We start from the raw sequence: 110,274 nt of genomic DNA, 5'->3' as shown, positions 1-110,274 counted from the left end.
GCTGCTTAATAAAAGGCAATGGCAACTTTCTCTACAGCTAAGCAGCAAACATCCCTCAAAGGAGGCCCATCCAGCCAATGGCGTCACATTTAATCCTTGGTCGCGCTGCGTGCCGGGATTGATGGTTGGTTCGTTTCGATCAGTGGCACTCCTGCTTGGCAAAAGGCAGACATCAGGTGTCTCATGACTTGTGTTCCGTGCCTCTGGCATGGATTGTATGGGAAGTACCACTAGCAGTTGGCACAGAACGAGTGTCGACGGGCGTTAAAGGTGGCTTGTAGTGGTTTCTTTTCAAGCGAAAGCTTTACTACTCCAGCCAGCGAGCCATTTCGGCTCGTCGCGCACTTCAGCCGTATGCGCGTGGCCCGACCTTCAGCCGCCGTTGCCTAGCAACACCGCAGCCGCGCTCCAACAGATGGCGCCGCCGTCGCCGCTCGCTCCGCTGGGGTAGAGGGAAAGGAGGTGTTGCCTCGCGGGGTATATTGTTATGGAGAGCGCGAAAGAGACGAAACGACAAAACGAAGCGAGGACTCGAGAAGCGCCGTATCGAAGATGCGGCGAAAAGAAGTGACACGTCTCCAAGTGACTTCAACTGCGGGAGACCGGTTTGAGTTCTCGAGAGCGTCGGAATGAGACGCTGCGTAGACAACGTGCCGAGGAAACGAAGTTTTCGCAATTCAACTAGGGTTAACCAGAGCTAAACCACGGCCATTTTTTTTGCTGTAAATTAAACGAAAAAACATCAATGAAATCTTGTTTGAAAAGCGATATGAAAGAATTCGCTTAACCTGCGAATTTTCCTGGCAAGGGACTCCACCGCTGTCGAGTACTCTGAAGAGCACACGCATCGCGCTGCTCGCTGGCTTTTTGGAGAGATTTCTTGGAGATACAGCCTGGCTAGCCAACGTGGAGCTCGATGGTGCATGACTTAGTGAAAAAGCGAGCTCACCAGCCAGCTTGCTCTCCACGTTAACACCGTCTGGGCTACGAGGCGAGCATGTGGTTTGCACATGGGGACTGGGAGAGCAAGTGATCAGTGTTCGGCCAACAAATAGGTGTGCTATACTTAACAATAAACTGCCACCACGTGGCCGGAAAGTTGTCAGCACCCAATCCTCGTTTTATTAACTCCCACCATGCATACTTAATTAAACGGCTTAATTGTGGATATATCGTGATGTGCGCAATGGCCAGCTTATGTGACAGTCTGCTGGTCGCAACTGAAGTGAAATTGGCCGATGGTAAGTTGCTGGTCCTCCGTCGGCAGCCGACGTGCTCTGCCATTTAAATGCAGGCCTACTTTGGACCACTGCCCTGTCTGCCAGTGGTTGGCAAAAGGCAGACAGACAACCATTGGTAAACAATAAACAAGCCTAGCCAATGCTTTGCCGCTAACGCGCAGGCAAGCAAATTAACAAGGCCCACCGGGCCATCATTAGCCACCATTTACGTTGAAATTATAAGATGCAGTTCTGCAAGAGTTTGGCACAGCCGCTAGTAGAAAATGTATTTCAATCATGTTACGGCCGAAAGAACTTTATCCTAGATATGGTGCGTACGATATGTAAGTTACAAAACACAGCGGGCTAGTTCTATAAAAAAGATTGCCAACCTGTTAATGCTACAAATTGGGCATGTTCCGGCAATATGGTAATCTATTTCTCGTTCGGTCATCACAGGTTCAAACTATACGAAATAGTTTTGTTTAAGCAGCGCCTGTCGCTCCAGCTGGAGGGTCTTGGGAGTATACTATATAAGCCGTGGAAAAATCTGTGTCTGGTATTCATGGTCGCAGCCTTTAAAAAATAGAGGAGTTGGTCACTGGGGCCACGGTCCGCGGCGTCCTGTATCCGTCCGCTAGCCAATAATAATAATAATAATTGGTTTTTCGGGAAGGGAAATTGAGCAGTATCTGTCTCATATATCGTTGGACACCTGAACCGCGCCATAAGGGAAGGGATGAAGGAGGGAGTGAAAGAAGAAAGAGGTGCCGTAGTGGAGGGCTCCGGAAAAATTTCGACCACCTGGGGATCTTTAACGTGCACTGACATCGCACAGCACACGGGCGCCTTAGCGTTTTGCCTCCATAAAAACGCAGCCGCCGCGGTCGGGTTCGAAGCCCGTAAACGAAATCTGGTATCAAAATTCTTGAGCTTATTAAATCGAAAGGTAGCGCCAAACGAATGGTTGTAATCGAAACAGGATGATGTGACGATGCTGCGCAAGGAAAAAAAAATTGTGTCGACAGAGTGATTAGTTAGAGGCAAAAATGTCCAAAAAGTGGTCGTAGCCAGGACAACGTTTGGCGCCAAATTTGAAAAACCAAAAGTGTGGGCTACACGTGGCGCCAAATTTGAAAACGAAGCGTGACAAGTTTAATACAGTTGTGGTAATTGGGAAGTTGGATAAATTAACATCAGTGCTTGATCGAGCAAATGTGAGGAGAAGGGAGAATTGAATCAAAGAGAGGCGACGAGTGAAACAAATAGGGGCAAAGAAAAACGAGGAGGCATGATTGTTTTCGCATTCCTCCAATGCGGGTTACTGCAGTGACCAAAAACGTTTTTTTTATTGTCATTAGCTTCTTGTTTAGGTGACAAGGTTTAACAACGAGGAATTCCGTGCGGCGGTCCAGAAAGTGGGCTGAGCTTCACTGCAGATTTAAGTACACCATTCAAAAATTTCACGTGTAAAAATTTTACTGAGCAAAGCGGTACGTACCCCTTCTAGCTCCTCTTCCAATTGTTTGCTTCACATTTTTTTATAGATGCAAATTAGGCTTTACGAATACTTTTCGCGCACGTATTGCACAGGTGCCATTCCAGTGTATCCAGAGAAATAAAAGGTGATTGTCATTGAGTTATTGTGGAACTGAGCATAGTCCAGCCTCGGCCAGATAGGTTATCAACAAAACTTTTATTACACCGAAATGAAACTCCTTTTTGGACCCCCGGCAAGCAGGCCTAAGGAAGCGCTACTCGGGAGCCTCGCAAAATAAGGTCTGGTGAAGATACACTGTCGCTTCACGGCCTCAGCCGCCAGGCGGATGGCTTTGAGCTGTTGAGTGGGGTTCTCGTTCCGCAGCAAGGTCTCCCGGGCTTCTATATCTTCTATCTTTTCTCGGCGCCCGGGCTGCCAGCACATTCCCATACGACGTGGTCGAGAGTGCCCCTCTCCCCGCACGTTATGCAATATTGATATTTCTCCTCTTTCGAGATTGATTGTTACCCAGAAAAGGCTTATATGATTTCCTCCTTGTAATCATCTCCACGCAACTGCGTCCTAGTTTCCGAAGGAACGGTCGGGAGGTAGATAGACCCTCCTGCTCAGCTTATAATGCTCCGCGATCTCGTGGTATGAAATCAAGCTATCTTTCATGTCTATGCGAGAGGGTTGCTCTACGGCCGCCCGGTGATAGAGAGCTCGGGTAAGCTCGTGGGCAGCCTCAGACCTGGCTGGCAGACCTGGTGGCTTATGTAGACGCGGCGTGTGGACATCACGGAAAAAGGGGGGGGGGGGGGGGTCAGCCCGTGTAAGGCCAATGTCAATATCCAATTATGGTCCGACACTGTTGGCCGAGCTCGGTCCAAGGAGACCCTGTCTGGCTACCGGAAATGGCCCAGCTTCGGCTGAGCAAGTTTGTTCCCTTTGGTATCTGACGGCACATTTGCAAGCCCGGTCATAGCTACCGAAAGGGAACACCGTGCACATATACGAGGACTGCAAAGCACGGTGGAACATTCGGATTGACCTACGCATGCTTTGGTTCCGTGAAACTGTCTTTCGATGGCAGAAATCGCATGGTAATTGAAGGCGTAAGCACATGCGGTGGTTAATTCAAACTAGCGCGACTGCGCAGTGGGCCGCCTCCGTGAGCGATCACACGTCTGGGTATTAATGGCAATCAATTAATTAAATGTTTGCTTTCAGCGCAAGGTTATCGCGGCGCTATGTATATAGCTGCTGGTGTCGTGTGCACACGGGACTGGCCATCATTCCCATGTCTACCTGCCACCAGCATATGCTTAATTTGCGCTACGCACGTTGCTAGCTATGTGCTGTGCGATGTCAGCGCACGTTATAAAGATCCCCAGGTGGACGAAATTATTCTGGAGCACTCCACTACGGCACCTCTTCCTTTCTTCTTTCGCTCCCTCCTTTCCACCTTCCCTTACGGCGCGGTTCAGGTGTCTGCCGAGATGTGAGACAGATACTGCGCCATTTAATTTCTCCGACAACCAATTTTCACTTTGCCTTGGAGTCGAAACTTTCGTCATGTATACATGGCGCGTCCTTCGCTCCCCCTCTTTCCTACCAATTCGCGCATATGTCGCGGTGGGGAATCGCGGCGAGTTTTGACGGCCACGAGAGAACAGCGACCGAGCGGCGTCATGTGATATACCGGCATGCTTCGGAGCCCACGGCCCCTTTTCTTGTCCTCAATGCGACTGCAAACCCACCGCGGTGGCTGTGGTTAGGGCGATCGGATACTGATCCGTAGTCCCGGGTTCGAACCCGACTGCGGCGGCCGCGTTTCGATGGAGGCAAACGCTATAAGGTGCCCGTGTGCTGTGCGATGTCAGTGCACGTTAAAGATCCCCAGGTGGCCGAAATTATTCCAGAGCTTTCCACTACGGCACCTCTTTCTTCCTTCACTCCCTCCTTTACCCCTTCCCTTACGGCGCGGTCCAGGTGTCCACTCATATGTGAGACAGATTCTGCGCCATTTCCTTTCCTCAAAAGCCAAAACCAACCGCGAGAAAGCCTATAGCGCGTCCCCCGCGCAGAACAGCGCATCGATTGGTCCTCCATTCCAACTCGGGTCTGTTCGAACTAAACTTAATTCGGACCCCTCTCCAAATTCGATTCATCGAAACTGACTATATACTGGAATGAATGTGGGCCTAGAAATGCATGGCTATAGGAGCTGGGACTCCGGAACTTTTTTTTTAGTGAGGGGGGGGGGGGGCAAGACTTGAGCTTACTTTGTTATTTATGTAGTGCTCATTCACATAATGCATTTCATTTTTATTATTTTATTTTTCAATGTTCAAAGGTTGATGTAAACTGTCACGTTGGGGTAACGACACTGTAGCAGTCAGGAAGACAACGAAAAGGCTTCCAAATTAAAGAAACTGTTTAGGGGGTTGACTCGCGCCCACCAAGAACTGAATGGCCCGGTGGCGGCGTTAGCCACAAGTGTGTTCAGCGGTCATCGAAGAGAATGCCTGCAGTTCTTGGTAGCGCTAAATTTAAAGCTGCCAAGGAGCTTTCGAGATAAAGAACCAAAAACAACTACTACAACAATCTGGAAAAATGTGGAAGCATTTGCACGTTGCCACGATCAGCAGATCATAGAAGGTCATGCGCTATGCGCTAAGCCTGGCATCATTAAGGATGTGGCCGTCCTCGGAAGGGTGCGTTGCAGCGACCATAGAATGGTAAGGTCTAGAATTAGCTTAGACTTGAAGAGGGAACGGAAGAAGCTAGCGAAGAAGAAGACCATTAACGAGTTAGCCGTAAGAGGGAAAGCACAGGAGTTTAGGACAGCGCTGCAAAACAGATACTCGGCTTTAACTGAGGAAGATGATCTTGATGTTCATTCAATGCACGATAACCTGACATCAATAATTACGGAGTGCGCAGTAAAAGTAGGCGGTAGGACAGTTCGAAAAGATACCGGGAAGCTATCTCAGGTGACGAAAGATCTGATTAAGAAGCGCCAAAACATGAAGGCATCTAACACTACCGATAGAATAGAACTAACGGAGCTATCAAAGTTAATAAATAAGCGCAAGGTAGCCGACATAAGGAAGTTTAATATGGAGAGAATCGAGCATGCTATAAAGAACGGAGGTAGCCTAAAAACAGTGAAGAGGAAACTAGGCATAGGTAAAAACCAGATGTATGCATTAAGAGACAAGCAGGGCAATGTCATTAGCAATATGGATAAGGTAGTTAACGTAGCCGAAGAGTTCTACACAGACCTGTACAGTAGCCAATGTAATCAGAGCGCTAATGAGAAAGACAGCAGTGCACAGCAATGCGTCATCCCGCCAGTAACGAAAGATGAAGTAAAGAAAGCCTTAGAAGCAATGAAAAGGGGAAAAGCAGCTGGGGAGGATCAGGTAACACCAGATCTGTTGAAGGATGGAGGGGACATCGTGCTAGAAAAACTAGCCACCCTGTATACGCAATGCCTTATGACCTCGACTGTACCAGAAGCTTGGAAGAATGCAAACATTATCTTAATTCATAAGAAGGGAGACGCCAAGGACTTGAAAAATTACAGGCCGATCAGCTTACTATCCGTTGCCTACAAAGTATTTACTAAGGTAATCGCTAATAGAGTCAGGGCAACGTTAGACTTTAATCAACCAAATGATCAGGCAGGCTTTCGTGAAGGATATTCTACAATAGATCATATTCACACTATCAATCAGGTGATAGAGAAATGCGCAGAATATAACCAACCTCTATATATAGCTTTCATTGATTACGAGAAAGCATTCGACTCAGTGGAAACCTCAGCAGTCATACAGGCATTGCGTAATCAGGGGGTAGAAGAGCCTTATGTCAAAATACTGGAAGATATATATAGCAACTGCACAGCTACTATAGTCCTCCATAAAGTCAGCAATAAAATTCCAATAAGGAAGGGCGTCAGGCAAGGAGACACGATCTCGCCAATGCTGTTCACCGCATGTTTGCAGGAGGTATTTCGAGGCCTGAATTGGGATGAGTTGGGAATAAGAATAAATGGAGAATACCTAAATAATCTGAGATTTGCTGATGACATTGCCTTGCTGAGTCACTCAGGAGGTGAACTGCAAATCATGATCAACGAGTTAGACAGGCAGAGCAGATCGATGGGTCTAAAAATTAACATGCAGAAAACCAAGGTAATGTTCAACAGCCTAGCAAGGGAACAACAGTTCACAATTGGCAGCGAGAGCCTAGAAATGGTGCCGGAATACGTCTATTTAGGGCAGGTAGTGACAGCTGATCCGGATCATGAGAGGGAAATAACTAGAAGGATAAGAATGGGGTGGAGCGCATATGGCAAATTCTCGCAGATCATGAGTGGCAGTTTACCAATTTCCCTCAAGAGGAAAGTGTACAACAGCATAATCTTACCGGTACTCACCTACGGGGCAGAAACGTGGAGGCTAACGAAAAGAGTTCAGCTTAAGTTAAGGACAACGCAGCGAGCCATGGAAAGAAAAATGATAGGTGTAACGTTAAGAGATCAGAAGCGGGCAGAGTGGGTGAGGGAACAAACACGGGTTAATGACATCCTAGTCGAAATCAAGAGAAAGAAATGGGCTTGGGCAGGGCATGTAATGCGAAGGCAAGATAACCGCTGGTCTTTAAGGGTAACGGAGTGGGTTCCAAGAGAAAGTAAGCGTAGCAGGGGGCGGCAGAAGGTTAGATGGGCGGATGAGATTAAGAAGTTTGCAGGCAAAGGGTGGATGCAGCTGGCAAAGGATAGGGTTAATTGGAGAGACATGGGAGAGGCCTTTGCCCTGCAGTGGGTGTAGTAGGGCTGATGATGATGATGATGATGACGATCAGCAGAGATAAGTGTGGCCACATCTTGCATTACAAAACAAAATAATAAAGCCGCGTGCCGGCGGTTTTGAGTGCAAACGAACAAACGGCGCTAAGATTCGCGGCAATATAAAGCGAATTGAAATGGGAAGCTTTGTGCACGAGGAGTGATCAATTTCATTTAAAAATTTTGTGCATGGCTTGTTTAAATTCTGCTAATCATGATCATGCACACTGGTCAGACAGCCTGCTTCTGTTGGGACATGACTGGTTTAGGTTACTCATATACGAAATTCTTTAAAACTGGCTACGAAGCCAAGTAGCTCAGCCAAGCTTACTGTATGTTGCATTAAAACAGTCCTAGAACTGAAGTGTTTCAATTGCCAGAAATCTGATCCAAGTGCAAACAATTTAAGACTGGGGGGGGGCGCTGCTCCCCTAGAAAAATGTTGGGGGGCCGACCGCCCCCCTGTTCCGGGGCCCCTGGCTAGGAGGAATGCCATATATAACGAAGGGCACCAGATTAATTGAGGCCACCTGGGATTCTTTGACATGCACCGACATCACAGAGTGCATACGTATAGTATGTGCATTTCTTAATGTCGGCTCGTTACCCCCCCCCCCCCCCCTTAAGGTGGCGATCCCGTTCTATTAAATATACATATGGGCAAACTAAATTTTGCCAAGACAGTTTTATTGAAATTTGTGGAGCAATTGCTCTTTGATATCACTACTGCAGCTTTATAACTGCGTTCGTGTTCAAAACTAAACGTCCCATTAGTAAAAAAAAAAAAAATTCAGCCAACCGCGTCTTTGGTGCTATTGAAGAATTTACATTCTTCACGGGCCGGCGTACCTGCTGGACAGTGCAAGTACTGGACCTGCATGCATCGCCCTAAGACAATGAAGAAATCGTTACAGATGGTTTTAATTAAAACCATCTGTAACGATTTCTTCACTGCCTTAGGACGATCACTGCCTTAGGACGAGGGTTCAAATTCCAGTCGTGGCAATATTTACTCGACTTATTTTTATTTATTCCACTTGGCACAAACTCACAAATATCGCAAGACCTTGGTTGGGGTATATCCATCGGAATAGTACGTGCTTTTACATTAAAACGTAACAGGGGGATTTTACTTACTATGTAAAAACCTGGGCGTCCACGACTGCTTGTCAGTAACATTAAAGGAATATGGACACCTTATTTTATTGCGTGTTTTCTTCTTTCAGATGATACGTTAGACATTAGAATACATGAACCACGTGCGGATTTCGCCTACAACTGCGAAATAATATTGAATTTCTTGTCTCATGCTGTTTCGGTTTCATCAAATGAACGATGGCTCTAGTTGATGTTTAGGTCACGTGACACACAAAAAAAAAACGGCAATATAAGCGCCGAAACGTAGTTTTAACTACAGCCCTTGAACCAGCCTGCTTCAATAGCTGGAACCACAACAAACGACGTACCAGCAGTTATATAGCTGTTTTTTTTTTTGTGTGCCTCAAGTGATCAAAACAACTACATGTCACAGCCATTGTTAAGTTGATGAAACCAAAACTGCATCAAGAAGAAATACTATAAAATTATTTAGCGGTCGTAGGTGAATACCACGGGGTGCTCTGTGTATACCAATGTCTAGGCGTTGTTCCAAAGAAGAAAACACGCAAACAAAAATTTGGTGAACCCGACCGCGGCGGCTGTGTTTCGATGGAGCCGAAACGCTAAGGCGCCCATGTGCTGTGTGATGTCAGTGCGCGTTAAAGATCCCCAGGTGGTCGAAATTATTCCGAAGCCCTCCAATATGGCGCCTCTTTCTTAATTTCTTCTTTCACTCACTCCTTTATCCCTTCCCTTACAGCTCGCCGTGCGCCATTTCCTTTCACCGAAAACCAATTTTCATTTTGTATAGTCCTTTAATATCGGTATGCTGCCCATTGCATACAAGATTCCAAGCAGCAAGGTAAGCATCACGAAAGATACCGTTGAGCCAAATTTGAACCACAACTCCAATGAAATTGCAGCAAGAGAGCAGACACGATTTCTACTACAGAGTTTTAACTAATATGGACCAACAGAGGAAACAAACAAGTTGCAAGACAATGTAAACTTTATTCTCAACACAAAAGCAGTGCCTTGACATCAGCGCAAACACATCTGTACATGTTGGCAGCCTTGTTGCAACTCAGCAAGTCTCCTTGCTCAGCAGTAATAAGAGGCTGCTTCCTAGCACGTTACGAGCACCAAGAAACAACATTCCAGCAAACCTAGCGGCTTGGGAAAATAACAGCAAAAGCCCTCTTTCCATTTGTGCAGAAAACCCAACATGAGTATCGTATCAAAACCCCTCGTAAACTCTGCATTCGTTTCATTCCATAATGGGGGCCATTGCATCCTCCTTACAACCCTTTGATTAAGCATGACAGCAGCAATTCATGTGCTTTGACTGCTGCCTACTCCTGTGAAGCTCAAAGCTCTTCTCACTCGACATCAACTAGTGCAAGTTTTTTAGCACAAAACGTTATGCCACAGTGGTGACATTTTAAAACCTGGCTAAATGGATGCATGATGCTTAACGTAATTAAATTGCGATTCAAACATTCCTTCTGCCTGCTCCTAACTGCTTCTGCAATCGGCATACAAACATGCATTTCAAGGGCATCATTACGCCAGCCAGTGGAAGACTGGATTTCTAAATGAAATTCTTCTGCACTGCTCGACTTGCAGCCTTGTCTTTGGTTGATAGGCTCCGGCAGGAGCATTATACAAAAAAAAAAGAAAGGGCTTTTCACATCTAAGTGTCACCAAAGCGTGAACACTACGACACAATAATCCCACAAGACCTGACATACCGCATTGTAGTCTACACCTCATGCCAATGAAACTACCTGCAAGGACATTCCACCACTCTTTCCTTGCCTGGTGCCCGATTTTGTCCCTCTATATATTCAATTCTTTTACTCTAGACCTACCTTCCCCCCCCCCCCCCCATTTTTCCCGCCCTATGGCACCTTCACAAGATGGACCGAATAGCATTCCTAGTTGACTGACTGCACGTCACGTGACATGGTGAACTCAAAACGGGTCACTCTGCAAGTGCGGACGATCTGCACACGAAAGCTATGTGACCGGCAGACATCGCACACTGCATTTGGCAGAGCCACAGCAGTTCATCCACGTACAGTCCGTGTCCTATACTGCAACTTGGTATGCCTCGTAGACAAATGACGTGGAGTTGATGGCTCGAGGCGCAACCTGCCCCTGCAGAGCGGAACGGCACGGTGCTGTGGGGGCGCCCTTGGATGGCGGCTTGTCGGCTACTACGAGACGGCCACTTGGAGCAGGGGCCCCTCGAGGTACTCGACCAGGGCCCGGGCCTTAGCACGCAGCAATCCCTGACCCACGCTGGTCTTGGCGTGAAGGCACAGAAGGAGGTTGGCAACTTGGGTGATGGCCACCTGGCCGTCCTGAGGGACACATCAAAGTACAATGAATTCATTTACCAGTTTGCTCGTTTGAGCTTGAGAGAAACAAAATCACACCTTTGAACATATACAGGCACCAAATTGTTGCTCGCGTGTCTTCTTTGCAATGGCACCTAAGACAACATTATACAGTCGGCGACCGATTTTTCGGACTCGACGGGACCCGAAAAATGGTCCAAATAAACGAACAGTCCAAAAAATTCGTGAAGTACAAAAAAATCTCTTAACTGAGATGAAATCAGCTTAAAAAAAGTCGCTGATTTTACTTTGCGAAAAATTTATCTTGCTGGCAACGATTTGCGCCTGTATTTGCGCCAAAGTTGTGCTTTCACTGTACACGCTAGACAGCAAGGTCACGGCGTTTAGCTGAATACTTCCCAAGCTTCTTTGATGGACACGGCGGCATTGGCGGGCCATGTTGTCCACAACCCAAGTGTGCACCACATCGGTCGTCAAACACACGCAAAGATAAGGCACTTTTCGTTCAAAGCGGTGGAACCACCGGACGCAATCACAAAACGGCGAACGGATGTAACTTTGTGAAGAGTGAGCGTCACTCGGTAGACATGGTCAGAAACCCAAGTGACGAAACAGCGAACGGCAAACGTATGGGACCCGCCGCGTTGGCTCAGTGGTTAGGGCGCAAGGCTACTGATCTGGAGTACCCGGGTTCGAACCCGACCGCGGCGGCCGCATTTCGATGGAGGGGAAATGCAAAGGTGCCCCTGTGCTGTGCGATGTCAGTGCACATTAAAGATCCCCAGGCGGTCGAAATTATTCTGGAGCCTTCCACTGCGGCACCTCTTTCTTCCTTTCTTCTCTCAGTCCCTCCTTTATACCTTCCCTTAATGCCCTGTTCATGTGTTGGCCGAGATGTGAGACAGGCACTGTGCCATTTCCTTTCCCCAACAACCAATTTTCAATTTTTCACACATGAGACAAGCGATAACTGCCCGCAACAACCGACAAAAGCAAGTTGACGGCAATGACAATCTGACTGCCACCTCGAAGTGTCAGAGATCGCAGAGACCTCTAATGGCAAAAATAAGATACTGAAAGTATGTCAAGCCAAACCAACTGCAAAGTAAACCCACCTCAATCCAAGCAGCGCCCTTTGCGCCAGCAAAAAGCCGATAAGATGGCCAATTTTGGCCCGCAGTCGACTGAAATTAGTCAGAAAAATCGAAGATGGTGCCTCATCGAAGTCCGAATTACCCGCCGGCTACTGCAGTACATGGATCACCCGATAGTATTTGCCAGCACCAGGTAGAAAATTTATAAATGAATTTTTCTCTGGTGCAGCTTCGGTTTCATCAGTTGAATGGTGGCAGTGACATCAAAGTTCAGTTTAGGTCACATGAAGCATAAAAAAAGTTGCAATGTAATCTCTCCTTTGTTATTCAATTCACGGCGACTACTCTCATGGGAACCAACATGGCCTCTTTGAAGAGCTGGAATGACAACATTTGAAGACGTGGCTGGAATATTGCTGCGTTTTGTGAGTCTCGCTTGACCGGAGCTAAACTCTGACGATACAGCCACAGTTCAACTGCTGCAACCAAAACACATTCATGAATTATTTATTGGGTGCAGGCGAACTGCGTATGGCGATTTGTGTTTACTGTTTTGCGCATCCTTAGAAAGGAAGGTTACACAACTAAAATATGGTGTCCGTACTTTGGTAACACAAGACCAAGGCCAGTGTTAGGAATCCAGGATATTCTTTTATGACTGACAGACCTTCCTAAGAAGATATTGATGCAACCCCTGACACCTCATGACTACCTAAAACATTTTTTTAACATTTCACGCACAAAAAAAAAAAAAAAAACCCTGGTTAAGAAACTCGCAACCAGTAATCTGGACGACAATATTGGGCACATCGTCATGAGCAGCCTATCTCGTCCAAGCTGGTTAACTAATTTTTAATAACTTTTTAACCATTAGGTTTGGATACCTAGTTGCAATCAGATTTTAAGCTGGCCGTTAGTAATAGCCACATCGGTTTTTATAATTGAGAGAACCCGATTACCCTTGGTGCTGTGGCTCGACAAAATTTGGCTTTTTTGAATAGCTACATACACTGGAAAGACTGCTTTGCCTGCACGTTTTTCGAAAGCACGTGTATTTTGGCACGATGTAGCCAAATTTTGTCAAGTCACAGCGCCGAGGATAATAGAGTTTTCGAAATTCTAAAATCTAATATGGCTATTACTAAAGACTGGCTACAAATCTCCGATTGCAACTAGGTGCCTAACTAATAGTTAAAAAGGTAATTATTAAATATTATTTAATCAGCTTACTACTCAAGACGATTCACCGGTTTTCTGGTGTCCACCAAAAATGGTAACACTATGCCACAAAAGCCATATTTCTGCCCCAAAAAACTACCTGAGAAAAAAAACGTCTTCCCTGAAACACCTGGTAAACAGAAACAGTACAAAAGATGCCAAAAACTACTCCATGTCACAAGCAGGCGAGCAACCAGGTGCTCGCCTGGTTTTAAAAAGTAGGGTTTTAACGTAGTTTCCCCGAGTAGATGTGCGGAAGTGCGTGTTTGAGCTGATTGGCTCATGGTTTGCTTTGCTGTGTCGTCAGCACGTTTGGCGATGATATTACACTCAGGTTAAGGGGCTGTGAAGGGGGCTCTAATAGAGTTGCGGTATGCCTGGGAAGTTGAAGCACGTGGCTTCACGAATAGTGTCCAGCAAGGATTTTTTAAATGCGCTTTGTAGAAGCTGAGTTATCTGTAGTTAAAATTTCAATTTCAGCATCTTCGCGCCTTTCCCTCTCCTCTCGTCACTTTTTGCACGCGGGAAGGTAGACGCTCCTTCGCCGACCCCCCTCTGGGAGCGGAGCTTCCCGATCAGCCGGAGATAAGCGGCTTATTGGCCGCGGCCACGGTAGCTGCCCGACGTCTGCAAGAATCTAACCAATGGCCACCTCTCACCTTGTCTACGCAGATGCGGGGGACAAAGGAGGGTGCGAGGATGAAAATGTCGCCGGGAAGGGCTCGCCAACTTTGACGCGTGATTGTGGGTCGTCTGCTGCGTGTAGAAGAGTATTTATTTGGCTCTGGTTTTCATGGCAACACAGTGCAGTGATTAATTGTGTTGATGTGCTCTCCTCGGAAGGCGTTTTAGAGCCCCTTTAAAACTCTGATCGAGGTTAAGCTTATCTAACCTATTTGTGCCATAGATGGAAGTTGATGAAGACGATGATGTGCAATGCACAGCGTGAGTGTGTTGCACTTTAACACGAGGCGTGATCGGCTGTGGCGATAGTATATAGTGCTCTCGTGTAGTGGCCAGCGAAGCTGATCTGTTCGCGCCGCCGCGGGTTCGAATCCCAGTTGCGGCAATATTTATCTTATTTATTTATCCAAGGTCAAGTCTTCAGCGATGGCCCGGCTTTTGCAGCTTTGGTCATGAAGTAGAGCTTTCGTTCTAAAAAAAAAGAGGCACTCACAGTGGGGCACACACCAGAGGAACCAGACTGCAGAGAATAAGAGAGCCTCTTACATTGTGCTTTGCCTAGACCACTGGGTGTGCAATAAGTGCCTCCACATGCTAACAACACACTGCTTTCAAAACACATCTCTTGGTGACAGGAACCCATAACGCATTGAAAGTGAAAGAGGATGGCTCTCTCTGGCGCCCGGACATCACCAGCATGTGTCTATATCTCAGCTGATCTCATCACGCCAGCGTGAAAATAGTTTCTGCTCCCGCAACCTTGATCCATGGCCCTGGCTACACTCCACAACAGCGAAGCTCAGGCAAGCCAAATCAACCAAGACCACAGCAGAGGACTCTGGACTGAATCCAACAAAAATGAACTTGGCTTGCAGAAGAACTTAAAACAGCACAAGGGCATAGAGTTGGCTCTTGCTAATTAAAATTAGATGAGGACTGAACAAAGAGAAGTCTTTTAATCCCACAAGGTACTGCCAAGTGTGATGTCTAATAAAAGCGGAAATTTGACTATCCACATTTTGCATCTACAGCTATGAAACGCTTCTATATCCTTCTATCAGAAGGGTGTCCAGACAAGTACGACGTCGCAAGATGTCAGGAGTGTTTGCACAAGTGCTAAAGGGAGACTGAACGCTTCTACCAGAAGGGTGTCCAGACAAGTTTGACGGCACAAGATGTCACGAGTGCTAAAGGGATACGGTACCTCACACTCCACAATGATGAGCCTCAGCTGCCCCTCATTGATGGCGGCATGCGCATTCTTCTCGTTGGCGAGCCAGATGCTGCTGGCAATGGCGGCTGTCATCTTAGCATCCTTGTCAGCATAGCCCGAGTAGGCCAGCAAGGTGCCCTCGCGGTTCAACAGCCTGCCATGGAAAAGGAAAAAAAGATATGACAAGACCCAAGTTGAAAGAATGGAATGTTATATATGCCCTGCATCTGTGTGGACATTACTGCCCGCGTTGAACAAGCAGGGCTAATGATGCTACGTGCCAAAGATGCTAATGCTACTGTTTTCCAAGCTGGCATCACACACCAAGAGTTTGACGACAATAAAAGCAATGACACTGGTCACATTTTCAGCAATTAAGAATTGTTTTGAGGCAATAAGTGAAACCAAAAGAACTTTTCGACGACACTCTGTCAATGACAGCTTATATCCAACACAGAACATCTGGGCTGCAAGCCACATTTTTTCAGTGATACAGAAATGTTTTCCCAAACACATAACATTAACTAGCAAAGTTTAAACATGCATTACCCATTAAAGGTTTGCCTTTATCATGGCTGGAAAATGTACCTACCTCTCATTGTGCGTTACCTTACTTTTACCAAAAACCTCTGCAGTTATTGTGGCCAACAATTATGTTGGAAATTTCAAGCCTTGTAAAGGCGTCCATAGCCGTTTACAAACACTCAACAAAACATATACTTATGCCATGCCCTAGCATCAGTCGGTCCTTCAGTGATAATATGGCCCCTACAGAAGAGTTGCCGGGTGGAAGCCAGACTGTTTACAATGTGCCTCTCAGTAAAGTGCCAATTCTTTTCTGCCACCTTTGCCTTCACTGGAGTCATGAGGCCAGCTCCTTTCATGACCAGAGAAAAGGACGTAACTGCCCTTCCAATTAAAATCATCCTCACAATTTCTCACCTGGCAGAGATTGCTCCACAAAACCAGTCAAAAAGTTTAGATAGATAAATATTGGCACCCCGTTTGTATTGGGGTAGTGGCGAGTGCCACCTTGCCCCGCAAATAAAGTGGTTTTATATCTTTTGTAACTGTACACCACCCTTTTTTAAATCCTCAGTAGTCAACTATGTGCTGCCCTCTGGTGCCAATAAGCAGAACTGAAAATTGCATCCTAGAACAGTCATCGCATGGTGCGACACATTGACCACGAGAAGCAACAGCTGGAAGTGCAAAGGTTTTTTTTGTTTTTATGGGGTTTAACACTCCAAAGTGACAGCCTATGAGGGATGCCGTAGTGGAGGGCTCCGGATAATTTTGACTACCTGGCATTCCTTAACGTGCACTGACATTGCACAGTACACGGGCCTTTAGAATTTTGCGTCCATCAAAATGTGACCGCCACAGCTGGGATTGAACGCACGTCTTTCGGGCGAGCAGCTGAGCACCATAACCACTGGGCCACCGCAGTGGCCAAAGAGTAAAGGTTAGATAAGCTTGAAAAAGCTTAGCAGATGCAGCCCTAGCAGAGCAGCCCTAGATGCAGTTCTAGCTTGCTAGAACAGTAAAAGTGGATGGATGGATACGGCTGAACCCTTTACATCGGGCGGTGGCTCAAGCCGCCTAGCCATGTCTTGTGAAATTTTACTCCTGTCTTGCTTTTAGCCACCAATCAGATAACCTTCGCTTGGTTACTTCTAACCTCTTAAAATCCACTTTCCCTTCACTATCCCTAAACCCCAATGCCTTGGGTAAGTCAGCCCCGCTGCCTTCCACTGTAGGGTGAAGCCCTTTACAGAAAAGTATCAAGTGTTCAGCCGTTTCCTCCTCCTCTCCGCACGCAATGCACAAAGTGTATCTCCTGGTCGTCAGTTTATGCGCCATCTGCGTAACTTTTTTTTTTTTTCTGACACTGTACTTTGAACAAACACCACTGTTACAATTCTTTTGTAGGTCGAAAATGTAAAGCCGAGTTTATGACGGCGATACTGAATGCCAAATCCGCGCACTAACTAAATTGGTACCACGCCGAATGTAATCAACCAAGCAAAAAGGCTCGAACGATGACGTCCATGAACTGCCGCACATAGGGCGTTAAGTGGATGTCATCAACGCTAGAGGATTAGCTGGTAGCCCAAAGTGCGAATGCGCCAACAGTTGTCTTCAAATCGTCTCCAATTGTGCGTAGCGCTCTAAATTCTCGATAGGGGATTTATCGATATTACTAAAAGTGGCAGTTAAGAACCGCAGATTGCGTTCTCGGGGCTACACTTCAGGCGATTTGCAACACCAAAGCTGAGAAAGTGCATTCGAGTGACCAATACACAGCTAGTGTGATAGGCACACAACTTCTGTGGTTTGCATTTGGGCACGAGGTAGCTGGCACCCCTTAAATCGCCAGCTGCTGGCGTCACGAACAACACCTCAGAATTCTCGCACTCCACAAAAGCTTCCGAATCGCGATATGATTCCCGGCGCGCTTGTTTTCAACTCGGAGGCGGCGCAACCACCCACAACTCAACTCACAAGGTACACAGCACTCCACTGGTGTTGGCCTGGGACAGAACTTGCGTTAGCGCTCGCGGCTTCAGCATTTTGCACTGTCGCACAACAATTCGAGTTCTGTGAGAACTGCTAACCGCCAAATTACTGGCGGCAAATGTGTAAGCGACGTCAACACGGAATCATATGACGAGAAATCGTAAGCGGGGTGCCAGGGTAACTACTGATTCAGCCTGATGATTTCCAGCGGCGAAACGCAGCGACACGCGTGCGCGGTAATCAAAAAGTAAAGTTTATCTTCCGTTACTAAAAAATATGTTTAAAACTGTTCATTAAAAAACCTTTATTCCGGCGTTGTTCGCTTTGACATACATACTTGTGCAAATTTTACGCTCATTAATAAAGGCAGTTTCGCCGTTTAGGCGAGGTCAAGGGTGTGACATTCCCGTAGAGCCAATGGGGACGATTTTGAAATGCGACGGTGGCGGTGCCTGGGAGTTGGCGGTAAAAACATAAATTGCTCAAAACTTTGCTCGCTATGCTTGCGCCGGTCGCTGTCGTCTGCTGCCACTGCGCTGCAGCGTTGCCCGCGGCGGCACTGGCGGCGCAGACGCGTTGTGTCATTGACTCCAGCCGCGTTTGCTGCCAGATACCAGGATCGCTGCAATCGTTCCGACCGTGGCGACACTTATGGCGCGGACGCGCAACTTGCAACATGCCACAGCACTGGCGAGGTTTCGCATTCCAGTATGGCGGCGGCCAGGCGCGTCTCGGACGACACCGTCCGCTATTATTTGTTTCCCAAGCTCGAAAATCCAGCAAAGACGAAGCTAGAGCTCGAGAAAAAGGCCGAGGTTTACACCGCCAAGCTCCTACCGGTCATTACGAGCTACATTTGGCAGGACGAACAGTTCAGCTTGTGCGTCGTCGATGCACAAAGGGGTGAGACGACGTCACCGGAGCGTCGGTTTCGATCGGAAAGGCGCCAAGCGAAGGCGTGTCTCCGGCTCCACTAAATTTCGCCCTGCTTTGCAGATGGCGTTCCTCCTCATCTGGAAGGAAGCACCTACTTCGGCGACAACGTCGAGGACGAGTGGTTCATCGTGTACTTGCTCTACGAACTCACAAAGGAAGATCAGGATCTGGTCATTAAGTAAGGAACGTGGGGCTGATCGAGTGCATCGTTACAGCTCCTGTCATGCCACGCACTCTACAACGACACTCCCGGTTGGCTGTCAGCGAGGCATCGTCTTTTTTTGTATCTTTGCGAGCCCTGTACAGTGGCGTCGTTGCCATAGCAACAGACGATCTTGTTCCTGAGCTGTGGTCAGTTAATGCTGTGGAGGCAACTGGTTGAATATTTATGTTATATCCCGGAAATATCCACGAAATGTATCTTCGGGTAAAACTGATGTAATAACGCAGGGTGCCCGCACCTGTCCACTTTCGACCACATGACGTCTAGCTGAAATCTTCTGTTGACATCTCGGCGATATGCGTTTAGTGACATCCAGATCATATCGTAAAACTCTTGCCAAAAAGATATCTAATAAAGAATATCCTGTTAAGAATAGTCAGTTCATGGATGGAGAATTATGTTTGATATAGAGACTGTTTGTGGACATCGCATGAATTGATTCTGTGTGGTCATATAGGAATGAACTAGTAAAACTGTGCTGATGAGTTTTAATGCTGCAGGGGGTCAGAACTTCACTTCTTTTTGATGGATGCTTAGATTAAGGTTTACCGTGAGTCTTTCTGCTGCCATACTGAAACGAGGAAACATTGGTTTTGAATTTATGAAGTACTGCTTTGTTTCATCAGTTCTGCATCATTTCTGGTATCCGTGTTGTGTAAATATTGTTTCCACTCGCATGACCTCATGCTGCATGAAAGAATATACGACTTTTTTTCTGTGTTTCGATAGCTCTGCTGTAAGCAATGTCGCTGCAAGAAAAGAAAGAAGGCAGAATGATGTTGATCCAAAAGAGAAAATCTTAAGGTGTGACCATTATTGAATAAACTTGCTTTTATTGATGTTTGCATGTACTCTGTGCGCAGGGTTGAAGACGCCGATGGCGAGTTTCTCCTCATAGAAGCTGCTGAGCACCTTCCGAAATGGGTGAACCCGGAGACAAGCGAGAACCGAGTGAGTGTACACTGTTTGCGGGCCTTTCTTATACAGTGGTGCAACCATTCAGGAAAGAGACTGTGATTTGATCATGCATGGCTGATCCTTGTAGCTTGTGTCAGACTTTGGTAAGCCAGTACTGCCTGCTTTTACAATTGCAGAGCAGTGGCTACTCTAGTTGTATTCTCTGTGTGGCAATCAGGTCGAAAAAAGTTCCTTCCTTTGGCGTGATCAGCAGCTTTATTGGATGTTGTTTTGCACTCTGAGGGACTTGAACTCAATTTTCATTGCGGCTGTCTGATTGAGTGCATTGGGTTAAATTATTTTTCTACGTATGGAGTGCTCATGTGGGCATATTTTTTAGAGCAATAGCCCTGTTTCACAACTGAAGCTGCAAAAGCCGATTCATCGCTGAAGCCTGGACCTTGAACGAATGAATAAATAAATACATGAATATTGCCACGACTGGGACTCGAACCCGCGGCGGCGCGAACAGATCAGCTTCGCTGGCCACTGCACGAGAGCACTGTACGCTATCGCCGCAGCTGATCACGCCTCGTGTTAAACTGCAACACACTCTCGCGCTGTGCACTGCACATCATTGTCTTCATCATCTATCATCTGTGGCATGAACAGATCAGATCAGCCTAACCTCGATCAGAGCTTAACCTGAGTCTAGTATTGTCACCAGATGTGCTGATGACCCAGCAGAGCAAAACCATGAGCCAGTCAGGCTAAACACATGCTTTTGTGTGTCTACGTGGTTTAACTACGTTTAAACCTTACCATTTTTTTCTTTTTCTTTTTATGGCATGCAATGCTGTTTAACAGCACAATACAAAGCCCAACCCCACACGACTGTCTACATATTTGAACTTGAGTGTACTAAGGCGAAATCCTGGATCTCGTGCTGTGTGCAAGTGTGCAAGTGCCTCTGCGAAGACACCACAGAGTGGTTGCAATCACTGTGATGTTGCTACTCCGAGGCAATATAGATGCTACACACATGCAAAATAAGCATTGCTGTGCTTAACTTGCCCTGGTGCCTATGTGTTGGCTCCCCCTCTCAACTCTCTCCTTTGCTTTCTGTTTTCTTTCTGCAGGTGTACATCTATCGTAACAGCCTGCACATCGTCCCCCTGGAGAGCAGGAAAGCAGCAGAGAGCGCACAGGCACTGAAAGTCACCGATGCCATTGCGCAGATCAGATCTCCGATTGCAAAGACAAAGTGAGTGCTGTCTCCTTCTTGTGTGTGATAACTAAAACAAGATTTCTTTGTTATCACGAAGTCTAGCATCATGTCATTGGAAAATTAGTTTTTGAGGAAAGGAAATGGCACAGTAACTGCTTCACTTATCTGGGTGGACAAGGTAGGAATGAAAGAAGAGAAAAAGAAAGAGGTGCCATGGAATAATTTCGACCTTTATCTTTAACATGCACTGACATTGCACAGCACCTTGCTGAGGGTGTGCTGTGTGATGTCAGTGCATGTTAAACGATCCCCAGGTGGTCAAAAATATTCCAGAGCCCTCCACTGCAGCACATGTGCTAAAACAAGTTATGCATATCTCACTCATTTACTCAGGACAACAGTTTTCTCTCTGAAATTAAAAAGCACTCTATTTGAGTCAAAATATGCTTGAATGCAGCAAGTGATAAGTGCTGTTGAATCATGTTAAAATAAGATCCTCATTTTTCTTCAGAAGCATGGGTACTTGAGATTTTAGTCTTTGCTCACCATTATTGGAGCATAGCTTCAGTACTCTGTAATTTTTTTTTCTGAGAACAAAATCCTAATTTATGACCATATCATCATCAACATCAGCCTGACTATGTCTACTGCAGGACAAAGGCCTCTTTCATATCTTCATATCTCTGTAATTAACCCTGTCCTGTGCCACCTGCGCCCACCATATGCCTGCACACTTCTTAATCTCATCTGCCCACCTGACTTTCTGCCGCTCTCTGCTATGCTTGCCTTCTCATGGAATCCAGTCCATTACCCTTTACGACTGTTGGTTATCTTGCCTTCGCTACATGCCGTGCCCAAGTCCATTTCTTCCTTCTGATTTCGACTAGGATGTCATTAACTCCCGTTTTATTTTTTCAGCAAGCTTGTTCTCATAAAGCTTGCCTACCCCCATTCCTCCATAGCTGTCTCGGAAAAACCGTGAAGGGGTATGTGGTTACAACAAGTAACTAACTTATGCAGTGTATGCCCACTCTATTTATTTGCTTATTCTTTTTTCACGAAAAGACAATGGTGGTTGGTTGTGTGTGCAGGGCAGCACCGGCTGTGCAAAAGTCGCTGGCGGCTCGCTACCACGATGCGCCAACGCGGCACCGTGCAAACCAACACCGGGCACACTGCTACCTGCCGGCGGCAGCCGTGGCTCTGCTCCAGCGAGACCCCACCCTGCTGAGTCCTGCCGTGGGTGCATTCGTGTCCCGCGACCCCCTCGACGTGAGAGTCCTGAGGGCCATGAGGTATGGAGAGCGGCTGCCCCCTGGCTTCTGATGAGCTGCTTGAATGCCTGCTCTCTGAAAGTGTCCATATGACTCATTGTTGTGAGCTCACAGCCCAGTCTGAAACCGTGGTGGATGTTGGGAAATGGAGCTCTGCACTGTGTGCAGGCTCATCCTGGTGATCATATTCCTTCAAGGCGCTGCGTAGACATTTGTGTACATAGTCAACCCGTGCGCTCTTTCTCAAAGTGTGCTGCACCTGGCAATGATTCCTTTGTTTCGGGCAAATTTAGCATCCCTCATATCACAACAGGGGTGCTTCGTTATGCCAACTATCGTTCTTTTGTGAGTTAAACATTGTTAGGAGAGACTGGATTCTAAGGGAAGGGAAGCGCAAGAGGGGGCGGCAGAAAGATAGGTGGGCGGATGAAATTAATAAGTTTGTAGGGATAGGGTAGCCACAGATGGCACAAAACTGGGCTAATTGGAGATATATGGAGAGAGCCTTTGCCCTGCAGTGGGCGTAGTGGGGCTGGTGATGATATCTAGAGACATTACAGCGGAAACAGCGCACGGAAAACAGAGCAGCGATGAGAAGAAACGTTTTCGGTCCGTGCGATAAACTATTGAGAAGAAAGGGAACAGGACCTTTGTATTGTTTTCCTGGAACTTTACACTCGATCGTCGGATAATTTGCCCAGATGTTGTGGCTTTGCTACGATCAAATTTATGAAAGTCGACGCAGTATACAATCGCTGGCGAGTAATCGGGAATTTTCGAATATCAATTTCTTGAATATGAGTCGAATATCAGGCATATTCAATTCGTATTCGAAATTTCGAACATTCTCACGCCCCTGGTGTTAATGTACTTTTACATGCCAAAGCAACACAGGAGGCCTTGAGGCGTGTGTAGTGGAGGGCTGCGTAGTTATTTTGACCGCTTAGGGTTCATTAGTGTGCAGAGCCCTTCTCTGCAACCGTGCGCAGTGTATGTGTGTGCGGCATGTGTGTGTTAGTGCGTGCAAGACATGTGCTGCATGAGGAAGACCGTGTGCTACATGTCGTCTTGGTAGATGAGTGCCACCCAGTGTGTGCGTAGTCCCCTCTAACGCAGACCACTCCAAGCAGTTCATTGTATTATGACATCATCACCCTCCAGTGCTGCCGTGGCGGCTGAGTGGTTATGGCGCTCGGCTGCTCGCCCGAAAGATGTGGGTTTGGTCCTGGCCGCAGCGGGCGAAATTCTAGAGGCCCGCGTACTGTGCGATGTCAGTGCACGTTAAAGAACCCCAGGTGGTCGAAATTCCCGTAGCCTATCACTACGGCGTCTCTCATAGCCTGAGTCGCTTTGGGACGTTAAACCCCCATAACTAAGCTAAACATCATCACCCTCTATTTGCACCCTCCTCTCCCTTCCCCTTTCCCCATTGTGGAGTAGCAGGCCAGGGTCACATTACAGCAGGCTGACCTCTCCACCCTTCCTTTCATTAAATTACATTCTCTCTCTCTAGGGTTCATTAGCGTGCACAGAAATCTCAACCCATTGTTGGTTCAGACATGAAGCACGACAACTATGAGCATGACTGCGGCTGTACTTAACGACCACACCGGCTTTCAATAGTAGGCTGTAATTTTTCGAGACTTCAGCAGTACTGGCTGTTGCTGCATGAAAGATGGGAAAACCGCATAAAATTTTTTACTCCAGCCCCATGTAAGCTTCTTTAGAGGAGGAAATTGTAGACATCTAGGGAATTTTTATAATTCAAGCACAAATGTTGCCACATTACAATTACTCAGTTGTAATATTGAGTAATTGAGTTAAAGCAAGGGGTGATCTCTCCCCTCTCTTAGCAGTTCAAGACACTTGTGTTACATTTGAGTAAATGCAGTTTGTTCGGGACTAGAAGGGGGCTAAAAGAAGAACAAGGTCCCCACTCGTACCACTACACTTAACAGGCTATGGTGCAGCGACTGTCAGGTAGGAGTGGGACTGCATAAGGCTGAAGGGACTGTGGTGACAGTATTTGTGCAGAATTAGTGGAATTGTTTTGCCATTTACTGTATGGCTCACTCACTCGTATCACTTTTTTTTTCGGTGCAAACAGGCGGCAGATGCTGTGCAGAAGTGAGACTTCACCTACCTGTCTCTCTGCCTTTGTCACTGCAGGCACTTCCCTCCTGAGACATGCGTCATGGCGGAGGTGCGCTTCACCCGTACCTTGTACGCGCAGCTGAGGCAGCAGCGCTTCGTTCCCGACCGGCGTGTTGGCTGGCACCTGCCGCCACCGCACGCTCCCGAGTTTGTTGCCCACGACATTGGACTGAAGCTGGTGAGCTCAGAAGTGGCGAAGGAGATTTGCACCAGATGTGTTTAAGGGGGACCCCTGGTCATTGAAAAAAAAACATTTATTAATGAAGTCACAGTTTTGACATCTTCAGGGATCGTGTGTTTTTGTTGCTGATCCTAAACATGTTATTTAATTTCGTGTAAAACAAGTCCCTGTGCACTTATACAGTATGCTATGTAACTTTTTGGAGGGAGCTTTTAAGAAATTTTGCTGCAAGAAACATGATTAAATGCATGGCATGAATTTTTTGTGACATCGAGGAATGCAATGAGGATAAAATTAACATCCTGCTTGTCGTAAAACTTGAGTTATAGGGTTTTTAAATTGCCAGTCCAGAAAAAGGGATACAAATTTTTCGGAGATTCATATCATCCTGGTTTTACAGTTTCCAGGATTCCCGTCAGCCATGTGTAAGTTTGCACGAATGCCTTTGGTGTAGTTCAACTTAAAATCTTGTTCAGTAATTGATAAGACTAACTCTGGGTGGCACGAATACTTCTCACAACACCGTGACATTCGTATCATCGAGATTCTGCTATGTCCGAAGTGAGACGGGGTACAGCTTCCTAGGCATTGTGGAGTAGTATACTACCCTAAGTGCATGCATGTTCTCATTCAGCAGCCTTATTTAACGCAGGGCATGTATCTGGCTCAACCACTTCAGGCCTCTATGATCGCGTAGTAGAACCTTTAATTGGAAATCCTGGGTAATTCGAAGAATTCCTGCAGTCCCATAATTCTGCAACAATGCCATATAGCCACTGCGGGCTTTCTCCGAAATAAAGAATAAACTGTTTTGGTGTCGCAGGCCTGTGGTTTGGAAATCCTGGCAGCCGGTTCAGACAGCAAGGCTGCAACCGATGGCGAGCCTGACCTTGCAGAGCTTGGAGACGATGTGCGGTGGAAGCGATTCCTCAAGAGCCTCACTGCCAAGGGCTACTTTCAGGTATGTAACTGTGCAAATGAAAGCAGAGTCTAATCATCCAGCCTCATTTAGTGCCCTTGCAGTGATTTTTGTGGTGTGAATGTCAATACAGCTGAACCTCATTGTAGTGAAGTCTGTTTCAGTGAAATTTCTGCAAAAGCGAAGTTGTTTTCCCCCTCTGCTTAGTACCATGCAAGCTAGTGCACAACCATTTTAATCCCAAAAATGAACAAACAACTTTTTGTGCAGTCATCGTGGTACATAAAGTGACTCAATTGAGATGGGATGCTTTTTTAAAGTTTTTTTATTTGTGGTAGCACACGTATCATATTCACCATGAAATGTGCTTTTTTTATGCAAAGTCCAAAAATGCAATTAGATTTTGAATAGGTCAACTAGAATGTGAGGCTTAAGGTTTTTTTGTGGTTTTAGTTGGGCTCTTCGTTATAGGCCATTAGCCAAAAAAATGTTTATAAATGGTTAAAAATTTTAGACAACTGCCTCACCCAAGACCCACTTTGTGTGGTGAGGCTGTTTTTACACTGGTCGCAGGGAGAATTTCATTATTAAAAAAAAAAATGAATAGAACATACAAAATGGGGTGGCTGGTAATTTACGAAAGCAACTAATTAACATTTAATGTACGATGTAAAAGCCAGTAAGGATAGCTTCACCACACAGCTGTACTCCTTCCGAATAAATTGATACCAAGTTCATTTCATTTACACAAGATAGACCAGAGGAAAAGCCTGTAAGGCAGGGGCTGTATTTCTACAATCACGAACGGGGATAAGAGGTTTGAAGTCCATGTGCACTTATATTTACAGGAAACCGGCTGTAGTGCTTTCCGTAACAGAGCTAACCCTGTTATCGGTACAGTGTAAACAAAATAACCTCGCATAAAAATTCAGGTGCAGTTGATTTCTGCAGTGCCTTTGGCAGCTTGGCGAACGAAGCAGGCCACACGACTGCTGCCTCAAGCATTTGGTCAGCTTGGTTGGCTTTAATGCATGACAACTGGTGCACCGAACGCCAGCTTTCCTGGTTGAGAGTGGCGTTGCGTGGAAAATAAGTATGCCACACTGAGGGCTGTATCCGCAACTGCACCCTGTGGCTAGCACAGTCAACAGGTGTCCAAGATTAGGTGCCCAAGATTGCACTTCTGACACTGCTCAGAGTGCGATAAATTAGATAATGAAAAAAAAAATGAAAATTGGTTTTTTGAGGAAAGGAACTGACTGTCTCGCATATCTCGGTGGACCCTCAAACCACCATGCTGTAAGGGAATAGGTAAAGGAGGGAGTGAAAGAAAAAAGGAAGAAAGAGGTGTGGTAGTGGAGGGCAAATAATTTCGACCACCTGGGGATCTTTAACAGACAGACAGAAAAACTATTTCGCAAGTGAGTTTTAGACCCTGCTGGGTCTAACATGCACTGAAATCCCACAGCACAGGGGCGCCTTTTGCCTCCGCTAGAAGTGCTGGTGGCTCTGTGGTTATGGCACTCGGCTACTGACCCGAAAGAAAGGCGCAGGTTTTCCGCGGTCGAATAAACGCTAACTATAGTGCTGTATTTTTGCATGGGAGGATGTTCAGACTGTTTGGTATAAGCACTGTTTCGATATATCGTGTATTAACTGTTTGAGCATAGTTCTGGGCAGCCGTGTAACGATTTGGAAAGCAGTTCACACATACGCATGCATCTAACAAGCATGTGCTGTTAAGTTGATGCTGGTCAAAGCTGTGGCTGCCTGAGAATCTCTTTTGTTGCTTCCACACGTCACTCCCAATTTTTGAGACACACATGGAACAAAATGTTTCCAAGAGTAATTATACTTCTGAATACACTACAGTTCTGTGCTGGTCTTCTTTTGTGCATTAAGGGTGAACTGGAGGGATCCAAGCTGTACCAGAGCCTGCTGCAGCGTGCACGAGAACACTTTGTGCGGACGATCTTCACTGCAGATGGCGATGATGAGCGCCGTGGAAGACATTCAGCCAGCGTGCGGGTCGCTCACCTGCTGCGGAATCTAGACATCAACGTTGAGAAACTTCGTGAGCAGGCTGAGAAGCTTGGGGAGCCGGACGGTGAGTGTTGGCCCTTTTCTGCGCTGATCACTGGCTGTGTGTTGTCAGTCAGGGAATACTTTTGAAAGTAATAATTCACTGATCTTTTTTATTCATTAGTACATTTTCTATGACAGCTAAGCGCGCAGTGCTTGTGGTAGTCAGGTCAGCAGGGACCTGTCAGTCCTGCCACAAGTTCCTGTTGTCAGGATCCTGCCTTCAATGTTCATGTCAAAGCTTTGACCTGTTGCTGTTTTTAAAGTTGAGTCAAAACTGTTCTTAAAACATGCATTTCCATTCCAAGGGGACCCTGAGTTACCCCTCGTGTAACTCCGATGCATACCATGCCTCAGAAAGGGGCCAATTTTCTTCTAATGGCTCAGTCAACCTAATTAACGTTTTCTAAGCCAGTTTTCTCCGTATTTGTGAAATGCCAGCTGCGACGTGACATATGGCATGCTGGCTGACATGACAGAATGCAAGAAAAGCACCGTGAGGGAGGTATACAATGGTTGCTGGCACATTGTGCGAGTTGTCTTCTCAAGTTTGCTCTGAACTGGTCAGATTTGAAGCTGCTGACCATCCTGTGGCACTCTGCTAAATGCCACTTGTCTGCATGTTGTGCAAATGCCGCAGAGAGCAAGCGCTTCACACCTTTGGATCCATTGAATCTGTTTTGGTAGCACTGTAGCTTTTTTTTCAGTGCGGCTGTCATCAGGTGTGTGTGCATGCAGATTGCGAGCAAAGCGATTGAAAGTGCCTCTGATTTATTCTTCTTCCTCGCTCATGCACGCTGGTAGACGAGAAGTGGTTGGAGGTCACCCCGCAGGACTTGGACCATCTGCTCGAGGAGTACTCCTCGCGGGGGCCATCTAGTAACCAGAGTCTCAAGGGCTCAGGGTAAGTAGTTTCGCATTGCCAGGCATTACATTGTGAGGGATAAGTACCTGTCGGGGAGAAAAAAAATGAGCCGACACTGAGGCAGCGATTGAATATCGAGCATTGACACACCTAACATAGGTCGCCAGTTTGAATCCCTGCCGCGAGATAGACTCTAACTTAACTAGTAAGTTTAGTAAGTTTATGCTGCAAGAAATGCCCAATTGTATTCCACCATTCCGAACACTGCAACAAACGGCTGAGCCGCAATGTTCATATGAAGATTTGTAAGGACGTGGAATTAGGAGTACATACCGTATTTACACGATTGTAAGTCGACCTATTTTTCAAAATTTGAAAATCCGAAGTGGGGGGGTCGACTTAAAATTGAAACCAAAGCATCGCGCAATAAATAAAGGCAAGACAAACGAGATATCAGGCATGCTACAATGGGGTTAGATATTTGCTGCGCGGCTCCGTCACATTGTTCTTTGTGCTGGCCTTGAGCAGCTGCTAAGTCAACGCGCAGAACCGGCATCCCCACCCCGTGCGAGGTGGCCAATGGTGGCTGTCGATAAGCAACAAACCCATACCATCCCACTCCCCACACGTGGCCGTAGATTGCTTCTGCTGATAAGCAGTGACAGCTCGATAACGCATTCTCTTAATAGGCACCATCCAAGTTTTTTTTTGTTTGTTTGTTTACTAACGCGCACTCGGCGCTCAAGGGAACACCGATAGTTGATGGAAGGGCCGCTGTTCCAATCGCGGCGGCACCCCCACTCGGAAATGCAGCGGCGCCGGGGAGTGTCGGTAGTCGACGGAAGAGCCGACGCCGCTCACGCGTAGTTTCTCTTTGGCTACTGCCGGCCGCAATTCACAAGTTTTTAATGTTGTGCTTCGTCATTCATTATTTGTGCTCCGGGTCCGGTAAGCGACCGGCGCTCGTCCACAGCTACATTCAAGATGGCTGTCATTCTTTATGCCGAAGAAACAAACAAAGTTCAATGTTCGCAACAGGTGATCAGGTGTGGTAGCTGCAGCAAGGCAAAATTTTCTGCTGTTCCACGCGATGTCGTGATGTGGCTGTTTGCGAAGTGCGGGATTTTGCTGCACGACGATGTTAGAACGACGAGCTGTGGGACAGCAGCAGCGGTCACGACGACAGCGCTAGTGAGGACGATGGCGCAAGTGTCGACGAGTAGTCCAGTGACTAATACGTTTTCGTTTTGGAATGTGCCCGCGGGCGCTCCCGCGTGCGGCAGCCGATAGCAGTCTGCGATAAGTGGAGGCCGCAGGATAGAGCTATCGCGTTTTACTATTAAAGACCAAGCGTTAACCACCTCCAAGTTTTTTTGTTGTTTTTTCAGAAATGTGAAGTGGGGGGTTCGACTTACATTCGAATTGACTTACAATCGTGTAAATACGGTAGGTTGCCGGTTTGAATCCCTGCCGCGAGCTAGACCCTAACTTAACTTGTAAGTTTATGCTGCACGAAACGCAAAATCATATGACACCATCTGGGACATTCTGCAGCAGACGGCTGGCCCACATATTTTACTCTAATGTCGGGACTAAGTGGTCCGACTTTGATGCCTGCCAGAGAGGGATATATTGTTACCTGGCGGCAAGCCGATGAAGAGAGGACTACATGACAGATGATGATTGAATCATTTTAATGGCAATGGGCCTAGCGTGAGTGCTCCGTGCTGCGCCACTGCTCACTTTGTCGTCTTCTAGTCCGTGACACTACCTGGGTCTGCTGAGCGATTGTCCCGATCGTGCGAACTAGGAGAATGCAGTGACGATGAAACGTGAGAAGGTATGAACAGAGAAGAGAAGATGAAAGGCTTGCTGTCACAATGAAAGAGATGAGCAGTTGATGAGTGGGTGAAGCCAGGTCCACAAAGACTGAGGAGCCACGTGTCTCAGGAAGTCAACGTGGAGGCCCTTGGATGCACCCAACAGCAGGGGCGGGGGACTGTGTTCTCATGTGTGGGAGGGTGTTCAGTGGGGTCGTAAGTTGTCAATTCTCATGTGTGGGCGGTGAGTGGTGGCGGTAGTCATGTCGTCGTGTCTTCTGGTCGGGGCTTGGGGAGGGGCGGAGGAGAGTGGCGGCGTCGGGGCGTACTTGGCAGGCTGGGGAAGCGCCGGTAGGTGCGCAGCCATGAGCACTCCACAGAAGACCTCGGTGGGCAGCAGGCTGCTAAGCTCCGGGACCGGGATGATGAAGGTACCCAGCACCTTACACCAAATGTTATGTGACGGCAAGCCATTGAAGAGAGAACTACATGACAGGTGGCGATGAAACCATTTAATGGTGGTGGGCCTAGCACGAGTGCCCCGTGCCGCGCGGCAACTTTGCCGTCTTCTAGTCTGTTACAATGTATACCCGATCGACATAGCTTAGTTTTGAGTTGTGGTGCTTGGACATCACGCTGCTGCCTGTTATTATTTTATTCCATTCTGTAACCACCTCGATTACCATGGCAACCACTGGGATACAATGTCGTTGCTATGGAGGCCGCCGTCTTGTATTCTATCAGTGGAATCAGTTTAACTCGGAGGTTCGAAACGCGACCCATAAAGCTAACGGTCTAAAATCTGCTCTCCAGTGCAGCAAGTATCGCATCTCTGTTTACCCATTTGAGTCACTTGTCGCACACCTCTGTGTTTCAGCTTGTCTAACGCACCTTTGATATTTTGCTTTTTCACGAAATATTCCCTTAGTTAAGCAATCCCTCTGCGGATTTCTGGCAGTCATCATCAAAACTTTTGAACACAGTTGACGCGTGCAACAGCATTGCTTTCACTGCAATGTACCTTTGACAAAAAAAGTACCGTAAAAACCGGTCTATAGGTCGGATCGGAATATAGGTCGACCCCCTAACTAATTAATTCTAAAAATGAAAAATCTTTTTCAATGGAAAAAGTACCGAAAGACATCCTTACTTTGAAACAAATGCGACTCGAGAGGTTGCACAATGGTGGCAGTATTTAATTTCATTTAAATGCTGCTTGTATGTACACCCGGCAAATTTTTAAACAATATCGCACACCAATCGGCCCGCGTGTTTGTTTCTGGCACAGGCAAGTACGGCGCCGTAGAGCAAAGCCCTCCTCTTCATGAATCGCCGCAACCAGGATGGCGAGTCTTTGAATTGCGCCCTCGTGAGTCTAGAGGCACGCGCGATCTCTGCCGCTTTCACGCGGATACATTCGGCAGTCACAGGCAGCGATCTTGCTCGCAGCGCAACGTTTCCTTCCTATTCTCGATACACTACGGTCTGCCCACGAAATGATGTTTTCTTCTGGTTGCTGCAAGTTGTAATACGCAGCTTCTGCCTCCGCCAGTACTGAATGCTCTTTTCGGATACTCCAAATTCGCGCAGTGCCGCCAGGTTCCCGTGAGCTTCCTCGTACTCAATCGTGTTTTTCTTGAAGGCGACGGTAAATTGCCGTTAGCTTCCGCTTTGCATCTACTGAAACGCAAAATGGCAGCACTGCTGCTGATGGCGATGGTGATGGAGGCTGTTGCCTTCAGCCACCCATTGTTGCAAGACTTCCATATTTTTTTCCGCCAATGACCGGTATATAAGACGGGGGTCGACTTTTCACCATGGTTTTTTGAAAAACAGTTCGACCTATATTCCGGTTTTTACGGTAAGTGGGCCAATGAAGTGAATTTAAAATTCAGTTTCTCGAAACTGCCGTCTCAAGCAAGTCAGAGGTGCTGGGAGATGCCAGACAGGGCAAACTACCGTATTTTCCGGTGTATAAGACGCACCCTTGTATAAGACGCACTCGCCATATATGAAGGCTCTCATTGAAAAAAGTTGGTATATAAGACGCACCCGTGTATAAGACGCACCCCAATTTACCCACTTAGGCTAGTCAGGGTTAATTAAACACGCTTGATCGACCATCGCGAAATGAACCATGAGTGGACTCATCTGATCGCATAAAAGCTCCGTAGAGCTAAATAAAGTTATCCTACCCACCTACCTACCTATCTGTGAGAAGTTCTTGGTTTATGGTTTATGGGGTTTAACGTCCCAAAGCGACTCGGGCTATGAGAGACGCCGTAGTGAAAAGCCCCGGAAATTTCAACCACCTGAGGTTCTTTAACGGGCACTGACATCGCACAGTACACGGGCCTCAAGAATTTCTCCTTCAAAGAAATTCTAGCCGCCGCGGCCGGGATTGAACCCGCATCGTTTGGGTCAGCAGTCGAGCACCATAACCACTGAGCCACCGCGGCGGCCTGTGAGAAGTTCTTAAGCAACGCTAAGTGATCGCAAAAGGCAACACTCACGCCATACCCGCCCACGTTTTAGCAAAAAAGAAAGAAAAATACGACGAAAGAACTCTCCCATATGTCCATAACAACATTTTATTTTTACTTAAAACCATCGAAGTCTTCATCTTCGGATGCGCTCTCAAAAAGCTCGCCCATTTCTGGAGGCAACGCGGCTGAAGCATTCTCTTCATACTCAGAACCGCTGGTCTGATTGTCGTCGTGCTCGGTTGGCGATGAAGCTAGCAGGCCAGCCTTCCGGAACCCTGCAGTTATGGTTGCCACTCTAACAGCACCCCAGGCCTCATGGACCCACTTCGCAACTTCGCTGTAAGAAGCGCGCCTCATGCGTCCAGTTGCGGTGTAGCTGTGCTCGCCTTCCGTCATCCACGCCTCCCAAATACGTCGCAAAACAGCTTTAAAGCTGCGGTTGACGGAAATATCCAAAGGCTGTAGAACCTTCGTCAAACCACCGGGTATTATTGTAGGGGTACAGTTCTTCGCCTTGATTTGCCTCAGTGTCAAGTCAGTAATGTGCGCCCGCATGCTATCCATAACCAGAAGGCCTTTCCGGGAGTGAAAAAATCCATCCGGGCGCTTCGAAAAGCACTTTTCGAGCCAAACTCCCATCATTTGCTCATCCATCCAGCCCTTCTGGTTAGTTGTGACAATAACACCAGGCGGAAAGCTTTCTTTTGGCATCGTTTTCCTTTTAAAAATTATCATCGGCGGCAGCTTTGTTCCGTCAGCACAGCACGCAAGTACGACAGTGAAGTGAGACTTTTCGTGCCCAGTTGTTCGTACTGTGACAGTCTTATCACCTTTCTGAGCGACACTTTTTGACATAGGGATGTCAAATGTTAGAGGCACTTCGTCCATGTTTACGATGTGGCTGTCGATGATGTTATTCTTTTCGACTTCCTTCTTCACAAATTCATGGAACTTCTCCACTTTCTCTCCGAAATCGTCTGGTAGTTGTTGAGACATTGTCGTTCGCGCTCTTATTGACAAGGCTTTGCGCTGCATAAATCTATAGCACCATGACGGCCCACCAACAAAATCAGCGGCACCGATTTCACTCGCCAAAGTGCGTGCTTTCAAGCGCAACTGCACGGTTGACAGAGCCCTACCTTGAGCCCGTTGTTCAAGAGCCCACTTGAGGAGCCGGTCTTCAAGTTCAGGCCACCGCGCCTTCTTCCCGTGGTCAGCCTTCTTTCCGCTCTTCATCGCGTGCAGTTTGGCGGACGACTCATTGGTAGTGATATTTTTTCGGTGAAAAAAGCTTGAGCATGAACCTGAGTAATTTCTGAACCCGCAAAAAAAAACGAAAAATTCGCATATAAGACGCACCCTTGTATAGGACGCACCAGCAAGATTTTTGGAAAAAAACCGCGTCTTATACACCGGAAAATACGGTACACGTACCATGCTCATCATTTTCCTTCTGCACTACTAAGCTGTCCAACAATGAAACCTCAATGCCACTTGTATGAGTCATGTGCTTTTCCTGCCAATAGCAATATAAGGGCCGTTATTACCATATTTTCTCACATATTGGTTGACACATAATAATGGCCCTTAACTTCAGGAACCAGAAAAGAAAAAGGCATGAATATCATATTAGTAAGCTGATGTCACGTCCAACTCCTTGATGCTGACATATGCTTTTAAAGGTGCACTAAAAGAAGAATCTCGTCTTATTACCGCGAGAACTCGATCTATACGTTCCGAGCATTCTTAGAAACTTCGAATTATTGTCCTGTGCAGCTGATTTCCCTAACTTAAATCAGATTAAACGTCCCAGCTCCCACTGTCTTTTTTAACTCAACGCTGAAGGTAGGAGGGGTCAACCAATGCATGAAGTGCCCTTTCAATCAGTCCCGTGGTGGCTTGGCGCTCTGCCATCACTGGAGTGATACATAAATCAAAGTCCATGGATATTTTTATTTCCGGGGGCCTAATTTGCTGCTATGTTGTGTGCGACTGAAATTATTTATTCACGGAAACATAAAAATAAAATAAAAGCGAAAAGGAAGCTACCACGGGAGTGGCTGAAAAGCACTCCATGCGTTGGTTGACTCCTCCTACCTTGAGCGTTATCAAAAAGAGGCGGGAGCTGGGACGTTTAATGTGATTTAAATTAGGGAAATCGGTCGCACTGGACTATAATTCGAAGTTTCTAAGAATGCTCGGAACATGTAGATCGAGTTCCTGCGGTAAAAAGACAAGTTCATATTCCTCTTTAGTGCACCTTTAATGGAATGATGTTGATTGTGACGTGTGGCTGCAAAATGAAAGGAAGTTGAGAGTCATGTAGATGGCGAGCCGAGTATTCTGCCTTGTTGGAACGGAGGCTTCAGGCCAACTCCTGTTAACATTTTCTGTGCGGTGTAGCTCATGCAAGGGTGTTTCAAACTGTTTAGATAGGAACCTTAGCCATTGCAGCATGTGAACAACTTTATATTCCGAGCTGGTCCTGCAGCAGAGATATAATGCATGACGATGCCAACACCATGTGTCAATGCGGAACCGAAAGTTAACGAACAGTAGGCACGTAAAGGAAATTTTTACTGTGATTTGTGGGACATATGATGTGCCACTTTCTGCAGTTTTGTGTTTTGTTTTTACTCTATGCTTAGTCCTGTGCTGAAATTACGCAGAAGACGGCCGTGTTCTCTGGAGCATTTAACACGCGGCATGCATTTGAGAATGCAATTGCATTTGAGAGTGACTCTGTGTTGCACTGTTTTCCTTTCAAACAGAACCTAAAGTAGTGATGCAGGAGCACTCAGGGTGCACCATAATCAATGCTCTCTGATTTAATCAGTGTCTTAATTGCATCTGTGATGTGGGTGTAAGGTAAAGAGAGGGTACATGACGAGTATTTCATTATTTTTTTCTTGAGAAATGCATGATAAGTCACTGCCTGTCCACCTGCCTAATGCTGTCCTGGTGCTAGATCAGGGCATTGTTGTAGCCTCAGCGGAAGCTCGGAGGTTGATCTGTGTCTGCAGCTGTGTTGATGCTGAACACCCTGAAACCAGCCAATGTCCCTTGTACCGCTAAGTCTATCAAATTTGTCAAGATGTCTAACACTGATATGGGAAAAAATTTATTCCTTAGGGCCAAAAGCAAGGCTGAAGAAACACTCGGTGCTACCATCGCGGAGAGCCTGGACCATTTCGTGCGCCATGTCTCCGACTACGAAGGAGCTGAGGTCCCTTCGAAGGGGACGAAAAAGAAGCCTCAGCCGAGCCAAGCCAACAACCAATCCAGCAGGGGTGACGGAATCGACTTTGATGCCGACCGCTTTGTCGAGGCGCTCGGAGCTATTCTCGGTGAGCTTGGCGTTTCGTGCTGTGAAACTCCACGTGGGAGTTTTATTTTGATGAAGAGGGCAGCTTTCGAGATGAAGTTTGCAAGCTTCGACTTACTGTGTTGGCAGACAATTTCCTTTTGCCTGAATGGGGAGGTCCTTTCTTTCTTTCTTTTTAACCGCTTTCACAATTTATATGATTGCGATGGCAAAAGGTTTCTGTCTGTTTGAGGTATCGTTTAGAAATTGGCCAGTAGCACCCAAAGGAGAGCGTAGTTGAGAGATGTGCACTTACTGGGGGTTTGCCAAATATGATGAAAGTCTTTCAAGTGGCAACTGCCAGTACAGCGGGGCCAGTATTTATGCAAGGCACTAGCCAGTGGTTAGGTATTGTAGCCACAGTTCTTGTGATGAAGGATGGAATGTCCATCCAGGTTCTCACTTGGTCTAGGTGAAGGGTTCCCTAGTTATGACACCTTCACACAGTAAGGTTCTTGATTGGGGGCTTGAGCCATGTGGGCTGTCGTTACTGGTTGCAACCAGCAACGGCAAAATTGTTTTTATCGTGCAGCTGGGACGAGTCGTTTAGGTGGTCCTTGTTACATTGATTCTGTCATTTGCCGTGGCGGTCGCCAAATCCTGCGTATAGTGGTGGCACTAAGGCCAGTGACACTGAGTGAAAATGGTTGGCTTTTCAGATGGAGTTTAAGTAAAATTGGGACATTATTCTGGTTGTGATTGGCTGATTGTCACAAATGCAAGAAAAAGGCCCAGTATAGTGTTGTTGGCTTGCAATAGTGCGAACTCGGAGGAGTTCAGAAATTTGTTCAAACCATGCGAAGTTGTTATTAACGGGTGGCTTTAAAGTCCACTTGATGTCGACGAAACCGAAGTGTCATTTGGAATAACCAAGCAGTTCGAATTAAATAGACCCCAGTGTAATATATAGCCTGTATTTTTTTTATCTTCCAGATTTTAAACTTCCTCCTTCAGATGATGAGTCAAGTTCTTCCATGAGCAGTTACGGAGATGAAGTCGACTCTCATGGTAAGATTGCTGGAGAAGCGAGAAACAGCTGCAAACACAGCCGTCTACCTTTTAGCACGTTTACTATCAATCTGGTAGTTAAAACTTTGTACACTGTCACTAGTTTGGCGAATTGCATTGAGGACTTTAAGGCATTGAATGAAATCCTCTCCTTGCCGCATCACTGTTCCTGCTCAATTGTAGCGGAACGGATCAGTCTGGAGTAGCACGGTGGGGACTGCGGATTGTGTGCAAAGCAAAAGCATAGAATTGCACCGTGCTCGTCGGTTTCGGCCAAGTTTGCCCCCAGGTGTGTTTCTTTCTGGAGGCAACCTGTGCAGCTGTGGATTCCTAGCTGGAAAGGTCAATAGTTGTGGTTGGTCCTGTTTTTTAAAAACTCTGCCTTCTTGTGCTTGTCCCTGGTAAGCGCACTGCTAGCCTTTACCTTTGGAGCCTAGTCACTCACCGTAATGCCTATTTCACCACTGCACACAAAAATGAACAGGACGGGAGAGTCAAGATACCACAGTGCACTGCACTGCTTTGTGAAGTCTTTCATAGTCCACCTCTGTTCATTTTTGTGCACTGTAGTTGAACAGGCATGTGTAACCAACTAGGCCACCAGTTCGTCTTGGACTTACTATTTTAAGTTCCCGAGAGTGTTAACACAAAATTTACTAGTTTTCAAGCTAGGTATTTTTGCTATTTACTGGCTACTTGTGCTGGTTCACCAGGGTTGCTGATTCTTGCAGTGGGGGGTGGGGTCTGTAAATTTGAAAAGCAGTTGTGAAGAAGGCTTCATGTGTTTGTTCTGAGACTTTTGCCTTGTCTGTGCTGAGTGGGAAAAAGCTGCTTTGCAAAATAAATTATTGGTACTGCCAGTGCCCGTGACAGGTGAGGTGAATTTCAAAGGTCCTCATAAAGATAAATGAAGGAGTAAATAAATGACAAAATTAGCAAGCATTTTTTTGTGCTGTCTGGTAAACAAGAAGTAAGAAGTTTGCAGCACATTTTAATTGTAAATAGGCAAAAGTACGGCGTATCTGGCTAGCTGCTGAATGTGCAGCTTTCATATTTAGGGCAACAAAAAACAAAGTGCAGGATAGAATACATGACACAGCGCCCATGTTGTCTATTCTTCCCTGTACCTCGTTTTTGTTTCACTAAACCTTAGCAAGATGTAAATAGGCACTCAATGTTTTTTTCACAAATTAGTGCCATTGAGCCACTGTGGTGGGTCTCATGCATGAAATGGAATGCAGTGTAGGCTGAATTGAGTTTAATTTCTGTAAATTCATAAATTACTGTGCCGAGCAAAAAAATGGGCTAAACATTTCTTTTCCAAACCGTTTGTGCCCTTCTCCCCTCCCCCCCGGTAATCTGATCCATGGTCCTTGTCTGAATTGCACGCCTCACAGATCGCCTGGCGGATGTCATCAACGGCGGCAGCGACAGCTTTGACAGCGACGATGACTTGGGTGGGCCTGGCATGGATCCATCGCACCTTGCCCTGGACATGAAGAGCTACATGGAGCTCATGGACCGGGAGCTGGCGGGGACCAACGTTGGGCTCAGCTTTGAGCGGCAGCAGCCAGCAGCCAAGCCGTCGGCCAGAGAAGAAGCCAGTGCAGACACTGCATCACCCTCTAAGGTAGGGATACTGCATGGGCATGTTCTAGTTCTTTCTACCATAGCATGCTGCCATACTTCACCCGGATAGATGGCAGCTTGTATCACAGTCTTAGTTTTTGCGACTAACAGGAATTTCTAATGTTTATGGCTTTTTTGAGAAAGGCTTTGTAAAGTATGTGTGACATTTTTTTAACTATATAGTAGAATCTCAGTGATGCGAATTTTGGGATAGTACGAATGTGTAAGATTTCCTGACCGGAGTGCATTGTGCACAGTGTGCGGAATTACAGATGTTCCTAACTCACTCCTGTGTCACTTCGGACGATAGGAATGTGCCCGCCGCAACTCTTGAGCACTAAGTGCTGCCTGTACATTGCCAATGTCACGATTGCTATTCGTGCGGTATACACCGCGAGTAGCATGCTGTGGCTACACAACCATGAATAAATACTGTCAACCGTAAACAGATGTGTGAATGCACTTTCTATGCCTCTGTATACGAACTTGATTCTTTTGGATAGTACAAAATTTTGGATGATATGAATTCTTTTGTGACGCCGTGAGATTCTTATCACCGAGAGTCTACTGCAATCAGCTTTTAGCTCTGGCTACACCGGTGGTGCTCGTATCGTTTTAGATAGCACTAATGCGGACTGTACGTTCCTTCTTCTCAAACTGTCTTTGTTGTCTGCAGGAAAAGTGGAATGCAATTCAAAATGGCTTTTGTCTGTGTTGTTCACTGCATTAGTGCACACTGTATTAGTGAGAAAATGTAGCGCACGCGGAAGCATGTCGGACTACACGAGAAGCTTGCACGATTCGGGTAAACACCCAGTGGATAGAGTGCCTTTTGGGGTTATGTCCGGCTCCACAACACGCATTTATCGTGGCGTTTAAAAATATATAGCTTCGAAATGACTTAGTACACTCTGACACATTCTTCTTCCAAGCACTCGCCAACTGTTGACAAACAGCCGCCTACATGGGAACTCTGTGTAACGAGGAAAATATTTCTGAAAGTTTCGTTCACATGTGTACCCTCAGCTGGAAATCACCCCCACGCACACACATCGTGGTGTTTTTTAAAAAAAAATCAGCTTTGAAATGGTGCATCTGTTCTAGGGTGTACTTAGTTCTTCTTTATGAAGCGACATCACAGGTACACTGTGAAATCAGAAAACTTCTTTGAAAACTTTTGCTGCCATGTATTCTATGTGTGCTAAGCCTACTTTTCAACCCCAGCTTTATCCCAGTCGTCTCAGGCAGCGACAGCAGTGCTACTGCATCTGCTCACATCAGAGGTCGGTGTTCGCCTGTACCCTTAGGGCTGAAGCATTATACACCAGCTTCACACCAGCGGCACATTAAAGCCACAAATACCTTGGAGCCTCTTGCATGCTATTGTCACAACCTTGTGGCTCAAAAGGTATCCATTGCTACTCATTGGCCATGCTTTTTATGATATCACCTCCTACTACGAGTCATTTAACTCTGTGCAGAGATGCTCCTAGAGTGTGCCTGGCTGTAGGTTTTTCTGGATCTCCAGCAGCAAGGTGCATTGTGGGAGACTTCAGTTCTTTTACAGTTAAACCTGGATGTAACGAACCTCTATGTAACGAATTCCTGGATTTAACGAAATTTTTGAATTCCCTAACGCCGCCCCCATTGAAGCCCATGTATTTTCGACCTCGATGTAACGAAAACGTTGCGGCAGTTAACCTTGATGTAATGAACTCGCAAAGCTGATCAGTCATTACTTTTTGCACTTTTAAGGAAAATTCGACCAAATAAATGCACTATATTAGTGAATATTAGTATTGTACGGAGCCAACAGCTACACGAACGCCTGGGATCACCGCGACCAAGCGAACTTAGCGATGATGATGATGATAGCGACGGTTAGCGCGCGGCTAGCGCCGCCCCGTGCCCAACGTAGCAGCCTGTTCAGGCTTTGCTTGTGTAGCGTGGCACCAGGTGGCGTTTGTAGCGGCGGTTGATTTCTTTTGTTGCATTTTTTATGTATGGATTTGAAAAAAAGCATTTTTATTTTGTGATTTCCATATGTTTCAATGGCTTAGACACAGTTATGTGCAAGAATTCACTTTAAAAGCAACGCTGATGGCCGGTTCTTTCATTACCAGGGCGAAGGAAGGAGAGGGGGGAAAGGAGGACGAGACCGACGGGACGACGCGTTGCATTCGCCATTTTGCGTTTGTCCTGCGTCTGTGCGTGTCAGCTGTGCTCTCGTGCTGGTTCGTTTGACTTGTTTTGGAGGTGCTAGGCCTGCCGTCGGCGTGTAGTCGTGCGTCTCCGCTTGTAACTGCGTCGTCGGTTGGTCATGATGAGTTCTGCTAGTTCTACTGCCAGAAAACGAAAAGTTTTGTCTTTCGAAGACAAACTTGCAATTTTAAATGCAGTCGCCGCGGGCGAGAAGAAGAAGGACATTGCCGCCCGTTTCAGCATTCCAGCGAGCACCCTATCAACGATTTTGAGTGCGGAACACAACATCAGAAACGCAGTGGAGTCGGGAACAAGCTCGAAGAAAAAAAAGCCTGAAGACGTCGACATATGCTGATGTGGACAAGGCAGTGTTCACGTGGTTTTTGGACACGCGAGCCAGAAATGTGCCCATTAGTGGCGCGATTTTGCAACAGAAGGCAAAGGACTTTGCGTGTATCTTGGGCCATGACGATTTCAAGGCAAGCAACGGGTGGCTGCAGGGATTCAAGAGCCGACACGGTGTCGTCGGGAGAGTAATCAGCGGCGAATCTGCCTCCGCAGACAGCGATGCTGCTGCTTCATGGGTGGCTGACAAGCTGCCTGGAATACTGAGTCGCTTCGAGGCGGCCGATGTCTACAATGCCGACGAGACAGCTCTATTTTATCAAATGCTTCCGGGCCGCACGCTAGCACTAAAAGGCGATGACTGCCGCGGCGGAAAGCAGAGCAAGCTCCGCATAACGATTCTGCTGTGCGCCAACCTCGACGGCACAGACAAGCGAGTCCCGCTGGTTGTCGGCAAAAGTGCCCGTCCCAGGTGTTTTAAGGGAACGAAGCGTATGCCCGTCAAGTATGTGGCGAACTCCAAGGCGTGGATGACTCGGCCAATATTTTCAGAATGGTTAACGGAATTTAACCAGGACGTCAAGCGGCAAGGCCGTCAAGTTTGCCTACTGCTGGATAATTGCTCGGCGCACCACGTCGAAGGCCTGCAGCTCTCGAACATCGAACTGCACTACTTCCCGGCCAACTGCACGTCCCTAATACAACCCCTTGACAAAGGGGTCATTAACAGTTTTAAATGCTGTTACCGACGCCGACTAATCCAGAAGATTCTTCTCGACATCCGGCTGGAACGGGAGATGAAGATTGATATTTATCAAGCAGTCGAGATGCTTGCTGCCTCCTGGCAAGAGGTCAGGGCAGAAGTTATTAGGAATTGCTTTTTAAAGGCCGGAATAGTAGCAAGAAACGCACAGGCTGGTGCCGATGACGAGGAAGACGTTTCTACTCCGTCCGATGTGGCCGAAGCGTGGAACGAGCTACGCACTAACGGTGGTGTACCCGACGACGTTGAACTGGATGACTTTTTGTTTGCCGACAACGCCGCCGTGGCTACAGAGGAAATGACTGATGCAGCACTGGCTGAAAGCGTGCAAGATGATCGTGATGATGGTGCTTGCGATGCAGATCCGTGTGACGTGCCTACTGCAAAGGAGGTGATGAACGCAATGGACGTTATGCGCCGTTTCGTCGGCTCGCGCGACGATGAAGGAGCTCTACATGATTTAGCTTCTTTGGAGCGGCGTGTCCTGCCTGCACTTGTGCCGAAGAAGCAGGCAGCAATTACGCAATTTTTCAGTGTAAAATAACGCCGCCTCTCCTCTTCTCTCAAAGCTCCTTTGGAAGCTTTTTTTTTCAACGGTCCCTCTCGGGGCCACCAATCGCGCTTCGGCAGAGCACGCAGGCACGATGATTCCCGCTGTCTCTCGCTCGAGTTCCTCTCTCTACACCAAGTCGCCTATGCGCAGACACATGGTGCAGTCGTTTCGCGCCACGCACTTCCACGTGCGCGGCGACGTAAGAACAGTCGTGTCACGTCATAAAAACAATTGACGAGCCTTCACGCGAAACCTGCATGTAACGAAAACCTGCATGTAACGAAAAATCGGGAGCTTTTTTCAACTTCGTTATATCCAGGTTTAACTGTACATGCGCTTTTCTTCCAATTCAGTCCAGTGCCTTTTTCATATTTGGTGTTTTATCTCGTAGTTTGCAACTGCTCAGACCAGTTTGGATCTTCTGTGGAACTTCTATATTAGTAATAGTATGGCCTATTGCATTGCATAGTCTTCTCTCCGACAACCAACACTTACTGCACAGAAAAGGTATAAGTGCACGGGATGACCCACTTGTCAGTCACCTTTCCAGCTACTCAGGTGCTTATGTACTAGTGTTGCCATCTGTGGAGTGCATTCAGAAACATTTAAGGCATCCACATCTTCTCTAACAGGCCAAGAAAGCTCCGCGGGCCACGGCTGAAAGCTTCGACGAACTGGATTCTGATGACGAGGAGCCTGGCGGTGGCGACGGTTATCGGCCCGTCGACATCAACCTGACGGCACTGAAGAATATCCTCGAATCGTACAGCTCTCAGGAAGGGCTGCCCGGTCCCGCCGGAAACTTGCTGTCGGCCATGGGAATCAGTGTGCCACGCGATGAGGACGCCTAGTGACGCAGACTAGACCAGTTCACCAGTGACTGCTTATGCTATGTGTGGCTGCAAGTGATCCGGCTTTGTCCGTTGCTTCTTGTCGGAACTTGTGCCTAGGTCATGAAGTGTGGATTTTTGTGTGCTGCGAGTTGCAGAGATTGCTACAGACTGCCGGTAATCTTTACGCAAGCAGCTAAGATCTACCATGAAGTATTTCCTGTGCTCAGTCTGATGTAAATGGAGCTTGCAGTGTGGGAACAATTGAGTTTCTGCATTAATAAAGACAAACTGCTGCATGTTGTACGCTGTACTTCGGATCATGTACTCATGCACACTAGTCAGTAAATGAGTCGCCCAAAATTGCGAGCGTCTTTCTCTGTTTCAGTGAAGTTAAGTCTGTGTGTCTAGCGAATGAAACAAGTCCCAGCTGTGCATGGAAACCCTAAGTTGTCGGAATTAATCCGGAGCATTGTGCTGTGGTGCCTCTTTTAGCCCATGATGATCTTCGGAAAGTTAAACCCTACATGCTATACCCAACTAAAGTTAATCCGTAAGTGCACGAATTCTTTGGCATTGGTGAATCAGACTCATGATTCAAGTCCAAATTTGGGACAAAGTGCAAAGCTGAAATGTGTGGGAGCATCACTTGATCTGTCTCCTTTAGGGGTGTGCGCATGTTCGGAATCTGGAATACAAATTTTTTTATTTGGTTTATATGTGTTCGATTATAATATTGAAAATTTCTGAAAATGTTGAATTCTTCTTGTAAGGAAAGAAAGCAGTAGCTGTCTCGCTTCTCGGTAAATACCTAAACCGCACTTTGAACGAAGGGAAAGAAAGAAGAGAGAGAGAGAGATAAATTTTGGCCACCTGGGGTTTGTTAGCATGCCCTAATATAGCGCAGCATGCGGGCACCTTTTGTGTTTCACCCCTATCGAACAGAAAAGCCGCCACCGCGGTGGCTCAGTGGTTACGGCGCTCGGCTGCTGACCCAAAAGATGCTAGTTCGATCCCGGCTGCAGCAGTCGAATTTCTATGGAGGTGAAATTCTACGGGTCCATGTACTGTGCGATGTCACTGCATGTTAGAGAACCCCAGGTGGCCAAAATTATCCGGAGCCCTTCACTAAGGCGTCCCTCACAGCCTAAGTTGCTTTGGGACGTTAAACCCCAATAAAGCCATAAATGAGCAGAAGCCGAGACACACATGGTTCCCCAGCATCTTTTGAAAGCCTATGGGGTTCTCCGATGCTAAATAGATTTGGGACTGCTGGACTAGACTGCAAACAAGATAGTGGCATGGTGCAGGGTACAATTTGTTCTTCCCCTTTATATCGCCACCCTTCCTGTTTCAGAGCCCTATAGGGGCACTTTAAACCAAACTGCTAGGTAACATATTTTTAACCTCGCAAGGTAACAGCATCAGGCTCTTAGCAAGCTTGGCTAGGCTTTTATTACGAGAAGAGTGAATAGGTCTGGCTGGAATCTGGCAACATTGTGGAAGAGTGAGCGGGTTAGAGAGAGTATACATCGTGGTCATTGTGGCAGCTTTGTATGCTTCAGAACCGTGTGCACCAGTCTACGTAAAAGTGAAATTTCGCACCGAGGCAACAGTGCTGACAGTATTCTCAATCCTGAGCACCTTCTTTCCCCAAAATGGAGAAAAAATTTCCCTTCTGGATGTACTGAATGGTTCTTGTGCCCAGGGAAGCTAGATCCTAACCAAATACCTCTCTCGATAGTTATGGTGTGTAAAAAACAATGCTGTCTATGGATTAGTAAACATGGCATTGACTGGAAAAAAAATAAGAACTATTAGTCATTCCACCTGGCTTTTGTGGAAGCTGCTTCCTTAAAATGAGGCCGTTTTCTCTGACTGAGGAGGAAACCCTATGTGCACAAAAATGTGCGACTGGAGTGGAAGAAGTTTGTTCAACGGTTCATGTGCTCTCCCAACTCAACATTCTCAAGCAAAAGCTGGGGGCTGACACTTTCACTTTCTGTTCAAGGTTTTGAGATAGTTGGCACACACAGCATGCTTGTTTATTTTTGCAAGGACAATGCTGCTGATAAACACAGTGCATGAAATTCCTGTGCAACTGGAAATGGCTGAATTGAATTTGAAAGCCAAGGTAGCTCTGTGCATCTGTGCTAAGGATACATAATGTGAGGCGAATAGGACGTGGTCACCCCAAGAACCAATATACAGCCTCTGCTGTAGCTGCTGAAAAGCAACTACATTTGGAAGTCCTGTCCTCAAAGGTGGTTTGACAAGAACTGAATTTCCCACTATGTTTTTGGATTTTTTTTTCTTTTTCTAAACATTCCTGCATAGCTAAACTCGCATAAGGGTAAAAAAGTAACATGGCTCAATCGATGTTTCTAGCATGTCTTATTTGCAACTCATGTGCATTGTGATTCATATTGTGATTTCATTTAAAGGTGTGTGGAAAGGCTTTTTTTTTTCCTGTAGATCCAGTAGCGATTTGCTTTCTTCCACAACGCTTGTGGCCCAAACAGCACCAGCCAGCAAAAGTGACAATGCTGCAGGACTGAACTTGTATACAACTTGTCCAGAAAAATCACATGAATTCACACGCACACAGCATGCTGCAATCAGTCCACCTTTCAATGGGTGAGCTTCTTCATAGACATCAGCAAAAGACATTCGCTGCATCATAGAATATGAGATGATTAGCTGAATGCTATTTTTCACGTACTCATTTCTGTGTACTGTTTCCAGTGTCCTGCGGTGCTGTTTTTGAAAACGCTGGCCCTCTTCTGGATGTAAATGCCCACTGACCTAATTGAGCCAGCTTGAAGTCTAAGCACACTCTCAAATGCTGCTCTTAAAGGGCTACAGATACCCAATTTGAATGCAATGTTTTCTTTTCTGTAATGATGCATATAATGTTACAATACATGATTCACCACATGGTATTTGCTTATGACTGTTAAATAACTTCAAACTGAATTTCTTGATGCTACTTTGGCTTCAAACAAATGATGGTTGTGTCATCCAAGTTTTGTCCATCACCCAGCGTGCTGAGCTTGGGCAATAATTTCGTTGAAACAAAATCAGCCAAGCCATCATTAGACCACCTTAAGGCACAAGATAAATTGCACTACCCGACACTTAGTACTTGTGAACGAACGTAAGTGTTTGTACCAGTGCAGTTTTCTAGCACAGGTAGACATGCCAAAAAAAACCATGACTGCAATCCGACCAAGTGTGCGACCTTAGTGGTTTGCTCTGCTCACAAGTTCCTGGCTACTTTGTCTCCACTATGTCAGAGTTGACATTTAGCCCATAATTACCGAGGACTGCAGTACTATAGCAGCTAATTTTGCAACAGAGCGATACGTAAAAAGTAGTCCATCTATCAGTCACTGAGGCGCGAATTTTACTTGTCATTTCCAGCCCCACACACCCAAAACTTCTATACATAGTGGCACAGCTCAAGGACCTTTGGCAATGTGGCTAGAATGCATGCACCTGGAAAATATGCAATCTATCACCTTGATCAAGTGAGTTGTGCATTTACGAGACCATACATGTGTCCAGGCTGCTCACAGTTAACAGCAAGTAATGACAGGAAAGATTTATTGAATGGAATGCTTTTTAATGGTACGATCACCGTACATAAAGTGAACCTCATGGCCCCAAAGTAAAAGCAGATACAAGTTAAATCTTTATAACAGTCATAGCAACTCTTGTTAAGTGCGAAATGGACTAGCAGTTAATTTGATCAATATATCTGCCCAGATAAAAGCTAAACGTATTGCATGTTGCAGTTTTGACACCTGTACATTTATGCGTTTCAGAACCAGTGTAAAAAACAGGAGATAGTGGCAAGCAAAAGCTTCTGCATACATATAAACAAGCAATAAAAAGTTAGCAGTGACGAAACAAAAACTACGTATTGGACGGCATAGACTTTCTGCTTTGCACTGGGATAAAAACAAAAGATAAAATTTACTTATGTTGTTAGCAATTAATGTTTGAAGCTAGCTAAAAGGCCTAAAAGGCAGTAATGCATAAAAACACTTTCCTGCAGGAAGCAGACGTGTTGAACAGGAAAAGGGTAGCTGAGATTTTCCAAATGACAAAACGTTCAGTTCATAACTGTTTGTGACACAGTCAAAGAAAGTTGTGTGCTTAAGTACTCTAATACAAAATTTATAGTGCTATGAGCACTTGAATGGCACCAAGCTTCTTAGCTTTCCCCAGCACTTAGTATCTAAAATTCCAACATAAAAATTTAAAAATCTCAGAAGGCAGCGCACACAAAAATGAGCACATCACAGGTCTAGTGGTCCCAAATGTCGTTCACCCTCGCTAAGGAAAATGTTCAGCGCCTTGTACACAAGATACGCCCCTAGCTTCCGCCGCTTTTTCTCGGGCCATGACCGGACAATACCGTACACATCCCCTTTTTTCTGGTTTGCCAGCCGGCGAAGTCCGATAGCATCAATCATGCATGCTTCTCGCGTGTAGGCCTCGGCTGCCAATGTGTTCTGGAAGACATGAAGAGAGACGACGCCATGCCGGGAATCCCAGATCTGGAGGATCTTGCGTGTCTTCTCTACATCCACCTTCTGCCACGACTTGTCCATACCTTTCCGCACCAACAAAGCTTCGTAGAGGTGACTGAATGGCCGCGACCTCTTGCCCTTGCCAACATAGAAGATGGCCTTGAGGAAATCGGACATGCGTTCCGCCAGGGTCAAGTTGTTCGCCCTCAGGGGGAGGTTCTGGGTCACCCTGGTGTCCAGCAGGAGGTACGTGAACGAGGCCTTGGCGTTGCCCTCCCTCCAGTAGCCATTGGGACGCGGCTTGTCGAAGTCTTGCACCATCGCCATCTCCAGGTCTCGGTACGCGTCCAAGTTTCCGGCGTTCAGCACTAGGGTGTGCACGTCCGGGGAGATGACGTCGCGGGACTTGTGGAGCGTCGCTAGGCCCAACGCCAGCCTGGCCAGACGGCTCAGGTAGGCGGTCCTAGTTCCTTCGGTCACAGGTCCCGGGGCGTCGCCCAGGCTCTTGAGCTTGGCGAAGATCTGCTCGTTGGTGAGACCTCTGAGTTCCGGCGGTACGTCGACGGTGTCGGTTCCACTGCTGGCTGCGTCCGTCGTGCTGGACTCTGCGTCCGTCGACGAGTGGTAGTGTTCCTCCTTGAGTACCAGGCCGGACTCCGGGTCCTTGTGGACCACTTCGCAGCAGTCGCACGTCGGTGGAGTCGACCTGTCGTTCAGCGCCCAACCGTACGACACTTCGGACGATGCCAGCCTGATGCGCGCGCGCGGTCCCCAGCGGTAGTGCGCCAGCGCATGGCGGATGACGTTGCGGTTTGAGTCGAGCACGGGACCCACGTCGTGGCCACAGCAGGCTGCGAGCTGCTCTCTCAACTCATCGTCGGTGAGACGCATCAACTCGTCTGAAAGATCCGAAGACGCCGAGGTGCTGTCGGTCGCGCTTACGTCGACTGAAGACCACGACGGCCCCGCGGATTCATCCGTGGGTGAGTCCAAGCTGCCTTCTGCAGGACTAGCGCCGCCCGCTTGGCCTGCGTCGCTTCTTCGACGGCACCGCCGTCTGTTCCGCTTGTCACCGACATACACCGGCGACAGGTACCGGTGCGGGAACACGTAGGCTGTGTTGAGAACAGACTCGGTGTCTGTGCTGACGTCGGCTGGACTGGACAGGCACAGCGAAGCGTCGAGGTCGCCAGCGTCCGTGACGTCAGGCGAGAGAGTTCCCGAGCACGCCTGCTGTTGCGGCGAGCCATTCGCCTCGCCGACGGGTGCACACCGGTCTGCGCAGTTGTCGGCGGGGATGCCTAGCAAGTGCTTCACTTTTCCCAGGCACGCCCAGTCTTTGTTGTCGGCGAGGAGGTCGAAGACGTTCTTACCGGTAGGGTCCCGGCGCGTAGGGTCGCCGCCTCGCTCGACCAGTCGTTCAAGTGCCGCCTCGTTGCCCGATGCAGCGGCGATGTGCAGGGCAGTCACGCCGTCCGCATTCGCAGCGTTGGGGTCGGCTCCGCTCTTGAGCAGCATCTCGAGAAACTCCAACGAGAACTCGTCCACGCTGACGACCAGGTGCAGCAGAGTGGTGCCGTCGTCCGAGTCTGGCAGCACGAAGTTTGACAGCGCGCCGTGTCGCACCAGCTTGCCGAACAACACCGCGTCTTTCCGTTGCAGCGCTCGAAACACAATGCCGCTCTGGAGCAAGACGCAGCCATCGCCGCCAGCTGACCTCGGCGGGCTCATGGCGCGAGGTTAACCTCTAGATGACCTGCTGTCAGGATGGACGGCGTAAGCGGCGAACATTTCGAACATTTGTCAACGGGACGACATAAGGAAAGTTTTCGTATACGGCGGCATCGTCCGCGGGCGTTGAAATTCACCGTCACGTGATGCGCCTTGCTTTTTCACTTGGCCGCGTAGCGTCGCGCCAGTCGATGCCTGCACTAATAAACTTGCTTTCGTTTTCGTTTTCGTTTTCAAGCCCCAGGAACAAACTTCTGCCCCTTCCGCTGTACCTACCTCGGATACTTCGAGAGATGTTGGTATAATATAAGATTCCGAGATGGTGGAGCCTGATGCGCGGCTTAAGCGCAGCGGGTCCCCCATGTCTCATTCGTTATCTTCTCTGTGCAACCAGCCCAAATCAAAGAAGCAGCAGCTTGGCACCAAACCCAAGGATACCATTTTGGAGCAGGCAGTTGCTGCTGCTAGGCTTTCGCAACCATAGCGTCGTTGTGAGTTCTGCAGTGGAACTGTCGCTCTATTCTTTCAGCTTCTACAGATTTACACTGCATTTCTACCCAGTTTAATCCGGATGTCATAATTCTGCAAGAAAGGTGGCCTTCAACCAACAAACATTTTCATATCAAAAATTACCGTTCATTTCGCCTTGATCGCCAGTCAAGAGGAGGGGGTTTACTAACTTTAGTCTCTTCAAAATTTTGCCACAGGGCTATGGTACCTTTTCAACAAATTTCTCCTGACTGTGAGATTTTGGCACTAGACTTTGTACTTCCTGGGTGCTCTCCATTTTCAAAAGCAAATTGTTATTTCCCCAATGGAGTCCAGGATGTTAGACCTCTGAACATGTTACTCGCTAACTGTAAAAACCCAGTTCTCGTGGCTGGGGACTTCAATTCTCACCATGTGTCGTGAGGTTTTAGGACTAATACATGCGGCAAGCGCCTTTGGGACTGGGTTTCTGATCATAACCTGATGTGCTTAAATTCAGGATCAGCCACATATCTTCGCTCACACACTCAATCTGTTTTAGATCTCACGTTCATTAGTCCGAGAATTGGCGTAACGAATTGGTCGACTGTTGATAGCGGCACCTCAAGTGACCATATACCTATTCATTTTCATATCATATGTCGTGTAACTCCGGCGTCTTCTCAGTTGCGGTCACATGTAAATTATGACAGATTTCAGACGGCGTTGCGCTCTGCCCTTGCTTCAGTGTCTAACATTTCCGAGGCCCACCAGTCAGCAAGCATATGTCTGGATATAGAGAAAAGCCGTAAAAAGTCGGAGTTCCTGGTGAGGCCAACAAAAGGGATTCTTCTAACTGGTGGAATGCGGACTGTACAAGAGATTACAGGCGGAGGAAGGCAGCATGGAAAAAGCTTCTTCATAACCAATGCCCAAATAACTGGAGTGATTATAAATTTATTGCAGCCACCTTTAAACGCACAGTTTCTCGCGCGAAGGAAAAATATGACTCAGAACACTTCGATTATCTTTCAAAGGCGGACAACCGACGTGCACTATTCCGTTTTCTATGGTCTAGGAAACAGTTCATGTCCTCTCATAATTTTCAGTCATTAGTTATGTCACCTGAGCAAGCTATCCAGGAGGTTGAATTATTTGCCACAGGCCTGCAAAAGCGGTTCTCGTCTTTACTACCTTTGCGCCCAATGTTGTTTGCACCAGTCGTGCCAAATGATAATGCCTCACAAGTAAATCTATCAGAGCTTTCACAAGTTGTCCAGAGATTGCCAGCTGCTGCTCCTGGTCCTAATGGTGTTACTACAAAGATGCTCAAGATTCTCTTTGAAGAGTCTCCCAACTCCTTATTGCACCTAATAAACTACTCTCTCAAACACGCTTGGGATACCTTCTGAGTGCAAGCTGTCCAAGGTGATCCCTTTACTTAAAAATAAGGGTGGAGGCTATGAATTGGATAATATTAGACCAATTTCTTGTACATCAAACGTGGTAAAGTTGATAGAAAGGGTGTTACTATTTCGGGTGTTACTAATTGTGGACCGAAAAACTATACTCAGCCCGTGCCAACTCGGTTTCCGGCCACGGTGGAACGTACATGCTGATCTTGAGAGCAGAATTCTCCTTGCTCGTCGTCAACGCCTGGTCGCGGCTTTGGTCATGTTAGACGTCGCCAAAGCTTACGACAGTGTAGAACACTCCATTCTGATACATAGGCTACAGTCTCTTCAATTTCCAGATTATATAGTTGCATGGATATCTGCATTTCTTTATAACAGGGAATTCTTTTGCGTCCATAATGGTGTTCATTCAGAGAGGTACAGACAAACGCGAGGTGTACCGCAAGGAGCTGTTCTTTCTCCTGTGCTCTTAAATATTCTGTTAAGCTCAATTCCTCTCCACCGCCATGTACGCACTTACGTCTATGCGGACGACATTGCGTTTTTTGCTGCTGCGCCGGATATACATTCCCTGTATGGTCTGTTGCAGTCATATTTGAATACACTTGAGCACTGGTTGAGCGCATTACACCTGAAGTTAAATGTTGGCAAGTGCGGCACCCCTGTTTTCCCTCTATACACTCCTGTAGTGGTCTCTCTCACTTGCCAGTTAAAAACAATACCGCAGGTTCAATCCCTAAAATACCTAGTGGTCATATATGACAACAAACTCACCTGGCGACCTCAAATTGACCATGTCGCGGCAAAAAGGGCTCGTGCCGTGGGCATGTTACGGAGATTATGTCATCACCTGTACGACATGCGCTATTAATGATCTACATAATGTATGTCAGGCCAATTTTAGAATTTGGATCAGTGTTGTTTTCAGGCTCGGCTACATATAAACTTCGTCCTCTCGTCCTTTTAGAGAGGTAAGCACTTCGCATGTGCCTCGGCCTTCCAAAATTTGTGGCTACCAATGTGCTGTACCTTGAAGCCGGCATTCCGCCTCTCTTATCACGACTTCAATTTTTAACTGTGCAAACTTACCTCAGGATCTATGAATCCCATTTCCACTGTTCCCAAAGCATTTTCTGTTGTCAGCCGACGTCCTTTTTTGGTGTCCCCTGGTCCCCTCAGGTAGTGTTTGTGCAAAGATTACTTCATCCTTTAGATGTAAACATTTATGATATCCTTCCTGCGCTTCGCAATGGGCCCGCTATCCACATTGTTTTCGACATATTCCCCCAAAAATGCAAAACTTTTCCCTCCGAGTATTCTAAATGGTCTACTAGAAGATCATCTGAGGACCCTACCTACAGATAGCAATAGCCGCTGACGCATCGCAATGCAATGAAAAAGCAGGTGTGGGAATATTTTTCTCGCATTTAGACTGGTCCTTTTCACTGCGCCTTCCAGATTTCACCCCTATTTTTCAAGCAGAGTTTCTAGCAGTTGTACTTGCTCTACACAAGCTAGACCCCTCTATTACAGCAGTTGCAGTAATTACTGATTCTTTATCTTTGTGTTCGTCCCTCGCTGCTCATGTTGACGGTCCCATTTTAACAACTTTCTTATCCCTACTTCCTACGCATTTGAGCCTTGTTCATTTAGTATGGGTTTCCGGTCACAGCAGTGTGGCAGTAAATGTGCTGACAATCTCGCAAAGGCTTCCCTCAGCGGCCCCGTGTTGCCAATAATCCCGGCTACAGCCTATATTACAGCATCTAGATTTCGGCGACGTGCGTTTTTAAGCACGCAAGACACAACACTTTTAACATCGGCGGTTTATGAGCACCTTAAATATTATTGGAAGAGGAAAATTTGTTGCTCTCGGCAGCTTGAAGTATCACTGACGAGGCTGCGCTGCCGCATCCCCCCTCTAAATTTCTATTTACACAAGTCGGGTTTGGCGCTCTCTCCCCTTTGTGCATTTTGCCGTGAGCCTGAATCTATAGAACATTTTTGGCTGTATTGTCGCCGATTCAACTCTCTGAGAAAAAGGTTGCTGGAGGAGTCCTTGCAGCATCTTGGCCTTAGTTTGAGCAGCCCGCTCTTGCTATCATTTGGCGCCACCATATTTGGGTTCAGCCACAGATCTGTTTGTACCGCTGTTCTAAATTTCCTGATAGAATCTCACCGACTGCCTTGCTAAGTGATCCAAAACTTTCTTTTCTATCAATTATTACATTTTGACTTAATCATTATTATTTAATCCCTCTCATCCCTTTTCTGTTCACGAGGCAGAATTCACCGGTGTTGCGCTCCCACGTGCTTTTCCTTTTTATTAACTGCGTTCAGGTGAATAGCCACCCGATTCTTGGCCGATCCCCCAGTGCGGGTATGTGCCATCTTTTGATAGGCAAACAACAACAACAACAACAACAACAACAACAACAACAACAACAACAACAACAACAACAACAACATTTGTTCGGTGTGCTTTCACAGCAGTCCTACGCCGATTTATTTCTTCTTTATGTTACTTTTGTCGCTTGCGCAGCAGCACGTGTCTTTTTTGTGTGTGTCAATATGGCGAATCCCACTTGTCGATACGGAGCGGGGTGCTGAATCAGCGCCAGAGCGACCGAATCAGCCACAATGCGACCCATTCCTGATTGACTAGCGAAACACGAACATCTCTGCCACATGCTCCGGCTAAGAGCCCCACGGAAGCTCGGAGACCAGTTCCGTAAGTTGGGCCTTACATCCGTCAGTGTATTTTCGCTGGACTATAGCTTGGCTACCTTGACGATCAGCTTTTTAGTTAAAGGCCTCTGAATTAACGATGACAAGCGATGATAACATAGTTTTCTGCCTTGCCCTTTCGCTAGAAAGACACTTTTCTAGCCACCCTTCTGGAAATTAAGTTTTCTGGCTGGAAGTGGTGGAGATTTCATTCCAGCTGGAGCTAAGTGAAAATGGCATATTCCAATCCTAAGCACTAAGGCTGAGCAACACTGCTTGAAGGGATGCCTTCTGTACTTCAGGTGAATTCTTTTGTCACACAGATGCTGACTCAAAATGAATTACAGGAATCGGCGCGTAGGAAAGGGAGTTAGTCAATGAAGAAATTTCAAAATGCAAGCAAACATAATGCTGTCCTCAACTCGATCTTCCTGGTGCTTCCCATTCCCAATTCACTTTCTCAATGACGATATTGAGTGGGACCAATCAAAACAGCCTATATGAGTACGTCGCGGAAGTTTGCACACCATGGTCGCCTGTTCACCGCAACTCGTTCTCGCCAAGGCTGGCAGTCGTTACCAGGGTTCCAACAACGACGAAGACGCCCAGCTGGCCCAGCAATTCTTCATTGTCAAGTCGACGGCACAGAAGGAAACATCGATAAATGGCCTACCCTGACTTATCCGGACTTACGACGAAGTGACGACCTGCGCGAGATACTAGATATTTTAGCATAACGCGTACTGCTAGCGCTTACTGCGTACCATGGCCCGCCACTAAAAGGCGCTGATTGGCCACGGCAAGCAAGGCGCGCGTGCTGCTGACGTTAGATAGATAGGTACATAGGTAGATAATTGAGGCATTGCCCTTTGTAACGGGTGGGCACCGCTAGGTTGGCCGCCCGGACCAAAAACAACAAACCAAGAAGATGAAAGCGCACAATTAGAGAAAGAAAAATAAATCGCACAAGAAAAAAAAAAGCACGCAAAGGCTAAAGTCAGGAGGTGGGGGGGGGGGGGGGGTTCGCTCATCGACCTCGTTCACTTCCGACTCTGCGGTTTCGCGCGGGTAGACACAGTGCTCCACCAAAGAGCTCGCAGCACCCCCTCGCACTTAATTGTCCTTGGAGCTGTCTCCTTCGTCGTCCACTGCAGGACCGTGAAACCCGAGCGCCTGTGGGAATGTGGTGCCCTCTGTCGGCATCGGATGGAGTCTTTGGCACGACATCACCAGATGCTCGATGGTCTCCGCGTCGCCACACGCTCGGCATAGTGCTGCCTGTGCTTCTGGTGTTGTATCGAAGCGACGGCGGTACACCAGTGTCCGCAGCGCTCCGGCACGGGCCTCAAACAGCAATGCGCTACCCAGGCCGTTGTCAAAAATCTTTTCGGGTCCGATGCTGTTCTTGCACTCGCGGTACACAGCCAGTGTCGGTTTTTCCGCGAGCGCCTGCAGCCATTGGTGATTCTGTTTTTCCTGGACCCGTCTCCTTGCTTCCTGTTTCTATGCCGTTGCCGATTCGGCACTTATGGGTGTCTGGAAAAGTCCATACTTGCCTTCTATCCTGTGGAGGCGCTTCACCCATGTAGTGCGTAGGCATGTCGCAGCGAGGTATTCAAAGACCCGCCTTGCCCATCGGTTGCGGCTCATAAACTGCAGTCGACCGCGGTACTCCAGCTTGCTGCATGCCTCCCTTGCCTCAAAACTAGACCATCCCAGGTCGCCTTGAATGGCTGCATTGGCCACCCGTCCATGACATCCGACCGCAGTGCGGCCGACCTCTGTTTGTCTGTGCTCTAACCAATTCCTGGTGGCTGATGGGAGGCAGACCACCGCGTTGGCGAATGTGAGTCCTGGTACGTGCGCGAGCTTCCAGAGGTCGCGGACCATGGTGTACTGGTGGCACCCCCACAGGCACCGACGTCGGAGGATGCATTGCGCTCGAAGTGCAGATTGACGGACCTTGGCCTCGTGCAGCCTGAACATGTCAGTCTCAGCACACAAATTTATGCCCAGGTATTTACAAGATCTGTCGACTGTCAGGGTCTCTTCATTCAACATCAGCGATAGCTGATCAGTCGCATCGCCTGCCAGCTGGACAACCCTGCATTTTCGCTGGTTGAACTTGAGGCCAAGGCCTCGCAGCTCCGCGGCACAAATGTCTAGCATCTTTTGTACATCCTCTGTGCTTTCTCCCATAATTACCAAGTCATCAACAAAGGCAAGACCTGGCAGTCGGTTGGAGTTGTCAATTCCTGTGGTGCTGTACTTAAGGCCGAATCCCAGGTTTGCCTGAAGGAGTGCCTTTTCCAGTCCGGGCACATACAGCAGGACACGTACAGCGTTTGGACGGGAGCGTGGCGCCATCCGGCTCCGTCACCCGGGGATCGAAACAAACGGTTGTAGATCGCAATGGCTCGATCAAATCGATTCCGCCATAAGTGCTGTGGGCTAGGTCATAGCTGTGTACAGTGAGGTGCAGTCTTTCGATGAAAAACAATAGCGTGAGGCTCTAGTAGTGTTTTTTTTTGTTCTGCTTGATTTGCAGTGCTTTTACGCAGCGCGAACTTGTTGGTTTTGTTGACCTAATATAAAACGCAAACACATGAGAAAACGTACGTTCATTTATTAACACAGTTTGTAGCATAAACTTACGTTTGTCCAATCATCAAGCTCCCCACCCAGTGATGTCATGTTACAGTGTACTAGATGAAAAACCAACCTAGGTGAAAAAAGAAAATATTTAAGCCATATATGCAATTTCATTTTGGCAAAGCAATTGCAGAAACCTCATAGCATGCCTGCTTTTTTTTTAGCTTGGCTAGGAGGTATGGGCGCACTGTTTTCTAATTCACGCGGGGATTACCAGACAATTTTCATAAAAATCATTTTGGGTTAGTGCAACACCATATGAAACGGTATATTTGGTCCCCGACACTGTAATTCAAGATTTTTTACTATATATATCTTTTAACGGTTTCTTGATAATTTGGAACATTTTAAGCCCTTTCTGCATAGGCAAAATCCGTTGTCAACGACTTATTTGGTTAAAATGCCTCGCGGTTAGGATAAGTAGCAAGTTGCTGGAGTTGCCCTCGCCTTTTACTCAATGTACTATGGTGGGAAATATCATGTGGCCTAAAAAAAAACAAGCCGATTGCTAAAGAAATGTAAACACTCTCAAGTGTTTTAAAATTAAAGCCAATAAGTCTGTCGACGGCGTCGAAATGAAATAAACAGAACCGCCAGGAAATGAAAGCTCCAGGCAAAGTTTACATTGAAGTTGCTTGTGGCGCCACCTCTCGGATGCGACGCGGACTGCGTCAGAGGAGCGGGGGAGTAAGCCCACTGCCCCCTTCTAGTACACTGTAGTCATGTCCACCAACAAAAACCACCACCTTGTGATGACACCATCAGCGCCATGAATTTGCTTTTGCGAGCTAATTATTTATTATTAAAACACCGGAATATACGCAGTACTACCCAAAAAATAGCATCACTAGCTATCTCACTCTATGCAACGAACAGGCAGTACAATGTACTGAAAATATGTTTCACGGCCCCTTTAAAGGGACACTGGGTAGAAATTCACGTTGACTTGTATCGATCGAGTACCAGCCCCTAAACACAAAAACACCACTATTTCTGAAAACACAGCTCCTTTAAAAAAGAAAAGAGCAAGAACTAAAATGCAGGTATCGCCGCGACAGGCCAATGTCGCAAGTACAAGCGTACGTGCTGATGAAAAAGGACAAGAGACACCACAGATCAATTTGAGGCTGACAACGTGCATGAAGGTTACGTGTTTGATCGATATTGAAGAATATAAGTTTTGTTTGGAACCACCAGTGCCCTTTTATCACACGAGGAAGACGGAAAAAGACAACCTGAAATTTGGAAGTTAAAACAGGCGGCTAGCAGAGTTTCGGTATGTTTTGTGGGGATGCGGCGCCTATGCGTTCTGCGTGCCCGCGTGGTTTCGTTAGCCGCCTCGATTTACAAGGGCGGAGCAGCAGAGGACCTTCAAGTTCCTCTAAAAAGTGCTGCGCAGGAGAAGTTCGACTTCGTCTCTGTTCCGCCGCTTTACGTAACTGCTTTCCCTTATATCGTCATCTGAAAGTCCCGAGCTTGAATCGTAGCGGCGGGAAGAAGTTTTTCAACGGCGAATTCAAATTTCTTAGCAATAAATGCACCTTTCGCTGCCGGACAAGCGGGAAAAAAGCCACGAAATGCCTAACTTTTGTAACAAAAAAATTCGATAGCATTGTCCTCAGTGGGCACGTTTCTCCGACATGACATTCACCGGTGGGTACCATTCGCCGCCTCTCCTCGTTAGTATAGTGGCCAGTATCCCCGCCTGTCACGCGGGAGACCGGGGTTCGATTCCCCGACGGGGAGCTTTTTTTTTTCTCTATGTACGCTCCTCTACCATGACCAAATCTGTTGGGTGCCTCCTCCCATCTCTCCTCGTTAGTATAGTGGCCAGTATCCCCGCCTGTCACGCGGGAGACCGGGGTTCGATTTTTTTTTTTTTTCTTTATTGCCTGGCTGCGACACATAACATTTACACAAAAAACACTCAACAAAAAACACACAAAACGCTATGTACATACGACACTGTCGTGGTCAGCCATCATGAGTCTGGCTTCGTCATACTAAAATTCACGAAGCCTACAGAGCGGCTCTAGCCTCGAGAGCCACTCGGGAGGCTCCGCAGTTGCTTTCTGGATGGCCAGAAAGCAGTCCATTCTTTCCCGAAAATAAATGCGGGCAGGTCGTGCGTCTTTGTCACAATAATAGCCTGCCATTCTGGAGCGCCATATACTGTGGAGGCCCAAGAGCATTATGAGATCAAATGGTACCCCATCCTCATTGTCTGTGCTTAAATAACGAATTCCCTGCGCGTCAAGTGGTAGCTCTTTCTTTATTGTCCTTTGTAACACATCCCAAAAATAAACCCCTTCCCAGCAATGCAAAAAAACATGGTCTATTGTTTCGGGCTGTTTACAAATTAAGCAGTTCGATCCCCACGGTAAAAAGAAATCCTTTCCTTCCAAAAACTTTTTAACTGGGAGTGTCCCGGTGTGTAATTTAAAAAAGAAGGTCTTTACTCCTGGTGGCACCTGCATTTTCTTTACCCTTTTTAAAACATCAGCTCCAGGACCTCCACTGTACAAGGCCCTGTACATAGGCTCTGGGAAAACAATATCACAAAGATCATGGTACAACTTCTTTCTTTTAGTTTTATACAAATAATCGCTAGAAAAACGCGCTGAAAGAAACCTAACACTTGCTACAATCTCTTTGTAGTAACCAAAAATTCCACCCGAGAGCTCTTCTGTGGTAACAACAAACTCGGGCAGCAAACGCCGCAGCCTGACCTGGCACACGGTGCGCAAGAACGGGTCTGAGACGTCGCGAAAAAACAAAAAACGGTTCACCAGCTGCCTTAAAAAGAGGTGCCCTAGCCCCAACCCCCCGTCTTTTACCCGCCGGAACAGGTTCGTTCTGCTGCAACGTTCCCATTCGGAAGCCCATATAAAGACGGCAAAAATCCGGTGTAACTTCTGAATGTGCACCCGAGAGCAATGCAAAACCTGCATCACATACCAGAGCTTGCTAATAAAAAACAGGTTGCAGACTGTAGCTCTGGCGAAAATGGAGAGGTTGGTGCCTTTCCATTTTCCAGCTCTGTCACGTGCTTCTTTCGTTTGCTGTTTCCAATACTCCTCGCTTTCACGATAAGCATCGAGCGGAACGCCCAAATACTTGCCCGGTGTCGTCGTCCACGGTACGTTGGCAAAATGGTCCGGGTGGGATGGCCACCATCCATGCCAGAGTCCGAGGCATTTGGACCATCTCTCCTCGTTAGTATAGTGGCCAGTATCCCCGCCTGTCACGCGGGAGACCGGGGTTCGATTCCCCGACGGGAAGCTTTTATTTTTCTCTATGTACGCTCCTCTACCATGACCAAATCTGTTGGGTGCCTCCTCCCATCTCTCCTCGTTAGTATAGTGGCCAGTATCCCCGCCTGTCACGCGGGAGACCGGGGTTCGATTCCCCGACGGGAAGCTTTTATTTTTCTCTATGTACGCTCCTCTACCATGACCAAATATGTTGGGTGCCTCCTCCCATCTCTCCTCGTTAGTATAGTGGCCAGTATCCCCGCCTGTCACGCGGGAGACCGGGGTTCGATTCCCCGACGGGAAGCTTTTATTTTTCTCTATGTACGCTCCTCTACCATGACCAAATATGTTGGGTGCCTCCTCCCATCTCTCCTCGTTAGTATAGTGGCCAGTATCCCCGCCTGTCACGCGGGAGACCGGGGTTCGATTCCCCGACGGGAAGCTTTTATTTTTCTCTATGTACGCTCCTCTACCATGACCAAATCTGTTGGGTGCCTCCTCCCATCTCTCCTCGTTAGTATAGTGGCCAGTATCCCCGCCTGTCACGCGGGAGACCGGGGTTCGATTCCCCGACGGGAAGCTTTTATTTTTCTCTATGTACGCTCCTCTACCATGACCAAATATGTTGGGTGCCTCCTCCCATCTCTCCTCGTTAGTATAGTTTTTTTTTTTTTTTTTCTTTATTGCCTGGCTGCGACACATAACATTTACACAAAAAACACTCAACAAAAAACACACAAAACGCTATGTACATACGACACTGTCGTGGTCAGCCATCATGAGTCTGGCTTCGTCATACTAAAATTCGCGAAGCATACAGAGCGGCTCTAGCCTCGAGAGCCACTCGGGAGGCTCCGCAGTTGCTTTCTGGATGGCCAGAAAGCAGTCCATTCTTTCCCGAAAATAAATGCGGGCAGGTCGTGCGTCTTTGTCACAATAATAGCCTGCCATTCTGGAGCGCCATATACTGTGGAGGCCCAAGAGCATTATGAGATCAAATGGTACCCCATCCTCATTGTCAGTGCTTAAATAACGAATTCCCTGCGCGTCAAGTGGTAGCTCTTTCTTTATTGTCCTTTGTAACACATCCCAAAAATAAACCCCTTCCCAGCAATGCAAAAAAACATGGTCTATTGTTTCGGGCTGTTTACAAATTAAGCAGTTCGATCCCCACGGCAAAAAGAAATCCTTTCCTTCCAAAAACTTTTTAACTGGGAGTGTCCCGGTGTGTAATTTAAAAAAGAAGGTCTTTACTCCTGGTGGCACCTGCATTTTCTTTACCCTTTTTAAAACATCAGCTCCAGGACCTCCACTGTACAAGGCCCTGTACATAGGCTCTGGGAAAACAATATCACAAAGATCATGGTACAACTTCTTTCTTTTAGTTTTATACAAATAATCGCTAGAAAAACGCGCTGAAAGAAACCTAACACTTGCTACAATCTCTTTGTAGTAACCAAAAATTCCACCCGAGAGCTCTTCTGTGGTAACAACAAACTCGGGCAGCAAACGCCGCAGCCTGACCTGGCACACGGTGCGCAAGAACGGGTCTGAGACGTCGCGAAAAAACAAAAAAACGGTTCACCAGCTGCCTTAAAAAGAGGTGCCCTAGCCCCAACCCCCCGTCTTTTACCCGCCGGAACAGGTTCGTTCTGCTGCAACGTTCCCATTCGGAAGCCCATATAAAGACGGCAAAAATCCGGTGTAACTTCTGAATGTGCACCCGAGAGCAATGCAAAACCTGCATCACATACCAGAGCTTGCTAATAAAAAACAGGTTGCAGACTGTAGCTCTTGCGAAAATGGAGAGGTTGGTGCCTTTCCATTTTCCAGCTCTGTCACGTGCTTCTTTCGTTTGCTGTTTCCAATACTCCTCGCTTTCACGATAAGCATCGAGCGGAACGCCCAAATACTTGCCCGGTGTCGTCGTCCACGGTACGTTGGCAAAATGGTCCGGGTGGGATGGCCACCATCCATGCCAGAGTCCGAGGCATTTGGACCAATTAACCCCGCTACCGGTGACTTCGCTGAACTCGCGTACACACCCGACAGCTTCGCTTATGCTCTCCTGATCAACCGTGAATACAGCAACGTCGTCAGCATACGCCAACAGCTTAACTTCAGCAGCTTGCAACCTAAAGCCATTAATACTATTGTCTTCTAATATTTTCCTACACAGTGTTTCGATGTAAATACAAAATAAGAGAGGGCTGAGGGGGCAGCCCTGACGCACCGAACGCTGCACGCTAATGGGGGCCCCCAAGCACTTGTTAACAATCAATCTTGTCGTGCAGTTTCGATACGCCATGGCTACACCCTTGCGGATAACTGAACCGACATTCACATGGTCTAAAACGGAAAACAAGATTTCATGAGAAACACAATCAAAAGCTTTTTCGAGATCAATCTGAAGCATGGCCACCCGCCCATTAATTGCATCGCAGGTTTCAAGTACACTGCGTGCTTTGTGAATGTTGGAAAAAATTGATCGCCCTTTTATTCCACATGTCTGGTGGGGTCCAACAATTTCCTTTATCACTGTCTGTAGTCTTCGCGCCAATACCTTCATAAAAATTTTGTAGTCGACATTAGTGAGTGCTATCGGTCGATATGCGGTAACAGATTTTAATTTCTCTATATCATCAGTTTTCGGTATGAGTACCGTATGGGAGGTCCCAAAAGACGGAGGCAAAAAGTTTATTCCATAGGCTTCGTTAAACATTCTACATAGCACCGGGGCAATTTCATGCTTAAATTCTTTATAAAATGCCGCACTGAATCCATCTGGTCCTGGTGATTTTCCGAGGTTTAATTCATCTATCGCACGCCCTACTTCGTTTTCAGTTATTTCTAGTTCCATTTTCTTTTTCCTTTCTTCGTCCAGCCGTGGCATTGCACCAAGAAACTGATGCTTAAATGCAACTGCGTCTGCCGGATGCCACGAAAAAAGCCTCTGGTAGAATTGTGTAAAGGCTGCTTCGATGTGGTCATTGTCTGCCGATAAGATACCCCCCCATTCTATTTTATCGATATGATTACTTTCAGCGTGGGCTTTTTCTAAACCGAGAGCACGTTTTGATGGCGCTTCGCCAGCAGCTGTGTCTTCCGCCCTCGCCCTCACCAGTGCTCCGCGATAACGCCGTTCTTCCATGAGTTCTATCTTTTGCTTGGTTTTCCTGACATCTTCAATCCATTTCCCAGGCGCCTTGCATTCCTGCTTCAGCAACGTTTCCAGTAGTGCCTTTAACTCAGCTTCGTCTTGTTTTTCCTTATACCGTATACAACTGGCCCTTTCTATTGCTTTGATTTTTAAAGATTCTTTGCTTAACTCCCACTGCTGCCATATCTTCAGGTTCTTGCACGGGTTTATTTTTCCTATTTCATCCTTTACTGCTCGGTAGTAGACATCGTCGCGAAGAAGCGTGTTGTTTAGCTTCCACATTTCCCATGAAAATGCCTTGCTTCGATTGACACTTCCGAGGCAGCACTCAACTAAACAGTGGTCTGAGAAGGACACTCCCACAACTTCGTACTGGCTGCATACAGGGGCAAGGTCAACTGATGTATAAATGCGGTCCAGCCGTGCATGGCTTGAGCCCTGAAAATGGGTGAACTTCACTGCCCGCGCACCCTCAAGACATTCAGCCACATCTTCGAGGTTTCCGTTATCAATAATTCTGATCAACACTTCAGTGCTCCTGTCTCGAAACCCCCGGATGCTTGACTTATCGCGAGCATTTAGCACACAATTGAAGTCACCTAAGACGATGAGCTGCCTTTCCGTGCAAACGCGTTCTAGGAGGCTTTGGAAAAAAGCAACTCTTTCCTCTACCCCATTCGGTGCATACACGACAACAATGCGCCACTCAATGCTATTCAGGGAAAAGTCAAGGACAATACACCGGCCAGACGCACACGAAAAATATGCTTGCACCTCTAGCCCCGGGATCTTCTTTACAAAGAGCACGCAACCAGCAGATGTCCCCACTGCATGACTGACGACAGCAAAAAATCTAGTCGTGAAACGCAGCACCATGCTGTCGGTTCCTTCGTTGCCGTCCACTTTCGTCTCTTGCACGGCCAATACATCTATCTCGCGCTCCGTAACAAGTCGATACACCTGACCTTGTTTTTTCCTAGTCGCCAGGCCTCGTACATTCAGCGTAGCGACTTTAAAGGGAGAGGCGGGAGCCATTTTAATTTAAAAGGAAAGGACCCAACAGCATGGCGCTTACCTCCCACGTCTAGCGCGCGGCTAGACGCCACTGTTGCCGCCGGTATCATCCGGCAGAAGAACATCGGCCTGCTCGAGGAGTACCTTGCCGCCGGAACGCTTGTCATCCGAAAGGTTTGGGCGCGGCCGTAATCTCTCCTCGTTAGTATAGTGGCCAGTATCCCCGCCTGTCACGCGGGAGACCGGGGTTCGATTCCCCGACGGGGAGCTTTTATTTTTCTCTATGTACGCTCCTCTACCATGACCAAATCTGTTGGGTGCCTCCTCCCATGTCTCCTCGTTAGTATAGTGGCCAGTATCCCCGCTTGTCACGCGGGAGACCGGGGTTCGATTCCCCGACGGGGAGCTTTTATTTTTCTCTATGTACGCTCCTCTACCATGACCAAATCTGTTGGGTGCCTCCTCCCATCTCTCCTCGTTAGTATAGTGGCCAGTATCCCCGCCTGTCACGCGGGAGACCGGGGTTCGATTCCCCGACGGGGAGCTTTTATTTTTCTCTATGTACGCTCCTCTACCATGACCAAATCTGTTGGGTGCCTCCTCCCATCTCTCCTCGTTAGTATAGTGGCCAGTATCCCCGCCTGTCACCCCGGAGACCATGTTTTTTTGCATTGCTGGGAAGGGGTTTATTTTTGGGATGTGTTACAAAGGACAATAAAGAAAGAGCTACCACTTGACGCGCAGGGAATTCGTTATTTAAGCACAGACAATGAGGATGGGGTACCATTTGATCTCATAATGCTCTTGGGCCTCCACAGTATATGGCGCTCCAGAATGGCAGGCTATTATTGTGACAAAGACGCACGACCTGCCCGCATTTATTTTCGGGAAAGAATGGACTGCTTTCTGGCCATCCAGAAAGCAACTGCGGAGCCTCCCGAGTGGCTCTCGAGGCTAGAGCCGCTCTGTAGGCTTCGTGAATTTTAGTATGACGAAGCCAGACTCATGATGGCTGACCACGACAGTGTCGTATGTACATAGCGTTTTGTGTGTTTTTTGTTGAGTGTTTTTTGTGTAAATGTTATGTGTCGCAGCCAGGCAATAAAGAAAAAAAAAAAAAAAACGCGGGAGACCGGGGTTCGATTCCCCGACGGGGAGCTTTTATTTTTCTCTATGTACGCTCCTCTACCATGACCAAATCTGTTGGGTGCCTCCTCCCATCTCTCCTCGTTAGTATAGTGGCCAGTATCCCCGCCTGTCACGCGGGAGACCGGGGTTCGATTCCCCGACGGGGAGCTTTTATTTTTCTCTATGGCCATCCAGAAAGCAACTGCGGAGCCTCCCGAGTGGCTCTCGAGGCTAGAGCCGCTCTGTATGCTTCGTGAATTTTAGTATGACGAAGCCAGACTCATGATGGCTGACCACGACAGTGTCGTATGTACATAGCGTTTTGTGTGTTTTTTGTTGAGTGTTTTTTGTGTAAATGTTATGTGTCGCAGCCAGGCAATAAAGAAAAAAAAAAAAAAAAATGTACGCTCCTCTACCATGGCCAAATCTGTTGGGTGCCTCCTCCCATCTCTCCTCGTTAGTATAGTGGCCAGTATCCCCGCCTGTCACGCGGGAGACCGGGGTTCGATTCCCCGACGGGGAACTTTTATTTTTCTCTATGTACGCTCCTCTACCATGACCAAATCTGTTGGGTGCCTCCTCCCATCTCTCCTCGTTAGTATAGTGGCCAGTATCCCCGCCTGTCACGCGGGAGACCGGGGTTCGATTCCCCGACGGGGAGCTTTTATTTTTCTCTATGTACGCTCCTTTGCCATGGCCAAATCTGTTGGGTGCCTCCTCCCATCTCTCCTCGTTAGTATAGTGGCCAGTATCCCCGCCTGTCACGCGGGAGACCGGGGTTCGATTCCCCGATGGGGAGCTTTTATTTTTCTCTATGTACGCTCCTTTGCCATGGCCAAATCTGTTGGGTGCCTCCTCCCATCTCTCTTTTTTTTTTTTTTTTTTTCTTTATTGCCTGGCTGCGACACATAACATTTACACAAAAAACACTCAACAAAAAACACACAAAACGCTATGTACATACGACACTGTCGTGGTCAGCCATCATGAGTCTGGCTTCGTCATACTAAAATTCACGAAGCATACAGAGCGGCTCTAGCCTCGAGAGCCACTCGGGAGGCTCCGCAGTTGCTTTCTGGATGGCCAGAAAGCAGTCCATTCTTTCCCGAAAATAAATGCGGGCAGGTCGTGCGTCTTTGTCACAATAATAGCCTGCCATTCTGGAGCGCCATATACTGTGGAGGCCCAAGAGCATTATGAGATCAAATGGTACCCCATCCTCATTGTCTGTGCTTAAATAACGAATTCCCTGCGCGTCAAGTGGTAGCTCTTTCTTTATTGTCCTTTGTAACACATCCCAAAAATAAACCCCTTCCCAGCAATGCAAAAAAACATGGTCTATTGTTTCGGGCTGTTTACAAATTAAGCAGTTCGATCCCCACGGCAAAAAGAAATCCTTTCCTTCCAAAAACTTTTTAACTGGGAGTGTCCCGGTGTGTAATTTAAAAAAGAAGGTCTTTACTCCTGGTGGCACCTGCATTTTCTTTACCCTTTTTAAAACATCAGCTCCAGGACCTCCACTGTACAAGGCCCTGTACATAGGCTCTGGGAAAACAATATCACAAAGATCATGGTACAACTTCTTTCTTTTAGTTTTATACAAATAATCGCTAGAAAAACGCGCTGAAAGAAACCTAACACTTGCTACAATCTCTTTGTAGTAACCAAAAATTCCACCCGAGAGCTCTTCTGTGGTAACAACAAACTCGGGCAGCAAACGCCGCAGCCTGACCTGGCACACGGTGCGCAAGAACGGGTCTGAGACGTCGCGAAAAAACAAAAAACGGTTCACCAGCTGCCTTAAAAAGAGGTGCCCTAGCCCCAACCCCCCGTCTTTTACCCGCCGGAACAGGTTCGTTCTGCTGCAACGTTCCCATTCGGAAGCCCATATAAAGACGGCAAAAATCCGGTGTAACTTCTGAATGTGCACCCGAGAGCAATGCAAAACCTGCATCACATACCAGAGCTTGCTAATAAAAAACAGGTTGCAGACTGTAGCTCTGGCGAAAATGGAGAGGTTGGTGCCTTTCCATTTTCCAGCTCTGTCACGTGCTTCTTTCGTTTGCTGTTTCCAATACTCCTCGCTTTCACGATAAGCATCGAGCGGAACGCCCAAATACTTGCCCGGTGTCGTCGTCCACGGTACGTTGGCAAAATGGTCCGGGTGGGATGGCCACCATCCATGCCAGAGTCCGAGGCATTTGGACCAATTAACCCCGCTACCGGTGACTTCGCTGAACTCGCGTACACACCCGACAGCTTCGCTTATGCTCTCCTGATCAACCGTGAATACAGCAACGTCGTCAGCATACGCCAACAGCTTAACTTCAGCAGCTTGCAACCTAAAGCCATTAATACTATTGTCTTCTAATATTTTCCTACACAGTGTTTCGATGTAAATACAAAATAAGAGAGGGCTGAGGGGGCAGCCCTGACGCACCGAACGCTGCACGCTAATGGGGGCCCCCAAGCACTTGTTAACAATCAATCTTGTCGTGCAGTTTCGATACGCCATGGCTACACCCTTGCGGATAACTGAACCGACATTCACATGGTCTAAAACGGAAAACAAGATTTCATGCTCGTTAGTATAGTGGCCAGTATCCCCGCCTGTCACGCGGGAGACCGGGGTTCGATTCCCCGACGGGGAACTTTTATTTTTCTCTATGTACGCTCCTCTGCCATGGCCAAATCTGTTGGGTGCCTCCTCCCATCTCTCCTCATTAGTATAGTGGCCAGTATCCCCGCCTGTCACGCGGGAGACCGGGGTTCGATTCCCCGACGGGGAGCTTTTATTTTTCTCTATGTACGCTCCTCTGCCATGGCCAAATCTGTTGGGTGCCTCCTCCCATCTCTCCTCGTTAGTATAGTGGCCAGTATCCCCGCCTGTCACGCGGGAGACCGGGGTTCGATTCCCCGACGGGGAGCTTTTATTTTTCTCTATGTACGCTCCTCTGCCATGGCCAAATCTGTTGGGTGCCTCCTCCCATCTCTCCTCGTTAGTATAGTGGCCAGTATCCCCGCCTGTCACGCGGGAGACCGGAGTTCGATTCCCCGACGGGGTGCTTTTATTTTTTCTCTATGTACGCTCCTCTGCCATGGCCAAATCTGTTGGGTGCCTCCTCCCATCTCTCCTCGTTAGTATAGTGGCCAGTATCCCCGCCTGTCACGCGGGAGACCGGGGTTCGATTCCCCGACGGGGAGCTTTTATTTTTCTCTATGTACGCTCTTTTTCTTTATTGCCTGGCTGCGACACATAACATTTACACAAAAAACACTCAACAAAAAACACACAAAACGCTATGTACATACGACACTGTCGTGGTCAGCCATCATGAGTCTGGCTTCGTCATACTAAAATTCACGAAGCCTACAGAGCGGCTCTAGCCTCGAGAGCCACTCGGGAGGCTCCGCAGTTGCTTTCTGGATGGCCAGAAAGCAGTCCATTCTTTCCCGAAAATAAATGCGGGCAGGTCGTGCGTCTTTGTCACAATAATAGCCTGCCATTCTGGAGCGCCATATACTGTGGAGGCCCAAGAGCATTATGAGATCAAATGGTACCCCATCCTCATTGTGTACGCTCCTCTGCCATGGCCAAATCTGTTGGGTGCCTCCTTCCATCTCTCCTCGTTAGTATAGTGGCCAGTATCCCCGCCTGTCACGCGGGAGACCGGGGTTCGATTCCCCGACGGGGAGCTTTTATTTTTCTCTATGTACGCTCCTCTGCCATGGACAAATCTGTTGGGTGCCTCCTCCCATCTCTCCTCGTTAGTATAGTGGCCAGTATCCCCGCCTGTCACGCGGGAGACCGGGGTTCGATTCGCCGACGGGGAGCTTTTATTTTTCTCTATGTACGCTCCTTTGCCATGGCCAAATCTGTTGGGTGCCTCCTCCCATCTCTCCTCGTTAGTATAGTGGCCAGTATCCCCGCCTGTCACGTGGGAGACCGGGGTTCGATTCCCCGACGGGGAGCTTTTATTTTTCTCTATGTACGCTCCTCTGCCATGGCCAAATCTGTTGGGTGCCTCCTCCCATCTCTCCTCGTTACTATAGTGGCCAGTATCCCCGCCTGTCACGCGGGAGACCGGGGTTCGATTCCCCGACGGGGAGCTTTTATTTTTTCTCTAAGTACGCTCCTCTGCCATGGCCAAATCTGTTGGGTGCCTCCTCCCATCTCTCCTCGTTAGTATAGTTTTTTCTTTATTGCTTGGCTGCGACACATAACATTTACACAAAAAACACTCAACAAAAAACACACAAAACGCTATGTACAGTACTCACGGATTGAAATAGGACATTCGGAGCGCGTGGCCGTCGCTTCATGGAGCGCCGCTTGTAGACGCTCATGGAACCAAGGTGGTGCATTGTGGTATGGCGTGAGAGGGAGAACATCTACAAAGCAGAATTGTTCCTTCCAGTAGCCAATCAGCCGGCCTGTGGTTTACCACATGCCTGCGTGGCACTGCAAGGCTAGCGCTCCGAATGTCCTATTTCAATCCGTGAGTACTGTACATACGACACTGTCGTGGTCAGCCATCATGAGTCTGGCTTCGTCATAGTATAGTGGCCAGTATCCCCGCCTGTCACGCGGGAGATCGGGGTTCGATTCCCCGACGGGGAGCTTTTATTTTTCTCTATGTACGCTCCTCTGTCATGGCCAAATCTGTTGGGTGCCTCCTCCCATCTCTCCTCGTTAGTATAGTTTTTTTTTTTTCTTTATTGCCTGGCTGCGACACATAACATTTACACAAAAAACACTCAACAAAAAACACACAAAACGCTATGTACATACGACACTGTCGTGGTCAGCCATCATGAGTCTGGCTTCGTCATACTAAAATTCACGAAGCCTACAGAGCGGCTCTAGCCTCGAGAGCCACTCGGGAGGCTCCGCAGTTGCTTTCTGGATGGCCAGAAAGCAGTCCATTCTTTCCCGAAAATAAATGCGGGCAGGTCGTGCGTCTTTGTCACAATAATAGCCTGCCATTCTGGAGCGCCATATACTGTGGAGGCCCAAGAGCATTATGAGATCAAATGGTACCCCATCCTCATTGTCTGTGCTTAAATAACGAATTCCCTGCGCGTCAAGTGGTAGCTCTTTCTTTATTGTCCTTTGTAACACATCCCAAAAATAAACCCCTTCCCAGCAATGCAAAAAAACATGGTCTATTGTTTCGGGCTGTTTACAAATTAAGCAGTTCGATCCCCACGGTAAAAAGAAATCCTTTCCTTCCAAAAACTTTTTAACTGGGAGTGTCCCGGTGTGTAATTTAAAAAAGAAGGTCTTTACTCCTGGTGGCACCTGCATTTTCTTTACCCTTTTTAAAACATCAGCTCCAGGACCTCCACTGTACAAGGCCCTGTACATAGGCTCTGGGAAAACAATATCACAAAGATCATGGTACAACTTCTTTCTTTTAGTTTTATACAAATAATCGCTAGAAAAACGCGCTGAAAGAAACCTAACACTTGCTACAATCTCTTTGTAGTAACCAAAAATTCCACCCGAGAGCTCTTCTGTGGTAACAACAAACTCGGGCAGCAAACGCCGCAGCCTGACCTGGCACACGGTGCGCAAGAACGGGTCTGAGACGTCGCGAAAAAACAAAAAACGGTTCACCAGCTGCCTTAAAAAGAGGTGCCCTAGCCCCAACCCCCCGTCTTTTACCCGCCGGAACAGGTTCGTTCTGCTGCAACGTTCCCATTCGGAAGCCCATATAAAGACGGCAAAAATCCGGTGTAACTTCTGAATGTGCACCCGAGAGCAATGCAAAACCTGCATCACATACCAGAGCTTGCTAATAAAAAACAGGTTGCAGACTGTAGCTCTGGCGAAAATGGAGAGGTTGGTGCCTTTCCATTTTCCAGCTCTGTCACGTGCTTCTTTCGTTTGCTGTTTCCAATACTCCTCGCTTTCACGATAAGCATCGAGCGGAACGCCCAAATACTTGCCCGGTGTCGTCGTCCACGGTACGTTGGCAAAATGGTCCGGGTGGGATGGCCACCATCCATGCCAGAGTCCGAGGCATTTGGACCAATTAACCCCGCTACCGGTGACTTCGCTGAACTCGCGTACACACCCGACAGCTTCGCTTATGCTCTCCTGATCAACCGTGAATACAGCAACGTCGTCAGCATACGCCAACAGCTTAACTTCAGCAGCTTGCAACCTAAAGCCATTAATACTATTGTCTTCTAATATTTTCCTACACAGTGTTTCGATGTAAATACAAAATAAGAGAGGGCTGAGGGGGCAGCCCTGACGCACCGAACGCTGCACGCTAATGGCGGCCCCCAAGCACTTGTTAACAATCAATCTTGTCGTGCAGTTTCGATACGCCATGGCTACACCCTTGCGGATAACTGAACCGACATTCACATGGTCTAAAACGGAAAACAAGATTTCATGAGAAACACAATCAAAAGCTTTTTCGAGATCAATCTGAAGCATGGCCAGCCGCCCATTAATTGCATCGCAGGTTTCAAGTACACTGCGTGCTTTGTGAATGTTGGAAAAAATTGATCGCCCTTTTATTCCACATGTCTGGTGGGGTCCAACAATTTCCTTTATCACTGTCTGTAGTCTTCGCGCCAATACCTTCATAAAAATTTTGTAGTCGACATTAGTGAGTGCTATCGGTCGATATGCGGTAACAGATTTTAATTTCTCTATATCATCAGTTTTCGGTATGAGTACCGTATGGGAGGTCCCAAAAGACGGAGGCAAAAAGTTTATTCCATAGGCTTCGTTAAACATTCTACATAGCACCGGGGCAATTTCATGCTTAAATTCTTTATAAAATGCCGCACTGAATCCATCTGGTCCTGGTGATTTTCCGAGGTTTAATTCATCTATCGCACGCCCTACTTCGTTTTCAGTTATTTCTAGTTCCATTTTCTTTTTCCTTTCTTCGTCCAGCCGTGGCATTGCACCAAGAAACTGATGCTTAAATGCAACTGCGTCTGCCGGATGCCACGAAAAAAGCCTCTGGTAGAATTGTGTAAAGGCTGCTTCGATGTGGTCTAGTGGCCAGTATCCCCGCCTGTCACGCGGGAGACCGGGGTTCGATTCCCCGACGGGGAGCTTTTATTTTTCTCTATGTACGCTCCTCTGCCATGGCCAAATCTGTTGGGTGCCTCCTCCCATCTTTTTTTTTTTTTCTTTATTGCCTGGCTGCGACACATAACATTTACACAAAAAACACTCAACAAAAAACACACAAAACGCTATGTACATACGACACTGTCGTGGTCAGCCATCATGAGTCTGGCTTCGTCATACTAAAATTCACGAAGCCTACAGAGCGGCTCTAGCCTCGAGAGCCACTCGGGAGGCTCCGCAGTTGCTTTCTGGATGGCCAGAAAGCAGTCCATTCTTTCCCGAAAATAAATGCGGGCAGGTCGTGCGTCTTTGTCACAATAATAGCCTGCCATTCTGGAGCGCCATATACTGTGGAGGCCCAAGAGCATTATGAGATCAAATGGTACCCCATCCTCATTGTCTGTGCTTAAATAACGAATTCCCTGCGCGTCAAGTGGTAGCTCTTTCTTTATTGTCCTTTGTAACACATCCCAAAAATAAACCCCTTCCCAGCAATGCAAAAAAAACATGGTCTATTGTTTCGGGCTGTTTACAAATTAAGCAGTTCGATCCCCACGGTAAAAAGAAATCCTTTCCTTCCAAAAACTTTTTAACTGGGAGTGTCCCGGTGTGTAATTTAAAAAAGAAGGTCTTTACTCCTGGTGGCACCTGCATTTTCTTTACCCTTTTTAAAACATCAGCTCCAGGACCTCCACTGTACAAGGCCCTGTACATAGGCTCTGGGAAAACAATATCACAAAGATCATGGTACAACTTCTTTCTTTTAGTTTTATACAAATAATCGCTAGAAAAACGCGCTGAAAGAAACCTAACACTTGCTACAATCTCTTTGTAGTAACCAAAAATTCCACCCGAGAGCTCTTCTGTGGTAACAACATCTCCTCGTTAGTATAGTGGCCAGTATCCCCGCCTGTCACGCGGGAGACCGGGGTTCGATTCCCCGACGGGGAGCTTTTATTTTTCTCTATGTACGCTCCTCTGCCATGGCCAAATCTGTTGGGTGCCTCCTCCCATCTCTCCTCGTTAGTATAGTGGCCAGTATCCCCGCCTGTCACGCGGGAGACCGGGGTTCGATTCCCCGACGGGGAGCTTTTATTTTTCTCTATGTACGCTCCTCTGCCATGGCCAAATCTGTTGGGTGCCTCCTCCCATCTCTCCTCGTTAGCATAGTGGCCAGTATCCCCGCCTGTCACGCGGGAGACCGGGGTTCGATTCCCCGACGGGGAGCTTTTATTTTTCTCTATGTACGCTCCTCTGCCATGGCCAAATCTGTTGGGTGCCTCCTCCCATCTCTCCTCGTTAGTATAGTGGCCAGTATCCCCGCCTGTCACGCGGGAGACCGGGGTTCGATTCCCCGACGGGGAGCTTTTATTTTTCTCTATGTACGCTCCTCTGCCATGGCCAAATCTGTTGGGTGCCTCCTCCCATCTCTCCTCGTTAGTATAGTGGCCAGTATCCCCGCCTGTCACGCGGGAGACCGGGGTTCGATTCCCCGACGGGGAGCTTTTATTTTTCTCTATGTACGCTCCTCTGCCATGGCCAAATCTGTTGGGTGCCTCCTCCCATCTCTCCTCGTTAGTATAGTGGCGCGCATATCGACCGATAGCACTCACTAATATCGACTACAAAATTTTTATGAAGGTATTGGCGCGAAGACTACAGACAGTGATAAAGGAAATTGTTGGACCCCACCAGACATGTGGAATAAAAGGGCGATCAATTTTTTCCAACATTCACAAAGCACGCAGTGTACTTGAAACCTGCGATGCAATTAATGGGCGGGTGGCCATGCTTCAGATTGATCTCGAAAAAGCTTTTGATTGTGTTTCTCATGAAATCTTGTTTTCCGTTTTAGACCATGTGAATGTCGGTTCAGTTATCCGCAAGGGTGTAGCCATGGCGTATCGAAACTGCACGACAAGAATGATTGTTAACAAGTGCTTGGGGGCCCCCATTAGCGTGCAGCGTTCGGTGCGTCAGGGCTGCCCCCTCAGCCCTCTCTTATTTTGTATTTACATCGAAACACTGTGTAGGAAAATATTAGAAGACAATAGTATTAATGGCTTTAGGTTGCAAGCTGCTGAAGTTAAGCTGTTGGCGTATGCTGACGACGTTGCTGTATTCACGGTTGATCAGGAGAGCATAAGCGAAGCTGTCGGGTGTGTACGCGAGTTCAGCGAAGTCACCGGTAGCGGGGTTAATTGGTCCAAATGCCTCGGACTCTGGCATGGATGGTGGCCATCCCACCCGGACCATTTTGCCAACGTACCGTGGACGACGACACCGGGCAAGTATTTGGGCGTTCCGCTCGATGCTTATCGTGAAAGCGAGGAGTATTGGAAACAGCAAACGAAAGAAGCACGTGACAGAGCTGGAAAATGGAAAGGCACCAACCTCTCCATTTTCGCAAGAGCTACAGTCTGCAACCTGTTTTTTATTAGCAAGCTCTGGTATGTGATGCAGGTTTTGCATTGCTCTCGGGTGCACATTCAGAAGTTACACCGGATTTTTGCCGTCTTTATATGGGCTTCCGAATGGGAACGTTGCAGCAGAACGAACCTGTTCCGGCGGGTAAAAGACGGGGGGTTGGGGCTAGGGCACCTCTTTTTAAGGCAGCTGGTGAACCGTTTTTTGTTTTTTCGCGACGTCTCAGACCCGTTCTTGCGCACCGTGTGCCAGGTCAGGCTGCGGCGTTTGCTGCCCGAGTTTGTTGTTACCACAGAAGAGCTCTCGGGTGGAATTTTTGGTTACTACAAAGAGATTGTAGCAAGTGTTAGGTTTCTTTCAGCGCGTTTTTCTAGCGATTATTTGTATAAAACTAAAAGAAAGAAGTTGTACCATGATCTTTGTGATATTGTTTTCCCAGAGCCTATGTACAGGGCCTTGTACAGTGGAGGTCCTGGAGCTGATGTTTTAAAAAGGGTAAAGAAAATGCAGGTGCCACCAGGAGTAAAGACCTTCTTTTTTAAATTACACACCGGGACACTCCCAGTTAAAAAGTTTTTGGAAGGAAAGGATTTCTTTTTGCCGTGGGGATCGAACTGCTTAATTTGTAAACAGCCCGAAACAATAGACCATGTTTTTTTGCATTGCTGGGAAGGGGTTTATTTTTGGGATGTGTTACAAAGGACAATAAAGAAAGAGCTACCACTTGACGCGCAGGGAATTCGTTATTTAAGCACAGACAATGAGGATGGGGTACCATTTGATCTCATAATGCTCTTGGGCCTCCACAGTATATGGCGCTCCAGAATGGCAGGCTATTATTGTGACAAAGACGCACGACCTGCCCGCATTTATTTTCGGGAAAGAATGGACTGCTATCTGGCCATCCAGAAAGCAACTGCGGAGCCTCCCGAGTGGCTCTCGAGGCTAGAGCCGCTCTGTATGCTTCGTGAATTTTAGTATGACGAAGCCAGACTCATGATGGCTGACCACGACAGTGTCGTATGTACATAGCGTTTTGTGTGTTTTTTGTTGAGTGTTTTTTGTGTAAATGTTATGTGTCGCAGCCAGGCAATAAAGAAAAAAAAAGTATAGTGGCCAGTATCCCCGCCTGTCACGCGGGAGACCGCGGTTCGATTCCCCGACGGGGAGCTTTTATTTTTCTCTATGTACGCTCCTCTGCCATGGCCAAATCTGTTGGGTGCCTCCTCCCATCTCTCCTCGTTAGTATAGTGGCGGGATTCGACTTCCGGCCACCGAGCGTGACGGACGCGTTATCATGAGCTCCGTCGGAGCGGTTTCAGCGGCCCAGTCGGGCCGCGGTAACAGGTTTTTTGCGGCTACTGCCGATGATTACCAGGTTACTCTGCCCAATCTGCCATCCGGACGCATCGTCGCCAACACCGTTTTCATGCACGGCGATCCAAGAGCCCGGCCCTATCGTGTTGAAGACTACCGGGATACTTTGGCCAACCTTGGTGCGCTTCCCGACGTTGTGGCGTTGGGGGCGTATCAAATGAACCACGTGTGGGCTGTGACAATGACAACTGCTGATGCTGCTCAGAAGCTGCTTTTGGCCGTCGACGTGAAGGTAAAGGATCGCCCATGTTTGCTCATTGATCCGAAAAACCGAGAGGTTCGCGTAAAGCTGCACTGGTTGCTGCATGGCGTTACCGACGAAGACGTTCGCGTGGCACTGTCGCCCTACGGGAAGGTGTTAGATGTGACCCGGGAGAAGTGGCGGGCGGTCGGTGTCACTGAAAAAGGGTCGACGACTCGTACAGTTGGACTAAAATTGCATGCCGACGTCAAAATAGACGATATTCCGCATCAGCTCAAGATAGCCGGAGAGCTAACTCTTGTTGTTGTGCCGGGCCGCGCTCCTCTGTGTCTGCGCTGCAAGAGCACCGGGCACATACGTCGCGACTGCAAAGTGCCGCGCTGTAGTCGTTGTCGTCGTTTCGGCCACGTCGATGCTGATTGCGCAAAGACGTACGCCAGCGTAGCCGGACCAGTGCAGGCAAACGACATATCGGACCACCTGATGGACGAGGAAGACTCAGAGGAAACAGCAAGGACGAGCCGTAACCTGGTTACGCAAGGTGCATCGTCGAACTTTCAAGGGGAACAACTAATTGACGGTGGGGGTAAACCCGCAGACAAGCGGCGACAAGACGACGCAGAAGGCGGGAACGAGAAGGATGAGGCAAGCACAACGGGCCACCCCTCTCCCGGAGGAGGCGAGATACCATCCACCGAGCCGGCACCAGTCACCGTGATGGACAGCGACAGTATTAGTGCCGCTGCAAAGCGACCTCACGACGCAGGCGAAAATGAGAAGGAGCTTAGTGTCGTTGCTGCAGACGAGCCGCCAGCCAAGACGACTGTTGGACGGCGTCCTTCATTTCGACCGCTGCCGAACACTTCGGCGGCGCGCAAGACGGCGGAAACGCCGCCTATGCCGCCGTGAGAACCGCCCTGTGCTAGCACACTCCGGATCAAACCGCAGTTGTGAGGTAAGCGCCATGCCCCCGGTTTCCTTTCCCACCTTGCTATGATGACTATGGAAAAGTCCATTCGCGTGGCAACAATAAATGTCCGAGGGCTTGCCTCAAGGAGGAAGCAGAGTCAACTGTACCGCCTGTTAAGCGACTTTGACCTTGACATTCTAGCAGTGCAGGAGACGAAAGTCGAGGGCGACGTGGAAACCGGGGGCATGGTGCAGCAATTCGTAGCGCGATACTGTGCTATTGTGAGCCATTCCGTGGGATATTCTTCAGGCTGCGCATTGTTGGTCCGACATAGTCTAGGAGCTAAAATAGAAGCCGTCACGTCATGCACGTCAGGACGGTTTATTGTATGTGATTTCTTGTTATCGTCCTCGGAGTGGCGTGTAATCTGTTTGTATGCGCCGACTGTTGCTGGGGAAAGGTGCAGGTTTTTTGAACAGCTAAAACAGTATACCCAGTGTAATAGGTTGGTCATTCTTATTGGTGATTTCAACTGCGTACTTTCATCCCGGGACAAAACTAGCACCCGACCGTACAAGGATGCAAGCACGACTGCCCTAAATGAAATAATAGGGAACAGTAGTTTGGCGGATGTGGCTGAATGCCTTGGTGGTGGAAGAAATACACAGTACACCCATTTTCAGGCTTCGAGCCACGCTCGTTTGGATAGAGCATACGTAAGCCTTGATTTGGTACCCTTTTGCAAGGAGTACAGAGTGAGCGCTGTTTCATTTACTGATCACTGCTTAGTCAGTTTTCTAGTAGCAAGCACGAAAGAAAGGAAAAGAAGCTTCGAGTGGCAGTTATGGAAATTGAATTCAAAATTACTGGATGATGAAATTTTTATGGCAGACGTGACGACGCAAGTTGATGCAATGAAACATATGGGTAATACGACGTGCAGAGAAAAATGGGAGAACTTCAAGCAGACAGTTAAAATGAAAGCATTGGAGCGGGCGAGCGCTATACGCAGACAAAAGGGGGCACAGGAAAAAACGATGCGCAGAAACTTGGAAAAATTGATCAGTGAAGAGTGTAGTAGACCCGGCATGTTCATGGACGATATTCGCGCACTAAAGCATAAAATAGAACAGTTCGACATCGAAAGATACCACGGTGCTCTGGTGCGAGCGAGAGCTGAAAAGCTGATAGCGGGGGAAGTTCCATCAAAAAGAGCGTTGGGCGCAGAAAAGTGGCACGCGCGGCGCAATCAGATAGTGGAAATTGAAGTTGGTGGAAAAGTTAGTGACACAGCAGAAGATATTGAGCGCGCTTTCTTCGAGCACTACAGTGGGTTATTTGCCAACTGCTCAGTTGACATTGATCGTTTCAAGAAGGACTTCCTTTTGTTGATGCCCAGCCTAGACGACACTACGAAGGAACTATTGGAGGCAGCTATCTCAGTAGAGGAGGTGAAAAACGCTATTGAAAGCTTGCAGCCGGGGAAGTCTCCGGGCCCGGATGGTCTGACCTCAGCCTTTTATAAACGTCTAAAAAGAATAATTTCACCAGTTTTAGCTGCTGTCTATAATGAGGCATTCGATCTCAATGTACTGCCGCCTTCATTCACATCCTCCCTCACTGTTCTTATACCGAAATCAGAAGACCCCTCTGTATTGCGCAGAGTAACTTCTTACCGTCCAATTTGCCTCGCAAATGGAGACTATAAGATAATGATGAAAATTTTGGCTAAGCGATTGCAGACAGTCATTACTGACCTGGTGGGGCCGCATCAAACGTGCGGTATTAAAGGCCGATCTATTTTCTCAAATATACATGTAGCGCGTAGTATCCTTGAGTGCTGCGACGCAATGGGCACACAAGTGGCAATGATCCAAATTGATCTGGAGAAAGCTTTCGATAGGGTGCCTCATGAAATTCTTCGGTGCATTCTAGATCATGTGAATGTGGGTAGAATTATTGGAGGCGGGGTCACCATGGCGTACCAGGATTGCACGACAAGTCTAATTGTCAACAAGGTTGTGGGTTCACGCATTCCAGTCAAACGCTCGGTGCGCCAGGGTTGCCCTCTTTCGCCACTGTTGTTTTGTTTGTATATAGAGTCATTTTGTTTGAGCGTTATACAGAGCGATTGTATGCGCGGTTTTAAACTACATCAGTTAGAAGTCCGACTGTTGGCTTATGCGGATGATATAGCCATGTTTTGTAATGATTACGACAGTGTAACACAGGCTGTTAAGTGTGTTAAAAGTTTTTGTGCGGCCAGTGGCAGCGCGGTAAACTGGAGTAAGTGCCTGGGATTCTGGCACGGGGATTGGCCGGAGGCCCCAGACACTTTTGCCAACATGAGTTTTACTACGACTCCTGTTAAATACTTGGGAGTTCCTCTTGAGTGTTACAAAGACAGCGAAGCCTACTGGAGGAGTGAAGTGGATAAAATGAGGGAAAGAGTGAATAAATGGAATGGATGGAATTGGTCAATGTTCTCGAGAGCCACAATTTGCAACATATTTTTAGTGAGCAAACTTTGGTATGTCCTTCAAGTCTTGCATTGCTCCAGGGTTCATATCCAAAAATTTCATCGGGTTTTTGCAGTGTTCGTGTGGGCATCTTCCTGGTAAAGATCAAGCCGCACCAATTTATTTCTACGAGTTCGAAATGGAGGACTCAGTTTGTCACATTTGTTTTTGAGACAGGTTGTCAATCGGTATTTTTTTCTTCGGGACGTTAAGCACCCGTTTCTACACACTGTCTGTCAACTTCGCCTGGGGAAGCACTTGCCTAATATGGTTGTCTCTGCTGGCAGTATGCCCGGTGGAGTGCATGGTTTTCTACGCGAAGTTGTGGTTTCATGTAGGTTTTTGACGGCGCGGTTTTCACTCCAATACCTGAGTGAAGTCAACCGGAAAAAACTGTATAAAGACCTCTGTAGTGTGGTTCTCCCCGTGCCTTTATATCGGTCCCTTTACAGGGAAGGTATAGGTAACAAGGTACTAAAGCGTGTTAAGGCAATGTTAGTCCCGTCTGGTGTTAAGACTTTCTTTTTTAAATTACACACTGGAACTCTGACTGTCAAACCGTGGATGGCTGAAAAAGGTTTTTTTGTTCCCTGGGGTACTCACTGTATAATATGCAGAAAGGAGGAGACAATTGAGCATGTGTTCCTTGAATGCTGGGATGCTGTGTTCCTTTGGGATGTGCTTCAGCGCACAATCAAAAAAGAATTTCCGCTTGATGGGTACGGAATTCGCTATTTGCCAATTGAAAGTGATGACGGTACCCCATTTGATTTGATCATGCTAATAGCCCTACACAGTATTTGGAAATGCAGAATGGCAGTAAGGCACGCCGATCTCGATGCAAGACCGGCACGTCAATATTTCAAAGAAAGCATAAGAAACTTTGTTCAGGAGAAAAAGATGATGGAATGTAGTCCAGAGTGGCTGTCACGTGTTGAGTTATTGGCGATGAAGGAATTTTAGCATGAGCGTGACCGCACAAGCTGGGCGGCCGTTGTTTTAACAAAGATGTTGATTGTGTTTTAGTGCTTATGTATGAATATGTGTTTTCTTGTCATGTTGGTCAAAATACCGGCAATAAATAAAAAAAAATAGTATAGTGGCCAGTATCCCCGCCTGTCACGCGGGAGACCGGGGTTCGATTCCCCGACGGGGAGCTTTTCTTTTTATTTTTATCTCTATGCAGGCGCAGTACGCTCCTCTTCCATTGCCAACACTGCTGGGTGCCTCCTCCCATCTCTCCTCTTTAGTATAGTGGCCAGTATCCCCTCCTTTTTTTTTCTTTATTGCCTGGCTTTGGCTCATAACATTTAACCAAAAAAAGCATTCAACAAATAACACACAAAACACTATGTACATAAGACACTGCCGTGGTCAGCCAGCATGAGTCTGGCTTCGTCATTCTTAAATTCACGAAGCATACAGAGCGGCTCTAGCCTCGAGAGCCACTCGGGAGGCTCCGCAGCTGCTTTCTGGATGGCCAGAAAGCAGTCCATTCTTTCCCGAAAATGAATTCGGGCAGGTCGTGCGTCTTTGTCACAATAATAGCCTGCCATTCTGGAGCGCCATATACAGTGGAGGCCCAAGAGCATTATGAGATCAAATGGTACCCCATCCTCATTGTCTGTGCTTAAATAACGAATTCCCTGCGCGTCAAGTGGTAGCTCTTTCTTTATTGTCCTTTGTAACACATCCCAAAAATAAACCCCTTCCCAGCAATGCAAAAAAAACATGGTCTATTGTTTCGGGCTGTTTACAAATTAAGCAGTTCGATCCCCACGGTAAAAAGAAATCCTTTCCTTCCAAAAACTTTTTAACTGGGAGTGTCCCGGTGTGTAATTTAAAAAAGGTCTTTACTCCTGGTGGCACCTGCATTTTCTTTACCCTTTTTAAAACATCAGCTCCCGGACCTCCACTGTACAAGGCCCTGTACATAGGCTCTGGGAAAACAATATCACAAAGATCATGGTACAACTTCTTTCTTTTAGTTTTATACAAATATTCGCTAGAAAAACGCGTTGAAAGAAACCTAACACTTGCTACAAAGGCCAGTATCCCCTCCTGTCAAGCGGGAGACCGGAGTTCGATTCCCCGACGGGGAGCTTTCATTTTTTGTTTTTATTTATATGCAGGCGTAGTACGCTCCTCTTCCATGGCCAACACTGCTGGGTGCCTCCTCCCATCTCTCCTCGTTAGTATAGTGGCCAGTATCCCCTCCTGTCAAGCGGGAGACCGGAGTTCGATTCCCCGACGGGGAGCTTTCATTTTTTGTTTTTATTTATATGCAGGCGTAGTACGCTCCTCTTCCATGGCCAACACTGCTGGGTGCCTCCTCCCATCTCTCCTCGTTAGTATAGTGGCCAGTATCCCCTCCTGTCAAGCGGGAGACCGGAGTTCGATTCCCCGACGGGGAGCTTTCATTTTTTGTTTTTATTTATATGCAGGCGTAGTACGCTCCTCTTCCATGGCCAACACTGCTGGGTGCCTCCTCCCATCTCTCCTCGTTAGTATAGTGGCCAGTATCCCCTCCTGTCAAGCGGGAGACCGGAGTTCGATTCCCCGACGGGGAGCTTTCATTTTTTGTTTTTATTTATATGCAGGCGTAGTACGCTCCTCTTCCATGGCCAACACTGCTGGGTGCCTCCTCCCATCTCTCCTCGTTAGTATAGTGGCCAGTATCCCCTCCTGTCAAGCGGGAGACCGGAGTTCGATTCCCCGACGGGGAGCTTTCATTTTTTGTTTTTATTTATATGCAGGCGTAGTACGCTCCTCTTCCATGGCCAACACTGCTGGGTGCCTCCTCCCATCTCTCCTCGTTAGTATAGTGGCCAGTATCCCCTCCTGTCAAGCGGGAGACCGGAGTTCGATTCCCCGACGGGGAGCTTTCATTTTTTGTTTTTATTTATATGCAGGCGTAGTACGCTCCTCTTCCATGGCCAACACTGCTGGGTGCCTCCTCCCATCTCTCCTCGTTAGTATAGTGGCCAGTATCCCCTCCTGTCAAGCGGGAGACCGGAGTTCGATTCCCCGACGGGGAGCTTTCATTTTTTGTTTTTATTTATATGCAGGCGTAGTACGCTCCTCTTCCATGGCCAACACTGCTGGGTGCCTCCTCCCATCTCTCCTCGTTAGTATAGTGGCCAGTATCCCCTCCTGTCAAGCGGGAGACCGGAGTTCGATTCCCCGACGGGGAGCTTTCATTTTTTGTTTTTATTTATATGCAGGCGTAGTACGCTCCTCTTCCATGGCCAACACTGCTGGGTGTCTCCTCCCATCTCTCCTCGTTAGTATAGTGGCCAGTATCCCCTCCTGTCAAGCGGGAGACCGGGGTTCGATTCCCCGACGGGGGGCTTTCATTTTTTTTATTTATATGCAGGAGTAGTACGCTCCTCTTCCATGGCCAACACTGCTGGGTGCCTCCTCCCGTCTCTCCTCGTTAGTATAGTTGCCAGTATCCGGCCACCGAGCGTGACGGACGTGCGATGACGGGCTCCGTTGGAGCAGCTACAGCGGTCATGTCTGGCCGCGGAAACAGGGCTTTTGCCTCGGATGAAGAGTATCAGGTGATTCTGCCTACCCTTCCTACAGGACGTGTTGTGTTGAACACAGTTTTTTTGCACGCTGACGTGCGGGCCCGTCCTTATCGGGTCGAAGATTTCAGGGATGCGCTGGCTCAGCTGATGCTGCTCCCCGAGGTTATCGCCTTGGGGGCGTATCGCATGAGCCATGTATGGGCTGTTACTTTCGCGAGTGCTGAGGCGGTGACGAAAATTCTTTCTGCCGGAGACCTGAAAGTCAAGGACCGCCGCTGTCTCGTCATCGACCCGGCAAACCAGGACGTCCGCGTCAAGCTGCACTGGCAGCTGCACAACGTGCCCGACGAAGACGTGAGGGTAGCCTTTGCTCCGTACGGCAAGGTGAGCGAAGTCTCCAAGGAGCGGTGGCGCGTCCAGGGTGTCGCCAGCAAGGGGTCGACGACGCGCTTGGTTTCATTGAAAATGAACCCTGGCGTGAAGCTGGAAGACCTCCCTCACGAAGTCAGGGTTGGCGGTGAGCTGGCTCTCGTGGTTGTACCGGGCAGAGCTCCGCTGTGTCTGCGCTGCCACGGTACTGGGCACATTCGCCGTGAGTGCAAGGTTCCACGATGCGGCGCCTGTCGTCGTTACGGGCACGAAGAAAGCAGCTGCGTACGCACGTACGCGAGTGCTGCCGTCCCAGTCAACACTGACATTTCGTCCGAACTTGTCATGGACGAGGCTGACGCGGAAGACGCTGCAGCAGAGGCAGGGGACAGCGTGGAGAAGGCCCCTGCTGTGCCCCCTACGGAAATATCCACAAGCGTAGAGGAGCCCAGCAGTAAGCGGCAGCAACAGGCAGCGCAGCCTGCAGAAGTCAAGGCGCCAACGGACGAAGTCTTGAGCGGTGGGGCGTCAGCTCCCGTCGTTCCCCAGCATGGTGACAGCATGGAAGTGTCACATGCATCAACCAGCAACCAAGCAGGGAAGCGACCGCACGAGCACAGTGCGAATGGAGAGCCCAAAGTGAGCGAAGGCGACGAGCCGCCGCAGAAGACTGTTGGTGTCAGGCGACCGACGTTGAAAGCGCGGCCGAATGTACAGGCCGATCAACGAGCGGCGGCTAAGCCGCCGCCTTAGCTGGAGTGAGTGCCCTGTGAGTGGTTTCTGTGGGCGTGAGATGGCCTTTTTCGGTAACGGACTGCATGGGCTGATTTTCCAGTCCATACGCAAGAGGCACTTGTGCAAGAGACTTTGGATTACCGGCACCGCACCCATCGAGCACCTCAGACTAGGCAAGTCACCCGCACCGTCGCCTTTTTGTCCCGAGGTATGCACCATATGGCTCCTGTACCTAAACTAGATGGCTTCTACACCTCTTAGAGCGTTTCGCATTGCAACAATTAATGTCAGGGGACTGTCTTCCAAGACGCGTCAGTACCAGCTAAGCCGGCTGTTCGTTGATAATGACCTAGACATAATAGCCGTACAGGAGACGAAAGTCGAAAGACAGGAACAGGCGGACCTTATGGTGCAGCCTTTTACGGCACGCTACAATGTTTGTGTGTGCCATTCTTCTGGCACATCGGGCGGTTGTGCTGTATTTATTAGGAATTCTCTGGGGATTGTCGAGCAGAATTTAACTGTGTGTCAAACTGGCCGTTTGGTTGTAGTGGATTTTTTTTATTGCAATTTGCTATGGAGAGTCATATGCGTGTATGCTCCTAACAGGGAGAACGAGCGCAAGGAATTTTTTGAGCGCGTTGAACAATATGTGTGCTGTGAGCGGTTAATTGTGCTTTTGGGCAACTTTAACTGCGTTTGTAAAGCAGAGGATAGAATTACAAAAAGACTCCTTCGTGACAAAAGTGCGGAATTGTTGAATTCGATTGTGCAACAAAATGATTTAGATGATGTTGCTGAAGTTCTTTCGGTAGCGCCGCATTTTACTCACTTCCAGGGTGAAAGTCACGCGAGACTTGACAGAGCGTATGTGTCGCTTGATCTGATTCCTTTGTGCAATAGCTACGAGGTAAAACACATGTCTTTTACCGACCACAGCTTAGTTACGTTTACCCTGGGGAACAAAGACAAGAAATCTCGTTTCTCGTGGGACCTGTGGAAGTTTAACGCACAGTTACTCGAGGATGAACGCTTTGACATTAAAGTTAATGATTGCATTAAAGCATTGCTATCAGCAGAGCCTGGGAACTGGGTAATTAGGTGGGAAGAATTCAAAGAACAAGTGAAAATAAACGCGATTGAAAGGGCAAGCATCATATGCCACGATAAACGTGTTAAAGAAAAAGAACTACATTGCCAACTTGACTTGCTCGTAAGCCTGGAAAGTTCCCAGCCGGGAAGATATAAGAAAGAAATAAGAGATACAAAAAGTAAACTTGAGATAATCGAAAAAGACAAGTATACAGCTGCCATGATACGGGCCCGTGCTGAACGTCTCTGGCTTGACCAAGTACCTACTAAACGCTCGCTTAGTGACGAAAAGAAGTACGCGACTCAGAACGAAGTAAGACAAATCAGGTACAGAAACGAGGTAACGAATGATAGCAAAGTGATTCAGTTGGCGTTTGTTGAGCAGTATCGGGAATTGCTTGGGCGGCGACGGCTTGAAGAAGAGGGGTTTGCAAACACGTTCTTGTCCCGTATGCCAAAACTAGGAGACGATATAAAACAAGGGCTGGAGGTACCAGTCAGCGTAAGCGAAGTGGGAAGAGCAATCGAAGAGCTGAGTGCCGGAAAATCTCCCGGTCCTGACGGCTTAGGTAGTGGATTTTATAAGAAGTTCAAAGCCGAACTCACCCAAGCTCTCCACTGCGTCTTCACCGAAATTTATGAGACAAAGAAAATGGCACCATCATTTAAAACAGCACACGTGGTTTTAATACCCAAGAGTGAGGACCAGGCTAAACTTCTGTCCGTTGGGGCTTATCGGGCGATAAGCCTAACCAACGTTGACTAAAAGGTGTTTATGAAGATTCTTGCCAACAGACTGCAAAAGGTCATAAAGGACCTTGTAGGGCCCCACCAAACGTGCGGTATTAAAGGTCGCACCATTGGAACAAATGTGCACATTGCTAGAACTGTTCTTGAATGCTGCGATGCCTTCGGGGGCCGAGTTGCCATGATACAGCTTGACCTTGCAAAGGCCTTCGATCGAGTGTCGCACGACATTCTTTTCGCCATTCTAGAATATGCCAACGTCGGCTCTGTGATAATACAAGGTGTACAGATGGCGTACGACAACTGTGTTACCCGAATTATAGTGAACAAACAGCTGACTGAACCTGTACCTGTGTGTTCTTCGGTCAGGCAGGGTTGCCCGCTCTCGCCTTTGCTCTTTGCGATCTACCTTGAGCCTTTTTTGTTATCACTGTTGCGGTTTCACTCTTCTGTCGGCGCAAGTAAAAGTGCATGCTTACGCTGATGATATTGCTGTTTTTTGCGCGGATCAAGAAAGCGTTAAAGAAGTTGTGAAAGTTGCGGGGGAATATTGCAAAAAGACTGGGTCCGAAATTAACTGGGATAAGTGCATAGGTTTTTGGCACGGTGATTAGGACAGCACACCTGCCGTGTTTGCTAACATGAAATGGACGACCGCCCCTGCGAAGTACTTGGGGGTACCCTTGGAGCACTATAAAAGCAGTACGGAGTTGTGGGGTGAGATAACGCAGAGTGCAAGGAGAAAAGCGGATGGCTGGAAAGGACGTGACCTTTCTGTTTTCGCGCGCGCAAGTGTGTGCAATGTATTTTTAATAGCCAGAATTTGGTATATATTGCAGTTCGTGATCATTACCCGAGCAAACCTGCAGAAGCTGCATAGAGTGTTTGCTGTCTTTATTTGGAGCTCAAATTGGGAGCGAACAAGTCGAGTTAATCAGTTCCTTCCGGTCAAAAGGGGCGGCCTTGGTCTTTCTAATTTGTTTCTGAAGCAAGTTGTCTCAAGATTTTTGTTTTTACGTGATCAAGCCGATCCCTTGTTGCGCACAATGTTGCAGATGCGCTTAGGCAACGTGTTGCCGGAATTTGTTGTGTCCAGTTACCCGGCCACGAATCGTGCTGTAACAGGTTTTTTGCGTGAAGTTGTGGCAGTCTTTCGCACTTTGAGCGCTCACTTTTCTACACAGTATCTATCTGCTGTACCCAGGAAAAAACTGTACAAAGATTTGCTAGATATATTTATACCTGCTCCCTTATACCGTTCCTTTTGCTGCGGAGGCCCAGGCAAAGATGTGTTAAAGCGAGTTAAGAAGATGCCGGTAAGACCGACTGTGAAATCCTTTTTCTTTAAACTTCATACCGGTACCCTTCCGGTGAAAACATGGCTAAACGATAAAGGCATTTTTGTGCCCTGGACCACCGACTGCATACTCTGCAAAAAACCCGAGACCATCGAACATGTGTTTATCGACTGCTGGGACCCGGTTTTCCACTGGGACATCTTGCAAAGAACATTGAAGAAAGAACTACCTGTAACTCCTTATGGCATCCGGTTTCTACCTATAGAAAGTGAGGAGGTTCCTTACGACATGTTTATGCTACTGGGCCTCCACAGCATCTGGAAAACGAGAATGGCGGCCAGGCACGCCGACGCAAATGTGCGACCAGTGAGAGAAAACTTTATAGAAAGTGCAGTTTTCCTGAGAGATGTTCTCCGCAGTCAACCCCAGCCGCCGGACTGGGTGGCAGTTATGGATGAACTGATTAACATGAAAAAGTTTTAACCCATTGTCTCGGCCAAAGTGTGGCTAGAGATTTTTATGTATTGTTTACCGGTAATAAAGAAAAAAAACTCGTTAGTATAGTGGCCAGTATCCCCGCCTGTCACGCGGGAGACAGGGGTTCGATTCCCCGACGGGGAGCTTGTCTTTTTATCTCTATGCAGGCGCAGTGCGCTCCTCTTCCATGGCCAACACTGCTGGGTGCCTTCTCCCGTCTCTCCTCGTTAGTATAGTGGCCAGTATCCCCGCCTGTCACGCGGGAGACCGGGGTTCGATTCCCCGACGGGGAGTTATTTTTTCTGCCTCTATGCAGGCGCAGTACGCTCCTCTGCCATGGCCAACACTGGTGGGTGCCTCCTCCCGTCTCTCCTCGTTAGTATAGTGGCCAGTATCCCCGCCTGTCACGCGGGAGACCGGGGTTCGATTCCCCGACGGGGAGCTTTTCTTTTTATTTTTATCTCTATGCACGCGCAGTACGCTCCTCTGCCATGGCCAACACTGCTGGGTGCCTCCTCCCGTCTCTCTTCGTTATTATAGTGGCCAGTATCCCCGCCTGTCACGCGGGAGACCGGGGTTCGATTCCCCGACGGGGAGTTGTTATTTTTTTTGCCTCTATGCAGGCGCAGTACGCTCCTCTGCCATGGCCAACACTGGTGGGTGCCTCCTCCCGTCTCTCCTCGTTAGTATAGTGGCCAGTATCCCCGCCTGTCACGCGGGAGACCGGGGTTCGATTCCCCGACGGGGAGCTTTTCTTTTTATTTTTATCTCTATGCAGGCGCAGTACGCTCCTCTGCCATGGCCAACACTGCTGGGTGCCTCCTCCCGTCTCTCCTCGTTAGTATAGTGGCCAGTATCCCCGCCTGTCACGCGGGAGACCGGGGTTCGATTCCCCGACGGGGATTTGTATTTTTTTTTGCCTCTATGCAGGCGCAGTACGCTCCTCTGCCATGGCCAACCACGACAGTGCTGTATGTACATAGCGTTTTGTGTGTTTTTTGTTGAGTGTTTTTTGTGTAAATGTTATGGGCCAAAGCCAGGCAATAAACAAAAAAAAAACACTGGTGGGTGCTTCCTCCCATCTCTCCTCGTTGGTATAGTGGCCAGTATCCCGCCTGTCACGCGGGAGACCGGGGTTCGATTCCCCGACGGGGAGCTTTTCTTTTTATTTTTATCTCTATGCAGGCGCAGTACGCTCCTCTGCCATGGCCAACACTGCTGGGTGCCTCCTCCCGTCTCTCCTCGTTAGTATAGTGGCCAGTATCCCCGCCTGTCACGCGGGAGACCGAGGTTCGATTCCCCGACGGGGAGCTTTTCTTTTTATTTTTATCTCTATGCAGGCGCAGTACGCTCCTCTTCCATGGCCAACACTGCTGGGTGCCTCCTGCCGTCTCTCCTCGTTAGTATAGTGGCCAGTATTCCCGCCTGTCACGCGGGAGACCGGGGTTCGATTCCCCGACGGGGAGCTTGTCTTTTTATCTCTATGCAGGCGCAGTGCGCTCCTCTTCCATGGCCAACACTGCTGGGTGCCTTCTCCCGTCTCTCCTCGTTAGTATAGTGGCCAGTATCCGCGCCTGTCACGCGGGAGACCGGGGTTCGATTCCCTGTCGGGGAGATGTTATTTTTTTTTGCCTCTATGCAGGCGCAGTACGCTCCTCTGCCATGGCCAACCACGACAGTGCTGTATGTACATAGCGTTTTGTGTGTTTTTTGTTGAGTGTTTTTTGTGTAAATGTTATGGGCCAAAGCCAGGCAATAAACAAAAAAAAAACACTGGTGGGTGCTTCCTCCCATCTCTCCTCGTTGGTATAGTGGCCAGTATCCCGCCTGTCACGCGGGAGACCGAGGTTCGATTCCCCGACGGGGAGCTTTTCTTTTTATTTTTATCTCTATGCAGGCGCAGTACGCTCCTCTGCCATGGCCAACACTGCTGGGTGCCTCCTGCCGTCTCTCCTCGTTAGTATAGTGGCCAGTATCCCCGCCTGTCACGCGGGAGACCGAGGTTCGATTCCCCGACGGGGAGCTTTTCTTTTTATTTTTATCTCTATGCAGGCGCAGTACGCTCCTCTGCCATGGCCAACACTGCTGGGTGCCTCCACCCGTCTCTCCTCGTTAGTATAGTGGCCAGTATCCCCGCCTGTCACGCGGGAGACCGGGTTTCGATTCCCCGACGGGGAGCTTTTCTTTTTATTTTTATCTCTATGCAGGCGCAGTACGCTCCTCTTCCATGGCCAACACTGCTGGGTGCCTCCTCCCGTCTCTCCTCGTTAGTATAGTGGCCAGTATCCCCGCCTGTCACGCGGGAGACCGGGGTTCGATTCCCCGACGGGGAGCTTTTCTTTTTATTTTTATCTCTATGCAGGCGCAGTACGCTCCTCTGCCATGGCCAACACTGCTGGGTGCCTCCTCCCGTCTCTCCTCGTTAGTATAGTGGCCAGTATCCCCGCCTGTCACGCGGGAGACCGGGGTTCGATTCCCCGACGGGGAGATGTTATTTTTTTTGCCTCTATGCAGGCGCAGTACGCTCCTCTGCCATGGCCAACCACGACAGTGCTGTATGTACATAGCGTTTTGTGTGTTTTTTGTTGAGTGTTTTTTGTGTAAATGTTATGGGCCAAAGCCAGGCAATAAAGAAAAAAAAAACACTGGTGGGTGCTTCCTCCCATCTCTCCTCGTTGGTATAGTGGCCAGTATCCCGCCTGTCACGCGGGAGACCGGGGTTCGATTCCCCGACGGGGAGCTTTTCTTTTTATTTTTATCTCTATGCAGGCGCAGTACGCTCCTCTGCCATGGCCAACACTGCTGGGTGCCTCCTCCCGTCTCTCCTCGTTAGTATAGTGGCCAGTATCCCCGCCTGTCACGCGGGAGACCGAGGTTCGATTCCCCGACGGGGAGCTTTTCTTTTTATTTTTATCTCTATGCAGGCGCAGTACGCTCCTCTTCCATGGCCAACACTGCTGGGTGCCTCCTGCCGTCTCTCCTCGTTAGTATAGTGGCCAGTATTCCCGCCTGTCACGCGGGAGACCGGGGTTCGATTCCCCGACGGGGAGCTTGTCTTTTTATCTCTATGCAGGCGCAGTGCGCTCCTCTTCCATGGCCAACACTGCTGGGTGCCTTCTCCCGTCTCTCCTCGTTAGTATAGTGGCCAGTATCCGCGCCTGTCACGCGGGAGACCGGGGTTCGATTCCCTGTCGGGGAGATGTTATTTTTTTTTGCCTCTATGCAGGCGCAGTACGCTCCTCTGCCATGGCCAACCACGACAGTGCTGTATGTACATAGCGTTTTGTGTGTTTTTTGTTGAGTGTTTTTTGTGTAAATGTTATGGGCCAAAGCCAGGCAATAAACAAAAAAAAAACACTGGTGGGTGCTTCCTCCCATCTCTCCTCGTTGGTATAGTGGCCAGTATCCCGCCTGTCACGCGGGAGACCGAGGTTCGATTCCCCGACGGGGAGCTTTTCTTTTTATTTTTATCTCTATGCAGGCGCAGTACGCTCCTCTGCCATGGCCAACACTGCTGGGTGCCTCCTGCCGTCTCTCCTCGTTAGTATAGTGGCCAGTATCTTCATAAAAATTTTGTAGTCGACATTAGTGAGTGCTATCGGTCGATATGCGGTAACAGATTTTAATTTCTCTATATCATCAGTTTTCGGTATGAGTACCGTATGGGAGGTCCCAAAAGACGGAGGCAAAAAGTTTATTCCATAGGCTTCGTTAAACATTCTACATAGCACCGGGGCAATTTCATGCTTAAATTCTTTATAAAATGCCGCACTGAATCCATCTGGTCCTGGTGATTTTCCGAGGTTTAATTCATCTATCGCACGCCCTACTTCGTTTTCAGTTATTTCTAGTTCCATTTTCTTTTTCCTTTCTTCGTCCAGCCGTGGCATTGCACCAAGAAACTGATGCTTAAATGCAACTGCGTCTGCCGGATGCCACGAAAAAAGCCTCTGGTAGAATTGTGTAAAGGCTGCTTCGATGTGGTCATTGTCTGCCGATAAGATACCCCCCCATTCTATTTTATCGATATGATTACTTTCAGCGTGGGCTTTTTCTAAACCGAGAGCACGTTTTGATGGCGCTTCGCCAGCAGCTGTGTCTTCCGCCCTCGCCCTCACCAGTGCTCCGCGATAACGCCGTTCTTCCATGAGTTCTATCTTTTGCTTGGTTTTCCTGACATCTTCAATCCATTTCCCAGGCGCCTTGCATTCCTGCTTCAGCAACGTAGACTACAGACAGTGATAAAGGAAATTGTTGGACCCCACCAGACATGTGGAATAAAAGGGCGATCAATTTTTTCCAACATTCACAAAGCACGCAGTGTACTTGAAACCTGCGATGCAATTAATGGGCGGGTGGCCATGCTTCAGATTGATCTCGAAAAAGCTTTTGATTGTGTTTCTCATGAAATCTTGTTTTCCGTTTTAGACCATGTGAATGTCGGTTCAGTTATCCGCAAGGGTGTAGCCATGGCGTATCGAAACTGCACGACAAGATTGATTGTTAACAAGTGCTTGGGGGCCGCCATTAGCGTGCAGCGTTCGGTGCGTCAGGGCTGCCCCCTCAGCCCTCTCTTATTTTGTATTTACATCGAAACACTGTGTAGGAAAATATTAGAAGACAATAGTATTAATGGCTTTAGGTTGCAAGCTGCTGAAGTTAAGCTGTTGGCGTATGCTGACGACGTTGCTGTATTCACGGTTGATCAGGAGAGCATAAGCGAAGCTGTCGGGTGTGTACGCGAGTTCAGCGAAGTCACCGGTAGCGGGGTTAATTGGTCCAAATGCCTCGGACTCTGGCATGGATGGTGGCCATCCCACCCGGACCATTTTGCCAACGTACCGTGGACGACGACACCGGGCAAGTATTTGGGCGTTCCGCTCGATGCTTATCGTGAAAGCGAGGAGTATTGGAAACAGCAAACGAAAGAAGCACGTGACAGAGCTGGAAAATGGAAAGGCACCAACCTCTCCATTTTCGCCAGAGCTACAGTCTGCAACCTGTTTTTTATTAGCAAGCTCTGGTATGTAATGCAGGTTTTGCATTGCTCTCGGGTGCACATTCAGAAGTTACACCGGATTTTTGCCGTCTTTATATGGGCTTCCGAATGGGAACGTTGCAGCAGAACGAACCTGTTCCGGCGGGTAAAAGACGGGGGGTTGGGGCTAGGGCACCTCTTTTTAAGGCAGCTGGTGAACCGTTTTTTGTTTTTTCGCGACGTCTCAGACCCGTTCTTGCGCACCGTGTGCCAGGTCAGGCTGCGGCGTTTGCTGCCCGAGTTTGTTGTTACCACAGAAGAGCTCTCGGGTGGAATTTTTGGTTACTACAAAGAGATTGTAGCAAGTGTTAGGTTTCTTTCAGCGCGTTTTTCTAGCGATTATTTGTATAAAACTAAAAGAAAGAAGTTGTACCATGATCTTTGTGATATTGTTTTCCCAGAGCCTATGTACAGGGCCTTGTACAGTGGAGGTCCTGGAGCTGATGTTTTAAAAAGGGTAAAGAAAATGCAGGTGCCACCAGGAGTAAAGACCTTCTTTTTTAAATTACACACCGGGACACTCCCAGTTAAAAAGTTTTTGGAAGGAAAGGATTTCTTTTTGCCGTGGGGATCGAACTGCTTAATTTGTAAACAGCCCGAAACAATAGACCATGTTTTTTTGCATTGCTGGGAAGGGGTTTATTTTTGGGATGTGTTACAAAGGACAATAAAGAAAGAGCTACCACTTGACGCGCAGGGAATTCGTTATTTAAGCACAGACAATGAGGATGGGGTACCATTTGATCTCATAATGCTCTTGGGCCTCCACAGTATATGGCGCTCCAGAATGGCAGGCTATTATTGTGACAAAGACGCACGACCTGCCCGCATTTATTTTCGGGAAAGAATGGACTGCTTTCTGGCCATCCAGAAAGCAACTGCGGAGCCTCCCGAGTGGCTCTCGAGGCTAGAGCCGCTCTGTATGCTTCGTGAATTTTAGTATGACGAAGCCAGACTCATGATGGCTGACCACGACAGTGTCGTATGTACATAGCGTTTTGTGTGTTTTTTGTTGAGTGTTTTTTGTGTAAATGTTATGTGTCGCAGCCAGGCAATAAAGAAAAAAAGTATAGTGGCCAGTATCCCCGCCTGTCACGCGGGAGACCGAGGTTCGATTCCCCAACGGGGAGCTTTTCTTTTTATTTTTATCTCTATGCAGGCGCAGTACGCTCCTCTGCCATGGCCAACACTGCTGGGTGCCTCCACCCGTCTCTCCTCGTTAGTATAGTGGCCAGTATCCCCGCCTGTCACGCGGGAGACCGGGTTTCGATTCCCCGACGGGGAGCTTTTCTTTTTATTTTTATCTCTATGCAGGCGCAGTACGCTCCTCTTCCATGGCCAACACTGCTGGGTGCCTCCTCCCGTCTCTCCTCGTTAGTATAGTGGCCAGTATCCCCGCCTGTCACGCGGGAGACCGGGGTTCGATTCCCCGACGGGGAGCTTTTCTTTTTATTTTTATCTCTATGCAGGCGCAGTACGCTCCTCTGCCATGGCCAACACTGCTGGGTGCCTCCTCCCGTCTCTCCTCGTTAGTATAGTGGCCAGTATCCCCGCCTGTCACGCGGGAGACCGGGGTTCGATTCCCCGACGGGGAGATGTTATTTTTTTTGCCTCTATGCAGGCGCAGTACGCTCCTCTGCCATGGCCAACCACGACAGTGCTGTATGTACATAGCGTTTTGTGTGTTTTTTGTTGAGTGTTTTTTGTGTAAATGTTATGGGCCAAAGCCAGGCAATAAAGAAAAAAAAACACTGGTGGGTGCTTCCTCCCATCTCTCCTCGTTGGTATAGTGGCCAGTATCCCGCCTGTCACGCGGGAGACCGGGGTTCGATTCCCCGACGGGGAGCTTTTCTTTTTATTTTTATCTCTATGCAGGCGCAGTACGCTCCTCTGCCATGGCCAACACTGCTGGGTGCCTCCTCCCGTCTCTCCTCGTTAGTATAGTGGCCAGTATCCCCGCCTGTCACGCGGGAGACCGAGGTTCGATTCCCCGACGGGGAGCTTTTCTTTTTATTTTTATCTCTATGCAGGCGCAGTACGCTCCTCTTCCATGGCCAACACTGCTGGGTGCCTCCTCCCGTCTCTCCTCGTTAGTATAGTGGCCAGTATTCCCGCCTGTCACGCGGGAGACCGGGGTTCGATTCCCCGACGGGGAGCTTGTCTTTTTATCTCTATGCAGGCGCAGTGCGCTCCTCTTCCATGGCCAACACTGCTGGGTGCCTTCTCCCGTCTCTCCTCGTTAGTATAGTGGCCAGTATCCCCGCCTGTCACGCGGGAGACCGGGGTTCGATTCCCTGTCGGGGAGATGTTATTTTTTTTTGCCTCTATGCAGGCGCAGTACGCTCCTCTGCCATGGCCAACCACGACAGTGCTGTATGTACATAGCGTTTTGTGTGTTTTTTGTTGAGTGTTTTTTGTGTAAATGTTATGGGCCAAAGCCAGGCAATAAACAAAAAAAAACACTGGTGGGTGCTTCCTCCCATCTCTCCTCGTTGGTATAGTGGCCAGTATCCCGCCTGTCACGCGGGAGACCGGGTTTCGATTCCCCGACGGGGAGCTTTTCTTTTTATTTTTATCTCTATGCAGGCGCAGTACGCTCCTCTTCCATGGCCAACACTGCTGGGTGCCTCCACCCGTCTCTCCTCGTTAGTATAGTGTCTAGTATCCCCGCCTGTCACGCGGGAGACCGGGGTTCGATTCCCCGACGGGGAGCTTTTCTTTTTATTTTTATCTCTATGCAGGCGCAGTACGCTCCTCTGCCATGGCCAACACTGCTGGGTGCCTCCTCCCGTCTCTCCTCGTTAGTATAGTGGCCAGTATCCCCGCCTGTCACGCGGGAGACCGGGGTTCGATTCCCCGACGGGGAGATGTTATTTTTTTTGCCTCTATGCAGGCGCAGTACGCTCCTCTGCCATGGCCAACCACGACAGTGCTGTATGTACATAGCGTTTTGTGTGTTTTTTGTTGAGTGTTTTTTGTGTAAATGTTATGGGCCAAAGCCAGGCAATAAAGAAAAAAAAACACTGGTGGGTGCTTCCTCCCATCTCTCCTCGTTGGTATAGTGGCCAGTATCCCGCCTGTCACGCGGGAGACCGGGGTTCGATTCCCCGACGGGGAGCTCTTCTTTTTATTTTTATCTCTATGCAGGCGCAGTACGCTCCTCTTCCATGGCCAACACTGCTGGGTGCCTCCTCCCGTCTCTCCTCGTTAGTATAGTGGCCAGTATCCCCGCCTGTCACGCGGGAGACCGGGGTTCGATTCCCTGTCGGGGAGATGTTATTTTTTTTTGCCTCTATGCAGGCGCAGTACGCTCCTCTGCCATGGCCAACCACGACAGTGCTGTATGTACATAGCGTTTTGTGTGTTTTTTGTTGAGTGTTTTTTGTGTAAATGTTATCTCCAAAGCCAGGCAATAAAGAAAAAAAAAACACTGGTGGGTGCTTCCTCCCATCTCTCCTCGTTGGTATAGTGGCCAGTATCCCGCCTGTCACGCGGGAGACCGGGGTTCGATTCCCCGACGGGAGCTGTTATTTTTTTTATCGCTATGCAGGCGTAGCAGCCGCTATGCAGTTGAGTTCCGAGTTATTAGTGTGTATGCACCAAAGGCGGAGTCCGAGCGAAGAGTGTTTTTTGACCGCTTTGAGACATACCTAAACTGTGACAAGGTACTAATCCTACTGGGCGATTCCAACTGCGTCTGTCAGGCTACCGATCGTGCAAGAAGTTCATTTTTGAGAGATAGGAGTGCTGATGTCTTGAACGAATTGGTCCATGGCCATAATTTAGAAGATATTGGAAGTGTTTTCACCAATGGCCCTTGTACACGGTATACCCATTTTCAGGGCAATAGCCATGCCCGATTGGACAGAGTGTATGTGTCGGCAGAACGTTTTTCACTATGCACATTGTATGATGTCAGACCTGTGGCTTTCAGTGACCACGCCCTAGTGATTACAACCTTTGGCAGGCAGCAAAGCAAAAAGCGGTTTAATTGGCATTTATGGAAATTAAATAATAAGTTGGAGGACGAAGGATTCGCTAAGGAAGTAAAGCATGAACTAGAGAAGCTAATTACAGCGCAACCGTCGAACTTCGCTGCAGAGTGGGAGGAGTTTAAGCAAAGGGTAAAAATAAGAGCGATTGAAAAAGGTACGCAGTTGAAATATGCCGAGAAACAAAAGGAAGCAGAGCTTCGAGAACAGCTTTAATACCTCACGTGTATAGAAAGCGTACAACCAGGCACATGCTTTAATGAAATCTGGGATGTCAAAGCCCAGCTGGAAAAAATGGACGCCGATAAGTATACTGCGGCAGTTATTCGGGCGCGAACTGAGCAGCTATGGGCGGGGGAAACACCAACAAAACGAGCGATATCCGATGAAAAACGATACTCGTGCCGAAAGCAAATACGACAAATAAACACTGGGGCAGGGGTTTCGGCAGACAGTGGCGTAATCAAGGAAACAATCTGTGATCACTTCAAAGATATGCTGGGTCATTCGCGGAAAGCGGAAAGGGGCTTCCATTGCGAATTTCTACCACTTATGCCGAAACTTGACGAAGAAATCAAAATACGGCTCGAACAGACGATTTCCTTGCAAGAAATAGAGGACGCGATAGATGCATTGCCAACCGGTAAAGCTCCTAGCCCCGACGGCCTGGGAGCAGCTTTCTACAAAGCTTTCAAAACTGCAATAACCCAGATACTGCAAGTCATTGTCGTTGAAAGTTATGAAAAAAAACGTGTTCCGCTGTCCTTCACAACTTCGCACATAGTGCTCATTCCTAAAACCGATGATGCTGAAAAGCTCCTGATGGTGGGGTCTTATCGCCCGATAAGCCTCACAAACGTCGACTACAAGATTTTCATGACGGTGTTGGCGAAGAGACTGCAGAGTGTTATAACATCGATTGTTGGCACGCACCAAACGTGTGGCATAAAAGGTCGAAGTATCGCTACGAACATACACGTGGCGCGGTCCATACTAGAATGCTGTGACTCTTTTGATGACCGAGTGGCGATGATACAGCTAGATCTGGCAAAAGCCTTTGACCGGGTGTCTCATGACGTCCTGTTTGCCGTACTAGAGCATGCGAATGTTGGCCGAATAATAACAGAAGGTGTTAGAATGGCATACGCAAACTGTACGACTCAGATTGTTGTGAATGGCGAACTCACTGGCAGCCTGCAAGTGCGATCTTCTGTAAGACATGGTTGTCGCCTGTCGCCATTGCTGTTCGCGGCGTACCTTGAGCCATTTTGCTTGGCCATCCGGAATAATGAATGCATAACGGGTTTCAGGCTGCAATCAGCGCACGTAAAAATCTTGGCTTATGCTGATGACATCGCTGTATTTTGTGCAAATACAGAAAGTATTTCTGAGGTAACGAACGTAGTGCACAAATTTTGTAGCGGCACTAGAGCCCAGATCAACTGGGAAAAAAGCAACGGGTTCTGGCACGGTGGCTGGGACGTCACGCCTGAACACTATTCTCGGATGCGCTGGTCCACCACTCCAGCGTTGTATTTAGGAGTACCCCTTGACAGTTACCGGGACCCAGATCCGTACTGGCTTGACCAAGCATCGAGGGCCAAGGAAAGAAGTGATGCATGGCAAGGGAGACAGTTACCGATGTTTTCGCGTGCCATTATCTGCAACCTGTTCCTTACTGCTAAAGTGTGGTATGTGATGAATGTGCTCAGTGCTTCCCGGGCAAGCATTCAAAAACTTCATCGTGTATTTGCGGTTTTTATTTGGGCTTCGACCTGGGAAAGGACGAGTCGAACAAACTTGTTGCTTTCTGTGAAGAAAGGTGGGCTTGGCCTGGCGCATTTATTTTTTAGACAAGTTGCCTCGCGTTTCATGTACCTACGGGATGAAAATGATGTCTTCCTCCGGACCGTAATGCAAGTACGGCTTTGTCGACTTCTTCCTGACCTTCTTGTAAGTTCGGTACATGTAAATGGTGCGATAAGAGGGTACCTTAAAGAAGTTGTGCACGCGTACAGAATGCTGCATGTTCGTTTTTCCATGGAGTATTTGTGTAATGTCAAGAAAAAAAAATTGTACGTGGACTTAGTGGACACAATGCTTCCTCTGCCGATATATCGTTTGCCACACATTGCAGGCCCAGGAGCTGATGTACCTAAAAGAGTTAAGAAGATGCCAATATTGCCAGCGATCAAATCCTTTTTCTTTAAACTCCACACTAATACCTTATCAGTGAAAACGTGGATGCACGATAAAGGTCTTTTCGTCCCTTGGTCAACAAACTGTTTCCTGTGCCACAAACCGGAAACCATTGAACATGTGTTTTTGGACTGTTGGGATCCCATTTTTTTCTGGGATGTCCTTCAGAGAACTTTAAAGAAAGACCTACCATTAGATGCATATGGCATAAGATTTCTACCTTTTCACAAAACAGATGATTTTCCATTTGATGCAGTAATGCTCCTGGGACTTCACAGCTTGTGGAAAACCAGAATGGAGTTTAACAATGCAGATGAACAAGTGAAACCTGTACGGGAACATTTCATTCAAAATGTTGTGCGATTTAGGGAGGCGTATAAGGCCCTCCCTGAACAGCCAAAATGGATCGATGTGCTTGATGATTTGGCAAGACTGAAAAAATTTTAACATGTCGTGTCAGGCAAAGGTCTGCCGACACGTTTTAATCGTTCATCTTGTGTGTTTTGAATGTCAAAGTCGGCAATAACAAAAATCCTCGTTAGTATAGTGGCCAGTATCCCCGCCTGTCACGCGGGAGACCGAGGTTCGATTCCCCGACGGGGAGCTTTTATGTTTCTTTTTATTTCTATGCAGGCGTAGTACGCTCCTCTTCCATGGCCAACACTGCTGGGTGCCTCCTCCCGTCTCTCCTCGTTAGTATAGTGGCCAGTATCCCCGCCTGTCACGCGGGAGACCGGGGTTCGATTCCCCGACGGGGAGCTTTTATGCTTCTTGTTATTTCTATGCAGGCGTAGTACGCTCCTCTTCCATGGCCAAAGCTGTTGGGTGCCTCCTCCCGTCTCTCCTCGTTAGTATAGGGGGATTCGACTTCCGGCCACCGAGCGTGACGGACGTGCGATGACGGGCTCCGTTGGAGCAGCTACAGCGGTCATGTCTGGCCGCGGAAACAGGGCTTTTGCCTCGGATGAAGAGTATCAGGTGATTCTGCCTACCCTTCCTACAGGACGTGTTGTGTTGAACACAGTTTTTTTGCACGCTGACGTGCGGGCCCGTCCTTATCGGGTCGAAGATTTCAGGGAAGCGCTGGCTCAGCTGATGCTGCTCCCCGAGGTTATCGCCTGGGGGGCGTATCGCATGAGCCATGTATGGGCTGTTACTGTCGCGAGTGCTGAGGCGGTGACGAAAATTCTTTCTGCCGGTGCACTGAAAGTCAAGGACTGCCGCTGTCTCGTCATCGACCCGGCAAACCAGGACGTCCGCGTCAAGCTACACTGGTTGCTGCACAACGTGCCCGACGAAGACGTGAGGGTAGCCTTTGCTCTGTACGGCAAGGTGAACGAAGTCACCAAGGAGCGGTGGCGCGTCCAGGGTGTCGCCAGCAAGGGGTCGACGACACGCTTGGTTTCATTGAAAATGAATACTGGCGTGAAGCTGGAAGACCTCCCTCACGAAGTCAGGGTTGGCGGTGAGCTGGCTCTCGTGGTTGTACCGGGCAGAGCTCCGCTGTGTCTGCGCTGCCACGGTACTGGGCACATTCGCCGTGAGTGCAAGGTTCCACGATGCGGCGCCTGTCATCGCTACGGGCACGAAGAAAGCAGCTGCGTACGCACGTACGCGAGTGCTGCCGTCCCAGTCATCACTGACATTTCGTCCGAACTTGTCATGGACGAGGCTGACGCGGAAGACGCTGCAGCAGAGGCAGGGGACAGCGTGGAGAAGGCCCCTGCTGTGCCCCCTACGGAAATATCCACAAGCGTAGAGGAGCCCAGCAGTAAGCGGCAGCAACAGGTAGCGCAGCCTGCAGAAGTCAAGGCGCCAACGGACGAAGTCTTGAGCGGTGGGGCGTCAGCTCCCGTCGTTCCCCAGCATGGTGACAGCATGGAAGTGTCACATGCATCAACCAGCAACCAAGCAGGGAAGCGACCGCACGAGCACAGTGCGAATGGAGAGCCCAAAGTGAGCGAAGGCGACGAGCCGCCGCAGAAGACTGTTGGTGTCAGGCGACCGACGTTGAAACCGCGGCCGAATGTACAGGCCGATCAACGAGCGGCGGCTAAGCCGCCGCCTTAGTTGGAGTGAGTGCCCTGTGAGTGGTTTCTGTGGGCGTGAGATGGCCTTTTTCGGTGACGGACTGCATGGGCTGATTTTCCAGTCCATACGCAAGAGGCACTTGTGCAAGAGACTTTGGATTACCGGCACCGCACCCATCGAGCACCTCAGACTAGGCAAGTCACCCGCACCGTCGCCTTGTGTCCCGAGGTATGCACCATATGGCTCCTGTACCTAAACTAGATGGCTTCTACACCTCTTAGAGCGTTGCGCATTGCAACAATTAATGTCAGGGGACTGGCTTCCAAGAAGCGTCAGTACCCGCTAAGCCGGCTGTTCGTTGATAATGACCTAGACATAATAGCCGTACAGGAGACGAAAGTCGAAAGACAGGAACAGGCGGACCTTATGGTGCAGCCTTTTACGGCACGCTACAATGTTTGTGTGTGCCATTCTTCTGGCACATCGGGCGGTTGTGCTGTATTTATTAGGAATTCTCTGGGGATTGTCGAGCAGAATTTAACTGTGTGTCAAACTGGCCGTTTGGTTGTAGTGGATTTTTTTTATTGCAATTTGCTATGGAGAGTCATATGCGTGTATGCTCCTAACAGGGAGAACGAGCGCAAGGAATTTTTTGAGCGCGTTGAACAATATGTGTGCTGTGAGCGGTTAATTGTGCTTTTGGGCGACTTTAACTGCGTTTGTAAAGCAGAGGATAGAATTACAAAAAGACTCCTTCGTGACAAAAGTGCGGAATTGTTGAATTCGATTGTGCAAGAAAATGGTTTAGATGATGTTGCTGAAGTTCTTTCGGTAGCGCCGCATTTTACTCACTTCCAGGGTGAAAGTCACGCGAGACTTGACAGAGCGTATGTGTCGCTTGATCTGATTCCTTTGTGCAATAGCTACGAGGTAAAACACATGTCTTTTACCGACCACAGCTTAGTTACGTTTACCCTGGGGAACAAAGACAAGAAATCTCGTTTCTCGTGGGACCTGTGGAAGTTTAACGCACAATTACTCGAGGATGAACGCTTTGACATTAAAGTTAATGAATGCATTAAAGCATTGCTATCAGCAGAGCCTGGGAACTGGGTAATTAGGTGGGAAGATTTCAAAGAACAAGTGAAAATAAACGCGATTGAAAGGGCAAGCATCATATGCCACGATAAACGTGTTAAAGAAAAAGAGCTACATTGCGAACTTGACTTGCTCGTAAGCCTGGAAAGTTCCCAGCCGGGAAGATATAAGAAAGAAATAAGAGATACAAAAAGTAAACTTGAGATAATCGAAAAAGACAAGTATACAGCTGCCATGATACGGGCCCGTGGTGAACGTCTCTGGCTTGACCAAGTACCTACTAAACGCTCGCTTAGTGACGAAAAGAAGTACGCGACTCAGAACGAAGTAAGACAAATCAGGTACAGAAACGAGGTAACGAATGATAGCAAAGTGATTCAGTTGGCGTTTGTTGAGCAGTATCGGGAATTGCTTGGGCGGCGACGGCTTGAAGAAGAGGGGTTTGCAAACACGTTCTTGTCCCGTATGCCAAAACTAGGAGACGATATAAAACAAGGGCTGGAGGTACCAATCAGCGTAAGCGAAGTGGGAAGAGCTGAGTGCCGGAAAATCTCCCGGTCCTGACGGCTTAGGTAGTGAATTTTGTATGAAGTTCAAAGCCGAACTCACCCAAGCTCTCCACTGCGTCTTCACCGAAATTTATGAGACAAAGAAAATGCCACCATCATTTAAAACAGCACACGTGGTTTTAATACCCAAGAGTGAGGACCAGGCTAAACTTCTGTCCGTTGGGGCTTATCGGCCGATAAGCCTAACCAACGTTGACTATAAAGTGTTTATGAAGATTCTTGCCAACAGACTGCAAAAGGTCATAAAGGACCTTGTAGGGCCCCACCAAACGTGCGGTATTAAAGGTCGCACCATTGGAACAAATGTGCACATTGCTAGAACTGTTCTTGAATGCTGCGATGCCTTCGGGGGCCGAGTTGCCATGATACAGCTTGACCTTGCAAAGGCCTTCGATCGAGTGTCGCACGACATTCTTTTCGCCATTCTAGAATATGCCAACGTCGGCTCTGTGATAATACAAGGTGTACAGATGGCGTACGACAACTGTGTTACCCGAATTATAGTGAACAAACAGCTGACTGAACCTGTACCTGTGTGTTCTTCGGTCAGGCAGGGTTGCCCGCTCTCGCCTTTGCTCTTTGCGATCTACCTTGAGCCTTTTCTGTTATCACTGTTGCGGTTTCACTCTTCTGTCGGCGCAAGTAAAAGTGCTTGCTTACGCTGATGATATTGCTGTTTTTTGCGCGGATCAAGAAAGCGTTAAAGAAGTTGTGAAAGTTGCGGGGGAATATTGCAAAAAGACTGGGTCCGAAATTAACTGGGATAAGTGCATAGGTTTTTGGCACGGTGATTAGGACAGCACACCTGCCGTGTTTGCTAACATGAAATGGACGACCGCCCCTGCGAAGTACTTGGGGGTACCCTTGGAGCACTATAAAAGCAGTACGGAGTTGTGGGGTGAGATAACGCAGAGTGCAAGGAGAAAAGCGGATGGCTGGAAAGGACGTGACCTTTCTGTTTTCGCGCGCGCAAGTGTGTGCAATGTATTTTTAATAGCCAGAATTTGGTATATATTGCAGTTCGTGATCATTACCCGAGCAAACCTGCAGAAGCTGCATAGAGTGTTTGCTGTCTTTATTTGGAGCTCAAATTGGGAGCGAACAAGTCGAGTTAATCTGTTCCTTCCGGTCAAAAGGGGCGGCCTTGGTCTTTCTAATTTGTTTCTGAAGCAAGTTGTCTCAAGATTTTTGTTTCTACGTGATCAAACCGATCCCTTGTTGCGCACAATGTTGCAGGTGCGCTTAGGCAACGTGTTGCCGGAATTTGTTGTGTCCAGTTACCCGGCCACGAATCGTGCTGTAACAGGTTTTTTGCGTGAAGTTGTGGCAGCCTTTCGCACTTTGAGCGCTCACTTTTCTACACAGTATCTATCTGCTGTACCCAGGAAAAAACTGTACAAAGATTTGCTAGATATGTTTATACCTGCTCCCTTATACCGTTCCTTTTGCTGCGGAGGCCCAGGCAAAGATGTGTTAAAGCGAGTTAAGAAGATGCCGGTAAGACCGACTGTCAAATCCTTTTTCTTTAAACTTCATACCGGTACCCTTCCGGTGAAAACATGGCTAAACGATAAAGGCATTTTTGTGCCCTGGACCACCGACTGCATACTCTGCAAAAAACCCGAGACCATCGAACATGTGTTTATCGACTGCTGGGACCCGGTTTTCCACTGGGACATCTTGCAAAGAACATTGAAGAAAGAACTACCTGTAACTCCTTATGGCATCCGGTTTCTACCTATAGAAAGTGAGGAGGTTCCTTACGACATGTTTATGCTACTGGGCCTCCACAGCATCTGGAAAACGAGAATGGCGGCCAGGCACGCCGACGCAAATGTGCGACCAGTGAGAGAAAACTTTATAGAAAGTGCAGTTTTCCTGAGAGATGTTCTCCGCAGTCAACCCCAGCCGCCGGACTGGGTGGCAGTTATGGATGAACTGATTGACATGAAAAAGTTTTAACCCATTGTCTCGGCCAAAGTGTGGCTAGAGATTTTTATGTATTGTTTACCGGTAATAAAGAAAAAAAAAGTTAGTATAGTGGCCAGTATCCCCGCCTGTCACGCGGGAGACCGGGGTTCGATTCCCCGACGGGGAGCTTTTATGTGTCTTTTTATTTCTATGCAGGCGTAGTACGCTCCTCTGCCATGGCCAACGCTGTTGGGTGCCCCCTCCCGTCTCTCCTCGTTTGTATAGTGGCCAGTATCCCCACCTGTCACGCGGGAGACCGGGGTTCGATTCCCCGACGGGGAGCTTTTATTTTTATTTCTATTAAGGCGTAGTACGCTCCTCTTCCATTGTCCACACTGCTGGGTGCCTCCTCCCATCTCTCCTCTTTAGTATAGTGGCCAGTATCATTCTACTTCCGACCACCGAGCGTGACGGACGCGGGATCATGAGCTCCGGCGGAGCGGCGACAGCGGCCCTTGCTGGCCGCGGAAACAGGATCGAGGGAAACGACGATACGGACTATCAGGTTATCTTTCCACAGCTGCCTACCGGACGTGTGGTTTTAAACACACTTTTTCTGCACGGTGATGTTCGTGTTAGGCCCTTTCGGGTCGAGGATTTTCGTGATCCGCTGGCCCAGGCTGGTACGCTCCCTGACGTGGGGGCTTTGGGGGCGTACCAAATCAACCACGTTTGGGCTGTGACTTTCAAGACCGCTGAAGGAGCCAAGAGGCTTCTCGCCTTCGAGGAACTCAAAGTGAAAGGACGGCGATGTCTTATCATCGATCCGGAAGACCAACAAGTCAAGCTACGGCTCCACTGGATGCTGGAAGGCGCGGCCGACGAAGACGTCCGGACGGCTTTTGTTGCGTTCGGGAAGGTAACCGAAGTACACGGGAACGGTGGCGCGTCCAAGGCGTTCACGACAAGGGATCTACAACACGAACTGTGCTCCTAAATCTGAAGCCTGGTTTGAAGGTTGATGATCTGCCTCACCAGATACGTGTCGCCGGGGAGTTGGCCCTTGTTGTGGCGCCGGGGCGACCGATGCAGTGCTTGCGCTGTCATGGCACGGGCCACGTTCGACGAGAGTGTAAAGTGCCCCGGTGTTCGAAATGCAGGCGTTACGGCCACGCCGACAGCGACTGCGTCCGCACATACGCAGTGGCAACCGGGCTGGCAATGGGAGTCGACACGACGGAGCACATTATGGACGTCGCCGAGACAGAAGAGGCGGCAAAAGGAACCGACGTGACGACGAAACCGGCGGGGACGACGGAGTCTTCTGGGCACCCGAGCGGCGACGGAAACACGGCCAGCGGCGGTGGGAAGGAACCGGGGACGGTAATTCCTGCTGGGACAAATGAAGGGTCATCCAGCGACGGGACCAGTCATCCGGCTAAAAACGTCGACCAACCACCGACCAGCGAGGAACAGGTGGACCAGAGCGGCGCTCGTGTGACGACCGTCGCCGCCCCAGCCAAGCGACCGCACGACCCGACCGACAACGAAGGGGACAAGCCCGCAGATGGCGGCGTTGAGGAGCCGCCAGCGAAAACAGGCCAGTCCAGGCGACCCACACTCAGGCCAACGCCCAACCTTGCGGTAGGCAAGCGGGTCGCCGAGAAGGCGCATCCACTGCCTCCGCAGCAAAACCAGGCATCCGCTCCTGACGGCTCCGGTGGTGGCAACGGCGTCTAGCTTCGGGCTAGATGTGAAAGGTGAGCACGGTGCTCTCGGCGTCTTCACACGTTTTTAAATATGGCTTCTGCAACCTCCTTGACTTTTGCAACGCTCAATGTCAGAGGTTTTGCCGCTAAGAGGAAGCAGAGCCAAGTGCACCACATTTTAACAGATCATAATATCGATCTGCTTGCTATTCAGGAAACGAAAGATGAAGGGGAACAAGACACCGAGAGCATCGTGCAGCGTTTTACGTCAAGATTCTATGCGGTCGTGAGCCATGCAGTCGGCACATCTGCCGGATGCATTGTGTTTATAAAAAAGCTGCCTAGCCTCGAGGTGCAGGCGTACACATCGTGCCCTTCGGGTCGTTGCGTAGTAGTGGATTTCGCTTTCGCCTGCTCTGAATGGCGACTAATTTGCGTTTACGCACCTAACGTGGGCGAGGATAGGGTAGCTTTTTTTGAGAGCATTCAGCGTTTCTTACGCACAGAAAAACACCTGATATTGTTGGGAGATTTTAATTGTGTCTTGAGCGCGGCTGACAAAACCAGCACGCGGTCCCACCGCGATGAAAGCACCGAACTTCTCCGTCACTTGATTGATAAGTTTGCATTGAAGGACGTGACTGAATGTGTTTTATACAAGCGCGGCATGATGTTCACGCACTTCCAACGAAGTAGCCATGCCCGCCTTGATAGAATATATGTATCGGTCGACCTGTCGCCAAAGTGTCACAGCTACGATGTTGTTCCTGCAACTTTCTCGGACCACTGCTTGGTGAAATGTAGCATAGGCGCGGTAAAACGTAAAAAGTCTTTCCAATGGGACCTCTAGAAATTCAACAATAAGCTTCTGAAAGACAAAATTTTCACCGGGTTTGGAGCACAGGAAATTAATAAAATTACCGTTAATGGCAATCGAGCAGCTGGAGAAGAACGGAAAATTTGCAAACAGCAGGTAAAAGTGTATGCAATAGAAAGGGCCAGCTGCATACGTTTTCAAGAAAGGTTAAGCGAGGCACATTTAAAGACCTTACTGGACAAGTTATTAGCTCAGGAATGCAAGGCACCGGGTGTTTTCAGTGAAGACGACCGAAAAACCAAACAAAAGCAAGAAACGATAGAGGAAGAGCGATATCGCGGTGCACTTGTGCGCGCGAGAGCTGAGCAATTCGCCGTGAGCGAAACACCCACAAAACGGGCGTTGGGAATGGAAAGGGCGCACGCTCGGCGAAACCATGTCGCGGAAGTTCAATGGGGCGGTGCCACTGCATCTGACGATGACAGCATTGCAAAGGCCTTTTTTTATTACTATCAAGCGCTTTTCGCTTTGAGGCAGGTTGACATGGGTAGATTTAAGGAGATATTTTTAGGGGCCATGCCAGGTATTGATGACGCAGACAGAGTAAGATTAGAGCTGCCAATTAGCGAACAAGAAGTGGAACAGGCTAGTGATAAATTAAACTCAGGAAAGTCGCCGGGGCCCGACTTCCTGAGCGCGGCTTTTTATAAAGCTTTCAAGAAGGAACTAGCGCCGCTCCTCTCAGTGGTATTTAATGAAGCGTATGAGTTTCATGCTCTGCCTACATCATATGCATCCTCGCATACTGTGCTCATACCAAAAACCGATCAAACAGAAAAACTCAGACAGGTAACATCGTACAGGCCCATAGCCCTCACAAATGTCCACTACAAAATTTATATGAAGGTTCTTGCAGGCAGGCTACAGACAGTAATGCATAAAATAGTCGGACCTCACCGAACGTGTGGGATCAAGGGGCGTTCCATTGTTGAGAATATTCACAAGGCCAGGTGCGTGCTTGAGTGTTGTGACGCAATATATGCTCGGGTCGCAGTTCTTCAGATTGACCTTGAGAAGGCGTTTGACTGTGTGGCGCACGAATTGCTGTTTTGCATTCTACATTACATTAACGTTGGTTCTGTTATAAGAGAGGGTGTGGACATGGCTTACCGTAACTGCACTACGAGGTTAATAGTAAACAAGACCTTGGGGGCCCCCATTAGTGTGCAGGGATCGGTACGCCAGGGCTGTCCCCTCAGCCCCCTGCTGTTTTGTATTTATATAGAAACCCTCTGCCTAAACATTGTAGGAAATGAGGCTATTCATGGTTTTCGTGTACAGGATTGAGAAGTGAAGCTCTTAGCATACGCAGATGACGTTGCTGTTTTCTGCGTTAACCAAGATAGCTTAAGCAGGACAATCGAAGCAGTAAAGGGTTTCAGTGAGGTCACCGGAAGTTTGGTGAATTGGGGCAAGTGCCTGGGATTCTGGCACGGAGAATGGCCGTCAACTCCAGCTGTTTTCGCCACCGTTTTTTGGGTGACAACACCCGTGAAATACCTAGGTGTTCCACTCGAATTTTACAGGGACACTGAGCCTTTTTGGAAAACACAGGTTGAAGAAACGCGTGAGAAAGCCGAAAAATGGAAAAGTGCTAATTTGTCTGTATTTGCAAGAGCAACTGTGTGCAATTTGTTTTTGATAAGCAAGCTCTGGTACGTGATGCAAGTATTCCACTGCTCACGGTTAAATGTGCAAAAGCTGCACCGTATTTTCGCTGTCTTTATATGGGCCTCAAAATGAGAGAGGTGCAGCCGGACAAATTTGTTCAGAAGCGTCAAGGTAGGGGGACTTGGTCTGGGGCACTTGTTCATACGGCAGATAGTAAACAGATTTTTGTTTCTCCGAGACGTTAAAGATCCCTTTCTACGTACCGTATGCCAAGTCAGGCTCGTGCGTGCTGTGCCAGATTTCATTGTTGCAACGGAGACTATGACTGGAGGTATTTTTGGTTTTCTTAAAGAGGTTGTTTAGCGTCAGGTTTTTGACGGCGAGATTTTCAAAAAATTATTTAAGTGGTGTTCAGCGGAAAACATTGTACAAGGATGTATGTGACGTGTTATTGCCGGAACCAATGTACAGGGCAATATGCTCCGGAGGCCCAGGCAGAGATGTCCTGAAAGGGGTGAAAAAAAATGCAGGTACCACCGGGAACAAAACATTTCTTCAAGCTTCACACCGGGACACTGTCTGTAAAATCTTTCCAAGAAAAAAAAGGGGTTTTACCTTCCTTGGGGATCCCACTGCCTTATATGTAATCAACCAGAAACAATCGCGACCACGTTTTCTTGCACTGTTGGGAAGGGGTATATTTTTGGGACGTCCTTCAAAGGACCATCAAAAAAGAATTACCATTGGATCCGTATGGAATCCGATTCCTGCCTACAGCAAAAGAAGATGGCATGCCGTTGGATTTAGTAATGCTCGCGGGCCTCCATAGCATATGGCGCTCCCGAATTGCAGGCTTT

General features: G+C 48.2%; 6 protein-coding genes and 37 non-coding genes across 43 annotated transcripts; 41 read left to right on the top strand and 2 right to left on the bottom strand.

The window, feature by feature from the left end:
* Positions 1–9,647: 9,647 nt before the first annotated feature.
* Positions 9,648–17,940, bottom strand: Lamtor2 (Late endosomal/lysosomal adaptor, MAPK and MTOR activator 2). Its single transcript, XM_077635080.1, has 3 exons — positions 17,734–17,940; positions 15,220–15,382; positions 9,648–11,022 (listed from the first exon to the last, which is right to left on the bottom strand). The coding sequence occupies exons 1-3, from the start codon at positions 17,799–17,801 to the stop codon at positions 10,876–10,878; spliced, it is 378 nt and encodes a 125-aa protein (XP_077491206.1). The 5' UTR covers positions 17,802–17,940; the 3' UTR covers positions 9,648–10,875.
* Positions 17,941–18,442: 502 nt separating this feature from the next.
* Positions 18,443–43,820, top strand: ecd (ecdysoneless cell cycle regulator). The gene is made up of 13 exons (XM_077635079.1): positions 18,443–18,651; positions 18,745–18,862; positions 19,771–19,858; positions 20,944–21,068; positions 22,124–22,327; positions 24,476–24,638; positions 25,465–25,602; positions 27,463–27,667; positions 28,447–28,546; positions 35,946–36,160; positions 37,111–37,185; positions 38,583–38,815; positions 43,310–43,820. Exons 1-13 carry the CDS (start codon positions 18,459–18,461, stop codon positions 43,526–43,528), a joined length of 2,076 nt encoding a protein of 691 aa, XP_077491205.1. The 5' UTR covers positions 18,443–18,458; the 3' UTR covers positions 43,529–43,820.
* A 3,323-nt stretch (positions 43,821–47,143) lies between these two features.
* On the bottom strand, positions 47,144–49,921 carry LOC144101853 (uncharacterized). Its single transcript, XM_077635078.1, has one exon. It carries the CDS (start codon positions 49,774–49,776, stop codon positions 47,812–47,814), a length of 1,965 nt encoding a protein of 654 aa, XP_077491204.1. The 5' UTR covers positions 49,777–49,921; the 3' UTR covers positions 47,144–47,811.
* An 8,791-nt stretch (positions 49,922–58,712) lies between these two features.
* Positions 58,713–58,784, top strand: TRNAD-GUC (transfer RNA aspartic acid (anticodon GUC)). The gene has a single exon. It is a non-coding gene; the product is annotated as a tRNA-Asp (tRNA).
* Positions 58,785–60,248: 1,464 nt separating this feature from the next.
* Positions 60,249–60,320, top strand: TRNAD-GUC (transfer RNA aspartic acid (anticodon GUC)). Its single transcript has one exon. It is a non-coding gene; the product is annotated as a tRNA-Asp (tRNA).
* Positions 60,321–60,386: 66 nt separating this feature from the next.
* On the top strand, positions 60,387–60,458 carry TRNAD-GUC (transfer RNA aspartic acid (anticodon GUC)). Its single transcript has one exon. It is a non-coding gene; the product is annotated as a tRNA-Asp (tRNA).
* A 66-nt stretch (positions 60,459–60,524) lies between these two features.
* Positions 60,525–60,596, top strand: TRNAD-GUC (transfer RNA aspartic acid (anticodon GUC)). Its single transcript has one exon. It is a non-coding gene; the product is annotated as a tRNA-Asp (tRNA).
* A 66-nt stretch (positions 60,597–60,662) lies between these two features.
* TRNAD-GUC (transfer RNA aspartic acid (anticodon GUC)) lies at positions 60,663–60,734 on the top strand. The gene has a single exon. It is a non-coding gene; the product is annotated as a tRNA-Asp (tRNA).
* Positions 60,735–60,800: 66 nt separating this feature from the next.
* TRNAD-GUC (transfer RNA aspartic acid (anticodon GUC)) lies at positions 60,801–60,872 on the top strand. The gene has a single exon. It is a non-coding gene; the product is annotated as a tRNA-Asp (tRNA).
* Positions 60,873–64,662: 3,790 nt separating this feature from the next.
* Positions 64,663–64,734, top strand: TRNAD-GUC (transfer RNA aspartic acid (anticodon GUC)). The gene has a single exon. It is a non-coding gene; the product is annotated as a tRNA-Asp (tRNA).
* Positions 64,735–64,800: 66 nt separating this feature from the next.
* TRNAD-GUC (transfer RNA aspartic acid (anticodon GUC)) lies at positions 64,801–64,872 on the top strand. The gene has a single exon. It is a non-coding gene; the product is annotated as a tRNA-Asp (tRNA).
* A 66-nt stretch (positions 64,873–64,938) lies between these two features.
* TRNAD-GUC (transfer RNA aspartic acid (anticodon GUC)) lies at positions 64,939–65,010 on the top strand. Its single transcript has one exon. It is a non-coding gene; the product is annotated as a tRNA-Asp (tRNA).
* Positions 65,011–65,690: 680 nt separating this feature from the next.
* Positions 65,691–65,762, top strand: TRNAD-GUC (transfer RNA aspartic acid (anticodon GUC)). The gene has a single exon. It is a non-coding gene; the product is annotated as a tRNA-Asp (tRNA).
* A 283-nt stretch (positions 65,763–66,045) lies between these two features.
* Positions 66,046–66,117, top strand: TRNAD-GUC (transfer RNA aspartic acid (anticodon GUC)). The gene has a single exon. It is a non-coding gene; the product is annotated as a tRNA-Asp (tRNA).
* Positions 66,118–66,183: 66 nt separating this feature from the next.
* Positions 66,184–66,255, top strand: TRNAD-GUC (transfer RNA aspartic acid (anticodon GUC)). The gene has a single exon. It is a non-coding gene; the product is annotated as a tRNA-Asp (tRNA).
* A 66-nt stretch (positions 66,256–66,321) lies between these two features.
* On the top strand, positions 66,322–66,393 carry TRNAD-GUC (transfer RNA aspartic acid (anticodon GUC)). Its single transcript has one exon. It is a non-coding gene; the product is annotated as a tRNA-Asp (tRNA).
* A 1,780-nt stretch (positions 66,394–68,173) lies between these two features.
* TRNAD-GUC (transfer RNA aspartic acid (anticodon GUC)) lies at positions 68,174–68,245 on the top strand. Its single transcript has one exon. It is a non-coding gene; the product is annotated as a tRNA-Asp (tRNA).
* Positions 68,246–68,449: 204 nt separating this feature from the next.
* Positions 68,450–68,521, top strand: TRNAD-GUC (transfer RNA aspartic acid (anticodon GUC)). Its single transcript has one exon. It is a non-coding gene; the product is annotated as a tRNA-Asp (tRNA).
* A 205-nt stretch (positions 68,522–68,726) lies between these two features.
* Positions 68,727–68,798, top strand: TRNAD-GUC (transfer RNA aspartic acid (anticodon GUC)). The gene has a single exon. It is a non-coding gene; the product is annotated as a tRNA-Asp (tRNA).
* A 420-nt stretch (positions 68,799–69,218) lies between these two features.
* Positions 69,219–69,290, top strand: TRNAD-GUC (transfer RNA aspartic acid (anticodon GUC)). The gene has a single exon. It is a non-coding gene; the product is annotated as a tRNA-Asp (tRNA).
* Positions 69,291–69,494: 204 nt separating this feature from the next.
* On the top strand, positions 69,495–69,566 carry TRNAD-GUC (transfer RNA aspartic acid (anticodon GUC)). The gene has a single exon. It is a non-coding gene; the product is annotated as a tRNA-Asp (tRNA).
* Positions 69,567–69,632: 66 nt separating this feature from the next.
* On the top strand, positions 69,633–69,704 carry TRNAD-GUC (transfer RNA aspartic acid (anticodon GUC)). The gene has a single exon. It is a non-coding gene; the product is annotated as a tRNA-Asp (tRNA).
* A 3,871-nt stretch (positions 69,705–73,575) lies between these two features.
* On the top strand, positions 73,576–73,647 carry TRNAD-GUC (transfer RNA aspartic acid (anticodon GUC)). The gene has a single exon. It is a non-coding gene; the product is annotated as a tRNA-Asp (tRNA).
* Positions 73,648–73,713: 66 nt separating this feature from the next.
* TRNAD-GUC (transfer RNA aspartic acid (anticodon GUC)) lies at positions 73,714–73,785 on the top strand. The gene has a single exon. It is a non-coding gene; the product is annotated as a tRNA-Asp (tRNA).
* Positions 73,786–73,851: 66 nt separating this feature from the next.
* Positions 73,852–73,923, top strand: TRNAD-GUC (transfer RNA aspartic acid (anticodon GUC)). Its single transcript has one exon. It is a non-coding gene; the product is annotated as a tRNA-Asp (tRNA).
* A 66-nt stretch (positions 73,924–73,989) lies between these two features.
* TRNAD-GUC (transfer RNA aspartic acid (anticodon GUC)) lies at positions 73,990–74,061 on the top strand. The gene has a single exon. It is a non-coding gene; the product is annotated as a tRNA-Asp (tRNA).
* A 66-nt stretch (positions 74,062–74,127) lies between these two features.
* TRNAD-GUC (transfer RNA aspartic acid (anticodon GUC)) lies at positions 74,128–74,199 on the top strand. The gene has a single exon. It is a non-coding gene; the product is annotated as a tRNA-Asp (tRNA).
* Positions 74,200–83,613: 9,414 nt separating this feature from the next.
* On the top strand, positions 83,614–88,618 carry LOC144102467 (uncharacterized). Its single transcript, XM_077635732.1, has 2 exons — positions 83,614–84,471; positions 88,550–88,618. Exons 1-2 carry the CDS (start codon positions 83,614–83,616, stop codon positions 88,616–88,618), a joined length of 927 nt encoding a protein of 308 aa, XP_077491858.1.
* TRNAD-GUC (transfer RNA aspartic acid (anticodon GUC)) lies at positions 88,604–88,675 on the top strand. Its single transcript has one exon. It is a non-coding gene; the product is annotated as a tRNA-Asp (tRNA).
* A 77-nt stretch (positions 88,676–88,752) lies between these two features.
* On the top strand, positions 88,753–88,824 carry TRNAD-GUC (transfer RNA aspartic acid (anticodon GUC)). Its single transcript has one exon. It is a non-coding gene; the product is annotated as a tRNA-Asp (tRNA).
* A 235-nt stretch (positions 88,825–89,059) lies between these two features.
* On the top strand, positions 89,060–89,131 carry TRNAD-GUC (transfer RNA aspartic acid (anticodon GUC)). The gene has a single exon. It is a non-coding gene; the product is annotated as a tRNA-Asp (tRNA).
* Positions 89,132–89,214: 83 nt separating this feature from the next.
* On the top strand, positions 89,215–89,286 carry TRNAD-GUC (transfer RNA aspartic acid (anticodon GUC)). The gene has a single exon. It is a non-coding gene; the product is annotated as a tRNA-Asp (tRNA).
* A 490-nt stretch (positions 89,287–89,776) lies between these two features.
* TRNAD-GUC (transfer RNA aspartic acid (anticodon GUC)) lies at positions 89,777–89,848 on the top strand. Its single transcript has one exon. It is a non-coding gene; the product is annotated as a tRNA-Asp (tRNA).
* Positions 89,849–90,643: 795 nt separating this feature from the next.
* Positions 90,644–90,715, top strand: TRNAD-GUC (transfer RNA aspartic acid (anticodon GUC)). The gene has a single exon. It is a non-coding gene; the product is annotated as a tRNA-Asp (tRNA).
* An 83-nt stretch (positions 90,716–90,798) lies between these two features.
* TRNAD-GUC (transfer RNA aspartic acid (anticodon GUC)) lies at positions 90,799–90,870 on the top strand. Its single transcript has one exon. It is a non-coding gene; the product is annotated as a tRNA-Asp (tRNA).
* A 490-nt stretch (positions 90,871–91,360) lies between these two features.
* On the top strand, positions 91,361–91,432 carry TRNAD-GUC (transfer RNA aspartic acid (anticodon GUC)). The gene has a single exon. It is a non-coding gene; the product is annotated as a tRNA-Asp (tRNA).
* Positions 91,433–94,788: 3,356 nt separating this feature from the next.
* On the top strand, positions 94,789–94,860 carry TRNAD-GUC (transfer RNA aspartic acid (anticodon GUC)). Its single transcript has one exon. It is a non-coding gene; the product is annotated as a tRNA-Asp (tRNA).
* An 83-nt stretch (positions 94,861–94,943) lies between these two features.
* TRNAD-GUC (transfer RNA aspartic acid (anticodon GUC)) lies at positions 94,944–95,015 on the top strand. Its single transcript has one exon. It is a non-coding gene; the product is annotated as a tRNA-Asp (tRNA).
* Positions 95,016–95,504: 489 nt separating this feature from the next.
* On the top strand, positions 95,505–95,576 carry TRNAD-GUC (transfer RNA aspartic acid (anticodon GUC)). The gene has a single exon. It is a non-coding gene; the product is annotated as a tRNA-Asp (tRNA).
* A 639-nt stretch (positions 95,577–96,215) lies between these two features.
* Positions 96,216–96,287, top strand: TRNAD-GUC (transfer RNA aspartic acid (anticodon GUC)). Its single transcript has one exon. It is a non-coding gene; the product is annotated as a tRNA-Asp (tRNA).
* A 4,011-nt stretch (positions 96,288–100,298) lies between these two features.
* On the top strand, positions 100,299–100,370 carry TRNAD-GUC (transfer RNA aspartic acid (anticodon GUC)). The gene has a single exon. It is a non-coding gene; the product is annotated as a tRNA-Asp (tRNA).
* Positions 100,371–100,541: 171 nt separating this feature from the next.
* LOC144102466 (uncharacterized) lies at positions 100,542–106,960 on the top strand. Its single transcript, XM_077635731.1, has 2 exons — positions 100,542–101,229; positions 106,425–106,960. The coding sequence occupies exons 1-2, from the start codon at positions 100,542–100,544 to the stop codon at positions 106,958–106,960; spliced, it is 1,224 nt and encodes a 407-aa protein (XP_077491857.1).
* LOC144101529 (uncharacterized) lies at positions 104,423–105,271 on the top strand (the record flags this gene model as incomplete). Its single annotated transcript, XM_077634698.1, has 1 exon — positions 104,423–105,271. A coding segment is annotated over one exon (849 nt), but the record flags the coding sequence as incomplete, so codon positions are not given.
* Positions 106,961–110,274: the final 3,314 nt, after the last annotated feature.

Source organism: Amblyomma americanum, chromosome 8, assembly GCF_052857255.1.
Source record: "Amblyomma americanum isolate KBUSLIRL-KWMA chromosome 8, ASM5285725v1, whole genome shotgun sequence".
Lineage (NCBI taxonomy): Eukaryota > Metazoa > Arthropoda > Arachnida > Ixodida > Ixodidae > Amblyomma > Amblyomma americanum.
This window is presented reverse-complemented; position numbering and strand designations above follow the sequence as displayed.

Coding starts and splice junctions, on each gene's coding strand:
- LOC144102466 (XM_077635731.1), top strand. CDS start 100,542: ATGTCTGGCCGCGGAAACAGGGCTTTTGCCTCGGATGAAGAGTATCAG. Junction 101,230..106,424: donor CTGCGTACGCACGTACGCGA/GTGCTGCCGTCC, acceptor GCACATACGCAG/TGGCAACCGGGCTGGCAATG.
- Lamtor2 (XM_077635080.1), bottom strand. CDS start 17,801: ATGCTGAAGCCGCGAGCGCTAACGCAAGTTCTGTCCCAGGCCAACACC. Junction 15,383..17,733: donor AGTGGAGTGCTGTGTACCTT/GTGAGTTGAGTT, acceptor TTTCCATGGCAG/GCTGTTGAACCGCGAGGGCA. Junction 11,023..15,219: donor TCATCATTGTGGAGTGTGAG/GTACCGTATCCC, acceptor TGTGTCCCTCAG/GACGGCCAGGTGGCCATCAC.
- LOC144101853 (XM_077635078.1), bottom strand. CDS start 49,776: ATGAGCCCGCCGAGGTCAGCTGGCGGCGATGGCTGCGTCTTGCTCCAG.
- ecd (XM_077635079.1), top strand. CDS start 18,459: ATGGCGGCGGCCAGGCGCGTCTCGGACGACACCGTCCGCTATTATTTG. Junction 25,603..27,462: donor CTGCCAAGGGCTACTTTCAG/GTATGTAACTGT, acceptor TTGTGCATTAAG/GGTGAACTGGAGGGATCCAA. Junction 38,816..43,309: donor ACACTGCATCACCCTCTAAG/GTAGGGATACTG, acceptor CTTCTCTAACAG/GCCAAGAAAGCTCCGCGGGC.
- LOC144102467 (XM_077635732.1), top strand. CDS start 83,614: ATGACGGGCTCCGTTGGAGCAGCTACAGCGGTCATGTCTGGCCGCGGA. Junction 84,472..88,549: donor CTACGGAAATATCCACAAGC/GTAGAGGAGCCC, acceptor ATCTCTATGCAG/GCGCAGTGCGCTCCTCTTCC.